Source organism: Paramormyrops kingsleyae, chromosome 7 (assembly GCF_048594095.1).
Source record: "Paramormyrops kingsleyae isolate MSU_618 chromosome 7, PKINGS_0.4, whole genome shotgun sequence".
Lineage (NCBI taxonomy): Eukaryota > Metazoa > Chordata > Actinopteri > Osteoglossiformes > Mormyridae > Paramormyrops > Paramormyrops kingsleyae.
Window position 1 is genome coordinate 14,875,372 of NC_132803.1, and position 139,506 is coordinate 15,014,877.

Sequence of the window (139,506 nt, forward strand, 5' to 3'; positions counted from 1 at the left end):
TTCACCTGTTTCCTCCTGCTGGTTCTCTGTCCATATACATTTCCCCTGATACTGAAAATGTGCGTGATTCTGAAATGGTGGATGTTTATCTTTGCACTGTCCGAAGTTGAATTTAAACATTATGTTAAAGCAATAAGTTGGCCGTCATTCCTCGTCCCGATGAAGGGTGAAGTTACGCGCAGCAGGTGTCTCACCTACGCATGTGCGGACTCAGCCGCGCTGCTGCAGCGTCATCGTGGGTACAAGAAGGTGTCAGCCAAAAACGTGCAGATCACGACACTAATATTTAATGGAAATGCTTTCATACAGCCAACATGCACTCTAAATTAGTTGTGTTTCATTAAATGGGGTGCTGTGATCGTGACAGTCTGGTGTTAACAATGTTATTAATTTGTTATGCATAGCATAATTTATTTTCTTCCTAGCAGTGACAATTCGAATGTTTTTTTTCTAAATAGCTGCAAAAGATTGTTGCTTTATCGCATTGTAAAAACATGAATCACCCTACTTCGTGTTAAAGGAATAAAACTTCCTGCGGCTAGACAGAACTATATAAAATTATTTGAGAGGGACGGGAATCCAAACAGGGCTGTCTCGGAAATCTATTTCCACTCCAAGTTACTTCCAGTGATGGACCGCTGGAAAACCTGATACAGTGTCTGGACGTCCTTAGAAGTGCCCAGCCTTTTCTACATGAAGGCGATCAGACCTTCGAGTCAGACCTTTCATAACCAGACTATTATGCGAGCCACACCACCAGTCTGCCAAAGGAGCTAGATTCCTGAAACTTTAAAAATTCAACCCCTCCTCTTGCTCGCACTCCGCACAACAGCCAGACTACAGTGAGGAGCGATGTGGCTCGCCTGTTCAGCACAATCTTCCTTAATGTAAGATCTCGGATTTTTTGGTCAATGCAGTTATTTGATACTTGGCTGCAAGACCTATTTGATCACACGTTCTGCAAAATTTGCATGATGAAATATATCGTTCGCTTTTGACTTAATACCAGTTTAAATTAATTAGGCTGGAATATTAGGCTTTATTCGTTCTGAGGTTAATTCTATACAGCTGAGAGCAAAGATGAGGGCATGTGACTTTTACGTTGTAATTTATGTATGCACGCACCTATGTTTCTGGAGTTGCACTTTGCAACCCGTTGACACTCAGCAGCAGCCGGAGACAAATTCGGGCAATACTCCACAAGCAGCCAATACCCAGCAAGCAGGCGACTTCAGACAGAAGATCCAATGGGAGTACAACGGGAAAGTTTTTAGTTTATTAAGCCATGGATCCGAATACCAGCCACCAAGGCAAAGAACCGGTGGCAGAAACCAGACGCAAACGAGACCAATTATCATCATAAGCAATGGGACATCTGGAGAACCAAACGTCAACCCTTCTTCGGCGCAAAATCCACACCAACCTCAAAGGGCTTCCCGGAGACACCCGTCCATAGGGACCCTCGCACGGGCCTTCCATCGCTTTCAGGGGGGACAAAGACGGCAGGCCAGTAGATCCCAGCAGCGAGAAAGTCAAGGTTCCGAGCTGAATGAGCGGGTGACACCGATCGCAATGCCGGCATCCGAAAAGGAGCGCAACGGCACCGCCGATTCGGCTCTGCCGCACCTAAGCAATCTGAGACCCGACGACGTGATGGTAGGGGACGATCCATACAACCCGTACAAGTCCACAGATGAAAACAACCCGTATTATAACTATTATGACAGCTACGAAAGGCCACGAAGCAGACAGAGACATGGGTATGGCACAAGGTATTTCCAGCACGGTAAGACTTCAAAATGATATTAATAGGTTGGTTATTCAATTAACTGATTTTTGAGACACAGACTCGACATTGCCTAGGCATAAAAGCATAAAATATTTGGTGGATGGATGTGACTTTCTTTTGAATTGCCTTTACATATTTTCCAGTAACTCGCGTGGCTCTGCTCCGCAGGTCTGCCTGATCTCGTGCCAGACCCGTATTATATACAAGCTTCCACCTACGTCCAGAGGGTGCCAATGTACAATCTCAGATGTGCCGCTGAGGAAAATTGTCTGGCAAGGTACCTACAGCTGGGATCACTGTCGCAGGATACAGCCGTTTTGCTGTTGATGAATCCTCAAATGCTCGAGGTGTACTTTCCATGGAATTAACAGTGAGATTCCAGAAAGTCTAATAACGGTGAATTTGAGCTTTTTACAGTCATGTAAAAGGGACTCTTGCTGCTGATGAGATTGCGAGGAATCTAAAGACAGTTTAATATGTACAAGGCCGGTGGTGCTGTTCCCTTGGAAGGTTTTTTTTTTTAAAAATACAAATTGCCCAAAACTTAATGACAAAACTCAATTCACCCTTAAGACATTTCTTTCTAAGGAACCTTTAAGTAAAAGCTTTTCCTGCAGTTGTGCTTTTCTTGAGAAATATCCACTGTAACCCAGGAGAAATTTAATACCGGTTAGCGGACGAGGGCTTGAACTGATTTCAGGAATGTTTCTTGTTTTCATTAAGAACGACCGCTCCAAAAGCGGAGTGTACAGTGACTGTGGTTCTGATTGTTGCGCGTGCCGACAGCTCTGCCCACAGGTCTGACGTCAGGGATTACGACACCCGCATGCTGTTGAGGTTCCCCCAGCGCGTGAAGAACCAGGGCACGTCGGACTTTCTGCCAAACCGGCCACGATACTCCTGGGAATGGCACAGCTGCCACCAGTCAGTCTGCATCTCTCCTGTTTGCTTTCCTTTGTCCTTTCTGCTCTCCTTCTCTATAATGATTTCTGTGTTGCCGTCATTGTGATTCATTCATCATGATTTATGGTAAATGTGTTGTAGATATGCTAGTAGGCTTAATTAGAGAGACTTAGGGTTAGGGACACTGTCTCTGGTGTTGGAGACTTGACTTTGAGTACCACTACGGGCTGTTTAAATAAAGTATGCAACTAAAAATTACATAAATTACATACTGTAGAGATTAACTGCCCTGGATACATATTCATTCAACCACGCATCGTCACCCCAGATGTACCTTTATTTTTAATGCATCGACTGCTTTGGATGAGCTTGATGACATGTTAGGCTTGCTCTTTCTTTCCGTTAGATGGTTCCAAAGTCTGGGGTTTCTTAGATGGTCAGTTATCATTTGCATCCGGCAGGAGTTCAGTTTAAACGGAATCAAAGAATTATTCTCAGAAGGTTTTTTTCCGTAGAGGTTTTCTGCACGCTTACAGTTGTATATCAGGAAGAGTGTGTAGCTAATTTCACCTCAGATCTATGCTATGAGGATCCATGTTAGGCTGCAGTATCAGCACTGTGTATTTTTGTCAATCTCAAATGACGTTACAGCTCACAGACACGATCATGCAAGGAATTAATTTCATAATATTGTGAAGCTCATACCTCCGTTTACACAAATGAGCCACACCACATGATCTTCTTATATGTGAATCGACGTTTGATCGTTCCAAAGGCACTACCACAGCATGGATGAATTCAGCCACTACGACCTGCTGGAAGCCAGCTCACAGAGACGTGTGGCAGAGGGGCACAAAGCCAGCTTCTGTCTGGAAGACTCTTCCTGCGATTATGGCTATTACCGTCGCTTTGCTTGCACGTCACACACACAGGTAGGCCGCTGCCGTGTATAAAACAATCATTACCTGATTCCACGTACCCATTAAGACCCTAACTTTCCCTAATTAACTCTGTCCCAGGGCAGGCACTGCGGTAAGGGATAGATAGACAAGTACTGTAACTATGTGATAATGACTGTCTTCATAAACGATGCCTTATGCAGTGATTACAACCTTGTGTTTCTTGATAAGGAATGTTGTATCCATCATGAGGAATGTGTAACCACCATAAAGAATGTGTAGCCATCATAAGGAATGTGTAACGTTTGAGTAAAGTTTGCTTTTTATTATTTATTTGGGAGATGTCTCTTTGTACATTCCAAAGTTAAATTTAAAACATTAATATCTGTGATTTAAGATAACGCCAAAGATTTCTCGACTCATGCTGATGAATGGGCATCAATGAACTGAGAAGGAGATATTGGTACAGATCTGTATATACCAGATGTTTCGCAGATGTGGATTCTCCACCCTGTTGCAGGTTATCTTTGTACCAGACTTGCAGGCTTTCCCAAAAGCAGTTCCTCCATAGCAGCCAGATTCATTCATAGTGGACAGTGTTTGCTGTAACACCAGGAACCTTGAAAAGCTTGCAGTAAGCGCAGTTAGGGTAGCTGCAGTGCAGTCCGGACAGACAGGTGTTCTGGCTGAGTGATGCAACGCTGGAAACCCTGCTGACTGATGCTGACTTCCAGGGGCTTAGTCCCGGCTGCTACGACACTTACAACGCAGACATAGACTGCCAGTGGATCGACATCACTGACGTCAAACCAGGAAACTACATCCTCAAGGTCTGTCCCTTAAAAAAATCTTCCATGCCTGTCAGTGTGTACCACAGGGTTTTTGGTCTTCAATGGTCCAATCAGGAATTCTAGCAGTGTTTTCTTGCTTGACATGATGTCTTACCATCTTCACAATGAACATCATACTAAACAACACATCTTTTATAGCACAGTAACCTCACACCTCCTGGAAAAAGGGATTGAATCCCATCCTTGACTATGTGTGTGTGGAGTTTAGTCCAAAAACATGTGATTAAGTGAATTAGAATCTATAAATTGCCTGTAGTGTGTATGCCTTGTGATGGACTGACATCCTGTATGTAGACTTAATTAATCATTCTAATAGAACAATCATCGCTTGATGTAAGGTGCCAGATCTTGTAACCTCCAGATAATTTGTTGTTTACTTCTGAGCCAGACACACAAGTTTCCGGTTTGATCTGCAGGTCAGTGTGAACCCCAGCTATCAAGTCCCGGAGTCTGACTACAGCAACAACGTCGTACGGTGTGACATTCGCTACACCGGCAACTACGCTTATACATCAGGATGTCATCTGTCCACGTGAGCACTGTGCCGTTGCCGTATCTCCACCGCCTCGTTTTTTATTTACAGTTGGATGTTTCCTAAAGGAATTCACATTTGCTAGCTTGCATGTAATTTATTTAACATGAAATGCTAGTGTCATGTTAAGTTTTCAGTAGGCAAAATGTAATTGAGCATTCCAGAGGTTCTTTAACCTGAAATGGGCTGAAACAGTCCGCGTTCCAGAATTCCTGTGTTTGGCAGCCGTAAGCACCTCTGGTTGCTGGACCTCGAAACGTGAAACCTCTTGTATGGCATCGGACCATCAATGTGCCTGACAGTTATGCTTCCGCTGATCTGCTTAGGTGCTAAAAGCCTTTGTATCGGCGGAGCTTGGGCTAAATGACCTGACTCTGTCATTTCAGGTACTAAAAAGGGCAAGAGGAGGCTCCCAGCCAAGGATCTGCAGAACAAATTACTGAAAACGCAGCTGTGGACGCCAAAACACCACTTTATACTGGCCCGGAGACTCCTGTAATCGTGCCAGTTAGTGTTACATACCTGCATACTGGACTAACACTAATGAATAGGGACCGTTGTAGCTGAGCGTTTACAAAGCAGGGGTTGTGAACTTAATTGAACATGTTTATTACATTTTATAACCTAACATTACACTTCTAATCTTCTATTACTCAAAATATTATAGGAATCGTAGTTGTATATAGAAGGATTTTTTTGCTGCAATATCAAGAACACCATCTTGTAATGGGATGAAATTAATCTTCATGCCACAGAGTTCCTGCTCTTCGGTAATAACTGACTTTGAGACAAAGTGATTTTTTCAAAAATGACCACCTGAGATTTTCTGCCTATGATAAAATGCTTTCTATCATATTCTCTGGCCACATCGGCTGAGTGTGAGTATCGCCCCCGGTTTCTGAACGGATAATTGTGGCAAGCAGGAATATTCCGGTTTTATTATCTTGTCTGTAGACAGCTTGTACATGGCGAAGCGCCTCTGTGTGAATCCCGCGACATTCAAGAAGCCATGAGAAACAGGGGACTGTAAATTGAAATGCAAACGGCCGTTTTGTCTTAATGCTTATGTGCAGAATCGTGGTGCTCCCTTAAGACTTGAAGGTTATTTAAATGCAATTCATGTTAAGGCTATGAACTATAAACACATTTCTTCCACATTCTCCTTATTTGTGTAATGATACAAATGTGAGCAGCATATTGTATCTGTACATGTTTGTAAGTTAATTGTAACTAGGTAGCATTCATACAGCTTGGCTTTCATTGCTACAGCACATTCGTATCTAATATACAAAGTATTACTTGAATAAACTATTAAAACATTGAATTGACAGCCAAGGTTTGTTTATTTAATTATGCTGCGACTTTGTCGCCTGATTGACTTACATCAGAGGGAAATAGTTTTACACGCTCTCCTCCAGCTTATACTTTTTGGAAATTGTACAAACACAGTCCAGATGTACAATTTTAAAAAATATACATCCTGGGTCAGACCACCTGTCTTCATACAGGGTGTTGTTCTTGAAGGTGTCCTTTGCCCCTGCCACATGTGCAATGTATCTCTGCTGGTGTCCAGTTATACGGAAAGCAATGAGTCAGATGTTTGGCTTTTATTGTCTCATTCCGTTCCACTGCTTCACAAGCAGCGAAACCAATTCACACCCTAGATGTTGTCAAAGGTCTATTCCTGCAAGAATAATATAGTTGATCCAGTAAAAACACGTACATCATCCAAAAACAATATCTATCAATAAAGCCAACAAAAAACCTCTTTCATTAAAGGCAATTCGTGGGAAAAGACTACAAGAAATAAATCTCATGTATCAGGTTTAACCACAGTTTGAAGTTGAAATTTATGGTTCTAATGCTCAGATTTAATGAGATGCCGTCAGAACGACAACGATGTATTCCCTGGTCAATCCTGTCACCCCCTCTCCTCCATCTAATTCCTACTCCTCCCACACCCCCCAACCTCTACAGTCTCTAGCTCCCTACACACTCCCCTCACCTCTCTAATAATCTTTATTAAAAGCCCAGCTTTGTGTGACTTGTCTCAATGAGGATGATGTCTTCTATAGTCACTTGTTCTTTGCTGCCACTAAGCAGCATTGCTTCAGTTTTGGTGTGATTTGTCTTAGTTGATCAATTCCAGATCTTGTACTGTACAATTCATTTGCAAGTTTGAAATAGATCCCTCAAATGTTTTTGAGTTATCGCTCTAACAGGATAATTGGCTGAGACTTGTCTTCTCTTTGCTATCACTATGTGGAACTGCTCAAATTTTGGTGCAAATTATCTCACGATTTGACCAGTTCCAAATCAGTTAAAGATCAGCCCTACAATCCATCTGCAAAACATGAAAAAGATCCATCAAATACTTTTTGAGTTATCTCCCTAATGGAAAGTGTCTGCAGTGGTGGGGGACTAGTCTCTAAACTACTGCCTTTCCCAGTGAGAGTCGTAGTGGTGGCAATACCAAGCAGGGCATGTTAACCCCTTTCTTCCACGTTAGCCCCTTTGCCCATGTTAGCCTCTTTTCCCCATGGCTGTGAACTGTAGGTTATTCAGGATGATCCCCAGACATTCTCAAGCAGGAAGACTAATCCCTCCAGCACCTCCTCGGTCTGCCTCAGGACCCCTGCTAAGCGATACCCAAACCACCTCAGATTACTCTCAGTCTGAAAGAATGCCAGATCTATTTGAAAGCCTCTGGATCTGCAATTTGATCACCCTGTTGCAGAGAATAAGCCCGGCAGCCCTGCGGAGGATCCGACACCCAAGCTGGTAAGCGCTCGCAGACCTACAGCCACCGAGAAGGATGGACTGGCAACAAAATGCAGCCCGGGAATTTGATATTTTTCTGACGTGGGGTCCCCCTTAGTATATTTTGCCTCTGCCCAGGGGGTCCCCCTTAGTATATTTTGCTGATCAGGTCCATATATGCTACATTATACAACTGTTTACCAGGAGGATTCCTGAACTTCCCGTGACTTCAGTCCGTGCCTGACCGCCAATCTTCCTGCCAATCTCATGTTTTCTCTCTCTCTGTCACCCGTAGTGCTCAGACTTTGTCACTAAGTGCAGACTCCCCCCACCCCCACCTGAAAAGAGCAGTGCACTCCTTTCCAAGAGAGTACCATGGCCTCAGATCTGCAGCTTCATAGTCAGCGCTCTCGTTATTAAAAACCTGCTCAGACGGTAACGTTTACATACATGTATTGCTTTGCGTGCACGGGTGCTTTCCACTTATGATACAAAGGGCAGTGGGAGATGAGAATGACTTTGAATTTAATCCTGGTCGAAAGCATTAACTGGCAGAAGGTATCAAGGCTGGCATGTTGCTCCTGCGTTGGACTAGATTCGCCCTGCTCTCCAGAATTAATAGGCCCAAAAACTCTCCCATGGGAACGCGACCCATGCCAATCTTTGGGAATCTTCTGCAATTAAGCCTGAGAAGTCCCACGAAGGACCTGACATGCTCATTCTTAAACTGCTCAAAATATTGCAGCGGTTCATGCAGGTACTGATTATTGAAATATTGAGTAGGATACTCAATATTAGTAGGATAATTACTAGATCATTGGTGTAAATGCAGATGGCAAACAACCTTTGTAGAGATACCCCCCCCCCCCCCGTCATTCCACCACTGAAGACACCCACCTCCTGTGTTACAGCATCACAGAGGTGAGCCTCCTTGCACATTAGCCGGCCATATTCATTCATTGACTGTGTTCAGTGGTTGATCTCTCCATCTACATTCACCATTGGTAGAATTAACCAGAACTCCATGTCCCCTGATGTCACACTGCCTCTCATTACCTGCACCTGTAGCAGGGAACCCTGGTTATCCTTAACTTTTCCACTGTCATGCGTGATGAGGGCCAATGGAAGGTCGCCCGTGATTTCAACCCCGCAAATTCCTGAATGAGCAGGGAGAGTTCCTGAAGCTTGGCACCTTCATGTCCATTTTGTGCGTAAGAACCAAAAATGCCCTGAATTATAGGAAAGCATGTAGAGGCAGTCCCTGGGTTAAAAACGCCTCACTGACAACTCGTACTTACTAACGGACTGCCATAAAGCCTTTTACATTACAAAACTGAGTCAATTACAATGATTAGTAATAACAAACTCAGACAATACTTTACTTTGCGATGCTCTTGAAAACATCTTGTGGAAATTCGTAGGCTCGAGGTATAGCACAGTACTGAATGTAGTTACTTTTATTATTAAAGAATTATTATTATGTAGCATATTATTAATGTTTCACCTCACCTACAAAATTGACTTAATGACAGTGTCAGGATCGGTGTCTGTTTCACCCTGTCTCATGTGTCTTGTCCCCATTTGGCCAGCAGGTGTCACTGACCATCCTGTTTCCCTGTCTGTCTTGTAACCCCTCAGTCCCTAGTTGGTTTCACTGCTTCCTGGGCTGCCATGTGGCTTAAGGGGCTGAGTGGTCTGCAATCATCCAGATTCCCCCTTTGTGGTTTTGAGTCAGGCCAATGGCCAGCTTCAATAAATGATTTAATATTTGTTGTTTTGTGTCCTCTTGGTTTATGTATTTCTGTCACAGTCCCTTGGGTGTTTTCCCCTTGTCTTATTTTGTTCAGTTGTCCTTGTTTTAGTTTCCCTTGGTGTTTTTACCTATTGTACCCATTAATTGACCTCACTTGCTCCTTGTTGTTGCTGTAGTCGTTAATGCATGTTTGTCTCCCAATCCTGCACCCAGTTTTGCTCTGGTTCCCTGATTAGTGTTTGTTTTTTTTGTGATTTATTTAGTTCGATTCTTGTATTACCTGTTCTGGTTTTGACCCCTTGTAGTCCCTCTTTATTTTCTGGTTTCTCCTTTGTGTTCTCTTTTTAGTTTAATGAAGTCTTTTGCTTGCAGTGAGCCGTTCCCTCTTTCCTTTGCCATGCCCCACCATAACAGACAGACCTAGGGAACTGATCTCGTTCATAACCTGGGGACTTCCTGTATTTCAGAATAGATGAGTTCAGTTAGAAAACCTTGATGAAATTCACCCTGGGGTGCTTCAGTTTCCTGGGCTTATGGAGATGTTTGTGATTTTATGACAGGGCCTCATGAAGGCTTGGCGTACATGAAGCTGGTCCACTGTTTGGTGACGCTGTTACACCGTTATCAGTTCGTCTGGCCTAAGGATGCCAGGGAGCCGGATATAAACCCCATGTGTGGTGTGACGCAGACGCCAAAGCCAGACAAACTGAGAGACGGGCTAAAGGGAGACGAGACAGCCAATAGGAGCCATGGAAGGCCTGACCAATCGCAACGAAACATGCACTGTGTCCTAGTAATAATGGCCAGAGGTTTATATAAGCTCTAGCTGAATGTGACTGAGAATAAATGTGTAAATCTCAAGATAATGCAGAACATTCATTTTAAATTGAAAATAGCCAATGGTGAAAAATTGGTGACTTTAAGATATTTGCAAATTTATTGTCATAGGAGCAGTACACAATAAAATTATTTTTTTTCACTCTCGTAGCTGCTGCTGCAAAAAAGAGAAACAACAGCACAGTATGCACAATATAAACTATGTCTACCACAGTTAAAAATTACCAAATGGAAGAAAGAAAATAAGTTACTAATGAAATAAATACAAAATGTTCAGTATGCAGAAAAATATAAAATATAGGTACTGGTATTAGAACAGAATGTGCAGCATTTTAAAAAACAATGTGGCTGGTCCAATAAACATCATCTTGCATCTTGGTTCGTAATTAGTTTTGCTTTTTTTTTTCTCCATTTTGGAGAGTGTGAGGTCATGTCCATAGAAACATCAGGCAGCAGCTTCATGGAATCAAGATGTCTTAAAGATCAATTTATTGACTCAAAACCAAACTGTGTGGCTATGGCCCAAAATAAATCCAATCAATCATCGAGGCATGTTCTCTAACCATTCTTATGAGACGGCACAACAGAGTTCCCCAAGTCAATTCCACAATTGTTTTCACACTACATTCATAAAAGACAATGATGGAGACAATCAACAGAGATACAGTTAACTCCAAGCATAATAAAGCAAAACATTTCAATGGACTAACAACAGTCAAGTTTTTAAAAATCACAAGGAGACGGCTGGCAGCACATAGTCTGTATGCTGCTGTTAGTACCTCTGAGTACCTTTCAATACCTCTGTGGGGCTTAAGCAATCAGCACAAGGAACGGATATGTACCCAAATCACACTGGCAGGTAACATTGGTCTGAATCTAAGCCTATGCTATGTAGTCTGACATCAAGCAGTTGGGATAAATCTGTGCATTTCACATTTAAAATAAATGACTTAAGTTTACTATAGTTTTCGAAACATATGCATTATATCCGAATCAGAATTGGTATCTTTACTGTCACATGACCAAGGCTAGTGGAAATTTTTGTTGCCACAGCTTGATACTGTTAGGGACATAACAATAGGCAATTAACAATTACAAAGAGAGAGTAAATACAAAGCACAAAATACACAATGGAGAGGGGGAAATGCAAGGTACAGTATTTACTGAACACTGTGGTTTGTGCAAAATTAAGCAGTGCAATACTGACAAATTTGACACAGATACAATACAGACAACACACATCCTTATATATCTAGCGTAACACACATCACATGCAATGTGCAATTATAATGTGTGGAAAGAATATCAGCGATCTGCGCTGTTGCAAATGTAGACGTTAAATGGTACTTATGTTGCATTGTTGTTGATTACAAGCAAGGGAACCTGTTGAGGAGTCTGATAGCAGTGGGGAAGAAGCTGGTCTTGAAGCGTGCTGATTTTGTGGTGAGTGATCCGAGTCGATTGCCCGAGGGAGGCAGCTGAAACAGATCAGGCACAGGATGTGAGGGCTCCTCCGTAATCCTTTTGGCATGTTTAGCGGTGCGTGGAATGTACAGTTGTATGTAGAATGGAAGATAAAATTATATAGAATAAAACTCTTAATTTCAAGAGAAAGTGAAAAGTGATACACAATATGCAGTGATCTTTGCAGGCCATCCTATATTTAGATGTACTACAGAAGAACTGTAACAGACTTCTACAAGTTAATAATAATAATCAAGAGAAAATAATTATTTTGTAGCTTGGAAAAAGAAGTCGTAAATCGATTTATCAAAGTAGACCATTAAATTGACAGCAGCAAGTAGCATAGGTAATAACCATGCGACTTCACAAGTTTTTCTACCTTTAAACACTAGTTTTTCTATAAATTCATACAAATAAAAGCCTGATAGAACTGAAAATTCAAGTCATAAAGACGAGCACAAAAGAACCAGTCCAAGAAAAGTCAGTAGATTGCGTTTTATTCACCATTAAGAAAACAGATATTTGAACTGAACACTAAAAGACAAAAAGGGTATATTCACGTCTCGTTTCCTAAATAAAAGTCACACCATATGTTTCTGTTTAATGTTAAATCTCACTGAACACAGCAGCAGTGTTTTGACTACATTACCAGGTACCCATGTTGCACATCTTTGCACCGAGGATCACAAAGTGTTACATAACAACAATAACCACTGCATGCACAAATGTATCTGCATCAGCTGTATGTTGCGTTGTCAGTATGGACGCTACTCCTTTTCGGTACAGTTACAATGCTGCACATTGATCACGCATATGAGGCACGTGGTTTGTGAAAGTGACTTTTGTCAACAAATGCAGAATTATTGTCCAATATTGATGTAATATTCCTTTATGGAATATGGCATCTGATCCAAGAAGACCAATGGTTTGACAGTTACTTTATTCTACATATTAAACTTCATTGTAATTGTACTGAGGCTACTGATACCTTTGAAATTCATATTATTTGTCTAATCTACGCCTTGGTGGTTTGTTAGTTTAATTATCAATTTGCTGCTGAATTAACATATTGTGAATACAGTAATATACTTGTATTTCTTCATATATATTTTTTTCTTAATTGTAACATGCATATACCTCTTGATTTGGTGATACTTTTTTTTCTGAAAATACACGTAGTTTAGGTATATAAGTTTCTTAGTGTGTGGTGCCCTATCTCACGCCCTATGGTTCCCGAGAACACTTTCTTGTGACCCTGCATTAGATAAGCAGCTATGGAGGAGTGATGGATGAATGAACCACCTGATTTAATTAATTATTATTATTAATGTATATTATTATTATTATTATTATTATTATTAATGTATATTATTATTATTATCATTATTATTATTATTATTATTATTAAACTATATTATTATATAGTTATTAATCTATATTAAAGCTATTAAGGTTTGTTAGGATGTTAAAATATACTTAGATGCTGCTTATGAATGTTATATGAATGCCTTATGAATGCATTATAAAGGTGCACTGAATGTTCTACAGATGCATTATAAAGGCAATATGAAAGCATTTTCAAATATGTTCCCTCTTACTCTTCAAACATAAACATACAAGGGTTGACTATTAGGCCAAAGGCAAGACATTTTTCCTTGATGCAAGATCACATTATACACCTCATTTCATGAATTTATATTAACATAAAACCTATATTTTGTCTTGCAGAGAGACAGTAGCCAGACTGTAGATGATTCAGCAGATCTTCCACGCAGGAACTTTCCATGCTGGTGTGGGCATAACACTAAATGATAAGGTAAAACTGTTAAAAGATGACGTAGTCACATTACTAATTAAGTCATTCAATAAATGTTAGTTCACTGGGAACAATTTTCTTGTGGTTTTGCACAGCATCTGCATGTTCATCATGCTACCAAAACAAGCCCTGCATCATTCAACAATGTCAGTTTTGGGGTTGATCGCCGGTGTTCAGCGCTTCACTGCACCCAGGTGTACCTGAGACGGGAAGACACTGTGGCTGTGGCTGAGTATGGCATGCTGGCCAAAGATGACTGAGAGCCTCTTCTCCATTTCCAAGACATCCCTTCAGTCCAAGGGCGTAATTTTGGTTTGAACATTTGGCTTGAGGTCTCCACCCATTTAAGGGGAGACGTGATTATTGGGGTTATTGTATTAGCTAGTTTGGATTATGGTTTTGACCCCTCCATCCCCCCCCATAATTTACGCCGCTAAAGTCAAAGCTGTGTTAGAGGAAGGTAAGAGGGGCAGGGCATGATGGTCAGCTCACACTGAAATGTATCTCCTCGCTTTATTTCAGATGAAACCATGATGGGCTGTCATGTGGTTTCTTGTCCTTCAGGAGACTGGTGGATTTCCTCTGGGTACTCTGCTGTTCTTCTGGAATCCAAAGAAGCACAGTTAGGGCATTTGTCGTCTCCAAATCGACTTTAGCGAATGACCATGACTATATGCGTGCATTTGGTCTGTGAACGACTGGCATCCTGTCCTTATCCTCTGTGCTGACTGAGATGGACTTCAGGTCCCCGGCCGCACTGGCCAGGATAAGCGCTTAGAGAAAGGATGAGTGAAACCATGATGAACGAGAATGGATATCTGTACTCTCACGCTCAGGAGGACCCTGGCTTCAGGTAAAGACTCAGTGGAGAGCAGCTCTGGCTGGGTGCCCCCTCTGTTAGCTCTGATGGAAGAGGAAACCAATCAAGAGTCTCACTGTCGATCCCAGCTGACCCTCTGGCCTGACTTGAAGATGCTGGACCATGCCAAATTCCTGTAAACATTGTTTGGGTATACCTTTATATAGCAATATAATAATACTAATATAATCACTCTATTAGGTAAACCTAGCTAGTAGGCAAAAATTGGTCCTCCAGAAGAGTTTAAGAGGCAGATGAGTTGTGTACAGAGAAAGCATTTTATGAAATCAAGATACTGTATTGATCCCTCATTTCTCTATTCGTCTACCCCATCTCACTCTACATGACACCTGTATGTAAGAGCAAGCATGGCAATGAAGAGCAGCCACCCATGGAGCTGGGGGTTAAGAGCCTTGCACAAGGGCCCATAGACATGGCTATTCTGCCAATGCCAGTCTCGACCCAAGTGACCATCCATTCACAGACACAGAGGCTTAGCCCACTGAGTCATACTCTACTGTCATACTCAGCTTTGATTTTCTGCATTTGTGGCCTCCATTTTAATTTTGATGAGTGTAGCCATTCTCCACTAGCCTCCTCATGAACAGGTAATTTTCTGTTTTTTGTTCATCACAGCGTTCTCAAAACTCTAAGGAAGGTAGCGCATAAAAATACCAGAAAAATGTGGGTTTCTGAGATGCTGGACCCACTGTGATTGGCCCCAGCAATCGCCTCACATTCAAAATTGCTTAGATTGCACATCTTAGCCACTCTAAGCTTATTCACACAGTGACTGGACCTCTGGAACTTGTCTGTGTTCTGTACGTATTCAGCTGCAGGGACAGGATTGGCTGTTTGTAGGAGCTGGCTATTCTGTGTCAATAAGCAGGCATACCTAAAAAATGTTGCTACTCAGTGTACATGCATTTTTGCTGCAGAATGTTGTGTTGAAAGTTATATTTGTTGAAAATGTTCTAGTGTCTTTCCAATATTTCATTTATCTGTTATGGTCGCGTGTTTTTGGCAAAATTTGAACAAATGAAAAAATTTTCCTTAAATTTATTTGTGGTGTAATGTGTTCTGGTAAAGGTCAGAGAGCAAGAGAGACAGCCTGATTCTGGCAACAGGGATCCCAGTGGACACTGACCATGCCAACATCCAGAAGGAGTTCACTAACACTGTTCTGTCCTTCATCCCCTTGCACCCTGATCTTTGGAACCAGGAGAAGCACAATCTTGATCTCTACAAGAATCTGGTAGCTTTTGTGATGGCCTAGAGGAGAAAGACTTGGTAAGAAAAGTGCATTATTCAAAATGAAACTTATGAAAAAGAAGTGATCACTTTCAGGCAGGTCAATGATTTCACTTCCCCTTCATCCATTCATTTTTAATAACTAGATAATGTTGAAAGGACAACTATGTATTCCCTAGACAACAATGCCACTAAGCAAAGTTACGTAGGTTTTGCTGCAATTTGTCTCAAAATTTTACCAGGTCTATTCCTTCATCCATACAAAGCCTGAGATACATCAAATACTTTTTTAAGTTATCTTGCTACCAGAATCAGGAGTCTGAAGCTGCCACTTTCTTTGATATCACTATGTGGCACAATTTACATTTTGGTGCAATCTGTCTCAAAATTTGGTCGATTTCAGGTCTTCATCTACGTAATGTGTCTATTTGAAAAAGATTCGTCAAATACTTTTTGAGTTATTGCGCTAAGGAAATAGCATCTGCTGTGCAGCAGATCAAAAAACATACATATTCCGTGTCCATAGAGTACAAATATTTGTCTCTGTTTTTATAGTCTTTACTATATACTCAGAAAAAAAATTTCACCCTCTGGTGCAAAAGTATACCCAAAGTAAGCCCAAAAAACACCATTTGACCAACTGGGTAAGAGTAAAGCTAAGATGTGCTAATTGCAGAGATGAGAGGCACATCCTTAGGTAATATAATCTAGGGAACAACTATATAAATAGATATCACAGGAAAGGAATTTATCACTGTTTTATAAATTTATCACCTCATTTATTTATTAAGAATACTGATGATTAATATTATTAAACCTTCACAAAATCATATATATTGTACATATTACATAATTATTTTCATCCATCCATAGTCTAAGCACTTCTATCCGCTTATCGTGGTTAGGACCACAGGGAGTCCTGGAGTTTTACGGCAAGCAGCACAGGGTAAAAGGGGTGCCAATCCATACATAGACACAATGGACAATACAGAAGTACCAGAATGCCTAATGACATGTTTTTGAACTATGAGAGGAAACCCACGCTACGATAAACATGCAAACGACACGAACAGAGGGATTCGAACGCATAACCCAAGAAGGGGGAGACAGGGAACCATCTGCGTATTTATTTAATGCAAAACATCAAAAAATAGCGTGACTGCAATTCCGGCTCCTTGCTACATGAGAAAGAGACAGGTCAGCAGTTAATACAACTTCCTGAAAAATCCAGCCTCTTCCTACGCCGTCAAACCCAAGGAAATCCACACGAAGACGTCATATTTGGCGTCAGACGCAGCCGCGATCACATGGTTTTCGAATCACGTGACCCATGGGGGGTCCGCGATGGCTAGATTTGAACCTCTTCGTTAAGGAATCCTGAGCGGAGGCGTGAGCCGAGTTTCTATTCGCACCATATCGGTAACCGTGTTAATTTCAGTATGCATCCCGTAATGGTGTGTATCCCTTCCTTCCGATCGGAAGACAGCACGATGGAAAAAGGCTACACGGTAAGACCGATTTGCACGGAACAGTATGGAAAAGAGCATCGAACTGCGGAATATTCAGTATACTTCTCTAATAAAAACCGTGTAACATAAAATAATTTTTTAAAATGGCTGTAAAAACAAATCATATTTCATTAGAAGGTTATGTTGCTACTGAGCTCACAAATGGCTCAGATTCTGACGTGAATGAGCACGAACGTAGATCAGTGATATTTCTTCATGCATGCATTTTAATTGTTACAATGCAAATACCTTCTGTATCATGTAGCACTACTCTTGGTTTTATTTTTTTAAATCTTGAGTATTCCGTTTTTCTTGCTGATGTTTACATCTGTTTGAAAAACGTTTGTGTTGTTATTTGTCCTTTTTGATGTTTAACAGAAATGGAAAAGAAAAATACAGAGTTTAGTGTAATCTAAATATTAAGGGACCCAAAACATTTATTATGATTCTTCATTAATTTAAAGCAAAGCTTTAAAGGTTGACAGCCCGACTCTTCTCCGCAATCTGCTTACTAGGCTTTCTGGGAGCTTCCGGAGTGGTATGTGTGGGTGGTGGTGGTGGTGGTGGTGGTGGGGAAATGCACCATCCACACAAAAACCGCCACAATACCTTACTGCCTTTCTGTTTTATGATGCTTGTATTTCAACTGCTTGAATTTGGAGACCCTCAAAAATAGCTAAAAACGGATTTGGCAGCAGGTGACACGACAAAAAAACTTTTGAAAGTGTTAATTAAATACCGAAGGCTTGTGTAAAATATTCCAAGCACCTCATAACTTGGAACAGGGGACACCGTTCCGTCATAAGATCTGCACTCCTTATTTAATGTGTTTGCAGGGTTTACCACCATTCAGACCCCGGGATTTGGCCTACAAACGATCACTACACTAAATAATATATTGCTGCTCGCTGCGTTATAGTGATTTTTAAACCCCCCACCTGGCCGGTGTTTCCCGGGCCCCCGCCCCCTCTAGGTGTTCAAGATCGAGGTGCTAATGAGCGGGCGGCAGCACACCGTGGAGAAGCGCTACAGCGAGTTCCATGCGTTGCACAAAAATGTGAGTCTGCCGCCCTAGCGCTGCCTTTCTACCTTACAGCCGAGCTCCAGCAACACGAAATTTTCTTTGGTATGTACAGCTCTGAGTTTTCTCAGTTCATGGGTATGCACCTGTTTAAAATATACTTTTTTTTTCTCGCAAACTGCAGCCTGGTTTTTCTCTTTCTCATTGATGAAGGGCTCCTTCCTTGCTTTATGACTCTTCAGTCCTGCTTCTAGGAGCCTGATACGAACTGTCCTAGCAGTGCACTTCACACCGCTTAATATTTCCCGTTCTTTTTGAAGGTCACTTGAGATCATCTTCCGATTTATGAGGCACTGCCGGATAAGTTGACACTCATCTCTGGCATTAGAAAGTTGCTGGTACTGCTGGTTAGAAACTCAGCCTGGAAGCAGGATTTTAAAATGCTGAATTTTCAGAAATATAGAGCGGTCTATAATGGCTCTGTGCTCTCCCATTTAAGTCTGCTCCCTACACTCAGCATACTCCTACACTCAGCATACTCCTACACTCAGCATACTCCTACACTCAGCATACTCCTACACTCAGCATACTCACTCCTACTAATATTATCTGTGGTTTGTGTTAATTCAGTTGAAGAAGGTTATGAAACCACCTGAAATACCATCCAAACACGTCCGCAACTGGGTTCCCAAGGTTCTGGAGCAGAGACGGCTTGGTCTGGAACAATACTTGCAGGTAAGATTCCTGTATTTCATGTGCGTCTTCACATTGCTGTCAGTTGTACCCTTGAAATAAGTAGTTTGATTTTCATGTTTCTGCTTGCAAGTTTGTTTCATGAAACCCAGCTCTTTTGTATTAAAATGCTTTTTCTAGTTTGGTTGTTGGCTGTAAAAATGTTTTGTTATGTTATCATTAATGAAATTTAAAATATTGTTAATGAATATCATTTTTGTAAGTAGGGATGGGCCGATCTGCATTTTTTCAGTTCCGATCCAATTCCGATACACAACTCTGATACCGATACAGATTCTGATACAAGAGCTCTTTTTACTTTAATGTTTTAATATTATAAATCTATATTCATGTTTTTTAAAGTAGTAAATGCAGATGAAAAATGTTTGAGGCATTTTACAGTTCAGTTTGAATATCTTGCAAGTGAGAATTTGCCGGTGGCGAATGCTTAAAACGCTCCACAATTTTTCTCTCACTGGCAACAGCGTCACTAACACTTCGTTGCGATCGCAGCCCCTTGTGTATCACAAGCTCTAACAAGTGCGCAAAACAGCCCAAGATAGTAACTTCCAAATCATCCATTGATTTTTTTTTTTTTATATATTACTCACACTGTCTCGCACAGTTGTGTACGCTTCATTTAGTGGGACTTTCCACTAAACTCCACTCTCGCCTCTCAAAACTTTTGTTTTTACAACAAAATCGCTGTGCATGCGATTGATTGTACAAATCTGTTTAGCACGAAACAGCAGATACCTTTTTAGACTCTGCCGAAAACCAAATAAGTAAGTATCGGATGTGGATTGGTCACGCGTGGCCGATACCCAATGAAAATAGGTCTGGATCGGCAAAAGACATAAGTGATAGACTGTGAAAGTTTTTGAGGTTTGAATACAAGCATGCTGATGTTATCAGTTCCAGCTTTTTCATAAATGAGGAAGTATCATGCATGAAATCTGATATTTTGTTGCACTTAATCTCTTCGGTTTTGAAGTACTTCCTCTGACGCAGTCCATTTTGCATATTTAGACAATAATCATGGAGAATGACGTCCTTCCAAAGATATTTCTAGACTTTCTCAATATTCGCCACTTTCCTTCCTTGCCAAAGACGGAGAGTTGTGGGTAAGATGTAACATATATTTTTAATATATATTTCTTCTGATATATTTTTTTCTAGTTGGCATGTTGTATTACTTTGGAATTAAAACTTACCCTAATGCGGTTAATTAATGATTTTTTCTCTTAAAGATCCCTTGAAGCAGAATCGGAAGAATCCAGGTATGCAAAATATGCAAATGATTACCAGATACAGATGGTACAGAGGGTGTGAATTTCTGCCACAGGTAGCGTAGCTGAGCACATGAAGTGTAGCGATAGACATTAATTTTACCATCTCAAGTAGGAAATTGTGGATTCAAGATCTGTACACAGACATGAGAAATGTAGTACAGGCAAGTGTGTGATGACTGTATTTCCTGCACCCTGCCCCCCCTCCAGTAAACTATCCCATCAGCCTGTCCTGCTGTTCCTGAGGGACCCATACGTTCTGCCAGCTGCCAATGGTAAGTCCCCCCCAGTGATTATTTAACTAACAGCCCTTGCTTGGCAGCAGCATAATTTTTACATTTCATTTTTTCTCTTTTGTTAAATATTTTCCTTCGTTTTATTGTGAATACTTTTCTAATTGCTGTCATTTAAAATTGGGTATGTTTGTTTTTCCCAGATACATTTTCAAATGTAATCACAGAGGGTGTGATTCATGGAATATTTTTCCCAGACCTGCAGCCGAGGTAGATCAGAAAATGACCTTCAGGACCGCTTTGGATTTTTCAGCAAAAGGGATTAAACAACATTGCAGCACGTTAGGGCTTACATGTAGAAGTACATACATGTATTTTACCATATTCCCCTTATCCACAAAGGAGTTTTCATAACAGATGTGTATATTTCCAGCAGATGCTATAAATAATGTGAATAATGAGATGAAACTGACCCATCGATTTGATGATGGCTTTGCTTCAAATGAAACAAAACCAGCGATTCACACTTCATTTTTCTATGAACTGACGTGCACTGTGCTAAATGTCATGCTAACCAACAGGCGTGTTTTTTTTTTTTAACTCCCAAGGAAAATAATAATCTGACAATATTGTTTTTAACACAAATGATAATAATGGAATTTACAAGGGAACTTTTTGTGTGCGATTGAATTGTTATTGTTGTTGAGAACACGTGGGTTGACGTTCCTGTGTGACGGGAGCTCTGGTCTCCAGTTGAAGATGTAGAGTTGAGGCAGCTAAGCCGATGTGTTACGTGATCCATTACTGTTACTGACTCGTTTTGTAAATGCGTGGGACTCTGTAGTCAAACACCAGTCAAAGTTCCACACTGAAGTTCACCAAGTGATGTGTTAATTTGTCGGAACTGTGATACTCACACATGGTGCTGCTTTTGACATGCACCAGTTAATTAGTCCTGAATGCACACTGTTTGTCACTCATGCACATCCGGGAGATGGACGAACACTATTTGTCTTCAAAGGGACTGCATTGTGGAGCCCCGAGTTGATGTAATGTCTCAGTTTGATGTACAGTATCTGAGAAGTTCAAAACGGATGTGGTAGATGTGTGGTTACATGGAGACATGCGGCATTGCTGATCCTTTGGCATGCTGTATGTCTTTTAAATGGTCATAAAAAGTGATATTTCGGAACACTAGCCTACTGACATGTCTTACACTCCAACATTGTTGTCCCCACCTGGTAATGTTAACTTTTGTTTTCAAAGGGACAGGTGTGATCCGTTATCTATGGGACACTGATGTGATGTGATGCTTATGTACCCAAGATTAACATTTAAACTTTTAGCACTTTAACCATGTGCAGGACTATGTAAAACTGAATAAATGGAAGAGCAATAAAATGTCTTTTTGTATTTCCTGTATTTTTTTGGGAAAAGCTGTTTTAAATACAATGTCTCAATTCTGCATGTATGATACATTTAGGTGAGATATATAATTTTTTCCCCCTCAATAAAGGCAGAAAACTCATGATCTAGTGTCTGCAAAATAAAAACAAGCAGTTGATCACTTAACAGATGCTTTTATCCAAAGCAGAGTCCCCTTTTGCGAAAGCAGGGTCAGACAGGGTCCTGGGGCAGTCGGGGTTTCGAGTCTTGCTCAGGTGCCCAATGCAGAAATCATTTACCAACCTGCAACCAGCAGATGTGAACCAGCGGCCTCCTAATCTCAGGCATATCAGTCTAATCCACTGACCCACAAACTACCCCAAAACCACAGCATGGATACAAGCTTGAATCTGGGTCCAGCAGCACTACAACAGTGATCTCCAATTAACTGAGCCAGCCATCTCTTTGGCTGAATATCTTTACAACTATTACTGACCTGTAAAACAATTTATTGTCCAATGACGTTGGTGACTCCAAATACAGAAAATAATACTGTATTAATACCATTCCGTCCATACCATATGTATCGTCAATAAATCTTCGTAAGAAGCAAAATACTGATCTTTAAGAGTTAAACTGCTTCTAATCATGTATGCGACCTAGCGCCGTCTATCGGTTGCGAAATATTTGGTCGCTACACTGCGCATGCGTAGGGGTGTTCGTATGTTTTACTTATATAGTGCCATGGATGCACAATGCGGGGACGCTTCGGATTTAAATGGCCCCGAAAAGTACTTCAGTAACAGCACAGTGGAGTCTAGACGTCCTTCCGGCTCGATTGAGAGGGGACAAGAGGAAACATCCGATGTATTTGGGGATTTACTGGAACTGCCGGTTGAAATAACTGAGAGACGTCCCACATGTGTAAGATGTGGGTAAGTTTGACGAGCATTTCCGTATCCTATAGTAAACACCCCTCCTATTTTATAAATGTAGCATTCCTGGCATCTTTCAAGCAACAATCAGTAATGTGATTTTTTTATCCAGACGGTTAATCGTTATATTTTCTTCATATTACCACATGAATTTATACGCGGTATGCTTTAGGCTTCTAGGATCACAGTGAAATAAACCTAATCTTCAAAACAGTATTAACAATGACCTCATCAGTCAGCGACGATCGAAACTGCGACGGGCACCTGGCGTCCGCCGGTCATAATAAATTGCCTATCTTTTCCTAGTTTAGAAGAAAAAAGACATAACAGCTTAAATAAAATCGATGTTAAATACTGCAGTTTAAGATGAGATTAACTCCATTAATCTCACGAAGGGCGTTACAGCAGCAGTCATACATAGGATCAGACAATACATGCAACGTAAGAGCACATATATATATATATATATATATATATATATATATATATATATATATATATATATATATACACACACGATGTACTGTATATCAAATAGCACCCAAAGTCTCTGACCTGAGACCCCTTGAATATGTAAACATGGGCCATGGTTCAGTGTGAGGAGACAAGCCATACAGCAATAATAATAATGACAATAACAGCAGCAATAACAATAAGTCGTAGTAATAATGATAATATGACTAATAGTATTTAAATGAACATAAGAACTATACAAACGAGAGGAGGCCATTCGGCCCATCGAGCTCGCTTGGGGAGAACTTAACTAATAGCTCAGAGTTGTTAAAATCTTATCTAGCTCTGATTTAAAGGAACCCAAGGATTCAGCTTGCACTACGTTATCAGGAAGACTATTCCATACTCTGACTACACGCTGTGTAAAGAAGTGCTTCCTTAAATCCAGTTTGAAATGTTCTCCTGCTAATTTCCACCTATGGCCACGAGTTCTTGTATTTGAACTAATGCTGAAGTAACTATTTGGTTGAACAGCATCCAAACCTGTTAGAATCTTATAGGCCTGGATCATGTCCCCCCTCAGTCTCTTTTGCTTGAGGCTGAACAGATTTAGCTCAACTAACCTTTCCTCGTATGACATTCCTCTAAGACCAGGAATCATTCTTGTGGCCCTACGCTGCACCTTTTCTAAGGCCGCAATGTCCTTTTTAAGATATGGTGACCAAACCTGCACACAATATTCTAGGTGAGGTCTCACCAAGGAATTGTATAATCTTAGTATGTAAAATCTCCATTTGTTCACTGGATATAGTGTTTGCTATGCCATTACACAAAGGTTTCACCTTAAAACTGCACAAAAGTGATATTGGAATACAAGTCATTTTTACTCCTCCCTTCACTCAAGGCGACCGCAAAAAGTGTGCCTGTGTCCCTTTCTGCCGGCGCGCCCCCTAGAGGTGTCCACATGCCTGTACATTGTGCAGCATCCAGCAGAGGTGAGCAGACCACCGTCATGTAAGGGGTCGTAATGCACACTGCACTAGCATGACCTTTTTATTGCGTCTGCCATGATCCATCCAGTGATTGATGAGCAAACATCCACGCCTCTGCATTTCTCCCCAGGAGAGTCGGGCACTTCGGACAGTTCCACTTTTAGCTGCTTCACTGCCCCCCGGGAAGTGCAAGGTTCTAGTTGGAAGGAGGTTTAGTGAAGAAAGGTAGGTGGACACATTTTACGTACTGTAAGACCCAGAGATCTACTGTTCTTCCATCTACTCACTCACCAGGACTAGGGATGCACTGATCCACATTTTTTCACTTCCGATCCGATTCCGATACCTGAATTTGGATATCTGCCGATACCGATACTATTCCGATACCAGAGCTCTATTTGCTTTAATATCTCTATGATTATTATCATTATTGTTGATTTTATGAGGCTGTAATAAACTTCTCTACAAGCAAGTCTATGTATGAGGTCAGAAAACGGCAGAAATCCCATCCTGAAAACAAATATGCAACTTTAAGGGTTTAAATGGATATTTATTTAAATTTCAAGACAGGATTACTAGATACTAGTGCAATTATTAATTATATCTGTAGTGTTGAACGTCGTGACGGAGGTTCCACCTCTCGGAACGGCTTTGCAAACATTGCATGTTGCTGTCTTACTTTGCGGCGTTTCGACCGTAAAATGTTTCCACACAGCGGACATGTTGTATGGCGCTTAATGCTAAACTGCTACCTGCAAACTGCAGAGGATTTCCTGAAAGGAGGTGTGTCATCTCTCTCAGTGTCTCATTGGAGCACGGACACGTCACCTAGCCCGGGATCACTTGTGAAGTCATTTCAGCAGACAGCATTGTAGACATAACTCTGGATCGGAAATTTCCGATCCGTTAATTAAGCTGGTATCGGAACCCGATACCGATACTGGATCGGATCGGCCCCATCCCTAACCAGGATATGGTGCTAAATTGCTGCATTTGCAAGTGTTTGAGCATCTTGGTTTGATTTAGGGTTTGTATCCAGTTGTGTCACAGGATCCGTGGACAGCTGCTACACACCTCCAGGGCTTTGAGCTTGAATTCTCCCTCTTCTCCGTGTGAATGGAGTTTGCGTGTTCTTCCCATGTCACACCCGTTTTCTTCGGGTACTCCAAAGACATGCAGTTAGGCTAATCAGCACCTCCAAATTGCTAATATTATGTGTGTGTGCATGTTCCCTGGAATGGACTAGCACCCCAGCTTCATGCCCTACGCTGCCTGTGATGTGCTCCAGGCCTCCTGTGACCCTCACTGGGAGACGCTGCTTGCTACAAAAGACTTGTGTTAGTGTCTCTATGGGAGCCATTGTTACATTTGATTTTGTGTAACCAGTTTGAGTTTCAAGTTTCAATTTATTTGTCATATGTATGTTAACACAGGGTCAACATTACAATAAAATGTGTTCGATGAGAGGATAAGCAGGAAAACAAGCCTCTTAGCGCTGGAAGATAAGAAATAAAAATTAAATTAAAAAGTCATAAATCAGTTGATATGCCTTGTGCTTGTAGCCTCTGGGATAGACTCCGGACCCCCCCGACCCTGAATAGGACAAGTGGTTACAAAAAATGGATGGATGGATAATCAGTCTATATCGTTACTGAAATGCCAGTAATCTTGTACTTTTTGGGAGAGGGTAACTTAATTCTGTTTCACCCAAAAGCAAGCTTTCCATCAGGCACATTACATTGTTTTATCCCCGGGCTGCATGACAGGAACCCCGAGCTGGCCGCGGTGTGTCGCGACCCCCACACGCTGGTTCTGTACCCTGGCCTGGATGCGGAGAACCTGGAGGACATGAAGAAGGAGCCCTCGACCTCGGCGCACAACATCATCATTATCGACGGAACGTGGAGTCAGGCCAGAGACATGTTCCTCCGAAACGCCCTTTTCCGCCTGCCAAAACAGGTGGGTGTTTGCCCACCCCCCCCCCCCCCCCCCCCAATCACACCAGATACTCCAGGTCTCGTCCCATAGAAGCATAAAGTATATGCACACAGTGTAAGTGTAGGTAAACCTAACCTTCTAGGGTTGCACTGTGTTTCTATGATTTCTTGGGGCTTCACCATTAGAAACTCCTGTCATGTGCTAAAGACAGAGTTCAGACCTTAACTTTGTGCTTCTAGGCTTAGTACTTTAATGATTGTTGCGAGCCGGTGGCTTTTCATTGGATGAGTTTACGAGAAACATGATGTGAGCGCAGTGCCCGCCTTTGCCTGCAGGTGCAGCTGAGAAACACTCTGTCCAGCCAGTACGTGATCCGCACACAACCCACCAACATGTGCCTGTCCACGCTGGAGTGTGCTGCTGCAGCGCTGTCCATCGTGGAGAGGAGACCGGCCATACAGGAGGTGTGCAGCACACAGGCCCGGTGTTGTTTCTGTCTGCTAAAGGCTTCAGCTTCTGTTTCTGTTAGTCGTGGTCACACTGTGAGGTGTTATGCAGCCCAAAAAAAGATATACAAAAAAATTGACCAATAAGCCTTCCACAAATTCACAGACAAAATGTTGGTAGTGGGGCGGTGCAGTGGTTAGCAGGGTTCGAGTCTCAGACATGGTTCCATGAGTGTGGAGTTTGCATGTTCTCCTCGTGTCGTCGTGGGGTTTCCTCCGGGTACTCCAGTCTCCCTCAACAGTCCACATCCTGAAGCTAATTTGTGAGTGACTGGTGGGTGTGTTAGTGTGCCCTGTGATGGATTGGCGCCCCATCCTTGGTTGTTCCCTGCCTTGCATCTGTAGCCCCCCCCCCCCGACCCTGAATAGGATGAGGTTTCAGAAAATGGATGGATTGATGAATATTGGTAATGTAAAGAACTTAGATGTGAAACCCTTAAAAGTAGGGTATATATTGGAAAAATGCATAATATGCACATCAGAAATATCCCAGTAGTGATATCAGTTTGGGAGGGGGGCAGATGTGTTCTGAGCATTTCCTTGGCAGTGACTTGCTTGAGACACATGGTGTGGAAAGTGACCTTTGACCTTTAAACCCTGCGCCCTTCCCCACAGCAACTCTTGCGGCCGCTGCAGGCTCTGTGCACCTTCCAGCTGCAGCACGGCGCCCAGGTGCACCACAGCAAAGAGCAGCTGCTGAGGACGGGCAGGTACGAGAAGCCCATGCCCAAGAACAGGCGCAAGATCAAGCGGATGGAGCAGCTCATCTCCAACCTGAGCATCTAGAGGATGGGCTTGGGCTGGAGACCTGCCTGACTCGAACCTCCACATTCCGGAACACCGCAGACCATACAGCCAATGGACCAAACTCATCACCTTGGTCTGTGTCCAGGAACGTGAGCTGTTTGGACCTCACCCCCAGCCCCACCAAATGGGCAGCGAAGCAGAAATGATTTGCCTAGCAGGGGAATCCGCAGTGTTGTTGACGTTTCTCTGGGATGGAGACAGAATACTTCATGTTATGTTTTGCCACTGTGAGATACAGAAACAGAGGAAGTCCGTTTACCGTAAGAGAATTTTTATGCTGCGTCTGATTAAACAAAAAGAGGAGGTTTGTGGGCTCCGACCTTCGGACAGAGAAGTATCTACTTTCATACATCTTTGCTCTTGCAGGAGGAGGTTAAGCCCAGCTGAGCAACACTGTTTGCGTTTGAGCAAAGCTGAAACAAAGGCAGTTCTTTTGATTCGCCTTAAAGCATCGGCGACCTGTGCTGTAGGGTGGAGGTTACAGATGAAGCTCCTGTTACCTTGTGGTGGCCGCAGTGTCAGATGTCCCCAGGGCCTCTGTCCCTCTTTTACTGTCTTTGTAATACTGTAACGGTCATGGCCCCCATTTCAGAACACGCTGTTCCTTTGCTGCTTGTTAACAGCTCCAGAGTGTTGATGATGTATGTGTTAAGTGTGTTAGGTACATGTTAAGTACACGGTTGTATATTCCTTTTTTGGGGGAGGCAAAAAAAAAAAAAAACAGCCTTCACTTCATAATTTAATGTCACGAGGAGTGGAAAAAAACGCTGATCTTGAAAAGAAAGGCAGGAACATCACTAGCAGATGTGACAGCGTTACGGACTGTTAGCGTTTGTGAGGGATCGTACGACCCCCGCAACACTTGGAAGATATTTAATAAACTAGACTGACTCACTGGGGGTGGCGTCTGTCTGTGTTTCTTGTGAGTGACCATCCACACACCATGGAACATCCCCAGGGATCAAAAAAGTCCATCTGCATATTAATATCTGGGACTGCAGACTCTGGGCTATAGATCTGCACCCTTGATACTCTGGTTAAGTGTTTTTAGGTGAGCTGGTATATCCAAATTACCCATAATGCATCAGTGAGCCCTATGACACACTAGATAAGTGGCTAATGAAAATGGGTGCATAAGCTAATTACTTCCACTACTTGCTTAGTTTACCCTGTGCTTTCATAAGACAACCAACGAATGCAAACTATTCTGTGTATCACGCTACCTCCAAACAGCAAAATATCGATGTCCACCTCAAATCTTTTCCATCACCCTCCCAAGCAGCAGCGCAGGTACCGAATCGCTGATGAAAAGAACAAACATGTCAAGCACCATGTGAACAGACCTGTTTTATTGACACACGCGGAAACCAGTATGCAATGGTGAGTGCAGTAAACTGGGTCGTAGTAATGGGCTTCATTAGCGCTACGTGACTGCTGCAGCCCCCCCCCCATAAGCACGCTGGAGATCAAAGCAGCAGGGAGGATCCAGGCCGAGGGGGGGGGCTGCCACTTTAGCGGCGGCTCAGCCTGAGGCCCACTGTGCAATCGGTCAGAAGGCTCATGCTATTAGTAAGGATGCGGATGAAGATCAGAGGGTCACTTCCTCAACCTGGCACATGTCACCAAAAGTTTAACGCTATTATTTTAAACCAGGTTTCTGCTGCATATATCAAGAATTTCCCCCGGGATTAATAAGGTTCATCTTATCTAATAAGTACTAAAATTAGTATTACACCACCATTTATTTTTTTTTATGGAATTACACATTTGAGAAAATCGCAGCGAAATCAGAGACGCTCTGTACTGATGGAGCAGGACACTATCTGCCTGAGAAGTCCGTGGGAAGAAGAGCCTTCACAGAGGCCCGGGGTTACTGGGTCTCTTTCCCATCCATTTTACTTCAAGTACATGAAAGAGGAAACTTAACTTAAATCTGTAGGAGATTTTTAATGTAAACAACCAGACTGGTCCAGACCAAACTGCTCTCCCCTTTCAGAAATGACGCATTCGCAAAACCGACGCTGAAATCATTCTGCTAAAAAGACACGGTTGATTGTTTCAGCTACGGGTGTCTTGAACCCTTGTTGTGTAAGGACACTATTACATTACCCTGAAAAATACTTGTTATTGCCGAATGGGTACAATTAAACTACCCTTCAAACAATGAAATAGACCACTGCCCCAAATGCAGCCCTCCTCATGGATGAAGGTGGCTCATCCCTGAATAATTGCAAGGCACTGTTTGTCTCTAAGATTATGCCCCCCCCCCCCCCCCCAACCTGCATATCCTTACCACCCCCTCAACTGCCCCTCTGCACCTACAGCTCGCTCCTTAGTCTGCTATGCAGGTCCTCCTGGTCCACCTTGCCCTGCAGACCATGCCATCGATGGTGTGCCAGCAAGGCCAGATTCCTTGCTGCGATGGCACTCATCTCCATGGCGCTGGCCGCCCACTCTATTGCGTTCAGGTAGTACAGGTGATCGTGCAGGATAAACGGCGGCTTGCGGTGGGGAGGGCTGTAGGCGGGGTACGCCAGCCACGGCTCTTCTGATACCATGTCCCAGGAGAGGAACATCTGCCTGAGCTGGTCCTTCGAAAGTGGTTGGGGAGAAAAGACTTTCCACACTTTCTTGACACTAGCTGGGGGACGGACGTAGCCGTCCGGGATGTGGACTGGGTCGAGGGAGCTCAGACTATTGATAGCCAGACCGCCATGGTCTTTGGTGAGGATATCGGACATCCTGAAGTCCGAGGGGCTCTCGGTACTCCCCAGGAATGACATGTTGAGGATGCCGTGGACCAGAGTGCTGACTGTCTGCTGGTAGCGTCCTGGAAAGTAAGAAGGGATTGGCGGAGAGAAGCCCGAGAAAGCGATCTGGGAGAGACCTTGGTGGAGAGGCGTGGCCACGATGACAATGTCATACAAAGAGTAGGCGGAGCCAAACTCCCCATTGTAGCTGACCTCGAATTGAGGCACTGTTCCACCTGCAAGGGAGGGGGAAAAAGAGCCAAGAGAGAATTAAGGTAGGGCCTCCTAATGCAGTGTGGTGAACAGGTCAACCAATTCTAATAGTTATTTAAGGCATTTATATGTTCAAATGTCATTATGCAGGGACATACATCATGAAACAAAATATGCTTTCCTTTATATTTTATAGTTTTTGTGCTGGACACAGTAATTATTTAAATGACTAATTACTTATAACGATACAAAAAGCCAACATGGAATCTCTTTCCAGAGACCTATTGGGACATCGTGTGAGCTCATCATCACCCCCAAGGGAATTTAACCTAGAGGGGCTTGGGGCAAGGCCTGCCGCTCCGGCACTCACCCGCCTTGGAAGTCCGCATCTTTCGGGTGATACCCGTCACCCGTGCAGAGATCAGCTCGGCTTTGCTGTGGTACAGGAGCCCAGAGCAGACCAACTTGTTCCCCTCGTCCACGGCCCACAGCCCCGAATCTGCCCCCGCCAGGGACACAGCACCTGGGAGCAAGAAGCAGGTCACGACCTCTCAGCAATGTGCTTCTCACGAATGCGTAGAAGGGGTAAATGTAAAACGAATTAAATACCATAAAATGCTCTTCTGAAATCAAACACTTAACAGTATATCTGAATCAAAATATTTGAATAAGACGATGCATTTATCAGACGTGCTAGTGAGTGGAATGGTGACTCTGAGGCTAGGGATCTGTGCCAGGAATTGGAAGGTCGCTGGTTCGAATCCTATGAATATCAGGAGTGATCCTATCCCATTGGCCCCTTAACCTGCAATTGCTTTGTCCTGGGTATGATGTTGATCTACATCCAGACCTGCAATGATGTGGGGGTTGGTGGCAGGATTGGCACTCCAGCCACCAGAAAAAAAAGTCACACTGGTCCATTTGGACTGGTGTGGTGCTGAGGTATCACCCGCCGCATGGCTGCACTCAGGTTCTCAGCCCTGAGGTGGTTTGTCGGGTGGTGGGTGTAGCAATACACTGTAAGCAGCACATGCTCCTCACTTCTCTCTACTTATACACTACATGGACAAAAGTATTGGGTCACAATCGCTGAATTCAGGTCTTTCATTCAGACCCATCGCCACAGGTGTATAAAATCAAGCACCCGGCCATTTGTGAAAGAACGGGTCATTCTAAAGAGCTCAGTTAATTCAAGCCTGGTACCGACATATGATCCCACCTTTGCAATCAGATAGTTTGTGAAATTTCTTCCCTGCTAAATATTCCACGGTCAGTGAAATTATTGCAAAGTGGCAGACCACGTAAAGTAATAAATTACGGTCGCCGAGGTGCATAGTGCATAAAAGTCACCAAAGCGCTATTGACTCAATAACTGCAGGGTTCCAAACTACTTCTGGCATTAACTCCAGCACAAAAACTGTGCACTGGGAGCTTCATGGAATGAGCTTCCATGGCCGAGCAGCTGCATGCAAGCCTCACATCACCAAGCGCGATGCCAGGTGTTGGATGGAGTGCTGTAAAGCAGGCCGCCGCTGGGCTCTGGAGAAATGGAAACGTGTTCTGTGGAGTGACGAATCACGCTTCTCTATTGATGCCTATGGATTTATAATGGGATGTCATAAAAGTTCCTGTAGGTGTAATGGCCAGGTGTCCCAAAACTTTTGTCTATACAGTGTATATAATAAAATGGTAACTTACAGTCATATCTAACCAAAACTGATCGTGCTGTACCTCCTTTCATGCAAAATTTCCGCCTAAATGCAGTGAGTTGGCTGACACCAGGTCAGAGGCCTTTCAGACTTACCAAAAACTCTGAAGTGGAGGAGGGTGAGGAAATGACAGAGCCCTGAATAAGAGTTTATAGCAGAGCTGACCAAGAAAGGAGAAGCTGCCGGTAAGATGAGTCATGATACAGAAACTAGTGTCTACAGTGACACCACTGGTCATCTGAAGAGAAGACGCTTCAGTTACAAGAAAGGGCGTTCTCAAAAGACCGCCATCAACCCCAGCATGGGCGTCTGCTCCTCTATTGCAAAATTTCAAATTAAGCTGTAAAGCAGTATTAGAAAACAAAGTGTGTTTGAATTAAGGTGACCTAAATAATATGTAAAGAAGGTTGCAGTTCTTAGCAACCAGACATCCATTAACGCTTTTTCCTGGTCTAGTAGACTAGACAGAATGCCATTCAATCAGACTGTTCTCCACGGCTGATCCCGGCTTGTCAGTGCACAGCTGTGTTTGCGCTCTCGTCCTGACCTCGTACCTACAAAGGCGTTGATGCGGACACTCTGCCCGTAGTTGACACGTGTGACCGGAACCACAATGTCGTTCAGAAAGCTCTGTGAAAACCCCGCCTTTAGCATGGCCTCCTCCAGGGTCTTATTAACCATCTGGAGGAATTCGTCTCCACCCATTGCATGTAGAAGTTTTTCCATCGAGGTGAAGGAGTAGCCATATTGCTGGTACTGGTAGATTCTGGGTAAACAGGACAGAGCAGAGAAAATGGGGAAACTAAGGTTGTCACATCGATTAATAATCGCATTATATACCCATTGAACGATTAATCGATAATTATGTGTAATATATGCACATACATAAGATATAATATTCATACATTATATATGTACCAATTGGCACGAGGCAGAAACCACCCCTGGAGATGCACATGCAATTGTCACATCGGAAGAACCGTGATGGAAGAACCAGCTGGGTTAAGAAAAAAAGTCACGCTTTTACATTTTTTCCTGTCACAAGAAACTAAACTTACGGAGCCTTTCAATTTTAATAATGGCTCCTTCAATTACATAGGCTAAAAAACTTTTTTTAAAAGTCAGTCTAAAGTTTGCTGCCCCTGCTTTTGCATGAGCTCTGAATGTGCTCTCTGAGCCAATCAGTCATTCTTGTCCTTGCTGTGGGACTCACCCATAGACAGTGTGGGATTCCACAGAAACAATGTTAAGCAAAAGCCAGTGATTCATCAGCATTGTTTTGTGTCTTTTGGGGCGACTCGCAGCAACACCAGCAACGTATTTGATAGACTCCATTAACAGGCAGGTTCTACTCAAATATTGCCATGTGAACTTTATCTAATAACATTCTGCCATATTTTTATAAGCACAATACATTCACAAAATAAATTATTAATTATGTACCCTATTAGGTATTATGTAGATGAAGCAGCTAAGCGATGGGGCTGCCTTCGTTTTAGGGATGATTATATCATGGAAGGTAAATTAAGCTACATAATTTAAGTGATGACAAAGACAGGCTAGGCTACTCAGAGAGGCTAAAGGAGATCATTTGTATTTATTTACTGCTAACCTCATTTTATTCAGTGGATGTCATCTTCTAAGATGTCACACTGAAGTCGTGCCATTGCGATATTTAAGTTGCATTTTCATTCACTTTAATTGTGAAGTGCTCCCACCAAACTGAGGCTCTGCACTGTTTTTACTTAGACTCTCCTCCACTACACTCCATCTTCCTTACGTGGAGTAACTGCAAAGGCAAATGTAATGCTTTTAAAAAAACGAGTAATTGAGTTTAATCAAAAGATTGTGTCTGGTCTAGATATAACTTGGAGCTTCGATTTGAGAATACTTGATGATATGATGTTTTTGATGTGTCTTCGTATAAATTAGAACCTAAAGAACATTTCACTAAGTTCACGTAGGAAGCACATTAGTAATAATTAGCCAGTAATTTCGTTAATCAGACAAGATAAAGAGAGCAGCAATAAACACTCTATGCCAGGACTATTCAAATCATGGTCCTTACAAGCCGAGCCCTGCTGATTTTCCAGCCTTCCTTTACCTGTGAGCCAGGTGTGAAGCCTCTGACCAATCAGAATCAGTAATGAGTAAACTAACTACCTGGGAGAACTGAAAACACGGCCTGGATTTGGAATCGAGGGCCATATTTGGGGAGCCCTGCTCTATGCTAAATGAAAAATTCTGAAGCAATTCCATCCCACACTTTGGACCAGAAAGACTTCAAACTTTACATATCTCACAGCGCCCTCGTGTGGTCTGGAGTGAAGGAACATTTAAAGCCTACAAAGCAAAGTTTAAAAGGCTTGTAAAAGTTCTAAAACCCCTTCAGGCCCCATAAACTGTGTGCTCCCCAGCTGGTACCTCATGAACTTGTCCAGCACGCCCTCCACCCACATCTGCATGCGCAAGAAATTGAGGCCGTATCTCCACAGCATGCGGAAGAAGTTCACGATGACCCAGTCACTCTCCTCGAAGATCAGCTGCTCTCCATCAAAGATAGCCATCTTGGAGGGGACATCCTTGCGTGGAGAGAGGCCTGGGGAAGCGAGCTTACGGCTCATGCATATGTACGCTTTTGCAGGACGGTACACAGTCGTGCGTGTGAGGCGGAGGTACGTGTCACACTCACTCACCCAGTGTATCCACAAAGTGTTTCATGTGCAGGTTCAGAGGATGGATCACAGAGCCGCCAGTCTCATAGCCCACATCTCCGACCTTTACGGTGGCCAGACGGCCCCCCACTGTCCCAGCCTCAAACACGTCAATTTTAATCCCCGCACCAAACTCCTGACGAAGGAAATAGGCTGTGGCTGTACCACCAATGCCGGCTCCAATCACAGCTGCAAGAAAACAGTGATATTGCACAAGTATCCAGTCACAGTCCACACAAAAAGTTAATTGAATGTAATTAATCAAGTTAAACATTTACCCCTAGTGATAAACTTATTGTTGGTTAATCATATAATATTGCAATATTCAGGAAGTTGGTATATATATATAAGGAACTCTAGAAAACAAAGTCAGCATTTTGAAAAGCTAACTATAATTTATTATAATGACTGCAATTATTAGTGGCAACCAAGTGCTGGATCGCCCATGAACCACCCAGGCTCTGGCGGCTAGCGTGGCAGGCGGGATCGTACCGATGTTTTTGGGCGGTTCCCTGAGCTCAGGAGCGGAAGCCAGACCGCGACGACCGGTCAAGCACAGCCCCAGAAAGAGCAGCGTCCGGGTAGGCAAAAGTGTCGATAGCATCCTGAGTTGGCACCCACTTTATAAGACTAACGTCTGAGGAAACACAAATCATAACAAATGACTATTCATAAGCACAAGAGGGGAAATATATTAAATCAATACATTCTTTTACATTCCCAGTGCTTAATCAACAGGTGGCATGGAAAAAATGGATAAATAAGTCTACTCAGTTATAACAAAAGTTTATTGCTGCACCCAAACCCGGTTCACGTAGGGTGACCATGTCAGGGAGGACACTGAGTTAGGACAGGAATTGTAAATTACCATTTCATTTAAAAGGACCTGCATTTCGCTTTAGCTTTAGTACTCGCTGTGTGCTAATTGGTCAGCCTCCTATAATCATTCATGTGTCACTAATGCTAATGTGAAACAGCTGGATGAGTCTTTCAGTCAAGGAAACAAACCAGTCAAAGCACAAGAAGAGCTGAACTATTTAGTCGAGCACAGGAGCCTTTCAATTTGAAAGTAGTTTGTAAAACCCGAAGTAGCTCAAAGTGTCCTCCCTGACATGGATTATCTGGTCACCGTAGGTTGACGGTACTGCCATATGCGCACCGCGGGTCTGACCGCCGCAGCTTGCCGGCTCTCACTCGTCCTCCCCTTTTACAAACGTTAACTTTGTGCCTCAAATCGCCATCTACAGTAGGACAGCAGAGTCGCCAACTCTCAGGCACCTGGCGTGACACTCATGCTTTCAGACTCTCACGCAAGGAATCTTACTGCAAAACTACTATTATTCCATTATAAACCTAAAATTAACTACATCAAAAGCGTTGAGGCAGTTTGGAAACCTTACAGACTATTTACAAAGTAATAAAACTGTTACATATATGTAAACGCGTGTGCATGTGTTTGCAGAATTTAAATGAACTTCATATTCGTTCACTTAAATTTTGCCCAGACTACCTTAAATCCGACAAGTTACCCCGATAAGCCAGTAACCCCGATAAGCCAGTAACCCCGATAAGCCAGTAACCCCGCTTCGCAGTACAGGCCACAGGTGTAGCAATTCAACCGTGACTGCAAAGTTAAAACACTTTATGCTACAGCTAAGCGACTGGCGTAAAGTGTTGGATGGTCCAATTGCCACATAAAAATTACGTCGGTATGAAGTCTATAATCCAAGGCTATTCAAATCACGGTCCTCAAGGTCCGAGCCCTGCTGATTTTCCAGCCTTCCTTTGCCTGTGAGTCAGGTGCGAATCAGAATAAGTAATTGTTACACTAACTACCTGGGATAACTGAAAACAAGGCCTGGATTTGGAATCGAGGTCCAGATTTGAAGAGCCCTGCAATCCTTCGGTCTCAAAAAAAAAAAACTCAGGTTGTGCAGATTAACATCGACAACCTGCAAGTTTACAGTTTAATTAGAGAAGCAACTTCCAATTAATAAGAGTAAAGTGGTAGCGTCGACAAAAGACTGATGCTGACCATTTCCAGGGAGAAAACCGTCTTTTGCACGGGAGCAGGCAGCTGCGAGATGAGCTATTAGAACAAACGGTGAAGAGTAACTTCTGTATTTGAACGAAGAAAACTTCCGTATTCACTGTTAATTAGGGTAAAGGCAAAGTTGTGCCGTTTGTGCACACCGTGTCACGCAGACATCAGCTGCTTGAACCACTGATAGAGACGTCGCCGCGTTTAACGACTGGGCACAGTACTTGCACAAACAAAATGTATAGCTGGAAGATTTCTTTCCAATCTGATTTGTCTTATACAGAAATTTGGAACACTATAACATGTAAAACGACTCTTTTTGCATCTAGATTATAAATGTGTTAAACTTGTTCTGACATGTGACATATTAGCAATAATGCATAACATAACGGTATAGTGTGACAAACACGACCATTCAGCGGATTCTTTTCCATCTGTGACCCGGAAGCGGAAGTGCGGTTATCCCCTTCATTTTACAGTGGTGGCTGCTGTTGCTGACATGCTTCTGAGATGAGGTGACCTTACCGGCATTAAAGAGCTATTTGGTGAATGAATACAAGCCGGATTTCTTAAAAGTCACAAATGCTCATCTGACAAATACAACATCAGGCACAAGATCTTCAGGAAACGCTGGAAGTTATTGTTTGTAACTGGAGTGCCAGGCTGTGTTGTCAGTTAATTTTGTAAGCTTGTCAATTAATTTGATTCTGGTATCGCCTTGGGTCCGAGATGGCAGAAGCGCAGCAAGCTCGGGTACAAACGGCTGTAGAGAGTATGGTCGAGGGTCTGGAACGTGAACACATACGTAAAATGCAAGTGAGTGCAGTCGTACAGGGGCAAACTGTATATTTATTCACTGATCTATATTCTTTTTTTGTATAAAAAATGTCAACGTTAAATATAGTGTTGCTTATAACTTCGCAGCGATGTATAGATCTCACCGGTGAATGGTTTATTGTTAGGATGATACCGTAGTGTATTTTATGCCTCAAGGTGAGATACCTTTCAGGGACATGAATGGAAACCGAAATCTCCTGGTTACACATGGGCATACCTTTTGTTATAAATAGAAAATAACGGCTCTTTGTGTGCAGGTTTTTTTTCTGTTAATGGTTCCATTAATGTGATTTTATATATATTTATTTATGTGTGTGTATAATCTGAGCTTGCTGAGCACGCTGTCCATGTGCTGGGCCTCAATGTTACATTAAAGACAAAAAGGTCTTAATTTGTTGCCATGCTTGTGTTCATACGGCATCTCTCTCTATGACCAGGGTCGCATGTTCCGGTGCAGCGCTGAGTGTTGTGAACAGCCGTCACAGTCTATGCAGCAGGTTCACCAATGCATAGAGCGCTGCCATGCCCCCCTGGCACAGGCCCAGAGCCTAGTTACCACTGAACTAGAGAAATTCCAGGTAAAGCCAGCAACCACCTCTCACACTCTCCTGTTGTTGGGATTAGTGCATCAAACTGAACCACCACCAAAAATGCTGCGGATTGGCTAAGGTGCACAAAGTGCAGTGAATGGTTAAACCAAAGAAGCTCAGGTTCTGCCCTCACTGCTAGCTGGGTCATTGATCTCTGGTGCTATGGACCCACTGGAGAATCTTATTGCTTTGTGAGACATGGAAAGCACCTGGATATGACACTGAAACATCAACCAATGGAAGCCAGAAATCCAGAAAACAGTACAAAATGTCACCTTGAAGAATAAGATTATTTGGTCATTTGAAATGCATAATTTTTAATAATTGTTTTGCAAACTGCCGAAAATATAGACTTCCTGGTAATGATGTAATGCGAGTTTCCCCATAAAGCCTGACCCCAACCCCAACTCTGCTTCCCGCCCAGGACCGGCTGTCCCGCTGCACCATGCACTGCAACGACAAGGCCAAGGACCTCTTTGACTCTGGGACCAAGGAGCCAGCAGTGCGGGCGGCCATGGAGCGTTGTGTGGGCGGCTGTGTAGATGACCATGTAAACCTGCTTCCCAGCATGACACGGCGTCTGAGGGACAGCCTGGGGGCTATACCACAGTGACAGGGTCCCATGGCTGGGGAGGGCTGACCAGTAATTGGACCTCCGAGGCACTAGGTGGCACTGGATAGGAGGGATTGAGGAACATCTCTGTGACCCGCAAGAGTCTGTGAGGAATCAAATGCTTGCACTCTAATGGGATGAGAAGTGGTGTACCCTCCCCTTTAAGCTGCACTATCCATGTGCCGGGCCTCAATGTTACATTAACGACAGAGATGATATAGAGGAGCTCATCCAGAAACTCACCATGAGGGTCTAGATGAGTTAACAATCTGTGGACTCTGTCCTGGCATTAAGACTTCAGCTATACATGGTCTGACCCTGGGCCTTGGAGAAAATAATGCTTTAAGAACAATCCTGACCATAGCTGTAGGTACTCAGCACATTCTCCAAGCTGTGACATTTCTGGTTCTTTTGTAAAATGGAAATAAAATTAAGTACACACTCCAGTCCTGTATTTGTATTTTCTGCTAAGATGTACGCTGCATCATTTAAATCAGTGACTATTCCTACTCCCTGAGCAGGTAAATGAAGGATCAATACAGATTTATTGCAAAATCATTAAAACCAAAGGGTTTTATAAACAACCAGAAAATGTGAATGTGTTACTGGCATGTGGCTTATATTACCCCAGATTTGGTGTTGCACTACAAATATTAAAAATATCATTAAACATTCTGTGACGGAATAGTGTAATGTGTCAAACTCTCAGTCACGCCAGTCAGCTGGACCGGAACTCTGCATCCTCTGTGGGCTGGGAGTAAGATTTTTAAAAACGTTACTCTACAGGCAAGAGTGTCTATTGCAAAACCTTACTCTGAAATTACTCTGCACTTCAAACCAGGGGTGATTCTAGGATTTGACCCTTAGGGGATTCAGCCCACATACTCTACATGGCTCATGGTTCTCTGGTAAGTTGTGCGGATCCCTGTTGAGTCCAACTGCTTTTAATTTAAGCAGATCATTGTTTAGCAGTTTCCCCGACTAAAATTAGCCACGTTGCAGCGTGATTCGGCGCTCAGTCTGAGGGGGCGTGTTCCGGCTTACACTCTATTCAGGACCTCACCCCCCCATGATTATGTTTGCAGAGAGGAGGTTGGGCTCCCCACGATGAAGCCCCCCTGAATATGATCTAGATCTGCTTATGCTTCAAACCAAATTCTTATTAGATGGTTCTAAGCGCTCCTCCCCTAAGTGGTCACTTTTTACAGAAGAAAAATGATTCAATCCTTTCAAAAAAAGCATCTGCTGACATATAAAATGATTTTGTTATTAAGACACAAACCCTGATTCTAGCTTCCTGCAGCCCCCCCCCCTCCCCGGAGCAGTGTGAGGATGTAGCACAGGAAGCCTCACGTCGGTGACAAAGCCGAATTTACTTGTTCTGTGCAAAGTACAGTGCCTGTGAAATACAGACTACGATCACAATATTGGAAAGAGAAGATAATGACGTCCCCCCCACCCCCATTACATGAGAGCACCTGTTGAATCCCCCCCCCCCCCCCCCAAGATGCTTTGGCTTAACCTGAGCTGTAGGGTCATACTAAGTAATTCTGTCCTCCAATAACAGCACCAAGAAGACAAATTATGTCTGTGGATACATTATCGCTATATTGGTTAAAAAAATAATAAAATAAAACCCGCGTAAATATACAAACCCGAAATGTATGTACGCTGACCACAATTTACAGCTGCTGTATTCATACTGAACATAAAGTTATTAGTTATTACAAATTAATAGCGATATAGTGTACGTTATTTAAAGCCTTAGAGCCAGAGTGTGGCATGAACCCACAAAGAGCTGCCAGGTTTGAAGCCTTGAATCCCCAGAGGCTTGTTGGATTGAATCTCTCCTGTAACCACGTCGGTGAAAGCAGACAGTCATTGTGTGTGACGGTGAATGAATGTCCTTTCCAAGGTCACCTGCTGTAGGACAGCCAATGAATGCCCAGGGGGCGGTGCAGACAGAAGTGGTGGGAGGGGTCAAGACACACCACGGGCGCTGCTGTCAGGCTCCGGGCTGCTTGATTGGCTGGCTGAAGGGGGGGAGGTGTAGAGGAAATTGCAGCAGATGTAGAGGGGGAAGGTTAACAAGCGACTGTCTAGGTTCATCACCACATACTCCTGAGAAAGGAAGAAAATATGCAATGCATTTATTCGGACATTTTTATGGGGGAAATTCTGATGCCCAGATCCTTAAGCATTCTTGGCCACCTGCCAATGGCCGTTACCTGGTCTTTCTCCAGCGTGAGCAGCTGGTAGCCAGTGGAGCGGCTGCAGATCAGTTTGCCGCTAGTGTCGAATGAGGCCAGACGCAGCCTGTGGAGGGAGGGCAGTGAATGAGGCCACATGGGGTAAGGGCCGCGCGCTCAGACAGAAGGTGCCCATCGGCCGCTCTCACCGGTAGGCTATGTGGCGCCGGGGCTGCAGGCTCACAGCGCCCCCACATGGCTGACTCAGGGTATTCCTCTTGAAGACAATGAAGCGGTTGGTGTAAGTCACCAGCAAGTCGAAACCGAAGCTGAAGCCCGTCCAGCGCCAGCAGTACTGCGACCAGAAATTCAGCCACGTCACATATTTACATTTATATGTATATGTATACACACACACACGTTGTGTAGTCCCTTTAAGGAGTGACATAAATAACAGCTTTGTGTCAGTCCATCTCTCCTCGTTTTCATTCACAGCTGCCACTATTCCTTGGTCTGCTCGGTGCTTCAATAGAATATTATTAATATTGTACATAAAATATAGCTTATTGTAGTTTTGACTAGTCGTAATGTAGTTAACATGTTATGACTTAAAGATTAACAGGATGTGTTAATGCAATAAATTTCCAGGCTACAGCTGAAATCCAGCTTCATAAGAGTGAAATTTTATTGTCCGATATTATCCGATTTTTGATATTGATGGATTCTATAAATATTTGTTCAGTGATCATGGCTGCACAGTCACACACAGACACATAATGGATGCAGAAGTGCTGATCTGGGATCAGATGACCCTTTCAACTCACGTCTCCATCTTTGGCCAGTTTTCTGCCGCACCTCATGCTGTTCAGCTCAAACTCTTCTTTGTTGGCCTCCTGTGGTCTGAGGGACGCACGCATGCACGCACGCACACACTCAGGATTACCATGGTAGAAATAAGTGCATTGTGGGAAAATAAGGAGGAGTGCTTATCTAAATACAGGTATCCTTCAAGATACAAGTATTTGATTTACAAATTCTTATCACAAACTTGACTGAAGTCATTTAATATAACATCTTATTAATTTAATAATTTAATCCCTTACACCAGGGGTGTCAAACTCCAGTCCTGGGGGGCCAGAGCGCTGCACATTTTTGGGTTTCCCCTCATCTAACACGCCTGATTCAACTCCTTGTGCTAATTACCACACAGCTCTTGTGGTGGAACAGGGAAAGAATTAAGCTACACAGGGCTCCGGCCCCCCAGGACTGAAGTTTGACACCCCTGCCTAACACCCTTCATCGTTAATATCTCATGTTTGATTCAAGTTGTGCTCAGTGATCCTTGCATGCAATTCTGTGATCCCATCTCAGTCTAATGCTTTGAATTTTCCCATAGAAATGTGTGGTAATTGTGTCTCTGGCATTATATGTCCAAGGATGCATCCGGCCCGGAAGGATGGGGCCACTCACGGGTCTTTGACGGACGTGTTACGGTGTGACGTGTGTGTGCCCAAATGCTCTCACCCCAGGTCGCTGTCATGTTCTGTCCGCAGCATGGCAAACCACTGCTGTTTGTACGTAGCAGAGAGCCATTCTGGAGAGACAGGAACACAAAGATCAACAAAACAGAGACACCAGTCAATAGAATTTCGAGCAAACTGTCCATTTATAGATTTCAGTAGAAAAAAAATGTTTCACATCCAAATGCATGGCTGTAGAGCAGATCTTTTACTAATTCAAACAACACAATAATACTTCTGTAGTCTGAAACAGGGACTTCCCATACTGCACTGTATTTTTTCCTGCTCTGCTGTTTGTTCTGTATTACACTGTTTTATTTCCCTATTGTGTCCCCATGCACCGGTCTTCCCCCTGCAATTGAGGTGCAAGAATTGTACCGTGTTCCTTCGAACAGTTGGCAATAAAAACTTGAAATCTGAAACTTCTTTTAAATGTATGGATCTGATGGCCGGACCAGGATTTGAGGTCTGCTGGTGCTCGCATGCTCTCGTTTACAGATGAACAGGGCAAGGCAGCGGGGGGGGCGACTTACCTGGGGGCAGGATATTGTCCCGCTCCAGTATGCGGGCTGAGGTCAGGTCGTTGATGATGTACTGCAACCGTACGCGTCTGAACACGGGGACAAAGGGGGCCCCCTCCTCGGTGCTCAGGAAAGCTTCCTCCTCCCCCAGGTCTGTAACACAGACAGAAAGACGGCAGAAAAAAAGGTATCAGTAGGGTTAGGGGGGCAAGAGGGGGCAGAAGAGGACAGGGAGACAGAAAAATACAGCTAAATAGGGACACAAAGGCACTTCAACTGGGGAAAATACAAATAATATAAGCGGCATCAGGCAGAGCGCGGTCAGACCCACCGGCCCGGCGTTTGCAGAGCCAGGTGTCGGCGTCAGTCAGCAGCTGCTTGATGGGCCCACTCCAAGATGGGCTGAGCTGGAGGAATACCCACTGCGGGGGGGATAATGCCAGGGGGTCAGCTGGGGCTCCCACAAAAACCATACAGCTCTCTGTCACTGCCTGAGGCCTGAAAAATGTGCCATCAGCCACCATATAAAACTGTGTGCAGCCGGGCAGCGTCCGAACACGGGCAGGGATGGGCGGCCATGTACCTTCTTAAGAGCTGTGTAGACGTCCATCTCTACTTGCATGACAAAGAGATCGGAGGACTGGACTAGCTGCTCCATCAGCGTCACGCTGGCAGAGTGGATGGAATCAGTCAGGCAGCACGCAACACATACACAGACAGAGACAGACAGAAACACACAGACAGAGACACACAGACAGAGACAGACAGAAACACACAGACAGAGACAGACAGAAACACACAGACAGAGACAGACAGAAACACACAGACAGAGACAGACAGAAACACACAGACAGAGACAGACAGAAACACACAGACAGAGACAGACAGAAACACACAGACAGAGACAGACAGAAACACACAGACAGAGACAGAGACACACACACAGACAGACACACAGACAGAGACAGACAGAAACACACAGACAGAGACAGAGACACACACACAGACAGACACACAGACAGACAGAGACAGACAGAAAGACAGAGACACACACACAGACAGAGACACACACAGACAGAGACAGACAGAGACACATACAGACAGAGCCTACCCAGCCTAAACCTAAACCATAAGTAAACAGACAAAACACAAGTTTTTTGGCATTTTTTGTTTTTCGATTGCAGTCACAGATTTTATAAAATTGAGTTTCCCCTTGTGGGGACCAGAAAAATGTCCCAACAAGGTAAAAACTTAAAGGTTTTTATTACATTGTGGGAAGATCTGGTGTGCGTGCGCACACACACACACACACACACACACACTCGCATGACGAACACATCTCTCAATGTAACCTTATGATTAAACCAATTCCTTACATTTCAGGTCTGCCATATAATTTACCAGCGTGCTCCAACATTCTATTACCAACCAGCAGTGCTAAAACCAGCAGAGGTCACTCTTCACCCAGTTTCTCAGGACAATCACCTCAGCTCCTTCATGAGGTCCACGTTCTGCTGGGTCATTAGGTTGTTGAGGAGCCATTCCTGACACCTGGGACAAGGCAAAATGGCATCAGAGGACCTCGAAATCTGACCTCCCCCCCAAATCACCTCATCTCCATCCCTCCAGCTTCTGCTGTACTTATCACCCACTGTTCACATAATCAAAGCTGATCATCCCCAGGTGTTTAAATGAAAATACTGAGTGCCACAATGCCCCTGTATGCAGGAGGGGGCGTCTAAGAGCTGGGACTCACTTCTTTGTGACAGAGTCCAGTCCGTACAAGCGGGCAGAGGAGTGGTAATGACATACAGTCTTTGCACTGATGGTCTCCTTCATCGTCTCTCCGCACTGCTGGATCAGACTGTCCTGTTCAGAGAGGAAATCAGCACCCACAGCGCGAGGAGACCCGCCCACAGCATGAGGAGACCCGCCCACAGCGCGAGGAGACCCGCCCACAGCGCGAGGAGACCCACCCACAGCGAGTGGAGACCCGCCCACAGCGCGAGGAGACCCGCCCACAGCGCGAGGAGACCCGCCCACAGCGTGAGGAGACCCGCCCACCATGTGAGGGGATTGGTTGGGATGGGGGGGGGGTGGTGACCATGTGTGCTATTAAGCAGAACGACCCATCACCGCGACGCAACTGACCAGCTGAAGCATGCAGGCCGCGGCCAGGATACTGACGACCCGGCTGGGCTTGATGAGAACATCGTCGCGGTACAGAGACCCGAACGCCACTTGCAGGGCTGCACAGAGGACAATCATTCATTTAAAAAACAAAATTTCAGAAAGGAAACCAGCCTATATGTACACCAGGGAGCCAGGACGCCAACACTGGATCTGACCTTCTGTGTCGATGTTCTGGTCTGGAATCTCCAGCTCGATGACCGTCATTGTGGACTCCTTCCAGGACCCGCTGAACATGCTGGAAAAGTACCCCGACTGGAGCAGAGCAGAAAGTGAGAATGATGCCCTTCATCAGCGGAGACAGAGGAGTCAGCAGCAGGCTAAAGTGCTATTTGCAGTTCAGGAAAGCAGTAAGACAACAGGACAGCAGCCTTTCCACGTCACAAGACAACCAAACCTCCAACCTTTGGACATTCCAGGTCAGGTTCCTGCCCTATTAAATCACCTGTTGTAGATTTCTATGTCAGTGTATCTAAACCCGGTCCACAAGGACCCACAGATGGTCTGTGTTTTTGCTGCCAGTAGGGAGCTGAGAGGGAGCAAAAATGTGCACCGTCTGGCAGGGAGCTGAGTGGGTGCAAAAACACTGACCGTCTGGGATTCTCCGAAGACCGGGATGAAAAACACCATACTATGCTATTTGCTATTATATTGATAGGATAGCATCTTGCAGTTGATGGAAATTTGTGGGATGCACATCCAGGGCACGAAGCTCCCGTTCCACCACATCCCAAAGATGCTCTATTGGGTTGAGATCTGGTGACTGTGGGGGGCATTTTAGTACAGTGAACTCATTGTCATGTTCAAGAAACCAATTTGAAATGATTCGAGCTTTGTGACATGGTGCATTATCCTGCTGGAAGTAGCCATCAGAGGATGGGTACATGGTGGTCATAAAGGGATGGACATGGTCAGAAACAATGCTCGGGTAGGCCGTGGCATTTAAACGATGCCCAATTGGCACTAAGGAGCCTAAAGTGTGCCAAGAAAACATCCCCCACACCATTACACCACCACCACCAGCCTGCACAGTGGTAACAAGGCATGATGGACCCATGTTCTCATTCTGTTTATGCCAAATTCTGACTCTACCATTTGAATGTCTCAACAGAAATCGAGACTCATCAGACCAGGCAACATTTTTCCAGTCTTCAACTGTCCAATTTTGGTGAGCTCGTGCAAATTGTAGCCTCTTTTTCCTATTTGTAGTGGAGAGGAGTGGTACCCGGTGGGGTCTTCTGCTGTTGTAGCCCATTCGCCTCAAGGTTGTGCGTGTTGTGGCTTCACAAATGCTTCGCTACATTCCTCGGTTGTAACGAGTGGTTATTTCAGTCAAAGTTGCTCTTCTATCAGCTTGAATCAGTCGGCCCATTCTCCTCTGACCTCTAGCATCAACAAGGCATTTTCGCCCACAGGACTGCCGCATACTGGATGTTTTTCCCTTTGCACACCATTCTTTGTAAACCCTAGAAATGGTTGTGCGTGAAAATCCCAGTAACTGAGCAGATTGTGAAATACTCAGACCGGCCCGTCTGGCACCAACAACCATGCCACGCTCAAAATTGCTTAAATCACCTTTCTTTCCCATTCTGACATTCAGTTTGGAGTTCAGGAGATTGTCTTGACCAGGACCACACCCCTAAATGCATTGAAGCAACTGCCATGTGATTGGTTGATTAGATAATTGCATTAATGAGAAATTGAACAGGTGAGTGTAGACCAGTTCATATTTTGATGGTATCTCAAGTGGTGATGCTGCGTCACATGTTTTAAATCTATTACACACTGAACTGAAGCTTGAGTTTTAAAAAATATCGCAAATCAAATCGCAATCGCAATATTTGTCAGAAAAATCGCGATCAGATATTTTCCCCAAAACGTTCAGCCCTATTTATTACGTATTTCAGTCTTTAATCAGGACATTGCATGTTTGTTTAAGCCATAAAAAACGGACCCCCCCCCCCCCACTCCCCCCTCACCTGGCACAGATAGACCTTGTGCAGGTTCCAGTCCTGGCCCAGGGCACAGATCCGGATGTCACTGTTCTCACCATTGAGGAACAGGGTCTGGTAGATGTACTTAGAGGTGCTTTTCAACGTTTTCCTGTTGAAATTATTAGTTTCACTGAAAGCAACACATGGCCTACATGACTCACTTATGCGTCTTTTATATGCTATTCTACCCTCTTCAATGGTCCAACAGCAATGCCACTGAATAAGACGTTGATGGGTACTGTGCTGAGGGTTAAAGCACAGAAGAGCGTGCTGGAGTCACCGACAGCCCTCACCTCCTCGGCGTGTTCAGCAAGCTGTCCTCCTCCTCTGGCTCGCTGTCACACTGGCACCCCGAGCTGCGCTTCCTCTTGCGGCACTCGCACCCATGTCTGGAGGCTCCGCATGAACCCTCCGCTGTCCCCTGTGGGCCCCGGGGGGAAGCCTGGAGCCGACTGCCCAGGGAGCCCATCCCTCCAGCTGCTCAACAAGAAGCGATGGCAAGGGGGTAAATGAAGATGTATTAAAGACGAACAAACTGACAGGACTATTTAATATTAGCCAATGTAATAACGGAGGAAAGCAAAGGCAGAGAAGTCTGCCTCCGCGTTATTCTCTTTAAAAATCATAATCAAGGAACATATGGAAGATGCATCACGAGAGAAGGCGAAACAAACCGATCCAGAACAATACAATACTATATAATATTTAATCCCCTAGACCACGATCCGTTTTATGTAGCTATTTCTTTGTTTAAAAGAATTGCAGTGTTATTTTTTTCTACAGTAAATGTCAAAGCAGCCAGGCGCAAAACAATGAACCCCTAAAGGAACGATCAAGCCGGAAAGAAAAAAATAACATACGTTATGCTATAAGTACTGTATAATGATTGACAGCATGTACGTCGTCTGCAAAATGTGTAAAATGCTAATGTTAAAAATGAGTCTTGATGAACAGAATAACAGAGTAAGTTCAGAAGCAGGATTAATTCCGTTCTTTTGTGAATTTATTGTGATCGTTTTAGCATGGTTTCTACGATGTTATTTCTCTTACCCTCTCAAGCAGACAGTACACTTTGCTCGGTAGCTAACTCTCTCGGCACGGTGGCCAACGCATCGGCCCACGGGAAGCCCAGCACATCCGCGGCCAACAGACACTTTCTGTTTAGCGGCACTTGACGTACGTCAGCCTGATCGGATACAATCCCTACGATTATTCGTTTTTTGGTCTAAATGTTTTTTTTTAGCGATTGTGAACAAGCACACACGTAAACAATCCAGTTTGGCGAGAGAAAGGGGGCGTCACTTTCAACCAATTTCGTCACGTTAAGACAGCAGATCGACTGCTGAGCTTCTCGGGGCTGATTCTTCGCGCGCTGACCCTGCGCCGTAACCGGACAGCCTGGCCGCTAGGCGGCGCTGTAGGTTTGCAGCATTGGCGGCAAAACGGAAGCGTCGTTTTCACACTTTCTTGTTTACATTCTCCGAGACGAAAGAAATCACGGCTGCTGCAGCTTAAGGGGTCTGACTGCAATTTCAGTTAGTAAACAACAAATGCTCTGTCTTGAAGCAGAATGCAAAAGTTGGCATGTAAAACAGTGATTATGAGGCACAGGGAGGGACAGCACAGTTTCCCGTGCGGATACGACAACAGGGAGACGGACGACAGATGCAGGGTTGCCAACTTAGGTCAGCTGGCTGGGTTAACATTATTTTTTTGTAGAAGTTGCTCGTAGCTCTTGTAAGAAAAATAAATAAATAAATAAATAAATGTTGGCGCCACCTGGTTTACATACTGATGTGGTATGGTGTCATTGTATTCTAGAAAGATTTACTAATTAAACGAGCGAGTACAAGTGATGAAGACAGACGCACGACAACTTGGAAATTTATTTGTTCTGAAAAAAAGAAAGTGAAAGGCGAAATCAACGTAAAATAACTTGATATAAAACATATTTCTTAATACTTTTCAAATAACACATATTTACATTTATGCAGCCATTTCATTATTACATTGTAAATAGTCTGTAGGGTTTCAAAACTACCCCAATGCTTTTGATGTAGCTGATTTGTCTGAAAGCGTGAGTGTCACGCCTGATGCGCGAAAGTTGGCAACCCTGGAGATGCATTTCGGATATTTTAGAATGTCAGCAGGTAGATTTGATCATTTGGTGTGTCGCCATCGTCCATTTATTGCACATCAGTCTACGCACAATACGCCTACTGACATTACCGAGAGACTGGCAATGACCCTTCGTGTCCTAGTTTCAAGGGTTGAAGCTAAGAGGCTAGTTTGCCACGAAGCAGGCTCAAGTGCAACATGCTCCGAAATAAGGAACATGGAAAGTACAGCAGTCGGTGTTATTTCCCCACTCGTCTATATCACAACAGGAAACTATTGCGGTTGAGTTCTGGCGACTGTGGAAATTTCCAGACCAGACTGCGGCAGTTTTTGCCCTTTGGTAATGGTGGTTCATTCAGTACCGATACTCTGAAATGTGTTTCGAATACAGATGATGACTGTTGCTAAAGTACATATTGTTTCAAGAAGCATCACATGACCGATACAATTGAGGTGTCAATCTGAAGCGAATCTTTGTGTGCCCTTATGCGTCAGTGCTGGATGGAGTTTCAGTAGTTGTTGGCAACAGTTGAGTCAGAAATCATAGCACAGGTAGTCTAGTCCCATAACAATTTACTTGGCAACAAGATCGCACTACAGACTCAACTAAAAAAATGTATCCAATCTTATATGACCTGTTGCATTACAAAACCAAATGAACAAGTGGAAAGAAAAACCTATTGGCCTCTCAACAGCACATGTCCTCCAATTGATTTAAGTAGGTACACACACATACACACAATCGTTTATTGCTGGCTTTGAACACTGAATGGGTAGGCTTGAGTTCCTTCAGGGTGGGCCAAGGACCACCTGGACCCACCTGTGCCACCATGGTAATTTGTTGGGTAATAAATAAAGAGGAAAAATTGTACTATTTGGGAACATTTTGAAATCATATTGTCCTAGAAGGTAAATGTTATTTGCAAAGAAGGTACCAGGTTTTTTTGCATTGTTTTTTTTTCTGCATTCATGTACAATAAACTTAGTATCCACATTTTCACATATACAACATTCTACTTCAGTGGTCGTCAAACTATGGTAAATGTATAAGTGTGTCAGTGTATTAAAGTGTCTGTCATAATAGTCGTACAAGGTAAAGGACAGAAGCAGCTTGTTCCTGCCCCTTCCCAACAGATGGCAACTATTCTGAACTCCGTAACTATGTTCTTCACTCTGCCTCAGCTAATAGAACATTGTGCCATCAACACAATGGTTGTGAGTTCAAATCCCAGAGAACACACATAAGTTTACTTCCCTCTACTGTAATTTGCTTTGGATAAACGAGCTAAAATTATTTCATATTGTGCCACATAAATAAAAATATATTTATTTCATACACAATGTTTATGAAATTCACACTAATGTAAGATACATTTGTAATGATGTCCACGTCTCTGCGCGTAGTTTTAAGAGTTGGTGCTCTTCCTCCAGGCAGCCTGCTATAATGTCTACTGCCCACCAGATGTCGCTGTTTAATGTCTCGAAACGGCAACACGTTTCCCGACCCAATGAGAGTGACGCCTCTTAAGTGCTTCATGAAGCTTCATCTGCCCGTCACTAGGATCCCCGCTCGCGAATTTGCCTTTTACAAGGTGGTTCGGAAAAACTCATTAATATTTATAAGAGAACGGCGACCTAATTACATTTACATTTACATAATTTGGCAGACGCCCTTAGCCAGAGCGACTTACATAAGTGCTTTAAGACTCCACAATGAATTTTTCCCGATACTAGCTCAATAAAACCAAGGCTATGAATACCATCGATCTAATACTCTGTTGGAAAAGTGCTTTTTTTTTTTTTTTTTTTTTTAAAGGAATGCCAGAAAGTATAATGCCAGAAGTGCTAATTCAGGTATTTCTGGAAAAGGTGTGTTTTAAGTCGTCTTTTGAAGACATTCAGCGACTCAGCTGTTCGGGCATCTAGGGGGAGTTCATTCCACCAACTTGGTGCAACTTGGTGTAATTGGCCAGTGAATTGGCAGTGAATGGTGTCATGTAGTGTTTCTGCAAATACATGATGTCCTTAAATGTAAACGTAGAATGTAGTAACACCTTAGCCAAATTAGCAAACCATTTATACTGGGTGTGGCTACTTAATAATGATACTGGTATTACGAGTGTACAGGACTATAACGAGATTTATTCAATACCAATTAATTACATACAGCCATAGTCTTATTATTTAACAGCATTAGACTTATGATTTAATAGCCCCACCTCGCATATCCTAATTCAGTAATTGCTATTATGTCCAAGTTTAAGTGGTGAACAGTGACGCCTATAGCCCGCTGGGGGAAAAAAACAGCATAGAACCTCAAAATTTCCATTCTAGTCTGTGCTGGTCAGTGCAGATTTGCTATTAATGTTGCCCAGGAGCAGGGCATAACAGCACATTACATTTGACATATAACCAGCATTAATACACTTTATAACTTTTCACCTATTCACCCTCTTTCTTCTCATCCTACCAATTTTCTACATAAATAAATCAAATGTTTTGTAATTTCTGTCCTTTGTGGTTCATGTTTACTGCATTCTTACACAGGAGGACATCGCAGTAGTTAATTTAGATTATTGCCTGATTCCACACTCCTTACAGAATCCAAGCGGATTCGTCTTGATACATTTATGCATCCTTTCATAAACAACTATTGATATTTTATCACCATAAATAAGTCATTAACTGAACTAAATTTGGTGCATTTTTGCTCTTTTTCTAACTTTATCCATGAATTTAAGCGTAGAAACTTCATTATTAAAAATAATCTATTTACCCTAAATAATCCTAACCCTAACCCTACTCCCCTAATACACCTGCGTTGTCACAGTAGCTTAGGCTATTTAGACGAAAATTTACCCAATTTTTGTCTACAGAAATGTACACAAACCATTGCAAAATCCAACTTCACAAACAAACATACGACATATTGGGCAGAATAAAGCACTAGCTCGTAGAAGGTCATGCATGGGCTAATCGAATTATTCGTTTTGAAAGTAGTTTTCTTCCGTGATGGAAAGTTTGGGTTCAGGATAAGCTTGGGGGGGCTTGTTAAAAAAACAAAGTAATTCTAAAAAGCAAGTGTTCTGAATCCACTAAAAGAAAAAAGAAACATTTATAACAATATGTGCAGTACGGTGATTAATTTTACTGTCTCCCCCCATCGATCGACAACTCCCCCCCCCACTACCCTCTGAAGCGTAGACCCCAACATTTTTTTTTTGTAGAAGTTGCTCGTAGCTCTTGTAAAAAAAATTAAAAAAATAAATAAATGTTGGCGCCACCTGGTTTACATACTGATGTGGTATGGTGTCATTGTATTCTAGAAAGATTTACTAATTAAACAAGCGAGTACAAGTGATGAAGACAGACGCTGTTCTGAAAAAAAGAAAGTGAAAGGCGAAATCAACGTAAAATAACTTGATATAAAACATATTTCTTAATAGTTTTCAAGTTGAATAATATATGTTTTCAAATTCTCTGTTATGACACATTACATATGCTCAATACACAATAAATGAACTAATAACATCTTGGTTATCCTAAGACAACGCTATGTTTGCCAATAGAACGAAAACACGTACTGTATGCATGCTCGTGCATTCAGGTTACTTTTTTCACCCATGTGGTGCTTGGCTGCTTTGGTTCAAGCCAAAATGGTACTTGGTCCAAAAAGTTTGTGAACCGCTGTTCTAATATAGGTATATTGTTTAACTGGACTGTTAATTATTGTATGTAAGTATATACACTAGTGGCCAAAATTGTAAAAACACTTCAAATTTTAAGAAATTTGGAATTTTTAATTCCAGTTACCCCAGTTACTTATTTAATCATCCAGCATATGATATTTGACACATTCTTTGATCGTCTATAAATTATTGCCAGTATTCATGCAGTAATTTTTGAAACATAATGCCAAAAATGCTAGGTGTTCCCATAATTTTGGCCACTAGTGTATGCATATTTAAGCTGCAAAGGATGGAGTGATTCCACTTTGGGCAAACCCTTCAGTGTTATGCTTATGGGTCAGTGTTGTGAGCTTAATTCCTGTCCCAGTTTTTTCTCTGGGGAGTTTTACATTCCCCCCACATTTGTGTGAGTTTCCTCCGGACACTATGGTCCTCTGCTGCAATCCAAAGACGTGGATTAGTTGAGATACTAATGTCTAAAGTTACTACTGTAGTGTCTAAAGTCCAAAAGTGCCTTAGTCTAGCAAGTTCAGAGGCTGAATGCATGCAGTTGTGCTTAACACCAGAGGATAATAAGTGTTATAAATTCTGCATGATGTAGCTTTACATAAACATGAAAGGATCTGAAGTACTGTAGGACATTCTGGAACAAAGGGGATTGTAGAGAAATAAAGTTAAACTATTGAACTAAAGAAATACTATTGTTATCATTTTGGAAAAGCTGTGAGATTGAAGCTGCATGGAATTTTACTGTTGGTGTCCTTCCAAGTGTGTTAAAACATGGTGGTAAAACCACACCATTTGATAGCATGCAAATAACTGATGTCACCTGCACAGCCTGGGTGACGTCACCTCACCTGTCACCAAGGTACTTTTCTTATCTGCAGCCACAGGTCCTCATTGGGCCTTTAGTGTCACTGCGGTTCATCTTAATTTTATACATTATGATTTTGAGCCATAGAAAGAATATGGTGTTTGAGGTGCTCCTCGTGATTCATCAGTCTTGGGTGTTGGCCTCCTTTGGTCTGGGAGAGCCGCGGGGAAACATGGCGTTCCCTCTACCTCAGTTTGTTTGCTTTATTACGATAATTATCTGGACAAGTCAGGCTAAAAGTACTAAAAGTACTTTTTTGAAAACCCACAGGAGTGTTCATCATAAGGCTCTGAGGGGACCGCACCCAGTGATACGCTACAGCACAATTATCACCAGATGCAGTTATTTTGTTTAGTTGCACAACAGCCTCTATTAAAGGCTGCAGTTTGATGCATAGTACTGTGCAAAAGTCTTAGACAGTCAAAAGAAATGTTTAAAGTTATTTATCTGCGCAATAAGTGAACATTTGCTCAGAACGAAAAACACAATTTAACATTAGAACATATGCAAATTAAGAGTAACACAATGAAAACTAGTAGTAAGTTCATCTCTTCTCCAAAAAGTTACTGGTACCTTGCTGGATGGCTAGATGAACACCGCTTCAGTTCCCAAACCTCTCATCAGGGGCACCTCAGCCATTCCATGTATTTGTCATATTTCACCACCAGCTCACATAATTAAACAGTCAATCAGATACTGATCAGCTATACCAGGTGTGCTAGTGGTTGAGTCAAAAATACATGGGTGTATTGTATGGTGCATGGCTGGAAATATTGGGGGGGTTTTAGCAGAGGTTTTGAAATGGCTAAGCTAATATACTTTGACATGCATAATTTGATTTAGACCAACATAAAGATCATTTAAACATCATTTTCATTGGCTGCTTAAGACTTTTGCAGAGTTCCGTAAGTGGATGTTTAGTGAAGTACAATAGCACAGAAGGTGTGCATGTGTTACCGTAAAGCAGGAGCTGTTCGACTGTTAATTTTGTTTATTCCGAAAGAGTTGTGTTTAATCATACTTCATCTTCCTGCCTGTTTGCCTGCTTCCTTACAGTTTTTACACTTTATAATAAACAGGAGAATCTGACTGAATACTCAGGTGTGCCTCAAATGGGAAAAAAATATCTAACACAAAGTGACAACCTAAAGTACTTAAGGCAATAGTTTAACATTTAAACATGAAAACGTCAGCAGTAAAATCCGCCAAGAGCCACATGCATCTTAGCAACAAAACAAGCAAAAACATACAGCTGAATTACTAGGGGATTAAGGTATCTGGGGTCCCTAGGCTGACACCAGCCTGGACACTAAGGTGTTGCCCATGAAACTGTTCCATTTGTCCAGAAGCAGTGTGGGGTCCTGATGTTTAATGGGTTACAGTCTAGGATAGCCTATGCATTAGCCTGCCCCTCTTAATCACGTATAAAGACAAAAACGCCGGAACATAACGTTAATGATCCAGTGTAATCAGTCGCTTCTTTCTAGAACGGAAACAGTTTCCACTTCGGGCTCTGACTGCATGAGCATCCCAGCAGCCCCTCCCAATAATAAAAATAAATAAATGAAACGAGTATTTGACAAAGGAACCGCGGGCACTGATAACCGGTCCGACAAAGAATCCCATTCACGGTCCGAATAATGAGACGACTGTCCCATCCTAGTGACATGGAACCCAGCTGCTGTCAGGTAAGGGAGGGTGACAATAGATGCGCGGCTGTACATCCGTGGAAGTCATGTGACGCAAGTGAGATATAAGAAGCTACAGGCGAACAATCTGTATTTTGATCCACAGTCAGAACCTTGTCTGAACGGCCATCGCAGCAGCCGAGATGAAACTCACCTACTCTGTGTTCCTTCTCTTCGCCGCAGTGGGGGTTTATTATGGTAAGGCGTTCGATCTGCCTATATACTTGTTTTCATCCCGCACCAAGTTTTTTTTCCCCGTTACTGAATAGGTCAGCAATTTCTTCTGTTATCGATATATACCCTTAAACTAGACATTAATCTGTTAGACTCCTTGCAATAAATATGTAGCCTAGAACACAATAAGAATTCCTCAGGATACGCGTGATGATGTGTGTCGAAACAGTTTGAGAATTAGCCTGTTAATAAAATATACGAGATTTTAATTATAAAAAATAGCGTTATAAGCCATGTGCGGAGTTATATTTGCTTACTATTCTGTTTGTGAATGAGGTGCACTTACGGGACGATCGTTTAGCTAAAGCTGCAGCAGCACTTAGGACGATCTTTGAAAGTGGATGATGAATCAAGGAGGGATCAAGTTTACAGAATTTTAGATCTTAAAATCCATAAATCACGCTGAAGTCTAGTGCCTGGTTTGGCTGTGCAGTTCACAAACATTACGCGAAAAGCGTGGTATCCACCTTCTCAAACGCGCACTTTATGCTGATGTTTTAGGGAGACGCTCGCAGCCGGAGCTTGCTGGACGAGCTAAATGACTTCACGCTTTAATGTTCTTTGGATTTCTTTCAGCTCAAGCGGCATCCTTGACCCGTGATACTGGTAAGGAAGCAAAAAAACTTAATTGCTGTGAATAATTTTATAAGCTGCAAGTCGTAAAAACCTAAAATGTAAATTGTGTTTAAAACGGCAAGTTTCATAAAGTATTTCTGAACTGCTTTTTTATTTATAAGTAAAGGTACTTTCATTGGTTAAATTCTAATCTGAAAAACTTAATCTAAAATAAATTTAATAAGTGGGTTTTTGTTCGTTTTAGCAGTCATTTTCCCTAAGGTTAAACAGGCGTTACCCCAAAGGGTGTGTCGGTTCACTGGACTGCACCCCTGCTTTCGAGATGCGCAATATGTATTTTTTTTCTTTCAAAAAGGCGTTTCTCTCCCAAGTCAGACTGTTTCTATGATTCAGGGTGTGATAGATTACTTATAGGCTAAAACAAACAAAAAGAATTCATTATCCACATGTCGTAGCATACATAAAAGGTTGTGTTTCATGGAGTGCAATATGGGGTAGTTGAAAAAAGATTTTCCCCAAAAGGGATCAAGATAGTGTCACTATTATTATTATTATTATTATTATTATTATTATTATTATTATTGTTTTTATTATTTACAAAACGCTTAGTATGCTAAAAAGTTAGTGATTCTGTAACCAATAATTATTTTAACATTTTAAGTTGAAGATTTTTTTTTTGTCATATGTTTCACGTCACATTTTCAAATGCATGGCTGCACGTTTTCGTCTTAAAATCAGCTCGCTATTATTGTGACATATGAAAGAAAACGTCCGTTTAAAAACACACTGGGGAATAAATTACGGAAACATAATTATCGGTGGGGATGGAAGGGGGTCTCTCAGGCTTTGGCTGACTGCGGGACTGATGGTGCCCCTTCCCCTTGTTTAATGTGACCCCCTCCAGACGTTTCAGATACGTCAAACGCGTCGTCAGATGTAGACGACACCACAGGTAAGAGTAGGTCTTGCTTCACTGTTGTTGTTATTATTATTATTATTATTATTATTATTATTATTATTATTATTATTATTATTAGAGACAGAAAATTAGTGTAAAAAAGGACCACGGAGGCTGTGAATTAATGCGGGAGAACTTAAGGCATTGACACCTTCACTAGTACTGGAATATGTAATGTCATGTATACTAATGTAGGCCATGTGATGAAAATCTCACCATATTACGTGCTTCAGCGGCACCCCTGTAAAGGTCTGTTTTTTATAGTAACAGATTAAAGGCTTATGCATGAAAGAATATCCATATTTAGAAATCGTTCATCTGTTTGTTGGATTCACGTGAAATCTAAGCTTATAGCTATGAAGTCCGAGACCGTTATAATCTGCGTTTTCCGAACCATGTGATACGCCCTCTGGTGGCGCCATTGCTTTACGACGGTTAAAAACCCTTCATTCACCGTGTGCTCGTCGCGCGAGGTAATTTCTAACCCATTAAAAGAAACCTCTGTGTGACTCACGGTGAACTGCACCGGCAACCTGACATGCCTGCACTTGACTCTTCTGTTTTTTTTTTAGCTGCATTTCCAGCTGGAAATTATTCTGAGGTGCAAAAACAAGGTATGTTCGGATTAAACCTTCCATGTTAAACAGCTGCAGCTCAAAAACTGCACGCATAAGCAGACCTAACCTCTCTTATCTTGTCCACTTAGCGCTCTCTTAACTATCCTGTCTCCCCACCCCGCCCTCATGCCTCCTACTATCCACTTTTATCTTTGGCTGCTGTGTGCGAGCTTCTCATTGTTTCTGTGGCCTTAACAAAATCCCCCCAGTTCAGTGTGGGACTGGACTGACAGTGTTCACTGCTGACTAACTTCCTCTCTCTCTTCCTGCAGATGATGAGACCCAGGAGACACGCTATGGTAATGCCCACCTTCTCGTGCCCCTGCCACCTCCTTCCAGGCCTGACTCAAATGCTTTTACTGAGTAGTCTTAGGCCAGCGCAGGTTTGGTTCACCTCCCTCCCAGAAAATGGGCTGGAGCCATTTCATGTGAACTAGGGACGACTTTTTTGAAGGAAACCGTGTATTCGGTAGAGATACATCCCCTCCAAATATTGTTGAAGGAAAAATTCTTGAGATCAGCCAATGAGCAACTTCTATATTTTTCATATGCAAACAAATGTAACCACTGAGTACTAAGGAGACGTACAGTATGTAACTGTATAAGATGTCATAAAAAGGCTGTTGGTCTACATTAGACCTCAGACTTATAAGTAATGCATCTAGATTCAGGCCTTTCCCTGACGTATTTCATGTTTGAAATGATGCCAGCCATATGAAGAGCCGGATACTGCCACTTACATTTGTCTTCCAGTCAATCCTATCCCGTTCCCTCAGATTAGGGCTTTACGTGTGGCGGCCACAAGAGGGTGCCAAATATTTAACTATCGCAGCATATTTTTTCTGCGCGGTCTACTCTGAGGAAAAAATGGTCAAATAAATTATACGAATTAATGGGGAAATTTGTACTAAATCATCCAAATTGTGTGTTTGTGTGTGTATGTGGATTATGTTTATATTACATTGTGTGGGCCAAATGTACCCAACAATGTGATAAAAACCTGTTTTTGTTTAGGTTGTGGGGACCATTTTTCAGGTCCCCACAAAGATTTGCGAATGCAATCAAAAAACTGAAAATGCCAAAAGTCTTGTATTTGTTTGGTTACTTATGGTTAAGGTTAGGGCTGGGTAGAGGTTAAGGTTGTCATGTTGGTATTGAAGTTTTTGTCATAGAAATGAATGGAGAGTCCACACAAAGGCATAATTCTGTGTGTGTGTGTTTGTGTGTGTATGTGCGTGCGTGCACACGTGTGTGTGTGTGTGTGTGTATAGATAGATAGATAGATAGATAGATAGATAGATAGATAGATAGATAGATAAGATATCGAGCGCCTGGCCGGGTCTGTGTGCTGATACGATGTGCTCTGGTCCAGTTGAGTGTGGGACTGGACTGACAGTCTTCACTGCTGACTAACTTCCTCTCTCTCTTCCTGCAGATGATGAGACCCAGGAGACACGCTATGGTAATGCCCACCTTCTCGTGCCCCTGCCACCTCCTTCCAGGCCTGACTCAAATGCTTTTACTGAGTAGTCTTAGGCCAGCGCAGGTTTGGTGCACCTCCATCCCAGAAAATGGGCTGGAGCCATTTCATGTGAACTAGGGATGACTTTTTTGAAGGAAACCGTGTATTCGGTAGAGATACATCCCCTCCAAATATTGTTGAAGGAAAAATTCTTGAGATCAGCCAATGAGCAACTTCTATATTTTTCATATGCAAACAAATGTAACCACTGAGTACTAAGGAGACGTATGTAACTGTATAAGATATTTAACTATCGCAGCATGTTTTTTCTGCGCGGTCTACTCTGAGGAAAAAACAGTAAAATAAATTATACAAAATAATGGGGAGATTTGTACTTAATCATAATTGTATGTTTGTGTGTGTATGTGGATTATGTTTATACTGTATTACATTGTGTGGACGAAATGTACCCAACAATGTGATAAAAACTTTTTTTTTTTGACATTGTGGGGACCATTTTTCAGATCCCCACAAAGAACTGCGAATGCAATCAAAAAAAATTGGCAAAAGTCTTTTTGTTTGGTTACTTAAGGTTAGGGCTGGGTAGAGGTTAAGATCGTCAGGTTGCGTTTGAAGTTTTTGTCATAGAAATGAATGGAGAGTCCCCACAAAGGCATACTTCTGTGTGCCTGTGTGTGTGTGTGTTTGTGTGATATACATACACACAGAACATTGCAAAGGTCTTAGGCAGGCAATGAAAATTATGTTTAAATGATCAAATGATCTTCTTCTTAGTGTAATACTATGATATTATGTCTGTCAGTGTGTCAGCTTTGCCATTTCAGAACCTCTCCTAACGTCACTCCAGTACTTGTAGTAACCGTCTAATACACCCAGCATACTTTGTTTGGGTAATCAGTGCCTTGGTGAGTTAATCAATTAATTGATTGATGAATTAATTGGCTATTAATTAATGAATAAACTAATTGAGCTGGAGGTAAAATTTAATAAATACATGGAATGGCTTAGGTGCCCCTGACGAGAGATTTGGAAGCTGCAGAATTTGGTGTTCATGTAGCCATCTACAAAGATATCAGTAACTTTGCAGAACAGAAGAAACTCTTGCTATTGCAATTGATAATTTCCATATGATCTAATGTTAAATCGTGTTTTTTTTTATATATATATAAGCAAATATACACATACCACCCAGATAGATGGCTTTAAGCATTTTCTTTGGTTATGGCTTTTGCACGGTACTGTATGTGTTTGCACACACACACACGCACACACACATATATGTATATATATTTCTTTGTGTTTTTGATCCGCCTTGCCATAGGACATCTTCCTGGGCCCATCTACTCTGAGCTGGGTGTTTTTCTCTTACACAGAGAGATTGTGGTCAGCAGGCCTTTCTGCTGCAGTCTCTAACTCTTGGCCGTCGCCGGGATGTTCCAGGCGGCACGTGGTCCTGCGGCGGCACACTGCCGGCTTTCACGCCGCCCGGGGGCTGATCAGAGCCTTTTTGTGTGCCTCTCTGTTCAGCGGCTCCACGCCCGCTAATAATGCCGTTAGTCATCGCTGGTATTGTGACAGATGGGTGACATGTCAGACGGGTCACGAGCTGACAGCACGCACACGCCCCGCCACTGCTCGCACCTCGCCGGCCTGCAGATGAAGGGAAATTTCCAGCGAAGTGGCGCCGTGATTCTCAGCAACTGTGTCTTTTCGCAGTTACTGAGATGTTAGGAAAACAAAATCCATGTAAAAACATATTGAAGAGTAATGTATGAAAGCCTGGTGTAAGGGGGCAGTTATTGGCGGGGGAGGGGGGCATTTTAACAAAGAGCAGGGGCTGCCCTTGGGTTTGACTGACTGTGGGGCTGATGGTGGACACCCCATTTGTTTACTCTGCTTCATTTTCAGGAAAGTCAGACTTGGACACCGGGGTGGAAGAACATACCACAGTTAAGGGTAGGTCTCACAACATAACAGAAAGAACCAGTGTAGGAAGATGGAGGTTGTAAAGAAATGCAGGAGAACTTACTCAAACCATTGCTGGTCTAATGTCTCATTCCTTGCAGGAGAGAGGGCCGAACAGGTGACGGCGACCATGAGTAAGTAGACTTTGCGAAGCACAATGAAGGCTGATGTTTTTTTAAGAGATACTTACTCCCTCCAAACACCTGGAGTAACTCTCTGCTGTATCTGCAGATGTCACCGCCAGCACCTCTAAGGAATCTGGTGAATCTGGCGAATCAGATGGTAAGGGTTTAAAAAGACACAGCTCCACACAGACCCTAACCCTAGAAACCAGGACATGTAAGCTAGATAGTCTGCAAGAACGTCGGTCCTTGATGTTTTTCATTCGTACTAATGAGACTCCCGTTGATCAGTGTCGCCACCTTGTGGCAGGGCAGTCAAACAGCAGCAAATATATCTAATTGTAGAATCTGATCATTCTCTGTCATTATCTCTTTATGTAGTTGACCCCAATATTCAAGGTGACATAGAGCTTCTGTGTAACAGTAAGGACCTTAAGACACAATAACCAGTGTTATTTGGATATGAAATGACTACTAATAAGGGAATATTGATCAGCAGCTGGAAAGGGGCATTGAAGCCTCACTGGACCATTGTGGGATGAGACTCACTGGCTTGTTTGCATTGGTTATTGGCTGTATTGGTACAAAAAAGGTTAATCCACAACCTCCAGAAGTTTCAAAGCCCCATTTCTCTAAAAATAACTAATAAAATCAACTAAGCAAAAGGTCAGGATGTTCGAATAGTTTAATGCTTGAGACATAATCTTTTTTGGCCTCTTATTAATGAAATGAATCAAATGTTCTAAAATCCTTGACTATATCCTGTCTCCACTCTAGAATCCACCGAGAATAAAGATCGTGACAGTAAGTTTGTCTCTTTGAGCTTCTACTGACTAATCAGCCTGGCGTGCTTTTTTATATATATTACACCACCATTGGCTGTTAGGTTAGAACTAACATATGTTACCAAACACAAAGGTGCCATGGAGCTTAAAGGGACAGTTCACCCCAAAACTGAAAACAGATGTTTTAGGGGGGGGCTTTAGTGCTATCTATCCATCTAGGTTGTTCTTCTGGGAGTTACCTAATTTTGGAGATATCGGTCGTAGAAACGTTGGTCTTCTCTGAAATATAATGTGAGCGAATAGCATTCTTTCTCTGGTGATTAAAGCGCCAAAAAAATTCCAATTGAAGAATTCAGCAGCAATGTCTATTAACAGGAATCATGACCCGGTTATTGAAGATAATCTACAGACTTTGTAGTGAGCGCTTTATTGTAGGAACTGTTTTCTTCTACCAAATTCTACACACCAATCGTATCACTGCACAGGAGATATGGCCTGGGTGCTCACGCTCGTATAAGCTGATGGTTAAAATACACTGCTGATAAACTGATTTTGACCCAGTTACATTAGTGACCTTAGTGCATAGCCCATTGCGTAAACGGCTGAACAGCAAACTGTAGAATATGCTGCAATAATATTGGGTAACTATTTGTGCTATTTCTGACATTGCTGGGCTAGTTTCAGAAGACAGTATTCCACTTTTTTTTTTTCCCACCCTTATTTTGCTCAAGTTTTCAAAGGTGTGCAGCTTTACTTGGCTGCAGACCAAGTGACGTCAACAGGAGCTAAACGGCGTGAGATGATCTGTGTTAAATCCGTTGGCAGGTGCTGAGGCCGGGCCTCGGGTGCAATGAGGTCACACTATGTGCAGTGAGGTCACACTATGTGCAATGAGGTCACACTATGTGCAGTGAGGTCACACTATGTGCAATGAGATCACACTGTGCAGTGAGGTCACACTATGTGCAATGAGGTCACACTATGTGCAGTGAGGTCACACTATGTGCAGTGAGGTCACACTCCTGACGTCTTACTAGGCCTCCTAAGTCGCGGGTTGTTTTGGGGAATAAACCTTGGTTCAGTTAGTTTGACATACACACCACTACCAGCTGCTAGTTTGATGATACTTTAGAGTCAAGTTGCATGAGCCCTCGTGACAATGGTATCCTTTTGAGTTTGACATTCAGTTCTCAGTTCATGTTTTTTATCTCTCCCCCCCCCACCCCCACCCCGCCCAGCTGCGAGACAAAAGAGACGTAAGTGCTACTTGATTTCTGCAGCCTCACAAGGGCCTGAGGGCTGGTCCACGGTGGATCCCATTGTTTAATTACTCTGAAGTTGAAGTACAGTGAATGTCAGTGCAGTTAGGAAAGTTCCAGAACTGCCCAGGGAGGGGAAAGGGACTAGATGCTCACTATCATGCCCAGACACAAGGGCTGAAGCGAAACCGAAAAACTGGTAACAGTTTAAGCGTAAACAGCGGTTCCTGTCGGCCAGTGAGCCAATAGCAATTGGACATTATTTACCAAGGGGAAGCGCTTAACGAAGCGATAAGCCATTTAGTTTATTATACCTTTTTAAAAGATAGAGGGAGGGGTCTGGTATGTTAATACATCTTTAATCATCCAGAATATTGGATACATGACATAGTGTTGGTACATTACCTGATGTGATATGAAAGCTAGTGGTGTCCAAACATTACTGGTTATCTGCAGCCACTTGAGTACCTTGTCCCCCCCCCTCATCAAGGGTGCTGGGTGTCAGATGTCAAAGGAATCGTGTAATTTTCTGTAGGACAGGGGTTATAAAAGGAAGTGACATGTTGACTCCCTGCTATTGAACAATATATCCAGTGTCCTCCTTTTCATCCACAGAGCACCCTGAGGATCCTGATTACAATTACGAGTACCATTACGCTGACAACTACCCATTAGGTTGGTCTCCTTAACCTTCCATGACATCTATACCGAACAGGCATTTCTCACAGCTGTTAGCATGAAGAAATTCTACCAAAAATACACAGATGCTCAAACACGAAGTACAAAACAACTTTGAACACGATGCGGTTTCTCACGGCAGCAATGTGAAAGAGAACGATGTATAAAAATAGCCTGTTTGAAGCCGAGTGCACGTCCAGCACACGGCAGATGGTCACTTCGTAGATTCTCTGGCCGCCTGTCATTCTGCAGCTTGATTTAGCTGACTAATGGCTCTAATCATTCACCACATCTGCTGCTATCGTTCACCATAATCCCGAACCTCCCCCTGCAGACCACACCACCTACTGCTTACTCAGGGGTGAAGGCATAACTGGCCCGAAAGTGTCGCAGAGGGTCTAAACTTCCATCTGATATTCTGCTTGTGACTTAGTCATGTCACACTCGACTCTGAAAGGCTAAGGCCTTTAAGATCATCTTCCGTTTTGTGATTCTCACTGATCTTGTAATCAATGAGATTCCTGGAATCGACTACCGTCTGCGAGGTTCGTCGCATGCCAGACCTTCATCACGTTTCACCGTTCTAATCGGCACCTGACACCCGTCAGACATATTCGTCAGTCGCCAGCACCCATTTGACTCTTATTGGTTACTCGTGGGAAAAGTCCTGCCCCCTGTCATGCAAATTGCCAATGACGTGCTCTCTATCTGTAGCAGATGACACAGAGTGATGCAGCAGGTGGAGCAGGGCAACACGGAAGTCCCGGTGTTGGTGAAGAGGAACGCCACCTATCAATGAGCCAAAGCGTTACCTGCTGAGGATAAGGGGGTACCGGTACAAATCCAAAAGGAAAAAAAATACACTAACATGTGAGATACACTCCACACGGGCATGATTAATGTTAATCAGTTGCAGATACTTCACTTCTAAGCTAAACACTTCTGTGCAGCCTGGAACTAATGACTAACACCACAAGTGAGTGGAATTATGAAAAGTTTATTCATCTTTTCATTCCATCTTCAGAACCCCCCCCCCCAAATTAATTACAAAAGAATGAGTTTGTACACAGTAGAATTGGGTGGGTAAGAGAAAATATCTCACAAAAGCTCTTTAGCAGCACAGTAAATGGGACTCAGCTGCCCCCCCCCAAAAAAAAAACCTGAAAGCACCCCCCCCACACACACACACAAAGCCAAGCTGCCCCCCACGGCCTGGACGCCTCTCACTGGTCATTCAGCAGCTTGGCCCCACAGCGCTACCGCCTCCGGTGTCACGGCCTCGTTCTGGGCACCAGCAAACAGGGGGGGGGGGGTGTCACACACAAAAGCTAGACCTAACTAAGCACCAGTTGCCAACCACCCACAGAAAAGTTTGGACAGACTCCAAAAAGAATTTATTCCCATTTTGTTTTGGGGCAGATCTTTAAACAAAGTTGTTGTTTATGAAACGCCGCCGTAATCAATCTGAGCTTTTAGACTGATATAAATACATTTGCTAGAGGGATTGTTACGCTTTGGGATAAGTTGTATCTTTCCTTGTTTATCTTCCTGGATCTCGTTTCCTTTGTAACGACTCTGTTGTGGTTAAGGTCTGTCTGCCTTTTAACGAAGACCACGGTTTCATTAAACTGATAACTAAACACTGGCGTACTCCGATCTGTCCCCATGGAGCGCGTTACCGTTCCAGAAAGACCCCCGCAGGTCTAGCACTGCAGATTAAAAGGGTGTCGATCTGCTCATGTCCACACCCGCTTACACGTTACTGGGCAGCAATACAAACACATACAATCGTTGGCTTCATCCAAACCCAGCACTCCACTAACAATTTACCTGAACCTTGCTGTGACATTACAAGCCCTTAATTGTAAACTAGGCACTACTGTAAAATCCTTCACAATTCTGCCCTTCTATTGAATTTCACAGTAAATCAATTACCAGTCCAGAATTGACGAAATGGGTAAAATTACCCATAAATCCTACTTATTTCAAAGCGCGCCATAGTTCATCTGCATGAGGTAACAAGTAATTCTTTACATGTCTTCCAAAACGCTATAGTTTGAACCAGATCAAAATTTGACAGCTAGCTAAACCTGGAGCGACCAGATCTCTGGTTTGTGGTGTAATGAGACTGGGAAGTCAGATTCATATTTTCCAGTATGAACGCATTTTAATAAATCAAGTCTTAACTGGTGGCTCTAAAATGAACCAAAACCACGATCTTACAGCTTGATCTACCAGACTATATGGTGGGTATAAGTAAAATGAATGTCAAAATGTCTTGCTATTAATGGGACACCATAATGGAGTACGGCGGAAAACCCGCGGTTTAATGCTACAGTTGCAAACAAAACAAACGTACATCTGAACGCCATTTACACAGGTACAAAACTCACCAGCACCTGAAAATACCACACACCATAGCCGTTAGCAAGTTCAAAGAGTAAGATATTTAATACTGCATTAAAACATGTAAAAATTATATAAATGTTAAAAAAAAAACAAAAACATTGGTTTTACTATTTACATGAGACACCCAGCAGGACTGAGCCAGAAATCGCTCGAGCCACACGGATGCTGCACCACAGCCAGGAACGCAGGACGTCAAAGACGGCCGGGCCGGGCTGTGCTTCCACCCCCTTGCTCACAGGATGACGTAGCAGAAGAGGGCCATGATGGCAGCGCTGATGAGGCCCGAGATGGGGACGGTCACAAACCAGGCCATGAAGATGTTGCGGAAGAGGCGCCAGTCCACAGCCCTGCGGGATCGCAGCCAGCCGACGGCCACCACAGAGCCCACCTGGGGGGGGGAGGGGGGCCGGCGGTTAGTGACACGACGCTAACGGAGACCGCGAGCCGGACAAGGCGGCCGGAGCCCGTTACCTTGCAGTGGGTGGTGCTGATGGGCAGGCCGACGTTGGAAGCGACCACTACGGTGAGGGCGGAGGCCAGCTCGATGCTGAACCCGCTGCGGAAGAGAGGACAAAACCAGCGGGTTACAATGGCAATACTGGGGGAGGATGGGTGACTGACTCCGCCCACATTCCTCCAAGGCACATTTGGGGATTTGGTTACCTGGAGGGGGTGATAGGGGTGAGGTCTTTGCCCATGGTCTGGATGACCCTGCGGCCCCACACCCAGAGGCCTATGCAGATGCCGACCCCCCCGTACAGCAGCAGCCAGATGGGCGTGGGGGTGGTGGATTCCACCGAGTTGTCCTGGTACACTAGCCACAGTGCCACCAGTGGGCCGATGGCATTGCTGCAAAGGAGAGTCACACAGGTTTGTACCCGAAAACGCCGGGTGCGGTCGCCCCTGCCCCCCGCCCTGCCGAACCCTACCGAACCCTACCTGACATCATTGCCACCATGGGCGAAGGAGCCGAAGCAGGCGGTGAGGATCTGCAGGAACTGGAAGAGCAGCGACACCGCCGGCTTGTCGGCCTCCGTGCCGCTACGCTCCAGGGAGCTTTGGCTGCTGCCGCTGGCGCCGTCGTCGGTGCTGCCTTCGCCCACCTGCACGGCCTCCTCGCTCACCTCGGCGCTCACGCTGGCGATCTCGGGGGAGCCGCTCTCGGCCACCGCGTTGCAGTAGCTGGTGTAGCTGTCCATCCGCACGCGCTTCCTGTCCTGGCTGGCCGCGCCGTCACCCTCTCCTGGCCGGAAGTCGGCGTGCAGGCCGCAGATGGCCATGGTGTAGGCCGTGTAGCTGTTATTGCGCCGCATGGGCCGCTCCCCCGGCTCCCCCATGCAGTCGCGCACCTTGGCCAGGTGCAGCTTGTGCAGCAGGTCCTTGTAGAGGCCCGAGTCCTTGTGCACCGTGTGGTACTGGCTGTAGCCGACGCTGGGAATGTGAGCCGGGCCGTTGCTGAACTGAATGTGGGCCCGGTTCTGGCCTGGTGAGGGCAACGACATCATCAATATCCAGCCAATCAGAGTGTGATGACACCAAAGTGCTGTTGGCCACTTCAGAAGCCAACTCGCACGGATCAGAAACTGCGGTGCGTGACTAATAAAATCTGAACCGATTACCGAACCGAAACAAACTACATTAGAACTAGGGGTGCACCGATTGCAGTTTTCTGGCCGATCAACGATCACCGATCCTTAGGCAACCTTACCTGCCGATCTCGATTTTTTTTTTGCCGATCTTGTTTCTTTCATAACTAAAAGACAGTTACTTCAATGTTTCCATTTTTATTGAGTAAATTGATATGAATACTCACAAAACATGAGGTAGTGTCCTCAAATATAAATGAACATTGCTGTTTGAACTACAAAATCATATTTTTTCTTCCAGACTTTAATTTCTCTAATTTTGTAAAAAAAAATATATATATATATATAGCTGTTATGACACACTTGTCCAAAAAATAGGGAGGGAGGCAGCCTGCACTGCACCTCTCTCGGGAATGGGAGAAAAGGCTGATTTAACCCTCTGGGGCATAGGGGTAGGAAACACACTTTCACTGACTGGGGCATGATCACACATTTCATCACACTTAATTCATGGCAAATAAATTATTTCTTATATATTTGTTTTGCCATTACACTCATCTTTATTTTAATATATATTGTAAATATGTCAGATTTTTGTTAAGTTTGAAATTTGACATCAAAGTATAGACATTGCAAAATGCAGTTTGGAACACTTGCAGAAACATTATAAAAGTACATAGTAAGCAATGCTGGGAGTTTGTTTTGATCCCAGATATCTGATCACCAAAGTCTTGGCTACATGAAGATGACTAAATGGTGTAGATGCAACATTAATTTGGATAAATAAATAAGAAAAACCTAACTCATGTAACTATTTCTGGCTCCTTTCATTGAATATGTAGCAACTTTCATGTGTATGAATGAGACATTGTCACCTGGCCACGTCCCCAACCCCCTTTTATGGCGCTGAAGGGGATGTATCTGGATCGCGTTTCACCGTTGCGCTGTTAATCAAATTACCATGCGAATGCGATTTGAATACGCGCTAATGCGGCTATTTAGAATGTGAATAGCGATCTTCGGGTGAGAGCGGTACTACACGCCCCCGATGCAGGTAAAACAAAGTAAGATGACATGGTTTACTCTTTTGCCGATTTAACCTAATTAAAAAAACTTTAATACTTCCGACAATGGACGTTTTGAAAAGAAGACAGATTACGGATTTAGCCAGCGTTTTTTTCATGATTATACATTAAGATTTCAGCGAGATATTTATAAACTGAAATAGACGCGAAAAGTACGCGATGTCGTCGACGACATACTCGACCCCAAAGAGTTAAAAGCATATAACTAAGATCGGTGGATCTCATGGGAATATGGTCGATTTCTGATCCCCTCAAATTAACGTGATCGAGGCCGATCGATCGGTGCGCCGATCGATCGGTGCACCCCTAATTAGAACTATCAAGTTCCTGTAAGGTCCATCTTCACTTTCATTCAGACACACGAAACGACTTGGTACCTGGAGCCATGAACAGAACCGCAGCCAAAACGAGCCCAGAAAAGACAAGCAGCCCCTTTACCAGCCAACAGTGAATTCTGTCCAGGCTGCTGGGGATTTTCGCGCAAAGTGCGCCTACGGTCACGGTTAGTGGATGTAAACTGTGCACGACAGACATGGCAGGCCCAAGGGATGAGATCTCGTCAGGCTCACCGTCAATGGGGACAGCGGTGCCTTCTCGCTCCTCGCCGTCCTCCTCGCCGACGTCAAAGGTCACGCTGAACTCCTTACACGGGGCTGCCGGGGGGGCAGGCGCGAATGCCTGGATCTGCTCTGGAGCCGTCTTCAGGAGCGGCCCCTGGCAGTCCTTCTCCACCATCAACGAGCTCTCAGATGAGCTGGACTGGACTTCACCTGTGGGTGTGTGACGGAGGCACAGAATGAGTAACTCTGGCTGTTTATCAAGGGAAAAATTAAGGGGGGGGGGGGGGGGGTGTCAGGATGGCGCCTCACGTTCAATCTTCCTCTTGAGGCGGGGGCAGACAACAAACCAGATGATTAGGGCTGTGAGGACAGCGCAGGCCAGCGAGACCAGTAACGCGGCCCACCAGACCAGCTTACTGGAGGCTGCGTCTTCTGCGGGGGGGGGGGGAACAAAAAAAAACAAACAAAACAATTGACTAATGACCGAAAAACGAAGGAAAAAGAAAAACATAAAATAGTCACAGGCGTCAGTCTCACCTATACACACTGTGCATCTCACACCTACCAGTCAGAATTAAATCCCGCTCGGCAACTAAACACAGACACGTGACGCACCCAAACCCAAACCCAAACTGGGCCCCCCCCCCCCGCAGGTGATACATACTTGCAGAGAACAAGATGGAGAAGAGGTTGATTCCAATGGTCACAGCATAGAAGATGGGCAAAGCCCTCAGGCCGCTGGGAACAGGGTCTTTCTGTGGGACACACATAGAAAGGCACATAGAAATGAATATGGCTACCTAACTGTTACACTCCCACTGCAGCCTAGGCTGATCCAGCAGGGGCTCAGTCCCCTCCCTGCCTTCCAGCAGCCAAAGACCCCCCCCCCCCCCCCTCCAGCTCTCCACCCACAAAGGCCTCGCCGGTATCACACATGTGAAGGCACAGAGCTTACAAAGATAAAGTGGTCAGGAGGAAACACCCATCTGCTAAAATAGAATTTCTCAAACTGGTCCTTGGGGAAGCTGGTAGTGAGGAAAAACGTGGTCTGTCGGGGGTCCCCAAGGACCGGGGCGAGAAACGCCGAGCTGAAACCCCTCAAGAAAAACTGTGAGCGTTTAAACACATACACATACATGAATTCATTCTGCATCGTCATCACTGTTCTTACCTTGCGCAGGATGAGCATACGGACGAGTACGAAGACCAGAGCAGACATGATGCCAGACAAAACTGGAGAGAGGAACCAGGAACCCACTGCAGGGGGAGAGGAGACCTCAGATTGGGCTGAACACACCCCAAGGGCAGAACCACTCTAACCCATTCCAATTACCTTATTTCAAATGCAAAATGCTAGTCATATGCACATCTATGACAAACTATATCGCATCGATTACATAAACATCACTGAAGCTCAAAACCAAGAAAATTCCCACTGAGTGAAAGTGCTTGGATTTCACGACTTAAGCCCTTAATTCTTTAATGGTAGGACACTTGAGTCAAACCTTGTTTTGTTTTTTTCTAAAATTAATCAGTTTCAGTCCAGTGAAGCAGCACAAATTCATTCTAATCTGCTCAGATTAACTGCAATGGATGAGAGTCTCACACAGAATGTGCTTTGCCTTGCGGCCCCAGCATAAGCTGTGCCAGCCACAATTGGATAACCGATAAATAACAATTGCATGAATGACGAACAGATCCACAGAACTAACACGTGTCACGGATCATAAATGCCACAACGACCGGCTCGAGGCTTCTTTCGGCTGCTCACTCACCGATCTTGATCAGCTGATTCCAGCGGACTCCATTCATGCCCCTCGCCACCAGGGAAAATCCAATGGTGGCTCCCACAATGCAATGCGTTCCCGAAATGGGGAGCTTCAAAAACGAAGCCAGCAGCTGCCACACAGCAGACCCTGAGGCAGGAGCAGAGACGCTCTGATTGGCCGTCACTTTGCACACCTGACCCTCCTACCATGGCGCCAACTCATCCAAACGTGCATAACAGCCGTCACGAGACGACGTCCATCTCTCAGCACGAGGCTCACCGAACATGGCGCTGACGGAGCCCGCCATCATCAACGGCTCCGATCCGTTGTAGACGTTCACGTCGATGATGCCCTTCCGTATGGTCTCGCTCACGCTGGCGCCCAGGAGCACAGAGCCCAGCGTCTCGAAGATGGTGGCCAGGATGCAGGCCTGCCTGAGAGTGACCACGCCAGAGCCCACGGCCGTGCCGAAGGAGTTGGCAACGTCATTGGCGCCAACAGAGAAGGCCAGGATGAAGGCGATGACGAAGCCCAAGATGAGAAGCCAGAGGTAGTTGGAGAGTGGGGGATTCATCGACGGCATCATAGTGGCAGCCACGGTAGCCAAAACAGGAGTGACAGACGCCATTGCTCACAGCTTAGTGCTTAACTTACTAGAATGTTACAATCCTACGGTGAGATGGTTCAAGCAATAAATATCTGTACAAAAATAGTATTTACGAAACAATGTAGAAAAAAATGAGGTATTACAGTGTGGATTTTAATACAGTGTGAACTTCAATAAAAATGTTTAAACCTTCTCCTTTGCTACAAGAGGAGGTTAAATGTAAACAGATACGCTTGGCAACGTTTCTAACGTGCTGTAGGGATGGGGGGGGGTGGAGAGTCCGGCGGGGGCTATTGCTATCCTCTGGGAATGCCCAAGATATCAGAGTTTGTTTGACTCTGGGGGGTTAAGCAATTCGTATAGACTTCCATTGTGCAAGGGAGCCAGTCAGCAGTTGGAAGAGCATCCTAAAAAGAAGACAAATAAAAATGTATGTTTTAAGAAAAATATTAAAATATATTAAAATTTAGTACAAGTGAGTGGATTAAAAACCTCCTCTTTGTGATATAATGTGCACACCAGATCAAGACAAGTTTGCAATTCTAAATCGTTATAAAAAATAAAGCGTTTTTAAATTATCCTTATTTAATTATCTACCACAGCAGAAACAGGTAAACATTCAATTGATCACTATGGCTTAAGTACGAAAAATACCGTGCCACCTCTGCAGGAATAAACTATTTAATCTGCATATTTATATACAGCTAAGCAGTCTTAATGCGCTTTCAAAAGCTACGAAACAGATGAACAGACCATTGACAATAAAACACAGTTCACCTTTAACAACCAAAATTTCTGCCATTTAAATGAGAATTAAAAATCCAGGATGATGCATATGATTCAACAATCACCAAGTAGTAGGGAGTTTACCCCCCAAGATCCACCAAACCCGAGCTTCTCGTAAAGACTGCTGACGGTGTGTCTAGACCCCGTTTCATTAGCAGCACAAAAACATTTACTATTAGACACACTGGTCCAAGTTCATACCATCTCAGTATTAATGAGATTTCTGGGCGGGGGTGCGAGCCCGAATCCGGATTTGCTCATTCTAGGCTTATATTGCACCCCCCCCCCCCCCCCCAAACAAACAAAACGAACCCGCTCCACGACGTTTATACGGTTAAAGTTAGCGAGCGTGTGTTTGACATGTCGGATACGGGCGGTGGTGATGGGGGATGGTGGCAAACTCACAGAGGAAGCGCTTACGAGAACTCCGGCGAAAAGTGAATGGGCTCACGGAAGGAAGGAGGCCATGTTTGTTCACAAAGACAGTCTGAAATAATTAATAACATCGCCGACGCACAAATCTCCTCGTTGACCTGTATCTGGCCGTCCATCCAGCTAATCGCTAATTTATATAATTATCTGGTTTGGGGTGTGCGCATGACAATATAAGTTTCTGGATCTCATTAATACATGCTAATATCTGTCTCCGGAATCTTTCCGTTTTAGAAACGGCGCAGACAAGCGTAACTGACGGCTTTGAATGTGGATGCCGGTTTAACCATCCCCCGATCACCGACCAGAAAAGCTTCCCCCTCCGCCCGGCGCCTCCGGAACAAGGACCCACATGGCCGCCCGCTAACACGTGCTGGGTGTCACCGCTTCCCATTCAATCTGTGCACCAGAGCGGCCGCGCAGGGCACGCAAGCGGGCAGATTCACGTCTAACACTCCAAATAAACGAACCAAATTCGGATACGTTTACAAAATTAACAAACCGTGGCGGCTCATCAAACATCTCTTGTTGCTGCCGGCCAGATAGCGAATAGATAACTGAAGGATAAATTATAGGTAACAACCGCTTAGCAGCTGACGAGAATGCCGATTAAAGAGCAATACTCATCGGTAAAAGCAGTGACACTCACCAAAAGAGATGAACGAAAGCGATGTGGATGAAACCCACTGCTTCTCTCTCTGCCGATCCGTCCACACTTCAGCGGGACAGTCTCGATCGGTAACTTCCCCTTATTTCTGTAAGACAAAAAGTCATGTTGGTACTATGGCTTAACACTTCCGTTCACCAATAAAGGCGCTCCCCACACGACGAAGAGACGGGCTTTATACCGGGGAGGGGGGGGCAGACTCCTTAAATGACCCTAGACCGTGTAGAAGGAAGCCCTCCGGGGCGGCAGGAGAGAAGGGCGGACGGCTGGCGGAAGACAGCTGCTTCCAGCGAGGTATTTAAATGGGGGCGGGGGAGTGTGTGTGACAGAGAGAGAAAGAGAGAGAGAGAAAGAGAGAGACAGACAGACAGAGTGAAAGAGAGACACTCCATCCCTCTCTGCCGTCCTATGCAATCTATTTAACGGGTGTAGCAGGACGAAAATGGAAAAAGGGGTAATCAACCCCCATCCCCTCTGAGTATTGTCCCGGTTATTTTAAATAATAAGTCACATAAAAACCATGTAAATAACATGTATTATGTCAAAACAAATAATGAAAGTAGTCTATGTTCACCGCCCCCCCCCCCTTACCAATGGCGACGCGTGTGGCCCTGAGATGTTGCCGAGTATCCCAGTGCAGTTCAGTCCCCGAGTTACAGTGGCTGTGCTGCAGTGGCATCCCAGAAATAAAGATCACGGTACGAAACCGACCGACGCTTAATCACCGGTCATATGTACACAAAGGCAAGGTGGACTGATACGGTAATCCCGCCTTTACATTCCGCATTCAAAGTGCAATGTACCTCAATTTACGCAAAACACCCTGATATCAGATGGCGTCAGCATGTCATCCACAAATGGAGAGTGATTCCCTACTTTGTCGTTTGGCAATAGACCTTCGGGACATGAATTCAATATCTGCAACACTCAAATACACCCTGTGGCTACAAATAAACTTAGACCGAATGCTACGACTAAATACGATCGTGTGTTTTAAAATCGCATTTTTAAATGTATGGCTTAAGTCACAATTAAATGTATTTTAAATGTATTTAATTGTGACTTCGAACTGAACACGCAAAATGTAATTATTATTCCGGGATAAGAGATCGAACTCACGGGAACAAAGGGGGGTGAAGCGTGCTCCCTCTGAAATAACGCCACGCTGCTTCCCTCTGCTGCTAGACAGAGTATTGCAGTGGTGTTAAGTGTATGTGGCCACGACGACGGGCGGATAAACAGTAAAATATTGCACCTTTGAAAACATAACCTCTGAAACACAAGCTATCTGCTGCTACACCAAAGTTCATATTTATGACTTACACGACACACCCACTGAGAACCGTGCGGATTCCACATGTAAAGGAAATGCCTGCATTTACTATATAACATAGAGTTCCGTCCGAAAAATAAAAGCGTGTATAGACTGAATTTATCTGTGTAGTGTTGGACAGAATGCTTTAATTTTTAAGCAATATAATGACCAGCTGGCTTCAGAAAATACAGGAGCGGTTACTCCGATTGCTGATATATTAATATACAAACACAATTATATGAATATTAAATATTTCGGTGAGTGCAGATTAAGGATTTTATTTTAAGCGCTTCCAGAAATAAGTATAATCACTTCTAGGGCTACGTACAGTATCTGCAACACGACATTTTTGACTATTGTTTTTACCGGGAAAACCGGCTGCAGATAATATATAGGAAGTTAATTAAGTTTTAAATTTCTACAATTATATGCCCAAATGTAACATGCACGGCTACTTCTACTCTACTGGGACACGTAAATGTCAAAATTATCTCTAAATTGGCACACTGTTGGCATCCCTTACAGTTAACGATGCCGGGCAAATTGCGTTTCAAAAACTGCGCCAATATTTCCCTCCCTTACAAGGAGGGAAATACAACAGTTATATTTTTATCGACTGTATATGACAAAATCGAAACAAAAGCGACTAATAATAACAAGACACATTTAAACATACCTCGAATTAATTTTTGCATTAGAAACGTTGGTTTGATAAAACTCGGAGCTCAGGAAGGAGCCGCCGCGCCGATCCTGCAGGTGAACAATCCGGAGCGAAAGACCCGCCGAAATGACGCGGACCCGGCTGAATGACAGGCGGCTGCTTAAAAACCCAGCGCCCTATGCCACACATTTCCGCTCACACCCGCAGGCAGCAATCTTGTGCGAATTAACAACGTGAAATACAAAGAAGTCTGGTTTATTGCAAACGGTGAACGATTATATTTTAACGTGGGTTCCCAAAGTTTGAAAAGAGAAACAAAATTCAGACGTTGTCCCATAAGACATCTTAAAGCATCCGCAATGAAAAGTTTTGCTCAAATATTGTAGGACCATAACCCTGTAGATCATGGTTCTGTAATGATTAACCTATATTAGGTAGGTAAGGAGGTCATGCAGATCACAGCATGTTGCTGCACCCATCACACAACAAACCACCTCTGGGATGAGAACCTGAGTGCATCCATGCAGCGGGTGATGCCTCAGCACCACCCTATTCTGAATGGACCAGCATTGTCTTTTTCCAGTGGCTGGAGTGCTAATTCTGCCACCAACCCCCAAATTTCCCTGTAAGTTGGAGGACCTCCTTATAGGGTTGGATGTAGATTAACATCATACCCAGGACAAAGCAATTGCAGGTTAAGGGTCTTGCTCAAGGGCTCAACAGAATAGGATCACTCCTGGCATTCAGGGGATTTGAACCAGCAACCTTCCGATTACTGGCACAAATCCCTAGCCTCAGAGCTACCACACTACCACAAAAAAAAAAAGAATCAGAATCTTTATTGCCACATGACACGTCATTCTATCATCTATTTACTCCCAACCTATTGGGAGTAACTATAGCTAAGTGTAGGGTTATAAGGCCTTTTTTAGACTAATCCTGGGGGTGTCTCCATTAAGAACTTCTAAGTAACAGATGGATTGTGCAGTTTTTATACTATGATGCTAATATGATATGCTATTTGTCAAAGTTGTCAATTTTTGTGCTTACATGCACTAAGTGAGAAGTCTGCTTTTTTTGACATTTATACTAAAGTTTATAATTATGTTCAAACTTGTCCCACATGAAACGCTCTCCGAAACTCCCCCCTGCCCCCCCCTTTTCTAACAAGAAACACGCTTTATGAAGCTATACATTTTAACAATCATACCAAAATGCACCAGGTCAACCATGTAATTTCAAATTATTAAACAACAAATATCCACCATTAAACATATGAGACTTATTCAAAAACAAAATTTAAAAGTTAAACAAAATCAACTAATGACAACAAACAAAAATAAGGGGTACCAGGGGCTAATTATATTCTGACACAAGGGTCAATAAATTATGGTCAGTGGTTAACTTGTTTTTTAAATAAATTTATTATATGCCAAGTTAAAATCATTCTGAAAAGCATTAATATTTGGGGACTGTTTTGTAACTTTACATTTATGTATAAAAACATTACCATAATAATATCATTAACCAAAAACTCAATATTTTTGTGATCTAATACATAACATTGAAAGAAGGAGATTCCATATTCAAAGAACTCTCTCCCATCCAGTCATATACATCCAACTACAACTAATGGACGGTTATACAATCATAAATCAAATGGTCAGTCATCTGTATATGTTAATCACACAGCCGGCAGCTGTTTACCTCCAAATTAAAACAATCTTAGAAACTCCTTTGATGGGTATAATGTCATTAAGATTTTTAAATTGCAATTCTTTAACTTTTGGAGCAACCATGTATTTTCAATACCTTATTCTTATGGATTCAATTTCCAATTGTCCATATTCTCTTAAATCTTTATTTCATTTCGCTGGGCCAGGATATAAGGAATGAATACATTTTTTTCTTAAAAAATATAACTACGTTTTTTTTGTCCAAAAATCCCCATTGCCAATATTTAACTTATGCAATTTTGGTGTATGATAGTTATTTCAAAAGTAAGGCCAAAAATGCTGTAGGTATACTATACAGTACGTTAGAAAATTCAGCCAAAGAACAATTCAGATCACATTTCTGATTAAAATCCTGTCTCAGCCACGTGCCTTCTTCATCCATTAGATGAGTCACTGACCATATACCTCTTTCCTGCCAGCTCTTAACATTCTTGGACCTCTTCCAATTGTGGGCTACAACTGTGCTTATACAGCAGTCTTCAATATAACAATACCTACAGGTGAAAAGTGGAGTTTGACAAGTAGCATAGACAGTTCAAAATCGCAATTCAGTAGGTCAGTAATGCCCCACAGGTCAATAAGTACACTCTTTTTTTTTATTAACTTCAAGCAGACATACAAGTCCAATATAAAACATCAAATATAGAGTTTAACGCTAGAGGGGAAGAAAACAAAAAAGATCTATATAAAGATTCCTAATACTGAACAAGCCGTTAAAGTCCTAACTGCCTTTTGTTTAGAAGAGTACTTAATCGAACAGATGTATTGTTTGAACTCTTTCTCAAAGGCAATAAAGCATGGCTTACTACTCGCAAATTTACATTTATAAATATGAAATTTTGCCATCAAAATAATAAGGTTAATTATGTAAACATGAGACTTTTTAAATGTGTCATTTTCTGTGAGACCAAACAATACGTTTTTCCACAGTAAAATAAAGTTTTTAACAATACGTTCAGAAATAAAATTACAGAGGTTTTGCCAGAAATTCGTGACAACAGGGCAATTCCAAAACAAATGCACAACAGATTCCGGGTGCAATAAGTACACTCTTCGCAACTATAGCTGTCTCAAATGCGTCACTCTCCCGCCTAGTCAGGGTCCAACGCTTGAATTATACGTAGGCACAGCTTTTTTTCTGACCAGCACATAGCCTTGGTAAATATATTTTATTTACCTTATTCTCTAGAAAGCATACGCGTGAAGAATCTATGTTTATACATGTAGAACGATGATATGTGAAAAAGACGACGACTGCTTCTTTCACAGGCACGCTACTAGGTCATCTTTTCAAGGGGCCGTGCCAGTGCCGTCGTGTTTTTCTGACGTTCTTTTTCCTGACGTTTTCAAGATCTCGAGCATGCTAGGGATCGCGAGTGCGATGTGATTGGTTAACTTTGAGAACGACAGTAACGACAACAAATGAGAATTGTACTTCTGTTGACGAAAACCAATGGGAGTAGAGCTTTTGTCAACTTTGTTCTAGAACTGTCAGCGTAACTGGTTAATGAGCCTGTGTGCAAAGCATGGTGTGGTACAGGGTTACAAGCCAAGCCACAATTTAGGATAGGATAGGTAGCTTGCCAGCTGACAAAGGGTACTGAAGGGTATTGCCCGTTAGCTGCTGGTGACGGTGGTACAAATCTTCAATATTGTGTATCTCTTTCAAACACCTTGTTAGCATCGTTTGAATTGTTTGTATTATATAATCGTATTTACAGTGAACTTGTTGATGCTCTTTGTATTTTGGATAATCACGTCGAAAAGATTAGTTTGGAAACTTAACCAAACGAAAAAGTAGACGTTACGCAGTTTATTTTACTTGAAGAAACAAAGCGTTGCACAGAAACGCCGCTTTTTTTCCGAATTGCTTACAATCTTCGCGAAGTGCTCGTGGTTCAGTTTGATTGTCAGGTCAGACAACTGTCGTTTGACTGCAAAGCTGTCACCACTCTGAAGCGTATTCATATAAACCGACGTAGAAAGGGTTTATCGGCTGACTGGAAAGCAATCGCGAAGATTTTGGCCTTCCTGCTCGGCCGACATGTTATTACTCGGGGTGTTGGGATAGTTGGCTAACTGTACAACTGTGTATCTGTGCGTTGCAGATTGCAGTCACTGACTTCTGCACGACTTTTTGATACCGCTGTCAGGAGCGTGTTTGCTTCGTAAACAAAAATGTTTCCGTTTCTCCGACGCCGCCCGATTTTCGGGGTTACTGCGCGGATCCAGACCTTCAGTGGATTCTGCAGTGAGAAGCTAGGGAAAAGCAGAAATTGGGCCGGGGAGTGGCTCGGAAGTAGACTTTCGCGTCTTTATAAGGCCGGTGCTAAGGGGAGCGGGCACGATAACAGGCGGAAAACCATGTTTTCCTTACTCGCCAACCAGTGCAGTTTTGTCACTGGCCAGAGGCTCCGGCGAGCTTGTCAGATCGGCGAGCTGTACTCGAACCTATATGCCGAGAACACTCGCTGGAGCCTCGTGGGCTCTTTCTGGTACCGCTTCCAGAACAAGCACTGCAAGGTGGGCAAGTTGGTGGCGGCGCTGGCCGGAATCTTCATGTGGGAAGATGAGAAGATTCGAGACGAAGAAATCCGAAGGTAGGCAGCGAAATTGCAAATAAATCGCTATTAGAGCAGGCTATTAAAGATGTCATTGTGTGGTTAGTAAAGCTACTATCTCTGGTAAATATTGGCTTAATAGTATCGTGCTTTATCAGCGTGCCCAATGACATTGTGCGGCTGATTTTAAAAGGTTGTTCCGTGCAGGTGCCCAGTCAGGACCGAGTCAGCAGCCGCATCACCTTTTCATATAATATACATTGCACTTAATTCATCTGCAGAGCACTATGCAATACTTAATTTGACTTAACGTAAAATTAATTTAAAGCCCGCCGAAGTAGCACATGGTCATAAAACTGGACACTGTTCGTTAAATGCAAATAACAAGCATAATCAAATAGTATCGCGATATTGAATAACACCGAGGCGTGTTGCTTGGCCCGACCTGCGACTTCTACACTTCTAGCAGTACACGGAAATTGTTTACAATACTACATTTTCCAAATCCACATACACGCACCTTAATATGTGTGTAAGAGTTTTATTTTTTTGTGTGAGCCTGTAATACATATAATTGCAAATTAGAATGAAGTAAACTTTGTCTACTCTGTGTTTGTAGGTCAGCTGAAGAGCTCCAAATGATGGAGCAGATAAAGAACCAGACCCCCTGTCCAGCAAAGACTCCAGGACAGCAAGACTCTGGCTGGGAAATTGTCATGGAGAAGAAGAACTTCTGGGTGTGGCGCAAGCCCATCTTGAACAGCCATCTTTATGAATACAGAGGTCTGTTACTGGTGGCTTTGTTTGCCTTAACCTGAGACGAGCCTTTGACTTCAATGTATATTAGTTTGCCTGTCTGTGGTCAGCTGACCCCCTTATCCTGATTGGATGGGCTGCCTGCCTTCCTGTTATTTTCACACCCTGTTCTGTCTCTGTCTTCTCTGTAGTGTTGGGGACCTACAATGACATCACCCCCAGGCAGTTCTTCAATGTCCAGGTAGAGTCTCCATGTGTGCAGTATTAGCATGAGCCGTCTTGCCACTGATACTGTAAATTGTGGAAAAACTGGCATTAAGGGATGTTGCCATAGACAAAATCTATTTTTCAAGAAATTATTCATCTTAATAAGGGGATGGACTTTCTTAAGCAGGTTTAATCTGTTTTTGAGTTTGACTGTTTTTCTGTTTTGGGATTTCTGCCCTTCTGTCGCAGCTGGACACAGAGTACAGGAAAAAGTGGGATTCCCTGGTGATTAAACTAGATGTGGTGGACAGGGATGCCAGTACCGGCACGGAAGTTGTGCACTGGGCCACACATTTCCCAGTAAGGTCCATTTACTGTGATGAATACAGTGCTAATTGGTGATTGTCTTATTTGTTGTCATATTATGCTATTTTTGACTCTCATTGATTGGTAACTATTGATTTATGCTAGGATATTCTGAGACTTTACCATTAAAAATTTTAAATAATAAAATTAGCCTGCCTTCACTTGTTTCCAGTTTAGAATGTGGCAGTGTTTTGTTGAATCGGTAGCCTGTAAAGTTATAGACCTTGTTATACATAGTTATTTTTTATTTTTTTTTCTGTATCACCCACAGTATCCCATGTACTCCAGAGACTATGTTTACGTACGTCGCTACGACGTGGATGTGGAGAAGAACCTCATGGTGCTGTTTTCCAGGTGCATTTTGTCATCTGGCCTCCTTACCAGTAGGTGGCACTGTCACAACAGACTCCCCCAACTCAATCCCGTCTTGCTCTCTCTGCAGGGCTGTGGAACACCCCTTAGTTCCAGAAACAAAGGACTTCGTCCGGGTGCACTCCTATCAGTCTCAGATGGTTATTCGTCCACACCGGTCTTTTGATGAGGTCAGTGGTTGGCTTGGGGGTGGGCTGGTTTGTGGCAACTGACAGACACTTAGCTGCTCATCGGACCTTTAGACCAGTTATTTGATAGGCTCTCTTTCTGCTCCTGAGCACAGAATGGCTTCGACTACCTGCTGACCTACAGAGATGACCCCCAGACTGCCATCCCACGCTACTGTGTCAGCTGGATGGTGTCCAGCGGTGAGGAGCTCCCTGCGCCGCCACGAGTCTGACACTGACCATGGGCGTGTTGCCGTGATTTGCCCGTGTAGCCAGGGCCCTGGTGATTGTAGCGTAAAAGTGCATCGCACTGTGTTTGGCTAGCAGAGTGTCAATTCCACTTTGAGTGATGCAGTCTTCCGTTGTTGCCCTCTTTCTCCTGGCATCATGCCCTCCCTGACCTCTGCTCTCCCTGCCCTTCAGGAATGCCCGACTTCCTGGAGAAGCTGCATGCTGCTGCTCTGCGGGCCCGCAACCAGGAGGTGGGCATGCAGGACTACATGAGCATGGTCAAACCCATGCAGGAATTCCATAGTGCAGACACTGGGCGTGCAGGGGGTCCCGGCCGCATGGAGTACGCTTGAGAGTGGGTCTGGCCAGCGTGAGGGGGCGGAGCCCTCCCTCGGACACGCCCCCATACTCTGCACTACCAAATAGCAGGACTGTGTTTCTGTAATGTGGTGGAGGGACCTGGCAGAGCGCCACATTCAGAGCACCTTGGGGCCCACGCCAAGACAGTTTCACTCCTGAGAGCATTTGATGGCACACCAGACATTTGAACATTGTGAACCAGTGAACTGAGTGGGCTGCTCCTGTTATGCTGGCCATTTAGTTCCCCGCTCAGAAAAATAACGTTAACTGGAATGGGTAAGGATATGCTCACTCACCGGACATTCGTGGTACCCTGAAGGCGTTGTCTAGGCACTGTACTGTTACCTCCGTAACTAAATGCCAAATATCTGGGAGAGAGAGTAGTGGTGCTATCTGAACGCGGCGCCAGGAACCTTCTGACGAGACTTTGCGCTCATGTGGCACTTGCCCCCAGTCAGACAAGCGGATTTAGGGATCCTGTTTGTGAAAACAGTGATGTTTTGCTAGTTGCAAAACGGAGGATTTTTCACCTGCTTTGCCGTTCTCTTAGGTCTTTAGGGATGTCGGATGACTTGGTCACCTTTAACAGCCTTTCAGTGAATAACCTCTAGTGTCTTATTTCAGCCGTGACATCCTCAGCGCCAAGCAATTTTCAAAAGCTCATTTATTGTGTGCTGGTGCCAGCTTAGTTTGTGTTTCAGTGAAGCCTCTGCATCAATAGTGCTCACTTTGTCGTCTGTCGGTTTTGGAAATCAATCCCAAGCTGTAGGAAACTCGACGGACCTCTTTCCACATTTCGTTTCATTTGGCTCCCACTGTAAGTAGGAGTGTCAGTCTGTTAATGTGGACATCAGATTGACAGAGAGTTGGTTTCAAACCCCTTAGAGTTTATATAACTCTGTACAGAGTGAAAGAAACATTCTGGTAATGTGAGAATATGGTTCCTTATACTTTTTTTTTTTCCCCCCAAATTGTTACATTTGTATGTTTCCCATATGCTGTAATGGAATTTGTTGTCACGACAAAGTATCCTCGATAACCGTGTAAACCTGTCTCGGCGATCCCTCATTGGGTGCCCTATGTCACGTGACACAGCTGTCAGTGCTTAAGGTGTTTCTCACTTCCTGACCCAGCTGTAGTGTTGTGTCAGATGGGTTTGGGCGTGAGTGCATGTTTTAATCACTGCAGCGGCCTTCTCCTGCCTTTTGAGTTGATGTCACGGTATTGGGGTCACCTAGCAAGGTCGGGTTTCCCGCCCCTAGCAACCTTGGTAAGAGATGTGAAGGCACTTGAGAAAATATTTGTGGCAGTATTCTGTGTTTTTTTTTTTTTTTTTTTTTTTACACACTCTGATTTTTCTCTCTGCGATTCCAAATTGTGATTCCAAATTTTAAATGCATGCTGGACTGTTCTGGCATGTCATGTAGGTCCTTATGATATTTCATATCCAATAAATTGTGTGAACAGTTTTATTGAAGGCTAACTAGACTGCAGTGACTGCAGTGAATGCCCCAGCATTGTCTTATATATTTAGTTTTGCACGCCCTGCAGTGGAGGGCAAGGGTACAATGAGGGAGGTTATCCTGGAGAAAGATGGATGCATATATGACACTGGGAAAAAGGTCACTTCCGTTTAAGTGGATGGGCTATGGATGGGCTATCCCCAGACAGTGGAGGGCTTTGTTACTGCTGTCTCATTAGCTTTCCACATTCTGTTTGAATTGTGGGCCATTCAGATAATGTGAGGGGCTGCTGGTTTAGGTTAATATTCCATTATATGCAAGTTTATATTCCATATAAACTTGCATCTATGATGATTTAACCCACAATGTAATTTTAGAGTATTTAGAGCCCAAATAGTTCTGTGTGTCTATGTGTATCTGTGTGTGCATGTGCGCGTGCAGCACTTACCATGCCAATATTATGATGATCCAGCTTAGTTTACTAACTTTACTTGATTTAGTTCCTGACTTTACATGTCCTTCATGTATGTCTCCCACAGAGCAGCTAATAACATCCCCTGTTACCATGGACCACCATAACCAGAGTCCCCTGCTCAGCTACTGAATGCAGTTCACCATGGAGCAATGAGCAGTTATATGATTCAGGATATGGTTGCCCATGATGCCAGGGATGCGGCGTGAATGTAGGGCTATGGCTGTCCCGGGCCAGAGCCCGCTTTAATGACAGGCCCGCTGTGCTTCCCCAGTTGTCCTTAACTTGGCAGCCTTTGGAGATGAACCACATGTGCACGGAACCCTTTTAATGTTTCACATACTGTGTGCTGAGAGTGCGAGCGAATGACAGCCGACATGGAGTCTGGAATTCTGTGCGGGCAATCTGATCAGTCTCCTTCAGCCCCAAAAGCCCACTTCCATGCTCACGATGGATGGACAGCTGTCTGAAGGCTCGCAACCAAGTGTGCTGCCTTTTACATGCCTGCTGTGATTTGTCTTTGATTTTTCCAATAAATAATAATAATAATAATATTTTTTTTTATTGACTTGTTTGCTTTCTGAGGTCCAGCTATCATACATATTCCTCTCCCCCACCTGCCACCTCATCTCAAATACACATTGAACAAAATGTCTGTCAGCCGGTCATTTGTCGTGACCTCGGACACTAATGAAGGTTAATGATGACACAGAGCGGTCTTCTCTATTTCTAGACTAGTTTTAAAATTAGAATTTTTTTTTTCTTGAATTAAGATGACTTTGCACTGAGGATTTTTCACCTCTAAAATTGCGTTAATGACGCTTTCATAAAGTGGATGCAGCTGCAATGATGTCAGTCAGGCTAACCACAGGCTGCCCATTGGGTTCAAATATGCAGTGATCGTGTAGAATTCTATCCACAATTTTCCATCAGCATCCCCTACGAGACTTTGTGTGTAGACTTGTATGCTACTTACCACTGGTGTGAATTTGACGCTATCTGCCAAATCAATGAAAAGCCTTGTCTTGTGTTCCTCTTATACCACTGTAATGTAAGCAGAGTGCCATTTTTGGTTTCTTTACTGGTGCTATTTCTGCTAGCTTTAAGGAAAACTCAAACCTCGTCCACTATTGTGTTTCTCTCTGACTCAGATTTTTTAGTTTAATAGACAGTGCAACTGAGCTTAAAATGAAAGCGGCTAGTTGACAGGTTATGAGATTATTCATTGTATGGTTCATGGTGCTTTTTATCTAACGCTTTTGTACACCAAGAGAAAAATGATGAATAGACTGATTAACAGTTAAAATCAACATGATATCAAAATTTTCCCAGGATACTTCTGCGTGCTGCTATTTCTTGCAATACCCAGAGTCATCTGTAAATTTAGTAAATCCCTGAAAATTCAGCTGGAGGTACATACACAATAGTAGTATTAATTAGTAGTAATAGTAGCACCTTTTGTTTAATACTGATTCCATTGTGAATTTAGTCAATAATCACGCAAAAGCAATAAACATAGATGTAATAGTTGAGCCTCTTCAAATTTATTCAGAATTCAGAATAAGCTGACATTGCAAGGTAGTAATAGTCTGACAGAGTTGATCACAATGAATTAACAAAATGTCTTTGTCTCGGGTGTATAGGTATCGGACAGGGTTGTCGCCGCCAAGGCAGACTTCTTATTGCAGGCTTCGTTCTTTGGATCGGGTCAGGGCTGTAAGCTGGAGGATGGGGCTCACGGGACCCCAGAGTGCTTGGCACAACCATGGACCGAGGGGGAACCACATGGTTAGATCAAGCACAATGGGGTCCCGGGCAACCGGGGTGAGAGCCTGGGAAGCCGGCAGAATCTCTGTAGCAAGCAGGCAAATGGGCTTGATCACAGATCCCCACACCCCACCCCACCCTGAGGTCCCCATACACCCAGCGAGGAAGTCTATCTCACTAAGACTACTCAACATGCCAATGCCAAACAATTATACGGCACATTCACATAGACCATCAACCATAGAGCAAATGGACAACAGTGTACATGAGCACAAATCTCTGGGAATTAATTCAGAGTCCCTAAGCATACCTGTCTGGTGATCACGTCTCCCCCAATCTAATCTTGGCTAAGAGTGCGACTCCATTATTCTGGCTACCAAACCTTTAAATCCCCCCCCCCCCCTTTTCAGTTCTTCCCCATTTTGGTTCAAGGTAGTCTAATTGCAGGTCTTCGTCGAACTTACCGCTCAGTGTTGAAGAATTCGACCCAAAGCTCAACGCCAAAATGGTGGCAGCAGCAGAGGGGCGAAGGGCGGCTTCGGCGTTTTGTGCGCGATGAGGGAGCGGATGAGTCGCTGTCCTTCTGAGCCGATCGAATTGGGTGGGGAGGGAGGCGGCGCATAACGTATGATGCAGAGGTGAGCAACTCGGAGACAAAAGGATTTGGCCCAAGTCATGTCCACTGCGGAAAAATGTGGACCCCGCCTTCTTATGCGTAGGAGCCCTGCCTCGCTCCGCCCCCTCCGCATCGCATCGCTGTCATTGCTAAGCTACATCATATCTGAAAAGCAGATTTCTTTAAAATAAACTGCCAACAGCTCGAGTTACAGAACAACAGCTAAAACTTGAATCTATAGAAATCTGGTTGACTGATTTTTTCCCTCTTCCAGGAGTTGCGTTCATTTAGTCGCTGTTATTCGCATAGGAAGAGGTTGACACATTGACATCAGTCTGTTCTTGAGCCAATAAAGGTACTGAAGACTGGATAGGCTGATGTTGTCTTTCGTTATCGTTCTATTGAGTCCACCACACCCAGACTCACATAGTGGACCTTGGCTGAATGGCCAATGGGCTCCTAACGAAATTGGGTCTGACAAAATGGACATGACTGATGGACAGTAAATCAACGACAAGCCCCCGCTCTCCCCCACCAACTCCTAAGAGGATTTAGAGAATTGAATAACAAAATTATTGCCCCCCTTTCCCAATCCCCCGTGGGCTATTTTAGACAGGGCCTTGGGGGTTTGGTTGGCAATGGACAGTGACATGACCTCCTCAGTATGAAGACAAAGACGACGGCAGCTAGCGGGCGAACAGAGAGAACATGCAGGCAGACAACCACATCATAGGGCTTAGCCAAAAAGGACACATGGATGGGGAGATGGAACGGTAGATGAGTGTGAATTCACAGAATATCATTGCTCATCAGGTCTCATCAGGTTCATGCAATATCCTCCATTTCTCCCTACCTGTCCACTGGCTGGTCCATTGGAATGTCTGACTTTCTCACTTGCTTCTCTGCAGCTGTCAGTATCTATAGTGTTTTAACCCAGCATTGACCCCATTTCCTCCTGCTACATTTATTCCTCTCCATCCCTCACCCGTATCTCCCCATTCATTTGAACCTGATCACTCTCCGTGGTTTAGACCTTCTTTGACAGTGGGGACATGACTTTGAAAATGTCTACATTCCCAGCACATTTTCCAAAGTCACATCTATTGAATTCCCTCATCTTCTCTACGAAAGACACTATGATTAAACCAAGAAAAAGATCTTGAGTCAGTCAGGACATCAAACCCTGAAGATTTGTAGCCTTATCTGCAAGTAATTTCCCATCAATGTGCATCAGGAAATCAAGCCACTTTAAGTGTTTCTTACCTCAATCACCAACCTATGTAGGCTTTCCAGATGTGGTCTCCAAGGTGGAAGGCGGCTTGTTCCCATTGGTGGGGTGGACCCGCACCATAGGGAACCCCAAACTGGGAGGCAGCCCGAGAGCTGCTGTGAACTCATGAGTTTGGATGTCGAGACTGAACTGAAAAGACTGTTCTAAGAGCATACCATCCACATCCCCCTCCCCCAAAGGTGGAGAGTTGCATTTTCTTTGGGAGGCATTTGGGGTAGGGTGGGGGGTTGCGTTTGCTTCTGCACTTCATAAATATTAATACAATGTGTCCTCTCCCCAAAGGGGCAGGACTTTAATTTCATTAGGGGGGGAAGCTCTTTACTCACTTAATGGCTTTTATTACTGCCTGGACCCAAACCGTTTCATTAGCTAAAGTGCTACTATAATTCACAAGAGTAGAGGCAAAGTGGGTGGGGTGGGGTGAGGCAGTCTGCAGTGCTCTTCCCATTGGCCAACTGAGGCTGGTCCAGATACGACAGGGCCGCTCCATCAGAAGCTGTGAACACAGATTGCTGCACCCGTCTCCCTTTGTCCTGTCTAGAAGCCAAACGACTTTGGGACCTGTGTCCATCTCGCCATGCTTCCCTGTTAGGACAGGGCTGTTGTTCATTGCACTGAAAACTGCAGGAATGTTTCTCACTAAAGCCCCCACTCATGAACCAGGAGCGCTGAACTTGATAAAAGTTCTGGGCTTCTGAAGGCTATTGGCCTTTCCATTGATCCCTGCCCCCCTGTTTTTGGTACAATGTCTCCAAATCAGTTTTTAGTAACGTGCAAGACATCAGACTCAGTTTCAGCTCCTTCTCAGGCCCAGTTATCTGACATTTATAACACCAAATAAACCGTGATGCTACTTGCTCCGCCCCAATGCGGTGGTTCCAGCTCCGGTCCGGAGGGTGGTGGGATTTTGCTGGTTTTCACTGCAGCTGAACCATTAATTACTCAAGCTTGATTGGCCTGACTGCACAGAATGCATTACGTTTTTCAGTCGCATGAAATAAGATTATTGCTAACTGAAAGAGGAAAAAAAAAAAAAATGTGAAAAATATCAAAGGCGTTTCTCTATTTTTCATCTTTGCCCATTGCTGTAAATGAAGAGGACTTAATACTTTTTAGTTTCTGACCAGAGTAGCTTATTCAATAATTCATAAACTAGGTAAAACGGGAAACAGAATCAGTTTTTCTGTTCTACTTGAATTTCACAAATGAAAAGTAAACAAATTTCACGACCGCTCTTTAAAATCTTACATTAATGAAACAAGACAGGGATCTGCAGTCTGTCAAGCCTGATCTGAAACATGTGCTGCAATCAATTTATTTAAAAAAAATAAATAAATAAAAAATCTCAATCAAGGCTAAGTAATGAGGATTCAGGCTGGAGCAGGAAAAGGCAGGAATGTGAGAGCCCAGAGCTTCATGCTCTCCCAGCCAAGTTCATCAAGTTTTCTTAGTTACTTAATGGCATCTCACAAGGAATCACCCACAGCCAGCAAAACGCACACTGCAGTACTTATTAACATGCTGACAACCATTTAGACACCCCCCAAAAAAAACCACCCAAATGACATATCACAGCTGTAAAATTCCTTCACGCACTTTGATCAGGCTCCTCCTCGGATACCACCAAAATAGTAACAGGACTGTGCATGCATATAAGGAAATGCAATAACTCAGTTTGAGAATTTATTTTCCCCATATATCAGGGAACATCAAGCATATGTATTCACATTCTGGCAAAGAGCCAGTTAAACATGGACGACTGAGTTTGTCGGTGAGGTCCATCATTTTTTAAATCCGCCTCGTAAAATATCCTTTACAAACATTTTAGACATTGCTACCTGCTGGAAGGTATGTCTGTATTAGCCGTGATCGTAGATGATTACAGCAGCCAAAAATATATATATATATTAAAAAAAAAAAAACTACCCACTTAAACATGTTACCTCGAGCAGGATCGTCTCAGTGGAAATTAAGTGATGCACTTCGGAATAATGTTCAGTTATATTGCCTCTTTACCATCCCCAAGATGTTTTTACCCGTATGGATTAGTGAGCCATACTTGCCAAAATGCATGTTTTAAACACAACTCTGCAGGCATATATATTGACAAATAAAACGGTGCATAAGCACAACAAGATGACAACACTGATGACGCCGTTTGTACTTTGAGGCCCCTCCGGGTCCATCCAGCCCCTCACCATATCTAAAGCTGTGGTGTGAGGGTGAGGGGACAGGAAGGGATGTGGGGGGGGGGATCTAAACGGTCCCTCTACTTCTTGACCAGCTGAATGACATCCTCATCCTCCAGGATGTGATCCTTCCCCACCTTCTGAGGGTTGTGCTTGACCGACGTACCCCACACGAGGGCGCTGTGGAGGCAGAAAACTCTAATTTTACTCACTGGCCATGTCTGTATGAAACGGAGGGTTAGGCTGATTAGATGGAAAGATACCATTATATACCCCAAAGGGATCAGATATAGCACTTGGCAGGCAGGCATGCAGCAGGTAGCATGGCAGCTAAGGAACTCACCTTAACTGCTCACCCATCCTTAAACAGTCAAGTACTTATATTGAATTGATCCAAGTCTATTTACTGAGATCTATAAATACCACATCAAGCTGCATAAATTTGGGCTGAAAATAATTATAAATAGCAATTATGGTCTTGAACGCCGCAGTCACTCTATGCAGACTGTAAGCCATGCGGGCACGATGGAGATGCTCACTATTTGAACTCTTTGATGAGGTTCTTGTGGATCTTCATGCAGAAGTCCTCCACGGCTGTCCGTCCATCAGGAAGCACGACGGGGGCCGTGTAGTCTGGGAGCTGCCCTTTCGGCTTGGTGTAGCTGCAAGGAGATGCAGCACGTTCACGCCCAGCTGTCTTGTTTTGAAAAAGCGCATGCAGTTTCACGCCGCCTCGGCCCCAGAGATATACGGTTGGCTTTTTTGGGCACATAGAACTGCCTGAAGTGGTCATAACGTCATCTGTCGCTCAGTGACACCCAGAGCGGGCAGCTTACATGCGCACGAGGTGCAAGTAGTCCCAAATCCTCTCCAGCAGGTCGTCAAAATTCCAGCGGTGGTGCGCCGAGATGGGCACGCAGTGGGGCACCTTGTAGATGATGTCCAGCTCCTCTATGGAGATCTGGTCGATCTTGTTCAGCACATAAATGCAGGGGATGTAAACCCTGGGAGGAACATAGGTGGGAGGGAATAGCAGAAAGGAAGACAGGAGGAGGAGGGTGCAAGGAAAAAAGGAGGGGAGGAGAAAGAAAAGGAAGGAAGGAAGAGTGTCAATGAGAATGTGATACTAGGCTGGAAAGGTCACATACATTACCTGAGGGATGTGCAAGCTTATTTGGGAGGGTAGGATCTGAAGGTCTGCTGTTTACCGGTTTCCCTCCACCACGTCGATGAGGTCATCGGCCGTGCAGTCACTGCGGAGGGTGACGTCTGCGTTGTGGATTTTGTACTCAGCCAGGATGCTCTTCACTGTCTCCAAGTCCAGTTCACTCTGGGAGCACTGAGTCACAGAGAAAGGCGGCGCCTTCAAACTCCAGCAGCGCTATCCCACCAGCAGCCAGCAGGGGGCGAGGCTCCCCGCTCTGCTCACCGTGGCAGTGAAGTTGATTCCGCCCTTGTCCTTCTTCTTGAAGCCGATGTTGGGCGGCTTCTTATTGAGCCGGATCCCAAAGCCTTCCAGCTCGTGCTCAATCAGCTTCTTGTGTCCCAGGGGCTTCAGCACGTCCAGCACGATCAGGATCAGGTTGCAGGTTCGAGCCACTGCGCAGAAGAGGGTGGATGAACCCTAAAAATCCAATCTGGGCAACAGACTAATAAAATTACTCCATAAATAGTGGCCACGGTATGTAGCTCCTACCTGCTATGACCTGCCTCCCCCTGCCCTTTCCATCCTTGGCCCCCTCGATGATCCCTGGAAGATCCAGTAGCTGGTGGACAGAAAAACTGAACATAAATAAACTCACCACATTGGCTCAGGAACACTGAGAAAACAGTTGACAGAGGTGGAGATTTCAGGTCCAGAGAGTATAAATCCAGACCAAAATCTTGTTTCAACCAACCAGTTGAGTATAATGAGTCACAGTCACAGAGTACTGAAGTGGTCCATTGAAACAAAATTTTGGTCTGGATTTATGCTATCTGGACCTGAAATCTCCACGTCTGCCAGCAGAATGCTAACCTCGCTATCAAAAATTTGGCCCACTTCTTAAAAACCATAGAAATTGTAGATAATTCCATCTGTGTCACTAGGAAACATTCAACATATCAGTATTTAACAAACCTGATAAAGGTTAAAGTGTTCAAGCAAATCAACCAGGTCCCATACATTCACAAGGTGTCAGGATGATGGAGGAGGCTATTCAGTCAGATGGAGAAAGAGGCCAGGAAGATCCTGACCGTACCTGAATCTTAGCACCCTTGTAGCGGATGACCCCTGGCACGGTGGTGAGGGTGGTGAACTCGTAGGCTGCCACCTCAGAGTACACCCCTGCCAGGTTGCTGAGCAGAGTGGACTTCCCTACAGACGGGAACCCGACGAACCCGATGCGGGCGTCACCAGTCTTCGCCACGTCAAAACCTGGGGGAATGGCATGGCAACGTGGACATGAGCGGCTCAATGCCACAAAACAGAGCGCCAGATCTCCTTGCTGTGTCTCCACGGCGATGCCCACCTTCCCCGGCACCGCCACCACTGCCACCCTTAGGTGTGATGAGCTCCCGCCGCAGCTTGGCCAAGCGAGCCTTCAGCAGCCCCAAGTGGTGAGCTGTGGCCTTGTTCTTCTGGGTCCGAGCCATCTGCAATACAGTTGAATGGGGCGTTAGTGAGGCAGGGGTCGAGACCGGGGCTCAAAATGCGCGCCCTCACTTGACAAAAGATCAGTCGTCGACAGTAAAAATAGGAGCTAAACAAAGTTCGGGTATTCACCTAAGTACCTAGTAATATACGCTAATGCTGGGAGTATGTGATATGCGATGCTAAAGTTTTCATTATACATGTCACGCTGTTTTATTATACATGTGCACACTTGTGTTAGCAGACACAAAGTTATAAGCCTCCATGATCATAATCTAATTCATGATCTAATGCCTGAAACAGTTTTCAAGTAGCTAATATCATACAACATCCACGAGCGCGCTAACCAGCAACGACTGGTAAATTCATCATATACGTCAACATGTTTCGAATAAGTGAAATCTGACGATTTAGTCCAAAAACCTTTCAAATTAACTGGACGTGACAGAACTAACGAGGTGCACTTTCTACACGATGACGGACAGACTGTCTGACACACAGTTAAATGATCCTGGTTCTGCCTATAGGGTTGATTCATTGATTTTCAGTACCTCGGACTCGATTTCCGCAATTTTGGCAAGCAAACTCATTTCGATCGCGTACGATTCGCACAAAAAAAAAAATCCAGGTATTGAAAACTGCGCCTCCAATTCCAGACGTGTCGCTTTTAAGTTACTGTTAGTTTTTTACAGACTGTTCACATCACGCTCCCAGGCGCAGCTCATGCTTTTCAGGCAGCCATCGGGTACGGCGAAATCACGCGAGAAGTCGGCAAATGGACGGCAGTGCTTTAATAAGTGCACCCCCTTCGTTTCGGCGGTAGAATTGCAGACGCGCGTTCTCACGTTGAGGTGTGACAGACTCATACACCACGTTCTCAAAACCATAGGGGACTTTTGCCTAACCAGTAGAGGTGGAAAGTTTAGGTCCAAAAAGTACAAATCCAGACCAAAGTTTGTTTCAACAAACCAGTTAATTGTAAAGAGTCAGTCACAGAGTACTCAGTTCGCTGGTTGAAACAAAACCTTATTCTGGCTTTGAATAAATTTTACCTGAATTTTCCACTTCTGCCAAACAGGAATCCACAGCCCCGTGTACAGAGAGAACCGGGGGTCTGGATGTAAATTTAGAGTTACCAGGGGAGGGGCTCTATCAATCGTTTGGGCAATAGTGATATATAATTTCTATGTAATTAAATATTCTTGAACTCAATATGTTCAAATAGAATTTTCATCTATCGAGTAGGGAGGGTCCACCCCTGGTAAAAAATATGCTCATCACTGATTTATATAGTACGATTATTTGAAATACAAATATTTTGACTAGTTATTAAGAATTCCGGTGCTTCATTTCATACGTATGCTTTACTGAATGTTCATTGAGTAAACCAGAAAGTCATGGAAACTGGTGAAGCAGAGAAGGAGGGGAGGTTAAGGACATTTGTCTGCATCAGAAATTGATGTTCGGAAGTGATGCTGAACAAGACTGGGGTGTTTCAAAGGACAGTACAGTCATCATTCCTGCTTAGTCATAGACTTCAGATGATTCATCAATTGTGCAGTTTATCCGTAAAGGAAGAGCAGAGTTATTATGTCTGATGTCTGATGGAGAGATGTCTGATGGAGAGTTGTCTGATGGAGAGATGTCTGATGGAGAACTGTACTGGGTGGTTTGAGAAAAAGCATCTGGGGCTTATTGTCACAAAGACAAAACCGACTGTGGTGGACTTCAGTAGGGATCTGTTACAGTGTGTTAAGTACCTTCTCATCTACACCAATGACAGGCTGGAGTGGAATAACAACTCTGAGGCAGTCAACAGGTGCTGAGGCAACTGTTTTTCTGGATGAGATTAACGGCAAAGAAAACTGCCACAAATCTGTCCTGTTATGTGCTGGAGAGTAAAGTCAAGCGGCTGAACAAACTAGTTCCATCACAAGAATGAGCCCAGACTCTTTGTAAGTGGTGCTGGAGGTATGGTGTCCTAACTTTACACTCCATGATGAATAAGGAGGCCCATCCTCTCAACAGGGAGGTGGTGCAGTTGAGGAACAAGTCAACAGGTCAACCAAGGACGGCATCTTCAGTGCCCTGCACACTATTCTCACTCATTTGGAACATCAGAAGTCATATGTCAGAATGCTCTGTGGGGACGTCAGCTTCACTTTTAACATAATAATCACAGGCAAACTATTTTATAAACCCTTGGACATAGTCCATAGCATATGTGCAAATGGATAATGGACCTCTAACCAATAACCCCAAGCACTCAGGTTAGGAGAACGTCTTTCTTCTGCACTCACAGTCAGTAACTGGCATACCTCAGGGCTGTGCGCAGCATTTGAATAAGGTACGTGGAAAATACTACTGTAATAGGTCTGATCTCTGATTATGAGACAGCCGACAGAGGAAGTATAGAATCTGGTGAGCTGGTGCTCAAATAAGAGTTTTACTCATAATAAAGGTTAAACAAAAATAACTATTGATTTCAGATGACAATATGCTTTAAAAAACACACACCGATTTTGAGACCAGTTGGAGAGAGTCCCCAAGTTCAAATTACTGGGAGTCCACACTACCTGTGCCACAGGGATTAGTAATATTGGTTTGTGCCCAAGTGTGTGGAATATGCAATGTTCAACTGTTACCACTAGAGGTAGCTAGTATTCAACTCATTTAAAAAATGTGTTGCTTATTAGGGTTTGTGACCTTGACCAAGAAATTGGTAGATGACTGAATGGATGGTTGTGAGGGGACTGGATTGGTAATACCCATGTGCACAGCAGGCAAATAAAAACCAAAATGAGAGTAAGTATTCACCCATGGAATCGTATCTAGTAAGAATGATGACCAAAAAATGCATAAATTGTGCCGACATTATGTTTTTATCATGATGATGTGTGAGAGCAGATGTTACCCAGTAAATGGCAAAGCTCAAGGGGCAGAATATGGTGGTTCTGAGAATGTTCTTCTGACAAAATGACCACCCTCTGCTCTTTGGTTCTTCTAGGTGCGTCGGCGTCCCCATACAGTTAAAATTTAGCACCTTGGCTGTGATACAGTAACCACTTGCTGTCTCTGCCAGACAAACAGTGAACAAACAAGTAGGAGGCTGATTCAAAGGGTCATACAACACAGAAGTTACAGCTGGATACAATGACTCAAGCAATATCTCTCCTGGTAAGTGACATGGCAGCTACCACACTTAAGATTCTCTTCAGTGCTTTCTGTAGTTAGGTTTCAAATCTGTGAGACCTACTGGGTCAGATATCCCTGTCTGCTCGGCTGTAATTCTACAAGCATTGCTGTGAATTTTGTGGTTCTGTGCAGGTCAGAAGCCCGAGGTTTATCATCGCCACCCTGATTCTTGGCACTGGTGGATCATTCCAGTATGGATTTCACATATCTGTGCTCAACTCGCCATCGCCAGTGAGTTCCCCCGTTCTGGTTACTCTCTGTCAGATCAAGGTCCAGTTGATGGAAGTGGTTCTGGAGGTGATGGGCTGTGTTGCTCATTATGTTTGAGCGAGGACTGTTAGGTTAGGGTGAGTCAGCATGCAGGTGGTTTGGTGTGTGAGTTTCGGGCCAGTGGGACAGACAGGAGCTCGTTTATCTCACATGGCTAGAGTTAAGTTGCCTTGTGAAAAGAGAGCACAGCTGGCAGTGGAGCCACTGCATGTCCGCTGATCCTTAATGGATATTCAGGTGCGAAAAGCAGGATAGAAGAATGTGAATGTGTTGGATTGCTCAGAAGTACAACTGCAGTTTCATCGTGATGGTGTAACCTGTGCATGGCTATTACGTCATTAACCCCCTCCTCGTGTGACACTCTTTCGGGTCACTTGATCTTGTTTTTTATATGTGTGAAAAGTTAAATTTTGCTAAAGTGAGTTAACTAGAAGGAGGGGGCAGTGACAGAGGGAGACAGATAATGAGTTACTGATTCCTTGGTGACACAAGAGCTCTGTGATTTCTCTAATATCTCAATAAATACAACACAATAACATTTGGGTCTTGGCTGTGGTTATCTCACCTGACTAAATCTTAATGTCTTAATTAAGGCCCTTTTAGATAAAACTTAAGAAATTCCCCTGTCTTCCCAGTAGCTGTTCAAGTGCTACCGAATGATACTTCTCTTTAATATTAAGTGAAGAAAGCTTATGCTTCCCGACTCAGAAACGGCACATGACCAGCGTGACAGTTGCAGGAATTAAAATGATGCGAACTCACCCATGTCTATGGTGTAGTTCATTAAGGAGCTGGTCAACAGAACCTGCACTGAACGCTACAACCTCTCCCTGGAGCCCTGGGTTTTGAGCCTCATCTGGTCTTTCATTGTCTCCATCTACTGCATCGGGGGAATCCTAGGATCTTTGTTCGCTGGACGGTTGGCTCATGTTTATGGAAGGTGAGTGCTGGTAAGATCAATTTTGAGATGTGGTCCAATCAGAGCACCATCTGTTCCGGATGTTAAGGAAATGAACTTAGACCAAACAGTTACCAGTGAAAGTCTCAGTAGGTGAAACTAGTGTTGTGACCTTTGAGCCAGATACAAAAACCTCATCTAGTAACCATCTAGTTATGTAACTGCATATCTATCTGGAAGATATTGTCAGAGACACACTAATATTTCTGTTAGGGTAGGTTCTTTTACAAGCCCCCTTTGAATTAGCCTTAATGTTAAAGCGATGTTGGAAAAATTGATCTACTAAGAAAACAGAAGTAAAATCCTCTACATGAGGGTTTCAGTGCTAGCATTTTGCTGTTATTGTGAGTTTCTGCAAGTATTTTAGTCCATTGGATTCGAACGATTCTAGGTACAATTTTAAAACTGGTAGGTTCCACTAAAACCTGTGTATTAAAACTGCATTGAGATAGATTTCATGGAAGGCCCTGCTCTTCTCACTGCTTTTCTAGAAAGAAGTCCCTGCTGTTCAACAACATATTAGCCATAGCCGGGGCCACCATGATGCTCCTGAGCAGGGTCGCAGATTCCTTCGAGATGATCATGATCGGGCGACTCCTCTATGGTGTCAATTCAGGTTGGTGTCCACAGAGATAAAAGCCACATAAGCGGTCAATTACAGCCTGTGAGGAGAACCTGCAACCTTACTGGGCAAACATTATGGAAGATGGATGGATGATAGTCTAGTTAAGGTTGAAATGAGATGGAATCAATCCTAGTGAGCATTTGGCACAAAATGCGATTTGGCACACACCAAAAATCCTGACTGCAAGCAAAAGCCACCCCTTCACTCGAACGGCTTGTCTTTAGAAACTCGAGCATCCACAGAAAGCTCCAATGAATGTGTGTAAATTTACATACAAGTCTTGAAGGCATCGGAAGCTCTCTGTAAGATCATTGGTACTCCCAAGAGGAAAAACTGGTAGAAAATGATTGCTATACAATTTATAGTAACTTAGTATGGTATAGGGTTTAATGTTTAACCCTTCCAGCACAATGTATCACAGAAATTGGAACAACAGCAATGAAGCAATGAACAGTTTTAGTCTTTATTATATTACACCAGACTTGATCTGAAATGTCCCACTGAAGAGAGGCTTTGATGTAGGATTCCGCCAAAGTTGAAGTTTTCTTCTTTATAAATGCTCTACCCAAAGGATTTGCCCTGGTAGTTCATACGCTGTATGTGGTGGAGTGCGCCCCAAGGACGATGCGCGGCATAGCGGGTGTGTCTGTCGCTACTTTCGTCGCCTTGGGGAAGTTCGCTGGACAACTGCTGGGACTCAGGTGAGACGCCAAGGCGTTTGCCAGAGTTAGCTTAGCATTGCTAATAGCTTAGCATTAAGGTGGGAGCATTTAGCTATTATCTTAGCATATGTCAATTCTACCATGCACTGGCTTATTTAAACACCAGTTGCATGGATTAGCTGCTGAAGTCTATGAAGAGGACTTGACTTGAAGAGGACATGTTTAAATGAAATTGGGGCCATGTGACGGGGCTGCCCTTCCTTGCAGGGAGCTGCTGGGCTCAGAGGACTGGTGGCCCTGGCTGTTGGCCTTCTCTGGCTTCATGGGCATCTTGCAGCTGCTCACCCTGCCATTCCTCCCAGAGTCTCCACATTTCCTGCTGCTGGACCGGGGGGACCGGCCCGGCTGTGAGAAGGGTAAGGTCCTATGTGTTGCTGTCATTTTTGATGATGAAGCTCATTTCCAAATCAAAGGTTAGAACTGACTAGTTACATGAGCATTACCATACTACAGCAATCAAAACTTCTGGTTCTGGAAGATCACTCCAGTTGCCTCTCATTTGTTCTCTTGTCAACCTTATAGTATGTAAAGTGCTTCCCAGTCCTGTGTTCCCCAGTCCTGTCATTGATGTCATTCTGTCATGTTGCCTGTGCCCCTCCTCACTCCCTCCTCCCATTCGGGTCCTCAAAGATCACATGCATTTCCAGTTGTTCTTTTGAGTTTAATAAAACCCCTTTTTGTTTGCCATCACCCCTGCTCCCATGTCCTTCAGTCCACCCGACCCAACATTATTATTATTGCTGTGACTTTGCTTAATGTAGACCTTTATCCAAACTATTTTCAGCTCTTTACACACTTAGGAAATCTGTATGCAGGTATGCAGGTTAGATAAATCTCAAGGTGATATGGATCATCACTGATGTTGATTTGTCCCCTGTCACCACAGCCATGCAGCAGCTGTGGGGTAAGGGAGACCACACCTCAGAGATCGAGGAAATGCTGCTACAGAGGGCGGCTCTGCAGGGGGTGCAGTACCGGACTGTGTGGGAGCTGATATGTGACCGGACTGTACGCTGGCAGCTGCTGACTGTCATGGTCACTTGCAGTGTCCTCCAGTTCTGCGGGATCAATGCAGTGAGTACCAATCAATCAACTAACTACCCAATCAACCAATCAGTCAACCAATCAATCAACCAACCAATATATCAATAAATCAACTGATCAATCAATCAATTACGTTAATACTAATTAAGATGTGGCTTGCACACATTTTGTCACACATACTATCAAATTTCAGTTCTTCACCAGAGAGATATTGCAAACAAACAAATTTGGATTCATTTCAGTTACGTAAGACAACAGCTGATGAATGCTGGCTACCTCAGAGCTCTGCTTGGACAAAACCCAGTGCACCATCAAACCCTGTTTCCTTGACACTGTCAATCAAAGAATAGCTTTTCTCGGTGTAATTCAGCCACACCCCGAAGTATGTCTCACTCTGTGCTGCCCTACAGGCCAAAGCAGTCGTGTCCTCCACCTCAGGTCTACATGTACGCCTTGGACGTCTTCCGCACGGCAGGGATTCCCTCTCACCAGCTGCAGTACGCCACCCTGGGAACAGGCCTCTGTGAGATTACCGTCTCTCTGACTTGCGTGAGTCTCTATCTTTGCTTGTTTTCTTAGCTGTCACTTGTTGGGACTGCTTCATGGATCAGGATCTCTAAAAGCAAAAAAAAAATGTTAGACATATTGAACGGTTGAAACATATGATTGAAATAAATATTCCTCAATCCTATCAATGTTTAGTACATCCTTGTGCAAATGAAATGAAAACAAGTCTGAAAACAATGTGTAGGCACAGTGCCTCCTCTGTCCATCCGCCCAGCTCTAACCCCACCCGAGCAGGCCTGCCTGTCCGTGGGCACAGTGCCTCCTCTGTCCATCCGCCCAGCTCTAACCCCACCCGAGCAGGCCTGCCAGTCCGTGGGCACAGTGCCTCCTCTGTCCATCCGCCCAGCTCTAACCCCACCCGAGCAGGCCTGCCTGTCCGTGGGCACAGTGCCTCCTCTGTCCATCCGCCCAGCTCTAACCCCACCCGAGCAGGCCTGCCAGTCCGTGGGCACAGTGCCTCCTCTGTCCATCCTCCCAGCTCTGACCCCACCCGAGGAGGCCTGCCTGTCCGTGGGCACAGTGCCTCCTCTGTCCATCCGCCCAGCTCTAACCCCACCCGAGCAGGCCTGCCTGTCCGTGGGCACAGTGCCTCCTCTGTCCATCCGCCCAGCTCTAACCCCACCCGAGCAGGCCTGCCTGTCCGTGGGCACAGTGCCTCCTCTGTCCATCCGCCCAGCTCTAACCCCACCCGAGCAGGCCTGCCTGTCCGTGGGCACAGTGCCACCTCTGACCATCCACTCAGCTCTAACCCCACCCAAGGAGGCCTGCGAGTCTGTGGGGACAATGCCTCCTCTGTCCATCAGCCCAGCTCTAACCCCACCCGAGCAGGCCTGCCTGTCCGTGGGCACAGTGCCTCCTCTGTCCATCCTCCCAGCTCTAACCCCACCCCAGCAGGTCTGCCAGTCCGTGGGCACAGTGCCTCCTCTGTCCATCCACCCAGCTCTAACTCCACCCAAGCAGGCCTGCCTGTCCGTGGGCACAGTGCCTCCTCTGTCCATCCTCCCAGCTCTAACCCCACCCGAGCAGGCCTGCCAGTCCGTGGGCACAGTGCCTCCTCTGTCCATCCGCCCAGCTCTAACCCCACCGAGCAGGCCTGCCTGTCCGTGGGCACAGTGCCTCCTCTGTCCATCTGCCCAGCTCTGACCCCACCCGAGCAGGCCTGCCTGTCCGTGGGTACAGTGCCACCTCCGACCATCCACTCAGTCTAACCCCACCCAAGGAGGTCTGCCTGTCCGTGGGCACAGTGCTTCCTCTGTCCATCCGCCCAGCTCTAACCCCACCCGAGCAGGCCTGCCTGTCCGTGGGCACAGTGCCTCCTCTGTCCATCCTCCCAGCTCTAACCCCACCCGAGCAGGCCTGCCAGTCCGTGGGCACAGTGCCTCCTCTGTCCATCCTCCCAGCTCTAACCCCACCCGAGCAGGCCTGCCAGTCCGTGGGCACAGTGCCTCCTCTGACCATCCACCCAGCTCTGACCCCACCCGAGGAGGCCTGCGAGTCTGTGGGGACAGTGCCTCCTCTGTCCATCCACCCAGCTCTAACTCCACCCAAGCTGGCCTGCCAGTCCATGGGCACAGTGCCTCCTCTGTCCATCCACCCAGCTCTGACCCCACCCGAGCAGGCCTGCCAGTCTGTGGGCACAGTGCCTCCTCTGTTCATTGCACTCTCTGCCCTGTTGGCTGTGCCGACCAGCAGGTCCCTGGCCACGGCCACATGTCTTTGTGACAACTTGTTTCAATTAATTTGCACAAGCACGTAAATCTATGGAGATTCAATGCCAACTGGACACAATCCATTAAGCATTTTTTTTCTCACAGGCAATGATAATTGAGAGCACAGGCAAGAGGGTTCTGCTGATCCGAGGTAACCTGATGATGGTTGCTGTTCTGGGACTGCTCACTATCACCCTCAACCTACAGGTGAGCTGCAATTGTCAGGGTCAGCACCCGCCTGTCTTTCATGTTCTCCTCCCCGTTTGGCCAGCAGATGTCACTGGCCATCCTGTCCTCCCCATTGTCAAAGTCTTCAGTGTTGCAACCTAGACAGCTGCATGGTTCAATGAGCTGAGTGTGTGGCCACCTGTAAATCCCTCAGTCATGTGTTCAAATCCCAACTCCCCTGTTTTTGTATTTTGTTCCCTAATGTTTCATTTGTATCAGTTTTTCTAGTGTCTTGATGACTTGTATTCTTTGTTTTTTTGCTTTGTGCCTTGGTTTTGTTTTACCTGCCTTCATTATTTTCCCAGTGTTAGATTCTGTTTCCTTGTTTCTCTGTCAGTTTCTTAGTTTCCCTGTTGATCTCACAGTTCCTTGATTTAATTATTAGTTTCACCTGTTGCCTGTTTTCTTGTGCCAGTCCTTGTGTGTTTAACCCTGATTGCTTGTGGTCCTGCACCCTCCCTGATTGGTTAATTGTTTCATGTCTGACTCCTCCTGCGTTGTTACCCAGTTCGGTTTGTGTATTTATGTTCCTGCTTTAGTTCGATTCTTCAGTGGGTCACTGTATATTTCAGAATGTTGTTTTATTTTTGCACCTTGTTCCCGCTCCTTGTTCCCGCTCCTTGTTCCCGCTCCTTGTTCCCGCTCCTTGTTCCCGCGACTTTTTATAGTTAGTCTTTGTTTGTGCTTTTCAACCCCTCATGGTCCATTTGTTTTTGTAGTGTTATCAGTGTTTTCAGTTTCTGTTAATAAACCCCTGTGTTCCTGTGAGTAGCAAGTGGATCTTCCACTCCTTTCTCAGCTTGCAGCATTCCGCACCCCAGTGATAGAAACTCCCGAGTACATGACAGCAGTGTCCTTCTGGTCATCTGATGCTGTTTTACTTCACCACCAGCTGTTGGAAGGAAGACCCAGTGGTGAAGAGGCTCCCTGCTTTTCCATCAACACTTTCTAACTCCTGGATGTTTTGAGCTTTATTTTAAAGAAATCTGTGTTTGTGTGTGTGTGTGTGTGTGTGTGTGTGTGTGTGTGTGTGTGTGTGTGTGTGTGTGTGTGTGTGTGTGTGTGTGTGTGTGTGTGTGTGTGTTCAGGATTGAATGGTTCAGCTGATGTGTCAATTTACAGAAACAGGTATTTTGGATGCCTTACTGCAGCATGATCCTCATCTTCATCTACATCTTCTTCTTCGGCAGTGGACCGGGTATGTATATCCCAAACTGGGAAAACTACTCGATGTTCAAATCTTAGAGCCAAGCTCTGTCCTAAATCCAGGCTTCATGGTTACATTGACCAAGGTGTCTGGGGAAATGCTGTTGTGCTTATGCCATTAGCTCAAGCTTTTTTGGTTTTAATAAGCTGCTTTGACCAGAACAATGAAGAGGCATTGGACGTGGGGATGGGAGCTGGAGAATGATTGGCTAAAATGCTGTGTGTGTGCATGCCTCACAGCTGGTGTGACGATTGCACTTGCTGCGGACATCTTCAACCAGGCCTACAAGCCTGCAGCTTACACTGTCGGCAGCTTTCTCAACTGGATCTCCCTCTTCCTCATCGGAATATTGTTCCCTGTACTTGTAGTAAGTACTTATTTGGGGGGGGGGTCCTTGGGGGGTCCGGAGCTCCTCCCATTATGCTAATGTTACTGTAATTCAGTCGGATTGCAAACATTCAATTAAACTCAATTTCATTTTGTACAGTGCATTTTCACAACATTACATTGTCTCCACGTGCTTTACATTATCCCTGCCCAAAGCCCCCAGTGAGCAAGCCAGAGGTGCCAGTGGCAAGGAAAAACTCCCTAGAAGGAAGAAACCTTGGGAAGGAACGAGACTCAAAGGGGGAGCCCATCCTGCAGGGGGCAGCAGAGGAAGCCCTAACCCTAGCCAGACTCAGAGGGGGAGCCCATCCTGCAGGGGGCAGCAGAGGAAGCCCTAACCCTAACCAGACTCAAAGGGGGAGCCCATCCTGCAGGGGGCAGCAGAGGAAGCCCTAACCCTAGCCAGACTCAGAGGGGGAGCCCATCCTGCAGGGGGCAGCAGAGGAAGCCCTAACCCTAACCAGACTCAAAGGGGGAGCCCAACCTCCAAGGGCCAACAGGAAGTCAAAATAACAGGATGGCAAAATCCTAGTTTACACAGTGAAAACATTTAGATTTTTAAGTCTCAGTGTTGCATGAAGGTGACAGTAGCTGGTGCTACTTCTGACAGGATAAGTAGCGGAACAGCAGCAGGGCAGGCATCACTCTGATGAATCATTTGGAGAAGAACGGATGAGTTCTTTGCCACCAAGTCTGGATGTCTGAAGCTTTTTTGACAGGTTTTTACTTCAGTGCGATCGTTTTTTGTTTTTCTAACTGATCAAACATCTTCCTGTTGTGATTAGCCATATCTGAACAGACGGCAAAAAACAGGCACATTTGTTCAAGTCGTACTGAAACCACACTAGTTTTCATGGGATCTAGACACCCCAGCGTTGCTTCCACGCTATAGTTTGGACCATAATACAGTACATCCATTGAAGATTTGCATCCTTTCCCCCATGAGGAAAGAGTTCATCTCTGCAGCCAATTTTTCTTACATTAAACTATCCTGACCATTTTGTACATACAGGTTCCGCAGATGACTTGAGGAAAGTTCTCCTCTGTCTCCACAGCAACACCTGGGTGAATTCTGCTTCATCATATTTCTGGCCTGCTGTCTCTTCTGTGCAGCGTTTATATGGAGACATCTCCCAGAGATAAAGAACCGGACGATCCTGGAAATCACAGAGGACTTCCGGAGAATGCACGCTCCAAAACGAGGTGTGGGCGAATGGTGCATGTCTGAGGTCAAAACCCAAGCCATGAAATCGACAAAACTCTAGAAGTGTTTTTGGATATTTTCAGCATTTCAAAAGCAAGTGTGCACTGCTGTCATCCATCGAACCATGAGTTTTATGATTTGAAAAAAAAAATAATAATTACACCAAACCTCCAACCTTTAGAAAACATTAATAATTGAGTCCCTTTTCTGTAGCTCAACACCATTAAATGGTATGAATAACAAACTAGTGGAATTGAGTTAAGGCGAAGCAGGGCTGGAGCTGGGGTGGTCGGGGATGAGCAACCGGACAGGGAATTGAGAGTCAGAGTCAGGGTCACGTAGCCAGGAGGGTCGGAGCAGGGGTGGTCAGTCCGAGGATGAAGACTTCACACACGGAGCAGGAGCAGAGAGAGAGTCGAGGACAGGAGTGGAAGGCACGGGAACAGGGCTGGGCAGATCAGTGACCTGTTCTACGAAGCGGGGTTACTGGCTTATCGGGGTAACTTGTTGGATTTAAGGTAGTCTGGGCACAATGTAAGTGAACGAATATGATGTCCATTTAAACTGTAGTACCTTAAATCCGACACGTTACCCCGATAAGCCAGTAACCCCGTTTCGTAGTACAGGCCACAGAGCTAGCCAAAAGACAAAGGTCAGCTCGCTCAGTAAGTATCATGTGAACACTCTACAATACCTGGCATTACATTTCTCCTGCATTATTAACATGACATTAATATAATCCTATTATAGATATTACTTTAGTGTTATTACAATGTTGTGAATATACAAAACTATGCAAAAGTCTTAGTCAAAGAAAATGATCTGTAAATGATCTCCACATCGGTATAAAACTGATATATCTGTTAGTGTGTCAGCTTTGCCATTTCAGAACCTCTTCTAATGTCAACCCAGAATTTGCAGTCCAATACACCCATATATTTTTTGACTGAACCACGACCCTACCTTGTTTGGCTAATCAATATGTCATTTATTAACTAATTTCATTGATTAATTAATTAATTGAGCTGATGGACCCCTGAGGAGAGGTTTGGGAGCCAAAGCGGAATTCATCTAGCTAACTTTTTGGAGAACAGAAGGAATTCTTATTTATTTTTTATAGTGTTACTGATAATTTGAATATGTTCTTATGTTCAATAGTAATTTTTCCTGAACAAATATACAGGTAATCCCCAGATGAACAGCCTTAAACATCCGACTGCCTGAGGTTTTTACAAACTATTGTAAAAACCGTATTGACTCCATGAAACGTTTTAAAGATAAAAGCACACTGCATGCATGCATAGGACCAGCACGATAACTCCTGTTGTCTCATGCTGCCCTGTCCTCCCCCCTTATGTAATAAGACAATTTATCTATCAGCATCTCTCCCCACCCCACATGTCACACACGCCCAGCAGTTGTTCTGCTGAAAGTCTGCCCAGTTCAGGGCTATAGATCATAGATCTTTTCCAGGCAGAGGTGCAAGCCCATAATATTGGACCTTAATGCTGCAACAACCTGGCTATTTTTGCAGACCCCCCCCCCCCCCCTTTGCTGCCACACCACGGCATGAGTGGGAGGTCCCACTCTCATTCAGCTGAATGAGGAAGGGGTTCCTTAAAATGTCATTCATACTTCTGAAATATTACCACCATGAAGTTATGCATCTGTGGGTTGTGTTGTGATCTAGGTCCAAACTATATCTATCAGCAGGACTTTTGTGGGGTCATCTGACCTGCAGGTTCTGGTATCTCCATTTATTAGCTGTATTAAACCATTTATTAGCTGTATCCGTGTTTGCTTCGTTCCTTGAGCCCATGCCCTCTCGTCTTTTCCGACCGGGTGAGCGGAAGTCCAGACGAAAGCAGCACAGGCTCGACACCAAACGCAAGGCAGGTTATCGTGGACAAACAGCCTTCTATTTTTATACATGATGGGTTTAATGGATAGGCTCTGGTGCAATCAGGAAAAGGCTTTGTTCCGCGGTGATCGCGTGACTGTGGAATCAAAGCCATCGGTAATCAGATCACCAAAGACAGAGGCAGACTACGCTTCAGAGGTTTACGCAGCGATGCGCTTTTTAAATGTTGTTCCTTATCAACAGATAACTGCAAAAAGCCAGTTATAATTTTACCCATATGTATAGTACGAGAGCAAAGTTATATGTAATAAAGCTTTTACTAACTTGTATATTTGCTTGCTATTTTCATTTATGCATCCCGATATTTACTGAAGCTGTTTCTAAGAAGTTCCTTTTACCTTACGATCACATATATACGTAGTGACTAGTCCTTAATTTAAAACACCACATCCTTTACCACTACCCCGCCTAGTGTCTAAAGTAGGGAAATATTTTTTAATGATGCTTATGAGATCCGCTGCTTCCTTCTGTCCTCGGAAAAATGGCTGGTCGTACGTGTCACTTGTGCTAAACGGCGGTGTTGCTGTCAGAGCACAGGAACGACTCTATATGAAATCGATCTGCGCGGGATTAGTCGGATATGCGGTGTCCACGTGAAGTGTGGCCGAGGCGTGTATTATAGGGAACGGGCTAAAAATATAAAAAGGACGGGTTCAGATCGTGCCTTTATGGTGCCAATAATTTAACCAACAGGGTCTGAGGATGCTCTGGGTGTAATTGTAAGGCTCCGGGCACGCTGCCAGGCTTTCGTAGGACAATTTCAAAGCCCAATTTAAGGAATTTGGGGAGTTGGATTTGTAGCCCACTTCACTCATATCCACAGCACCTACATCTCTGTTGTTAATAAACGTAAACCTGGACACCGTCGCCACAATTGCGACTGAAACTGTATTTATTTGACTATTCATACCGTATTTAAACCGGTGCACACGACTTAGGTACAAAAGGTTCGTCTTATGACTTGCTTGCGTCCCGATAAGCAGAAGCCAGGATGCCCGGAGAACGTGCGTTTGCTTCGGCTGTCCGTGTCCCCCTTCGTGTGTGCGCATTCCTGATAACATAATCTCTGCGTGTAACGCGGATCCGCGCACCGACTCCATCCAAAATAAGCCATCATAGGGTCCACACCCTCGCCGCTTTTCGACACGTCCAGTCCACACCGCACTTGGGGAGGAGTTGTTTACATACGAAAGCCAAACAAGAGGGGACGTAATTCACTTTTGTCCTGGCGCAGCCCTCTTATCTCATATAAACCCCCGAGACCCTGCAGTTTGGACCGCGGTTGTGAACAGGAGGAGACGAGAGGTCGTGAGAAAGGGGGAAGGTTTCGACATGGGGAGCATTTCCACCGAAACCGGCGAAGATACCGGCGAGTCGGTTCGCATGCCGCTGCCATCGGATCCCAAGACTGGTTCGCTGAAGAGGGATTACCAGCACAGGTGAGGAGTCCGATGCAGCGGGAATTAGGAAAGATCGCCGCTACTGGAGCGCCCCATTCAGTGACACGCATTAAGAATACCTGCCATTCATTATCATCATTTACAAAAGATTCCCACGGTCTACATCTGCACCGCCTGATTTGGGACAATCTTTTGATTTTGTCCCTACCTATATATTAAAAACAGTACCCCGCATATTTAATTTATGCGGTTACATACACCAATTGATCAGCACTGGCTTTGGCAAATAGTAACTGATTTAATCAGTTACTATTTGCTGTCATTATTCTGTTTTCAGAGCCGTGCAATGATTCCACTAAATAAACTTTGTTTCCGAGTGAAGTTAGTAGCACCACATGATTAACACGTTTTATTGCTCAACGAACATGAGCAAAAAGCATCATATAGGCGTTATTTCATACGCTCGAAATAAAATAAGCGCCTCGAATGGTAATCTTTGCGTCATGACATAATTCGTGTTTGGCGATCTTGATTCTAACTTTGAACTCTCTGAACTCATGAACTAAAATCTGACCCCTTGCACTGAGAATAAAGACCTATCGTCTAACAAGTGCCAGGGCAAATAAATTTATGATTTGACGTGGAGCTTGCTGGCCGAAGATAAGGTGAATCTCGTGTTTAATGGACGTTTAAATGAGATTAGTTAATAATTTAATAAATCCGATGCAGATCCTGTGACTTTTGAAATATTCACAGCGTACAAGAAGATTGTGTTGTATTTTCTGCCTGTGTTCCTGTGTTGTAGTTTACAAGAGAAAAATTATATAAAATTTTATTTTTGCCGCATTGATTAAACATACCCTGCGAATGTGTCCAGGATAATAGGGGCATGGATACCATGGCAGATTCAACGGGCGCGCCACTGAAGTGGGGCCCGGGAATACGTAAGATTTTATAATATGGGGGGGAGGGGGGCAAGGTGACTTTTTGTTTGTGGGCCCAGAATTTCTAGGTTCTCCCCTGCAGATAAGGGGTTAGAAGGTGGATGGCTGGATAATTAAAATTACATACATCTGTATGTGTCTGGGACACATTAGATGCTTTTGTTTGGACTGCGAGTGCTGCATTCTGTTACATCAGGCTGGCCTCTCTGATAAATATTCATTAGGCTGAGTGTGTATTTTTATGAGTTTTTGGTAGTAGAACAAGCAACCTAAATAATTTTCTATAAAAATTAGCTGGTACTTTGATATAATGGAAATTGCAATATTGTGGTTCTGACCAGAGCTGTGCCAGACACTCTGTGTGGGATAACGCTGATGTTATAAGGCCCATGGCATAGTGTCATGGCATGGTGCACTGCCTCGCACCCCTGGGCACCTGCCCCCTATGTCTGCCTGCCTGTGCGGCTTGCATGTACAGTATGTGCCCTGCAATGAACTGGCACCCCAGACCACGCTAGGATGGATGGAATGGGTAGAGGATGGATGGATGGAAATTACGCTGTTTTATGCTGGATGGCAGTAAATGAACACCCCAGGAGTCCCTTGTTGGGGGGGCTGGTTCCTGCTGCTGTGTGTACTGCCCAGGTGTGTGTCAGACCATGTGGCCACCATCTTGTAAATCATTAAATAAGCTGAACAGTATTGACCGGGTGGGGGGGGGGCAGGGAGATTGGAGTGGTTGGAGAGGGGCAGACTTTACCTTTGAGGTATTGATAGGTGCTTATGTGGTATGTGATAGGTGCATAGGATAGAGTCAGACCCGAGTTAGCTGGGGCAAAAACACTTTCATTATTCATTTTCATAATTCTGAATCATTACAAATATATGCAGAACCTTTAGAATATCTTGCATGAAGAAAGATGAGGTATGTAAAATTTTAAATTTAGGTCCCACCTCAGTTTGCAATAAACTAAAACATCTTTGAACACTGAGCTTGAAAATTGAGGAGCTCGTCTAAAAAAAAAAAAAAGTGCATTTTATGTACGAGTTCAAGACATGGCAAGTACACAATCCCCATGTAGAACACAGAAGTCCTACTATCTTAGTTATTTATCACAAAGTGATACTTTGGTTCTTATTACACACTTTCATGCTGGTAGGATGCAAACTACAATCATATATTTATTTCAAACAAAAACAGGGTGTTCCTTAGCTCACTGCATCATCAGGGACCCATCGCGTCTCTCCCACAGCCCACTGCTGTCTGCTGGGAGGTTCTGTAGCCTCGAAGCCAGGACTTTTAAAAACAGTTTATTTGACCGCTGAATTGTCTGCCCCCTCCCCCCCAGCATAAGTTTGGGTCTGTTAAAAGGCCCGGTGTGCAAATCTGTTTATTTATTGTACATTCTGCTTCAATGCCAAACTACTGCACCACTTTGAACAATCTTCTGTCTGTCTTTATGTCTTCATGCCTTTTATGTTTTAGTATTTAAATTCTCTTTATTACTTATTTTCATTTGCACTATGACCAACTCCACACATCACATATCTGAAGCTGACAATAAAAGATACTTTGACTATTATGTAGGATATTTTAAATTCTGACACAAATTTGGAATCTCGGAATATTGGACCTTAAGCCTAAAGGAATGCATGTCCCATGGGACTTGATCATGGGAAATTTGGATCCCGACACTTTTGGAAATAGTTTAATAATAAATTCTCAGAGGTCCCACTGGACTGGACAGATCATATGGAATATGGATTTCCTGCTGGTAGACATTCTGCTTCCCGGGGGCTTGGTAGGGATGTAGTTTAACTTGCAGTTTGACCAAGCTGACCTCTGCCCTCTGTCTAATGTTAAACTGCACGCCATGACGTTTTTATAGACGTTATAGCAGTTTGCGTGTGTTCCAATCTGACCTGCAGGTCCACAAGATCTTCTCCAGAGTGTCTCTATTCTCCTGCTTCCTCCCCCCACAGTGCACAGACAGCAGATGATCATCAGTGTGGCCCCCGGTTCACCACCTGTGCAGTGGGGTGGGGGTCGTTTCAGAACCATGGGCATCTTCACGGGTTCATGTTATTGTCGCGGAAACAGAGCGGACATGCGGCACTAGCTGGATCAGTTCCCACCCCCCCCCCCCCCCCCACCTCCATGATTTTCTTTCTGTACCTAAAGCAAGAAAGTTTCCTTAGGGCGAGACGGTCTGTGACCTCTCAGACGTTTTCAGTTGGCACGGAAACGGAGGCAGACTGCAGCATGGTGGATTATTCTCAATGGAGCTGCTGATAGAGCATGTTCCAAATCTCAAATTGACTTACTCCCACCCCCACTCCCCCCCCCCTCTGTGTTAACGTGACAACGCGAATGGCTCTGTGCATATGGGGAGGGTGTGATAAAGCCAGGGCTCGCTGTCAAGATGCGATAGATACCCACTGCAGAGTACGTGGCTGAGGGCACTAACCCCGCCCCTGCCTGTCACATGGGAAACCCCGCCCCTGCATGGGCTCCTCCCACTGAAACGCTTCTGTCAGATGATGTTGAAGGCACTGCTACATTACATGAGCCTCACCTCTGGTGCTGGAGCTGGAATAATGCGTGACGCCCTGGTGCAGTGTCAGAGGGCAAAAGTGGAAATAACTGCTGAAATCTATGTGAATAATTCGGCTGTAAATACCAGTTAATAAAGGACCAGGCTGTACTGTGTAACTAGAGATAACTCCTGCTAATTGTGGTTATGCAACGTATCGCACTCATACTATTGATATACATTTATTTAATTACCTGACAACTTTATTACAAGCAATTTGCAAATTCTGACTAATATATATACCTGGGTATTTTTCTGGGACGGTTCTAATTGGCTGCTCTGCATTAATGAGAACTAGATCCCTGGTTTGGACATTCAGGTTATGCGTCCATATGATGCACCACCTCTGGACAAACAGCTGCATGCTAACTGACATAGTAATTAACTACCAGCTAATTAGCTGTTAGCGTCTCACAGTACTCAGTGTATTGGGGGGAGCAGGGGTGGGCCAGCCGAGGGATCCACAAGCAGAGAGGCCTTCAGGGCTCTGGCCTCCCACTGCGTCAGTGGCCGCCGTCCATCCATCCGTCCATACATCCATCCATCCATCCATCCATCCATCCATCTTCTGTAACTGCCTAGCCTATTCAGTGTCGACGGGGGTCCAGAGCCTATCCCAGAGACTGCAGGCACAAGGCAGGGAACATACTCACATCGCACGACACACTCACACACTCACATCGCAGGATACACTCACACACTCACATCGCAGGACACACTCACACACTCACATCGCAGGGCACACACACACATCGCAGGGCACACTCACACACATCGCAGGACACACTCACACACTCACATCGCAGTACACACTCACACACACATCGCAGGACACACTCACACACTCACATCGCAGGGCACACTCACACACATCGCAGGACACACTCACACACTCACATCGCAGGACACACACACACTCACATCGCAGGACACACTCACACACTCACATCGCAGGACACACTCACACACATCGTAGGGCACACTCACACACATCGCAGGACACACTCACACACTCACATCGCAGGACACACTCACACACATCGCAGGGCACACTCACACACATCGCAGGGCACACTCACACACATCGCAGGACACACTCACACACTCACATCGCAGGACACACTCACACACTCACATCGCAGGACACACTCACACACTCACATCGCAGGGCACACTCACACACATCGCAGGACACACTCACACACATCGCAGGACACACTCACACACTCACATCGCAGGGCACACTCACACACATCGCAGGACACACTCACACACATCGCAGGACACACTCACATCACAGGACACACTCACACACATCGCAGGACACATTCACATCACAGGACACACTCACACACATCGCAGGACACACTCACATCACAGGGCACACTCACACACATCGCAGGACACACTCACATCACAGGACACACTCACACACATCGCAGGACACACTCACATCACAGGGCACACTCACACACATCGCAGGACACACTCACATCACAGGACACACTCACACACATCGCAGGACACACTCACATCACAGGACACACTCACACACATCGCAGGACATACTCACACACTATTCACACACACATGATTTGGTACCTCCAGTTAGCCTGTTTTTGGACTGTGCGGGAAAAGCGGAGCACCCCGAGGAAACTCCACAGCAACACAGGGAGAACATGCAAACTCCACACACACGAGTCATGGCGGAGGCTCGAACCCTGGTCCCAGGGGTGTGCTAACCACAGAAACATAGATAAAATCTTTGCAGAGCTTTTAATTGAATCATTGCAAAGGGATTATTTACTGAGGCCTTTTCCGGCACTAATGAAGGTAGCTGTGATGCTATGATACTGAAAAGCTCTACTTCATTATAAGCTTAAACACAGAACGTGATCTGGACGCTTATGCAGCCGGTTTAATCAGCCAGACTGTCCCGGGAGCTTCTCTGCCATACAGCTTTGAATGCATAATATGCTTCATTCTGTTCACTCTTTCAGTATTTTTGTCAACCGGAGCCTGGCGCTGGAGAATGTGAAATGTTTCGGCTTTGACATGGATTACACCTTGGCCCGTGAGTGCAGGCCTGTTATGAGAGCCTTAATTATGCTGTTCTATTTTGTAAAATGAATGACTGTCTCTATTGGTAAAATGGTTGCTTTTTATTTCCATGGTAATCAGTCATAATATACTTTGCGTCTGCGTGTGTGTGTGTGTTGGTGTGTCTTTGTAAATATTATATTGTGGGGACCAGATGTGATAAAAACTTTTTACCTTGTGGGGACTTTTTTTTCAGTCTTGCATTTTGTTTGCTGGGTAGGGGTTAAGGGTGTCATAGGTAGGATTAGGATTATGCCCATAGAAATGAATGGAGAGTCCCCACAAAGACATGAATATGCAGACTGTGTGTGTGTGTGTGTGTTTGTGTGAGTGTGTGTGTGTGCCATTCCCAATGTTCTTGTTAATTTCCTTTGAATTCTGTAGTTTATAGTACAAGTTTGTACTGTTGGGGGGTGGTTTAAATCCCAGCCTTAAGGCCATGACCCCCCCCCCCCCCCCACAGGCTGTAGAGCACTGCGACCCAGTTGCATGAACTAATGTATCTATAGATCCCTCTGGCCTCGCTGACAGCCCATGTATCCACTGCAGAGTACAAGTCCCCGGACTATGAGGCGATGGGCTTCGAGCTGCTGAGGGACAGGCTGGTGTCCATAGGCTACCCACATGAGCTGCTGCAGTACACATATGACCCCAGTTATCCCACACGGTGAGCGCCCCCTGCAGGACAGGGCTCTGCCTCTGTTTTACCACCATTTACATGATTTTTTGCTGATGAACCAGTAAAGACAAGCACATAATAAAGAGATGTTTTCCTTTACCCTATGACAGCAATCTTATGCAGACTCAATTATATATTTGTCATATTTTTTTCAAATAGCTATTCACACCATTGCTACAGTGTGTTGACTGTTGACAGCTTATAGATCACTATCTCCCCCCCCCCCCCAGAGGCCTAGTGTTTGACACCATGTTTGGCAACTTACTGAAGGTGGACTCCCATGGTAACATCCTGGTGTGCGCCCATGGCTTCAGCTTCCTCCGAGGGTGAGGTGATACCGTAAAATGGCAGCGTACGATTGGTGCCTGACAGGCACATGACCAAGTCTCAGCTTGCAGCTGGAGACGAACAGCACAGAAAGCAATGTGTGTCCAGTATGAAATGCTAATTTAAAAATATTTCCTAACAAATACTGCAATAAAAATTATAGTATCACAAAAACTGCCACGTGATTTAATTGCTAAATAATCCAATTATTACAAGTTTTGCAGATCTCATGCGCTAATACTTTTGTCCCAAGGGCTAATGCGTGTGTTGTGATGTTGTAATGATGTTAATTATGAGTTAATTTTAGAATGGTTATGCTGACTCCTAATACCATCAGGTATGACTTCAAACCCACAGCATTCATGCGCTGACAGCGATTTTGGCAAGTCGTACGGCTTAATACTAACAAGCTGTTACATGCCAGAGATGTTGACAAAGGCTAGCCAACACTAGTGAAGCAAGGACCCAAAATGACAATTAATTATGACATATTTGCAATAGGAAAGCAATAATGGAGATGCTTCTTTGAGGTCTTCAGAGGGTTTCTATGAGAATGATGATTCATTGCTCCATAACCGATCTGGAACTTTCTTTTATCTAGTCAGGAAATGTTGACAAGACATAATATGGAGAGCAGTTAGGTCAGAGAAACTTTTCCATTTTTTATATCTCTTTGCTTTGGCAGTGGCGAGCACATGCAGGCATGTCATGTCAGATGCAGACAGTGTTTTCAAGCAGACATTGATGAAGCAATGAGTATTTGAGTTGGTTTTTCTATGTTAAAAAAATATACAAGGGACCAAAATAGCAGGTCTGTATTACGGCCACAAGTATCCCCTTGAACTACAACAGATGAGACGACCAGCCTGGGAGCAGTAATGTGTATTTATATTCTACACCTGGTGAAAGGGCTTTGGACCGGAGATCCAGCAGCTTGTGTTTGTGTCGCTCTCTCTCTTTCTGCATGAGTGAGGAAATTATCTAAGAAGCCAGATTCTCTGTTTTTACCCACCTTCCACCTGATCCGTAAATCTCAGGCATGTTTTCGGAACCTCTTCTTCATCCTATATCTGGAATGATGAAAGCTCCCAGCTTTCCAGGTCTTAAGAGGCAGTTCCCCAAGTGGAATCGCAGCCTGAACCCAGAGCCTTTGGCTCGGTTCTGATGGAAAATGGCCCATTACCTCATATCCCAGGATTTGAGGAGAGGACCGGATCTGGGTCACCATCGGTTTGCTCCCCCCAGGTATGAGAAGCCCCAGCATTCCAGCTAGTGACAGGAAGATTTGTCCATCATGGGCTTTCCGTGCTCATGTTACTATGAAAGTCCAGATATCCATCTGCAGTGTTCAGTGTTCTTTCACAGGTCATGTGACGTGTTTGATCAGGTGAGAAGGACATCATTTATTTAGAGTCACTCCAAGAATGTTCTGTGGGTGCCGAGCATTTGTGATCATCACTAGACATAACTGGCTTGGCTCTCACTCTCTGTTCCTCCATTCCCAGGTCAGAGATGCAGGAGTATTACCCTAGCAGGTTTATTCGCAAAGACAACACTGATCGCTACTACATCCTCAACACCCTCTTCAACCTCTCAGGTAGCCTTCTTTCCTGTGAAACATACATTCTTTATTTAATTGGAAACATCTGTATTCTGCTTCCTCAGTGTGTTACTGAGACACATTGGTTTAACATAACAGCCTTAACAAGTAAAGAAATAGGTATATGGCACTTGGAATATGACAAAAACAATGCAGTGGTCAATGTTAAAGTATTTGCGATGGGGGACCTCAAAGAGAGAATTTATTTTTTTAGGTAGTGAAAGTGTGTCTTGTTATAGGAAGGTTCTGTCCTCTCCCAATGTGTAATTCCTTCAGGGAAGTGTTCTGTCTGCTTCAATAATTAGTTCACAATAATTAGCATCTCCTGAAGGCTGTAGAAAAGTTCTCACACTGCAAAGTCACAAATACATGAAGCATTAGTCAATGGCAGATGTTTGCCCCGTCAGCGCCCCCTATGTGCCTGATCCGCAATGGCGAGGCTGCAATGCTTTTTCGCATCATGTTTTCTCTTTTTTTCAGAAACCTACCTGTATTCTTGCCTTGTTGACTTTTTCACCAGATCTACCAGATACACCAAGTAAGATCCTTCTCCTCGTCCTAGGCGGCTTCCCACACGTCCCACATCATCCATGACCCTTCCATCTGTGTCTTTCTCTCTCGAGTCTGCAGAAGGGCTTTCAGCACGGCGACCTGTTCATGTCTTTCCGAAGCATGTTCCAAGATGTGCGGGAAGCTATGGACTATGTCCATGAATCGGTAAGCAAGTGATTCTGTCCGGGTCACGTGGAATACAGACTTCAAAATGGCCGACCCTTTAAACATACGAAAATGGGAAATTATGGGTCTGACACTTTTAAAATTTCCTTTCATCATGTCCTTCACCGAGATTGAAAAGCCGAATTCTTTATTTCCTGCTTGTGTAATGGAAAGTCACGCAGAGTCTGTTAATGTCCAGCCTTTAATGATGGGTGGTCTGCGTCGGGTAAATGTTCATCTCGCCTTGCAGGGCAGCCTTAAGGAGAAGACCCTGAAGAACCTGGAGAAGTACGTGGTGAAAGATGTGAGTGACAGCATGCAGACAGCTTGCCTTCTATTGTGAGCTGGGTTGGAGATGAAAGAGAGCAGAGGACAGAGCCCTGCTTGATCCTCAGCATTGAAGAGGCCTGCATTGTGGGGGGGTAGAGGAATAACTGCCAGACAGAGCCCTGCTTGATCCTCAGCATTAAAGAGGCCTGCATTGTGGGGCAGATCTGAAGTAGGACTATAGTGTAGACTAGCAGAAATGAGAACCATGTGACCTGTCTCCTATAGCCCCGCCTCCCGCTCCTCCTCAGCCGCATGAAGGAGGTGGCCAAAATGTTCCTGGCCACCAACAGCGACTACAACTACACAGAGGTGGGCTTCTGTTATGCACATGCTTCTCTATACGCACACTGTCTCTGATTTAGGACAGTAACGAGCATGTCTATGCAAACAACAAAAACATGACATGGTACGGCAACAAAAATAGCAAAGGCTATTTTGGCTTAAAGGGGAAATGAGATGTGGGTTTCCATTGCTGCCGGTTTGTACGGACCTGTGTGAAGTGTACTGCCCTCTGGTGGCTCTCCTGTGTAACAGCAGCATGATTTGAACATACATCCAGGTTGTTTATGGATGGATCACAGCTCCGTCAAAAACATGGATTTATTCCCTCTGACATTATGAACCAAAGTGGATCTAATGTTCTGTGTTGTGAAATTCCTCGCAGGCTATCATGAGCTACTTGTTTGATTACCCTCATGGTCCCAAGGTAAGACAAAGATCATTTCTTCATTCCTCTGCTTCATCAGTCACTCTTTTCTCGCCTTCTTCAGTTCCTGTCTTTCTCTCATTCTTCTGTTCCTCTCTCCTTCCCTCTATCTCTCGTGACCTTCTCACATTCGTCTTTCCCCTTTAGCAAATCATACCTTCTCACATTGCTTGTTGTCCCTCACACAGCACGACTGGACAACCTTCTTCGACCTTATTGTCGTGGACACCAAGAAGCCTCTCTTCTTTGCGGAGGGCACTGTGCTCAGGCAGGTGGACACGGTAAGACTTTAGTAACTACTGACTCAACACGATATTCAATCACATTCAGATGGACAACATGTAGCGGTAAGTTAGATCTGCATTTTATAACTACTAGTTATTTAGCAAATAAATCCATTAATTAGTTAAGATCAGATAAACCAATCATCACAAAAACATGACCTGGTGATATTACATGTAATCTAACCCAGGTGATCTAACCCAGGAATCTAGAAGCGAAAATATATCATAGCTACAAACCCCATGGCACTCATACTTATAAACTATGAACTAAGGACCAGAGAGGCTTTAACAAGCCAGCACATAATACTTTCGTTTGGTAAACATTTCTTTGGACCCCCTACAAGTTCTCTACAGACTCCTGCTGTAACCAATAACAGGCTACTGAAGGACTGTCACAGAGAGTGAGTGAGAATCTCCATAAGCCCTGGGTCCGCTAACATGGTTGCCTTGCTCTCACAGCAAACAGGAAAGCTACGAATCGGGACATACACAGGGGACTTGCAGCCAGGCACAGTCTACGCTGGAGGTATGTAACTGTAGATATCCTGCTTTGGGTTCCAACAAGCACTCCTTCAGAGGTTTTCTGAGGATGTTAAGCAGATAATTATGGTGTACTGCCCTCTGGTGTACTGCCCTCTGCCCTAGCAGATTCTAGTATTATAGTATACCCAATAAGACCATGAATGGACAAACATGGATCAAAAGAGCATCTGCAAACAAAAAGACAGAAAGCCCCCCTGTAAACAGACAAGAGCACTTATAAACAAACAGACAGAAAGGCCACCTGTAAACAGACAGAAAGAGCACCTGTAAACAAACAGACAGAAATGCCATCTGTAAACAGACAGACAGAAAGAGCACCTGTAGACAAATAGACAGCAATGCCACCTGTAAACAGACAGGAAGAGCACCTATAAACAGACAGAAATGTCATCTGTAAACAGACAGACAGAAAGAGCACATGTAAACAAACAGACAGAGCACCTGTAAAGAAGCAGACAGAAAGGCTACCTATAAACAAACAGACAGAAAGGCTAATTATAAACAAACAGACAGAAAGGCGAATTATAAACAAACAGACAGAAAGGCTACCTGTAAACAAACACATACACAAAACTGCATGCCTCCTCTTCTTGTGCTTTGTCCTCTGTTCCTCTTTACACACTCATCCCCTTTCTCTGTCCAGGTTCCTCTGACATCGTATGTGATCTGCTTGAGGTCAAGGGCAAAGACATCCTATATGTGGGAGACCACATTTTCGGGGACATCCTGAAATCGAAGAAGAAGCAGGGCTGGAAGACGTACCTGGTGGTCCCTGAGCTGGCGAGGGAGCTGCAGGTGTGGACAGAGAAAAGCCGTGAGTAACGCCGGCCGCACTGTGAGCACAGAGCCTTCTGACCAAAGATCAAACCCCTGACTGATTTTTCACTTCACACTTATATGAATGTAATGAAACTATGACTACAGAGGGACTGCCTTGACTGACCATGCGCCTTTATTATGTACTGATATTGTGATGTTCTGACCACAAGGTGACCATCAGGTCTGACCACACATCCCACTTTACACAGTTATAATGTGACATTGAGTTATTATTATTATCAGCCAAATGCATCTGGGTCATTTGACATCCATTTGACCTTGAAAGAGGCGACCTGACGTGACCTTCTGTTTTACCAGAAATGTTTGAGGAACTGAAGACCCTTGACTTGTTCCTGGCTGAGCACTACAAGTGAGTGACCAGCGTCAGCCCAGATGAAATCAAGGGGATCTATTTGCAGCCTGTCTGGGGGTGGGAGCAGAGGCTGGGGTAGGAGTGTGTGTCAGCAATTCCAGCGAGGTCTCCTTCTGTTTCCAGAAACCTGGACAGCGGGAGCACAGAGTGTCCGGATATCAGTATCATCCAGACGCGGATCAAGGTGCACTACACTGCCCTACGCACATGCATACGCACACACATCGACCTGTCTCAGTCACTGTGGACGTGAGCGTGAGCGGCTCTCGTACGTTTGCAGAACCTGACCCGCAGGATGGACCTGTGCTACGGCAGGATGGGCAGTCTTCTCCGTTACGGCTCTCGTCAGACGCTCTTCGCCAGCCAGCTGATGCGCTATGCAGACCTCTACTCCCCCTCCTGCCTCAACCTACTATACTACTCCTTCAGATACCTCTTCAGGGCCCCGCCTCTTCTCGTGAGTCCTGACTGTGACCCCTATTGAAGCTGTTCTTTACGGATGGGGTATCGATCTCGAACACCCTGACCTCACCGTTTCAGAGTCAAACTGCTCACTGACGACACGTGACGAATAACTGACGGTTGTGTGTGACCACCCTCTCTGTCCTAACAGATGCCCCACGAGTCCACTGTAGACCACATCCCCCTTGACCTCCCCGTGTTCAACTCTTCCATCACCAACCACGTACTGACGCTCACAGATGCCAAGGTAGTCACATGACGGTGATAAGATGCACATCTGAGAGAGCAATAATGCGCTCATCTAGGACAAGCATCGCAATAAATGCCTAAACACTATAGCAGCTGCGCTGTCGGTGGGGTTCACAAAGGCGCTGAACTACAAGTCTATGTTAACTCTTTATAATATGTAAATTATCGAATTTTTGTTTTGTAGTGATGTATGAGATTTCATTTCCTATTACCTCTTATCGCCATCCAGAGGAAATGCGAGCAAGGGAAGATGGAAGAAAGAGAGAATTTCTGACTGTGGAGTCACACTTGGGAAAGTCTGGGACCTTCCTGAGGGACAGGGAGTCTCTGTGTGTCTGTGTGTACGCGAGTTTGTGTGCCTCCCATGCATGGAGACAAACCAAGGAAGACAGAGGGAACCTCTCTGAAAATCTCCTCATCATTATCATCATCATCATCATCATCCCCCTCCCTCATCGTCATCCTCATGGTATGACACACAAAACTGTGGCAGGCAACCCCGAGGAGGGCAATGGGAATATCAGCCGTAATAGCTAGATTAAAGGTGACTCAGGTGACAGTTTTTTCATTACTAGCTGATTGCTGGTTGGTTCCCAGAAAAAAACTGGGTCTTATGAAATCTTAAAATACCCACTTAATAATAAATGAATAACATGCATTCAGTGTTTATATAGATTTCAGCTTCTGCTGTTTCCGAATTATATTTTGTTGCTCAAACAAATATTTTAAAATAATATTTTTGTAAATCTTTAATTCAGATATTACTATTTTTAACATAAAAAGTTACCAACAGAGTAAATGCATGTCAGCATAGCGATTTTTGTACAGAACTTTCGAGTAACGATTTCATTTAACAATATAATATAATAATATAATATTTTTATTATAAAAAATGGAGGCAATACATAAATTGCTCTTTGCAGCATTTTCTGTTGTCTTCACTTGGAACATTTTGTTCACCATATTGTTGCCCCCTGCTGGACAGTCTTCAAAGCTACAGTCTCAGTGGACACGGTCCCATAAGCATACTCTGCCTGCAAAGTAAGCTGCAATGCAGCAAAACGTGTGTATTCTTACATCAGTTAAAATTAAAACCAAAGATGCCGCGGAAAACAAGAAGAAAAGAAAAACGCCGGTATCAGAACTCCTTATGAATGCAAAACGTGAAACTGGAAGTACGCCAATATTACTGTACGCAGAAGATAGTTATCTGACTCCAAGCAGCCGAGGAACATCCAAAGTGCATCTGTGAGTGTGGATTTGTAGATAGTACAAAGTTTTATGCGTCTCCACCTATAATGCATTCCCGATGTAAATAGGAAATAGATATATACGTCAGGATATTTTTATACAGAATTTAATAAAAAGCAGGTGTGAACTGGCAACATGAATTTGCCGATGACCTGGGGAACACGCCGAGGTCGACAGACGGGTTGGGCCCCCTGGTATACAGGCCGTATATCACACATGGGAAATTCTCGAACTTCCTCTTGGCCAGTTTGTGCCTGATAAAATGATTTAGATTTATTAATATAAATAAAAACAGCGGTGTAAATGAACTGCAGTTAGAACATATTTCAGTAATTGCTATATATAACCGAGTCCTTTTCCTGCAGACGTTCCAAACTAACCGTGACATTGCTAACGTTGTGTTGAATTGTGTTCAGGGGCAATAGGTGGCAGTATTATGACACACGTGTGAGTTGAAATGATAATGAAATTGGTAGTATATTTGGTATTCCTGCTTTTAAGAATTAATAAAGCAAAAAAATATATATATGAAAACTATTTTGGTGTCTGTTTCCTCTCAGTGATCTTACAATAGGCTACTACAATGAATTTAAGTGTTTATATGAACATCAATCGTTGCTATTTAAAAATATATGTATGACGCCGCTTAATAGGAACTATGGTTATATCGGAACCTTTTTAAGGAGATTTGATGAAAACGTGTGGAAAGGGACCGTGGGAGCGTCCGCGTTTTCCGTCTTTAGGCATATGGTCCCTCTCCCCCAGGCACAGGGGCTCGTCCCGGCAGTTCCTGAACTCCCTCCGTGTGCCGCTCATTCGCTGTGTTTTCGCAATGTCCAACAGTAACAGGAGAGGGCGCCTGTGCGCCCAGGTGCCACTTAGGTAACAGTGGGAATTCTATCCATCCATCACTCAATGGCTTTATATAGGTCACAGTGATGGAGGGGGGGGGAGGCAAAAAATGTCTGTGTCTGTGGGGGGTTAAAACTTGTGATTTTACTGATGCAAGGCGCAAGGCTTTCTGGGTGGGATGCTGGGCTATAACAGGGTGCCCATCATGGGCAGTTCCAAAATGCTAACTGGACTGGTGGTAGAATCCCACACATCACAATGAGGACGTGCAAACTTCACACACGGACACACAGTGCAGCTGGAATTTGAATGAGAAATGAGGCAACCTACTGAGCCACTTAATCGCCATGTCACACGTCACCATCATCTCTCCCTCAATATCATTAATATGCGTAATATTTCTTGAATAGCAGTATCTCATTCCCAGTTTAATCCCAGTTTTCTCCTTTCGTTACATTGTACAGCCATTTGGTGGATACGCATAGCATGTGGGTATGTTTGTGTTCTTACAGTACAGTGAATTATCATATAAAACAAGAACAAAATGAACATGATGCTCTGTCACTTCACTTCCAGCAATGACTCCCTAATTGTCTGTCTAAACTCACTAAGTCCCCAGAGATTTTCTTGAAAACGCATCCTGCAGACACAGTGGGTTTTGGAAATTTGCTCTTCAGTCAGTAGCGAGGAGCCGATCATGGACTGCGAACAGCTGCTGGCAAAACTTCCAGATTTGTATCAATTGCGGAAACAAGATTATTTAGCAAGATAGTAATTCTGGACCTAGAGGCATACCTTTCTTCCGAGTTTGTGGATACGATTGAAACGCCGATACTGCAGGAATGTGTTCTGAGACATTCCTGCGCTTCTCACCAAAGCTCACATTGTTTGTCAGCTTCCCGCTCTTTGTTTTCTTTGCGGCCGGCGCCTTTCCTACTGACTGACCGGCTTGTTTCAAAACTCTTGCATAACATGACTTTTTCCCTCTAAAGAGATATCGGTCAGATTGTTTCTACCCAATTGATCAGCGGAACATGACATCATCTTTGCAATCTTTTGCATCACAATGTCCTTCCCAGTTTCAGTGAATAATATGACAGCCCCTCACTAACGAGGCATGTCCCCACTCAGCCCGTGACCTTACTGTAAAACAACATCAACCCACTTCCTTCAGTGGTTTTGTTTCTGTTTTGTTTGTCATTTGTTCTTGGAATGTTGTTATTCTGAACTGCTGATTCTCATGGGTGAGTTACAAAGACAACTGGACTAAGTGCTGAAAGATTCCAGATCTGGGTCGATCAGAGGTATCCTGGCACACATTACATTTTTTTAGAAGACCCTTTTATCCAAAGCGACAGACTTTTTTAGGAAAGCAGGGTCAAACAGCACCTGGAGCAATTAGGGGTTAAGGGTTTTGCTTAAGTACTTAATAGTGAAATCACTCTGTTGACCCAAGGATTTGAACCAACAACCTTCTGATCACTGGCATCTGCTGAGCTGCACAAACAGAATGGCACAAGTTTAAGTTAGGTTCAAGAGTTCAAAAATGATGACTCTCCGCCCACTTCTGATGTAGACATGCACCCTGACTGATGGCTTGAGGCAGGAGATGACTGAGACTCCTCTCAGCATTCCTACTTTAAGTCCATCTTTGCTCCTCTCAGAGAATAAAGGGCGTTCTTCTTAGCAATACAGCAATCACAGACATGGAGATCGCAACACTGTCCACTGTCTGGAAAATTACATATAAATTGTAACATCTGCATGCCATCCTAAAAGTGGGTAAAAGTGTGTACATTCACAGCCAGTTATATCTTGCATTTATTTAGTTAAAGTTAACACAATTAACTAAAAAAGTAACAAATGCTCATATCAATAGGGTGGCTGGTTTGTAAATGTTGAGCAACTTCTGGTAAGAATCATAAGACAGTCATATGTAGGTTAGACCAAAAGAATTGAAGTGATCCTCTGGGATGATTGGAATCCAGCTCTGCGGGCCCGGAGGCACACCCCATAACTGCAGAAACTCAGACGGCAATCTTCCCAATGATAAGGCTCGGCAGAAACGTGGCACATTGTAGACAAAATGCTGTTACCTGAGGTCTTAAAGCTGTCAGTGGTGTGCCTCTCCTTTCAAACACATTCTGTCAGACTGAAAGAGACTTTTTAACTTTATTTTTTATTAATATGTAGCTTCTTTTAGATAAACCAGCATGGCTTACTTGTTTAGACATTCTATAGCTGATTCACATTAATGGCACGTACACAGTAATATTGATTTAAAGATTTATCATCACAGTCTACGATAGGTCTTGTACCAAGGCTTAAAAACAAAATGACACTGGGTCAAACGTCATCCTGTCCTGACCAGGAGAGTACAGGTAAAGCTGAGAGGGTTGAATGACCATAAAAGGATATTTATGTGATGCGGAGGCTGTGGAGGTTTTGGTACTAGAGGAAGGAATTCAAGAGACAATGAGATGAAGGCAGAGCAAGGTGAATGGAAGACTGATAGCTTGAGGGAGGTGAGGGGCGTGGTCTAGGCAGGTGTGTGGGCAGGGCTTATAAACAGTGAATACAGTAGCACACATGGTCACACGGTCATTTGGCACATTCGTGCCTCTCAATGACTGAGTCTCATTGACACAAGGTGCGCAGAGTGGGAGAGAAGGACAGAGATGTATTTATACAGGAACTTTGGGAAAATTATGGAGGCCTATATAGGGAAGAATTCCAGCATTGACGACTCAGAAGATACTGATTCAGGGGGGCAGGACTCCACGCTGGGAGACAGGGCCGCGGAAAGGCTGGGCGTACTCCTGAAGTCGGAGTCGGAGGACTCTGGGGTGGAGGAGCCAGTGGTCAGCCCTCTTGGCTCGGAGCAGAGCTTTTCATTGGGCAAAGATACCGACTTGGCAGATGGGCCGCTGTCGCCCTCACCTCTGCCCTCACCCTCACCAGCCCTCGCTCCCTCCTTATCATCACCCCCAAACCTGAAGGGACGGGAAGGTTGGCACAGAGTGCGGACCATTGTTGAGCTGGCTCTACAGAGGACCAAGCAGAGGGGCTCCAGAAGTCAGCCTCGGCTGCCCGTCAGCCTCATGGCCCCCCAGGTCCCGTTAGGTGAGAGTTTGGATGAGAGGGTCCCACAGTTGCCGGACCCTGAGCCCTGCCAGCAAAGCCAGGGCAGGTCAGAGGTGAGGCCGCCTTACTTCGCATTTCCTGCAGGCCAGCTGCTCGTTCTTCATCCTCTTTAATATCTCTCTCACCCTCAATTATTTACAGATACAATAAACATCTCAGCGTCATTTACAGTCTCCTGCTAGCTGGACGGTGTCGATCTCATTGGCAAATGCTTACCGCTTCACGTCAGGGAACCCTAACGTGTCAGGAACCTGTTATGCTTTAACATCTGATGGACAACACAAGCCCGATGTCACCTGAACGCTGTCAATGACTTCCTGGCAACGCAATATGACATTAAAGCGACGTATTTACAAACAGGCACACTTACGGTTTCAGCTGTAGAATCAGCTACATCTCATTTCCTGTCCTCTGCGAACACAGCAAGACGACTGGCAGACATGAGATTGCAGGTGAAAATGTTTCTGCCAGTGCATGCCGTAGGCTCTGCCGCGTTTATGAGTGACAGGCAGTGCATTCCGTTAGTAATAATAACTAATGGGGGGTAATAACTATAAGGAGGGTCTGAAAACATGATATTTTAGGTTCTAAAAGATAATGAAGACCTGATATTCTTACTTTTTTCAAAAAAAAGAGTCGCGATCTTTCGTCGTGATGTGAAGCACGCTACAAACTAACGGAGTTAAACCCAAGCAGATAAAAAGAATTCTGTATAGTCACTGTTGTGTCATCGAGGTTATCAATGCTATTTTGTTTTCAGCCGCATTTTTTGACTTTCAAACAGAACCAGTCTACCCAGGTGTTGAAACTCAGGAGCATGAATGGAATTGGGGGGCGGAGTCTGTGTGTGACTCGCATGCCAACTAATCAACAGTTGATTTGTAGATACTGCAGATGCCTCATGCATGGAAACACATCGCTTTCCAAAATTCGTCACAGCAGTTCTCGGATACCTGGGGAGAGAGTTGCATAGATATAAGGAGGTCAGTTTTGCTTGGGGTGACATCACATGCGTTCACAGGCAAATCCGAAAGGGCATGTGAGGAAAATTGCATAAATCCTCACTTTTTAGGTCGTCATTTGCGTGGGTCAAATAGATTTTTGCGCACTTGTTGTACACTCACCTAAAGGATTATTAGGAACACCTGTTCAATTTCTCATTAATGCAATTATCTAATCAACCAATCACATGGCAGTTGCTTCAATGCATTTGGGGGTGTGGTCCTGGTCAAGACAATCTCCTGAACTCCAAACTGAATGTCAGAATGGGAAAGAAAGGTGATTTAAGCAATTTTGAGCGTGGCATGGTTGTTGGTGCCAGACGGGCCGGTCTGAGTATTTCGCAATCTGCTCAGTTACTGGGATTTTCACGCACAACCATTTCTAGGGTTTACAAAGAATGGTGTGCAAAGGGAAAAACATCCAGTATGCGGCAGTCCTGTGGGCGAAAATGCCTTGTTGATGCTAGATGTCAGAGGAGAATGGTCCGACTGATTCAAGCTGATAGAAGAGCAACTTTGGCTGAAATAACCACTCGTTACAACCGAGGTATGCAGCAAAGCATTTGTGAAGCCACAACACGCACAACCTTGAGGCGGATGGGCTACAACAGCAGAAGACCCCACCGGGTACCACTCATCTCCACTACAAATAGGAAAAAGAGGCTACAATTTGCACGAGCTCACCAAAATTGGACAGTTGAAGACTGGAAAAATGTTGCCTGGTCTGATGAGTCTCGATTTCTGTTGAGACATTCAAATGGTAGAGTCAGAATTTGGCGTAAACAGAATGAGAACATGGATCCATCATGCCTTGTTACCACTGTGCAGGCTGCTGCTGGTGGTGTAATGGTGTGGGGGATGTTTTCTTGGCACACTTTAGGCCCCTTAGTGCCAATTGGGCATCGTTTAAATGCCACGGCCTACCTGAGCATTGTTTCTGACCATGTCCATCCCTTTATGACCACCATGTACCCAACCTCTGATGGCTACTTCCAGGAGGATAATGCACCATGTCACAAAGCTCGAATCATTTCAAATTGGTTTCTTGAACATGACAATGAGTTCACTGTACTACAATGGCCCCAACAGTCACCAGATCTCAACCCAATAGAGCATCTTCGGGATGTGGTGGAACGGGAGCTTCGTGCCCTGGATGTGCATCCCACAAATCTCCATCAACTGCAAGATGCTATCCTATCAATATGGGCCAACATTTCTAAAGAATGCTTTCAGCACCTTGTTGAATCAATGCCACGTAGAATTAAGGCAGTTCTGAAGGCGAAAGGGGGTCACACACCATATTAGTATGGTGTTCCTAATAATCCTTTAGGTGAGTGTAGATTCAGCTACTTACCCTGCATGCAGGTAGGCGGAGCCTGCCATAACAAAATCATAAGGAAATAGTGTGCAATGACAACTTTATTGCTTCCAAAACATATTACTATACTATTAATATATAACATATTACTGATGCAAAATAACTGAATATTTCCTCCAGGCAAAAAGAATCGTGAGGAAGAAAAGTGTGCCTGGTCCCCATCCTTAGTGGTCACTGTGGGTTTTATAAACTGTTACTGAGAAAAGACACTGGTCAAATGGAAGCAGAAACACTTGACGGATAAAAAGGTTCTTTCCCAGGGCCATCACCCTACTGAATGCAGCCTGTGACTTTTTAAATATCGATAAAATATGATTATGAAGTGTGACAGGTAAGGAATTTTAAATATGTGTAAAGATGTACAGTGCATCACAGCGCCAGAAACGCCACAATTAATCCCCTGATCAAGCCGATTCTGATGACAAATCCATGACATCGCAGAAATTCCTTAATTAGCATCAGGTTTAATTAAAATCCCCCATTAATCCATATGTTGTGTTTCTGCATGAAGCTTTTTTGCTGACATAGATAGAGTATCTGTGTTAGGAGCATTATAAAGGCCCACGGCGGAGCTGACACGCAATGCTAATGTTTCATCACTCCCACAGGCCCCTGTGAAACTAGGACTCCCAGGTGGCCTAAAATTGGACCGACATCATTTGCTATGTTTCTAAGACCCACACATCCCGCAGTATCTCAGTCATCTGGGCCCAGGGACGTCATTGTGGGCCCTTCTGTCTCAACACCACCCGTGCTGACTGGTGTTGACTAACTGGAAGCCGCCTACTAGATTTCTGCAAGGCAGTTAGCGTAGCTGCTGCAAACAGTACTTTGCTAATTCTATAGAAGGACATGTTTCAAATAACTTAAATTAACTCAGATACAGTACATCAGTACAAAACAACAGAGCTTTCTGAATAATTCTAAATTTAACCTCTCTGAATGTTGCTGGCATTTACTTCTGGGGTTTGGTTAATTGTTTTCGTTATTGTGGTTTGCACCACAAGGTGCTGATAAGGAAGCTACGTACTGTATAAGGAAGCTTATAGCACATTAGCTGTTTGCCAGTAGCTTGTAGCGTGCTAGCAACTTGCAGCATGTCTGCAATTTGTGGTGCGCTAGTAACTTGTAGCCTGCTAGCAACTTGCAGCACATCAGCGGCTTGTGGCGTGCTAGTAGCTGTTAGCATGCTAGCGACGTGTGAAACGACCACAACTTGGTCTTTGTAGACCCTGAGGACGCTGCTGTGTGTGTTTGCTCTATTTCTCTCACTCTTCTTGTTCGATGCAAGTGTGAAATTAGCCATAACTTTAAAATAGCAAAATATTCAGGTCAGACTGGCAAGAACGGACACTGCAGATAATGAGCATTTGAGAAAGTCTTTATGACCCTCACCACGTTCTTTCAGTGTTAACCCTTAGCACCGTTTTGTTTTCGACACAGTGACGGAAAATGGCGACTTAAACCAGATCATCTCTACTTTTATCAGCAGACATGATGAGTAGGACACGTTCCCAAACGTAACACTCATCGCAAAATCAACCTTTGATCTTAATGTTTTTTCTAGTCCTGAATGCTAACTTTCAAAGTTCATTTCTTTTTCTGAAAATCATGTTTGTACAGAATTACAGAATTGTGGGTGTTTTACACAATTTTGCAATTCTTAGTTCCTCTTGATCTCTAACTGGGGACCAAAAGCTTCCTGATTAAAATCTCTAAGGGTATTTTACATCTTGCAAAAACATGCATTGCTTAACCTAAAAGTACTGGTGTTCAGCTATAGCAACAATTTTTTTGTTGACTAATTGTTAATACACAGTTGTATGGCCTATATATGTAAGCAATGCCATTAATGCCTTCAGTGTTTTACTGCCCAAAAGTGTTTTTGCTAATGTGCCATTGAAGCTGGATCAGTCCTGTGAAGCATCTAGCTGGACGAAAATGGAAGCTGTAAAATGTAAAATCTAAATGTAAAAGCACTAATATAATAAAAACTGAATCCGGAAGGAAGAGAGTCATCTGGAGAGTCTCTCTCTGTCTTTCCCCAGGTGGACGGCCAGGCATGTGGTGAGAAGGCCGACCCCGGGAGCCAGCTCTCCCCTGGGCTGTCATACCTGGATGAGGTCTGCAGGCTCCTGGAGGAGATCGCCAGGCTGCAGGCGAGGAACCGAGAATTGAAGAGAGAGAGAGATGGACTTCAGTACCAGCTGAGAGACAAGGAGAGACAGGTGGGGGGGGGGGGGGCGGGAAGACCACCCTGAGCTCTGAGCCTCAGTGACGGCAAAAATAAGGTCAGAAATTTGATTAGTCTCTGGTTCGAACAGGAGTTGATGTCCGGACAATGTCTGTGTGGTGCTGCTGAGTCAGCCAGTGAGGGACCGGGGCAGAAGCGGAGGGGCGCCATGTCGAGTGGGCTTGCCCCCGGGGAGCAGCTCCTCTTGCCAGCGTTTCGGCGGCGGTCCATGTCCGAATCAGAGGCCCTCAAAAGTAACGTGGGTAAGCGATGACAATTACTTGATTGTTGGATGTGCTGAAGTCACTCTACCCAGAATGTCGTGATATAAAGTGTCCAGAAAAATTATTTTTTTTACTCATATAAGATCTGAACACGTTCCTGACTTTTGATGAGAGTAAAGTCTGATTGGCCTGCATGTCACTAATGGGAATGAAGCGCAGGAACATCACATGAGTCTTTTCTGTCTTCTTAATTTGCTCGGAAGATCACAAGAAAAGAAATGTTATTCCATGTATTTGATCACAGTAATACTTCTACATGTCAATAAAAGTAAAGATCTGATGTTATGTGGCCTGCAAACGTGGCCAGTGGTATCCCCGGACTTCATCTTGCAAGACAAAGGAGAAATTTTCTGAAAAGCCCAAAAGTCTTTACACGCTTTAGGCAGACTTCAGGTTCACTTTAGGCTATTTTTACTAGTGTACTTTCAGTTCAGAGCCTCATAACTCCAAGTACCTTTTGAATAACAAAACAACTTTTCATTTGACAGCAGGTAAAGAATTTTTAAGTGAAAAAAATGTACCCTGCCCCTACACACCTTATTTTGAGGCTCAAAAACAGCATTAAACAAACTTGTATATTTTTGGGGTGCCTGTCTCATAAAGGGGACCGTAACAGGCAAATGTTTTATATACAAGAGATGAATTTGACCCTGAAAACAGTAGCTTAGATTTATGCAAAAGTATCCTATTGTAAGAGTTAAAGCTCATAAGAAAAGACCCTGAATGATCTTTTTTTGCTACCCAAAATGAAAGTTATGTGTAAGTCACAAGCCAAATTCTATCAAAATCAAAAATGGTGACGCAAATGCCATTTGTTGAATTAAAATGGATTCCTCTGTGTTCCTTGCATCATGATGAAGGCAGACAGGTAACTATAACACCTGAGAATCCATGATTAAAGTTCATCTGGCCTAGATCAGTGTTTCCCAACCCGGCCACCGGGGACCCCCAGACAGTTCACTTTTCTGCTCCCTCCCAGCTCCTGGTAGCAAAAACATGGACTGGAAGTCTGTGGAAGCATCTGAGGATTTAGTTGAAGGAGCATCATGATATACAAGAAGGATGAGTTCATGTGTGCATGTTGGCCCTGCAGAGAGGTGGAAGGAGACACGGGTCCATGGGAGTACGATGCAGCTGACAGAGGTGGACAGCGGCAAGCAGACAAAAGCCAGACAGGTATGAACTGGGCTTACTGTGATCGCTCTGTGCTCTGATCGCTTGTGTGTGATCGCGCAATGGGTTTGGCTCAACAGGACAGAGTCAAATGGCAAACAGCCAGCCTGAATGAGACCTCAAGAGACTTTAAAGATGCCACAGAGGAGCCTAACAAGGAGCCTAGCAGGTATTTCAGAGTGGTGTCAAGCCGGTTATTAAATAACCTACGAGCCTGTTAACATCCCATGATGCTTAACCTACTATGGGACTGTGTCTTTCTGTTCATCCATAGCAAACAGAAACTGAAGAAGAAGCAGCATTCTCTATTCAAGAAGAAGTCCAAGAACAAGAGTGTCAAATAAAACAGAGCCGTCTTGCACCACTCCCGGGTTGTGGTGGTCAGGGGAGCCTGAGATTCAACGATCCCAAGCAGACCGATCTGTATCCACAGCCTCCTTCTGATAATTATTAGGGACTCTGAGCGTCTCTTTCTAAATGGAAGAGCTATTCGGAATAGCGATGTGAAGCTACGAAGCATCTTGATGGAGTACTTGCACTTCATTTATATACTGTTGGCATGTGAATAGCTCAGTGCTTAATTCGGGATGTAACCCGCTGCTTTTGAAGGTTTCTTTACAGCTATACGACTGATGTGTATGTAGAAGGCCGACGATCATATGTTTAATATATAGAAAGATTTGTGTAACGCGTTCACTTTATTCGTTTATATGATTGCTACGATTTAAATCTCTTACGTTGTGCCTGTATTTATACTAGATACAAGCATATCCATATACGCACATACACAGGGAAATAAACGCCCGCACACTGATTCACCTCACGCGGGTGATCAACTGAAAGCACGGCATATTTTACAAATACAGTATAATAATAATGGTAACGTAACAAATCATGTCATCATTCCAATCAGGCACGTAGTATTCACCCGCGTTCACACAAATCTTATTTCTTAAAATATCTAATCATGACTGATTACTTACGTTTATGTTATTTCCCCACAGGCAGAAAAATTTATATTTAGTGAAGCACATATATGAAATATTTAAAAGGGTAACGATTCTGTTTCGTAATGTGAGCTAAATTATTTAATCAATAAATTATTCGAATTTCTTGTACTTTATTCTTTATTTTTTTTAAATAAAATACAAGCACAATGTAGCACAATGAGCAGGTTTGTATACCGTTCCCTTTCATTATAATTTCATAAAAAAACGACACGCATACTCATTTCTCAAGTATAAAAATATCAAATTGAAAAGACAAAATTGCGCAATGCATTTGCCCTTTTGTTTAAGCCTAAGATAGCTGCGATCGTTTGTGCTGTCAGCCTAAGATGAGAAACGGCACCAGACAGAAATCTCCGTTGTGGGGGAGGGTTTGGGGGATATATGTCACAAGATATTTGGAAAATTTCAACCGCAATTTAGCCCTCAGAAAAGCACAGCACTTACAGGGGGTGATCCTCAGCTAGGTACTATACATACGTTTTTTTTCCATTTTTTGATCCGTAGTAGCGCTTTATTTAAGAATGGGCTGATGAGGCAGAGCGAGTCACGGCCGCCTGCGCCCACTCACGGCTGAGTCAGAGAAGGACGGGTACGCGTGTGCGCGCCCGTCTGTGAAGAATGGTGGGGAGGAGCTTCATGTCAATTATCACCGATTTCGCCACGCCCCCTTCTTAGCCATGTTTACAGGAAAACGCTAAGGTCTGGGAGGGGGGGGGGATTGTGATTTGTCATCACAGGTAATAGTGATTAACATTTGACTCGTGAACAGCTATTCTGTTTAAAGAGGAAGCCATCATCCTCGTGTCTGGGGGAGGAGGGTCTTGTGATTTGCCACGTGCAAATATTACAGTAAGACAAAGAGGAGATCATCAACAATAGATGAAGGCACTCTGATTTTGGAAACCTACATTACACACGTTTTACTGAGCGAGATGCCATTGGGCGTGAAGCTGAACAGCCCATCCCCGTGGCGATCGCCATCCCATCAGTGTGTTTCATCCTGTAACCACAGCACCCTCGGGAAGGCTGGATGCCGAGACACCTGTGCTGACAGAGCCGATTCCAGCAGCAGGGATGAGGCAGAGCGACTCGTGGACCAGTGAAGTCAACATTTACTGGATATGAATACTGTGTCCTGTCAGCCCTCACTATGCTGTTTGCTGCTTGGACAGAGTGGTTACCTGGGAGACTGTTGGTGACAGTGACAAGAAAGTCCTTGTGACACTGAAAAGACTCCCGTGCATAGGTGACCTTGGATTGTGTCTGGGTTCTGAAGTAAATTGTTTTATTTAAATCTGTCGCCTCTTTATTTTGTTCAGCATATTGTGAGAAATTATGTTTGTGTGTAAAATCACTGTAAAAAGTATATTTTTTGTGTTGGTCAACAGAGTTAGGCAGAATTAAAATAATAAAGCACTCAACTGGCAGAAATTATGTTTATTATAAAACAGGAAGAAAAATCAAAGAGGTCCTGGTTCTGTTCTGGTGTTATCAATACTTGAATGAATCCCCCCCCTCCAACATTACAGTACTGTGGTGTTTTGGTTGTAGAAAAGCAAAATAATGATGCATGGATCAGTGTGACGTAGGCCTGGAATGCTGGGGAGATGGGGGGGGGGGGCTAGGGGCGGGGCCATAGTGACTCTGGGAGGGGGGGGCTGTGAAGCTGAGAGCCTCCTTGCAGCTAGTTGTGTAAGAGGCGGCACGCCCATGTCCTCTGCCCGTGTCACCCACTGTCTGTCCACCTGGCCTGTCCGCATGCCCTGGGGGGTCAGTCCCCTCCCGGAAGTAGCCCTCTGGGTTGCCGCGAGGGGGGGGAGCACCACGTCTATTTATAGGACAGAATGTGGGTCGGCTCGCTGGGAAACGGTGATTAAAGGCCCGCGGTTACACAACGGCGTGCGAGTGCGGCGGGGACAATGGAGAGCCCTGTGGCAGAGTGCGTGTCTGTTTATGTGACGGGCATCCTGTGGGCGACCCGCTCCTTTGTTTGGCCGGGCCTGATGCCTGTCACATTCTCCAGGGCCCAGGTACATGGCTTTCCATTTGAGGTCATGAGATGGTGTGTGAGCCTGTCTAGGCACTGGCATTGTGTGTGTGTGTGTGTGTGTGTATAGTTGTGCATCTCCGCATTGGCATGTGAATACCAGCATGCGTTTCTGGCTCACCACATGTGTGTTTCTGCACTTGTGTGTCTCATAGCTACATGCGTGCGCCGTTGCACATTTGCATTTGCAGCCCCGCAGTTGCATGCAGCCCCTCGCTCTCGCCACGGCTCCGGGGAGCTCAGAGTTAAAGAGCCTCGTCTCCCTGTTGGATGGAGGGATTTTTTTTTAGTGGTGCTGAGAACACAGGATCCAGTCTGCAGTAGCTCTGCAGCGCAGACTGCGGAGAGAGAGAGAGAGCGAGAGAGAGAAGGAGAGCGAGATACAGAGGGAGAGTGAGAGAGAGAGAGAGAGAGAGAGAGAGAGAGCAAGCACACACCTCGCAAGTAGAGCAACGGAAGCTGCCAGCGGAAAGGGGGGAGAGACCAAAGAAGAAATTTCAACGTCGGCTCGCAGAAGAGAGAGCAAGGAGAGCCAAGCAGGAGCGCAGGCTGCTGAAGGGAGGCTGTAGGAGGAGGCCTCGGTGTGATTACATAAAGAAAGAGGACAGACAGTGGAGCGGTGAGGAGGAGTGAGGAGAAGCCATCAGGGATGATGGAGAGGCAGCTGTGAGACACAACGCAGGATCGACAAAGAGGAAGGAGCTGGAGGTGAGAGCGGGACTGCAGCACCAGGGACGCAGCAATAGTGAGGAGGTGGGAATAGTGAGGACGCAGCAATAGTGAGGACGTGGGAATAGTCGTGAAGGAACGCAGCTTGATTTTTTTTGGCTCTTTCCGAGCAGACTGGCAAAGCCGTATTGGAGGACCCGTCCTCACACGCATCCCCTCGCCGGGCATCCCACCCCTGCCTCTGCACCTCGTCGCTTCCTCACCTCCGCCGCTGACATGCCAGAGATCAGGATCCAGCAGCCATCCAGAAAACCGGAGAACATTACGTAAGATTGGGAGCATGTAACCCCCTGGCGGCAGTGAACCGGGCTGCCAGACCGGACTGCCGAACGGGACCATCAACCCGGAGCATCAACCCGGAGCATCAACCCAGAGCATCAACCCGGAGCATCAACCCGGAGCATCAACCCAGACTGCTCCTGTCCCCGGTTCTTGACACCGCCAGGACCCAAGACTGGGTTCAAAAGGACTGAATCGGGGAGTAGTACCACAGGTCAGAAAAGCAGATGCGGCTGTGTATGTGTGTGTGTGTGTGTGCGCACGCATGCGGATGTGTTTGTGTGTGTATGTATGTATCTGTGTGGGTCATGTATATATTACACTGTGGGGACCAAATATCCCCACAGTGTGATAAAAACCTGTTATTTTGATGTTGTACGGATCATTTTTTCGAGGAGAAATTCAATTTTCTAAAAATCTCTGACTGCAATCAAAAAACTACAAATGCCGAAAGTCTTGTAATTTGTTGGGTTACTTATGGTTAAGGTTTGGGCTGGGTTGGGGTTAAGGTTGTTATTGTTGGGATTACGGTTTCGCCGATAGAAATGAATGGACGATCCCCACAAAGATATAGATAGAAACGTGTGTGTGTGTGCATGTGAACACATAACCTCTGGCTGTTGTTCTTTGTTTGTACATTTGGTGATGTTGATGGTGTGAAATTGCACGCTCACTATTAGACATGGTAAACATGTATCTTCCTGGGGAGGTGCGAGAGGGGGCCATATTTACATGCTGTCAAGGGTACAGAAACGCAGAGCGTATGCAGATGGCGCCTTGCGGTGGATGTAAGAGAGGCCAGCCTGGCGACATTGTGGTCATGGTGGACGTGCCGTGCCGCACCTGCTGGAACCTTCCGGAACCTTTCTCCGGGCACCGCGGTGACCCCTCACATTTGTTAGCGGCTCTGTGAATGAGCACAGTATGGAAACAGGTGAGGCGGGTAGTATGTGAGAGCAGCACAGCCACGGTGGGGGAGTGGTGGTGGTGGAGGGGGGGGGGGTGGCTGTGACTGCGTTCGCTGCACTTGCAGGTTTTGCGGCTGCGCTCTTTCAAAGTGTGAGAACAAAGACGCTCGAAGACAGTCCGTCACAGCCGAGGCTGCTGGCGGCTCGCTTGGGGACGAAGCGTCAGATGGAAAATCAGCGCCCCCCCCCCACGCTCAGATGTATACAGGCGTGCACACTCCGGACGTGGGGGCACCTGATCACTCTGAGACTGATTTTCCGGAGCGTGGGGGTGGTGACCTGTGGTGGAGTGAGGCAGGGGCCTTGCAGGGCATCATGGGCAGGCGCAGACATAGCAGGTGTAACGCACGCAGGCAGACCGCGGAGGAATGTGCTGGAAAGATTGTGAGCAGAGGCTGTGTGTGTGTGTGTGTGTGTGTGTAAGGGGGGGCAAGTTAGAAGGGCGCCGTTGGTAGTGTGGGAGGTGACGAGCGGGTGTCAGTCCCACCCCCTTCACTTTTAGTTTCTTTTTCATTTGGCGGGGGTAGGCATTGCATGTAATTAACCTGGATGGCGAATTCGTTGGTGTTCCTCCCTGCTGGCTCGGCGTCACCCATCTCTGTGTGGGCTGATCTTTCCATTTTCTTACTGCTGTCAACTGCTAATTTGTTAATTGTGTGCCTCCCTACGTGGGAAGCCCGTCATGTGACCGGGGGGAGGCCATGGGGGGAAGGACGTAAGCAGCTCTTTGAGGTGTGTGTGTGTGTGTGTGTGTGTGTGTGGGTGGGTGGGTGTGGGTTATGTATATATTACATTGTCATATATGTGCGATAATAACCTGTTATTTTGATGTTGTGGGACCATTTTTTCAGTCCCCACAAGGGGAGACTCGATTTGATAAAAATCTGTGAATGCAGTCAAAAGTCTTAGATTTTGTTTGGCTACTTATGGTTAAAGGTTAGGGCTGAAGAAAAGGTTAAGGGTGTCGTTGCTGGGATTAGGATTTGCTCCAGAGAAATGAACAGAAAGTCCCCACAAGGGTATAATTACAAACCTGTGTGTGTGTGTGTGTTTATGTGTGTGTGTGAAAGCAGGTCTGCTACGAATTCCTGCTGTGGGCAGGACCAGCTCAGCCTGGCTTCCTCCCCCAGGGCCCAGCAGGCTAACCCCCCCCCCTCCCCCCAGGGCTAGCGGGGGCTCTCTGGCAGGAACAGCATGCTCAGCAGGGGGAGGAGCCACCAGCGGTGTAGAGGGCAGCCTGGAACGGTGGTTTTTGGACCCATGTGCATCCTCAGGTGACCCCCCACCCCCAGTAGGCAGCACAGGCTATCCCGGGGTGGACGGGGCGGGGGGGTAGCGATCTGCTTCTCTTCAGAAAGCCGTATCTGCCTCAGTCCATCAGCCAGACAGGAAGCCCTTGCCCAGCAGAGCTGATAGAGAGTGAGCTAACCACCTTGGTGTGGCCCTTGGGCACCCCTCCCTCTCTCCCCCCCCCCCCCCCCCGCCCCCC

At 44.5% G+C, this 139,506-nt stretch overlaps 13 protein-coding genes across 27 annotated transcripts in view; 9 read left to right on the forward strand and 4 right to left on the reverse strand.

Annotated features, from left to right (window-relative positions):
* Positions 1 to 604: 604 nt before the first annotated feature.
* Positions 605 to 6,298, forward strand: loxa (lysyl oxidase a). Its single transcript, XM_023822937.2, has 7 exons — positions 605 to 1,786; positions 1,958 to 2,066; positions 2,576 to 2,713; positions 3,468 to 3,624; positions 4,326 to 4,421; positions 4,859 to 4,974; positions 5,361 to 6,298. The coding sequence occupies exons 1-7, from the start codon at positions 1,081 to 1,083 to the stop codon at positions 5,365 to 5,367; spliced, it is 1,329 nt and encodes a 442-aa protein (XP_023678705.1). The 5' UTR covers positions 605 to 1,080; the 3' UTR covers positions 5,368 to 6,298.
* A 10,682-nt stretch (positions 6,299 to 16,980) lies between these two features.
* Positions 16,981 to 21,902, forward strand: snx24 (sorting nexin 24). Its single transcript, XM_023822954.2, has 7 exons — positions 16,981 to 17,222; positions 18,196 to 18,279; positions 18,874 to 18,978; positions 20,005 to 20,099; positions 20,226 to 20,255; positions 20,475 to 20,539; positions 20,701 to 21,902. The coding sequence occupies exons 1-7, from the start codon at positions 17,154 to 17,156 to the stop codon at positions 20,769 to 20,771; spliced, it is 519 nt and encodes a 172-aa protein (XP_023678722.1). The 5' UTR covers positions 16,981 to 17,153; the 3' UTR covers positions 20,772 to 21,902.
* A 687-nt stretch (positions 21,903 to 22,589) lies between these two features.
* dtwd2 (DTW domain containing 2) lies at positions 22,590 to 28,413 on the forward strand. The gene is made up of 6 exons (XM_023823139.2): positions 22,590 to 22,818; positions 24,176 to 24,266; positions 24,394 to 24,488; positions 26,030 to 26,222; positions 26,537 to 26,665; positions 27,323 to 28,413. The coding sequence occupies exons 1-6, from the start codon at positions 22,607 to 22,609 to the stop codon at positions 27,491 to 27,493; spliced, it is 891 nt and encodes a 296-aa protein (XP_023678907.2). The 5' UTR covers positions 22,590 to 22,606; the 3' UTR covers positions 27,494 to 28,413.
* A 1,419-nt stretch (positions 28,414 to 29,832) lies between these two features.
* Positions 29,833 to 35,347, reverse strand: pcyox1 (prenylcysteine oxidase 1). Its single transcript, XM_023823180.2, has 6 exons — positions 35,329 to 35,347; positions 34,883 to 35,089; positions 34,611 to 34,785; positions 32,741 to 32,952; positions 30,848 to 31,000; positions 29,833 to 30,500 (listed from the first exon to the last, which is right to left on the reverse strand). Exons 1-6 carry the CDS (start codon positions 35,345 to 35,347, stop codon positions 29,833 to 29,835), a joined length of 1,434 nt encoding a protein of 477 aa, XP_023678948.2.
* fam136a (family with sequence similarity 136 member A) lies at positions 35,248 to 39,427 on the forward strand. 6 transcript variants are annotated; one of them, XM_023823140.2, is made up of 4 exons: positions 35,249 to 35,481; positions 37,671 to 37,757; positions 38,216 to 38,356; positions 38,793 to 39,427. In XM_023823140.2, the coding sequence occupies exons 1-4, from the start codon at positions 35,395 to 35,397 to the stop codon at positions 38,979 to 38,981; spliced, it is 504 nt and encodes a 167-aa protein (XP_023678908.2). In that variant the 5' UTR covers positions 35,249 to 35,394; the 3' UTR covers positions 38,982 to 39,427. The 6 variants fall into 6 exon arrangements, with proteins under 6 accessions (XP_023678909.2, XP_023678908.2, XP_023678914.1 ...); XM_023823145.2 differs by lacking the exon at positions 35,249 to 35,481 and adding an exon at positions 37,378 to 37,486; XM_023823144.2 differs by lacking the exon at positions 35,249 to 35,481 and adding an exon at positions 37,393 to 37,456.
* A 1,043-nt stretch (positions 39,428 to 40,470) lies between these two features.
* On the reverse strand, positions 40,471 to 48,780 carry gmcl1 (germ cell-less, spermatogenesis associated). The gene is made up of 15 exons (XM_072714363.1): positions 48,446 to 48,780; positions 47,689 to 47,872; positions 47,381 to 47,504; positions 45,560 to 45,656; positions 45,363 to 45,460; positions 44,968 to 45,080; positions 44,697 to 44,762; positions 43,795 to 43,879; positions 43,543 to 43,633; positions 43,224 to 43,364; positions 42,695 to 42,764; positions 41,995 to 42,070; positions 41,380 to 41,525; positions 41,210 to 41,297; positions 40,471 to 41,102 (listed from the first exon to the last, which is right to left on the reverse strand). Exons 2-15 carry the CDS (start codon positions 47,862 to 47,864, stop codon positions 40,962 to 40,964), a joined length of 1,512 nt encoding a protein of 503 aa, XP_072570464.1. The 5' UTR covers positions 47,865 to 47,872; positions 48,446 to 48,780; the 3' UTR covers positions 40,471 to 40,961.
* Positions 48,781 to 66,742: 17,962 nt separating this feature from the next.
* On the reverse strand, positions 66,743 to 76,465 carry slc20a1b (solute carrier family 20 member 1b). 5 transcript variants are annotated; one of them, XM_072714366.1, is made up of 13 exons: positions 76,334 to 76,446; positions 74,524 to 74,622; positions 74,325 to 74,430; positions 72,130 to 72,864; positions 71,857 to 71,997; positions 71,253 to 71,338; positions 70,746 to 70,836; positions 70,391 to 70,513; positions 70,091 to 70,291; positions 67,790 to 68,333; positions 67,514 to 67,699; positions 67,322 to 67,406; positions 66,743 to 67,238 (listed from the first exon to the last, which is right to left on the reverse strand). In XM_072714366.1, the coding sequence occupies exons 4-13, from the start codon at positions 72,476 to 72,478 to the stop codon at positions 67,083 to 67,085; spliced, it is 1,962 nt and encodes a 653-aa protein (XP_072570467.1). In that variant the 5' UTR covers positions 72,479 to 72,864; positions 74,325 to 74,430; positions 74,524 to 74,622; positions 76,334 to 76,446; the 3' UTR covers positions 66,743 to 67,082. The 5 variants fall into 5 exon arrangements, with proteins under 5 accessions (XP_072570467.1, XP_072570466.1, XP_072570468.1 ...); XM_072714365.1 differs by lacking the exon at positions 76,334 to 76,446 and adding an exon at positions 75,462 to 75,483; XM_072714367.1 differs by lacking the exon at positions 74,524 to 74,622 and having other exon boundaries at positions 76,334 to 76,465.
* A 3,013-nt stretch (positions 76,466 to 79,478) lies between these two features.
* Positions 79,479 to 85,563, forward strand: stard7 (StAR related lipid transfer domain containing 7). The gene is made up of 8 exons (XM_023823337.2): positions 79,479 to 80,654; positions 81,235 to 81,398; positions 81,563 to 81,612; positions 81,828 to 81,938; positions 82,216 to 82,298; positions 82,387 to 82,486; positions 82,600 to 82,684; positions 82,907 to 85,563. The coding sequence occupies exons 1-8, from the start codon at positions 80,233 to 80,235 to the stop codon at positions 83,065 to 83,067; spliced, it is 1,176 nt and encodes a 391-aa protein (XP_023679105.1). The 5' UTR covers positions 79,479 to 80,232; the 3' UTR covers positions 83,068 to 85,563.
* Positions 85,564 to 90,353: 4,790 nt separating this feature from the next.
* Positions 90,354 to 94,271, reverse strand: drg1 (developmentally regulated GTP binding protein 1). Its single transcript, XM_023822989.2, has 9 exons — positions 94,056 to 94,271; positions 93,383 to 93,506; positions 93,113 to 93,288; positions 92,569 to 92,638; positions 92,302 to 92,471; positions 92,081 to 92,211; positions 91,709 to 91,876; positions 91,412 to 91,534; positions 90,354 to 91,052 (listed from the first exon to the last, which is right to left on the reverse strand). Exons 1-9 carry the CDS (start codon positions 94,092 to 94,094, stop codon positions 90,953 to 90,955), a joined length of 1,101 nt encoding a protein of 366 aa, XP_023678757.1. The 5' UTR covers positions 94,095 to 94,271; the 3' UTR covers positions 90,354 to 90,952.
* A 1,945-nt stretch (positions 94,272 to 96,216) lies between these two features.
* On the forward strand, positions 96,217 to 107,810 carry slc2a11l (solute carrier family 2 member 11, like). 4 transcript variants are annotated; one of them, XM_023823045.2, is made up of 13 exons: positions 96,217 to 96,309; positions 96,512 to 96,681; positions 96,832 to 96,930; positions 97,749 to 97,909; positions 98,419 to 98,543; positions 99,124 to 99,253; positions 99,482 to 99,630; positions 100,161 to 100,348; positions 100,757 to 100,867; positions 102,700 to 102,801; positions 103,945 to 104,020; positions 104,269 to 104,396; positions 105,472 to 107,810. In XM_023823045.2, the coding sequence occupies exons 2-13, from the start codon at positions 96,658 to 96,660 to the stop codon at positions 105,679 to 105,681; spliced, it is 1,503 nt and encodes a 500-aa protein (XP_023678813.2). In that variant the 5' UTR covers positions 96,217 to 96,309; positions 96,512 to 96,657; the 3' UTR covers positions 105,682 to 107,810. The 4 variants fall into 4 exon arrangements, with proteins under 4 accessions (XP_023678813.2, XP_072570474.1, XP_023678814.2 ...); XM_072714373.1 differs by having other exon boundaries at positions 104,573 to 105,605; XM_023823046.2 differs by having other exon boundaries at positions 105,429 to 105,605.
* Positions 107,811 to 108,666: 856 nt separating this feature from the next.
* Positions 108,667 to 123,456, forward strand: nt5c2l1 (5'-nucleotidase, cytosolic II, like 1). 2 transcript variants are annotated; one of them, XM_023823212.2, is made up of 18 exons: positions 108,668 to 108,980; positions 114,480 to 114,553; positions 115,129 to 115,246; positions 115,489 to 115,584; positions 117,091 to 117,182; positions 117,666 to 117,723; positions 117,809 to 117,902; positions 118,153 to 118,206; positions 118,458 to 118,541; positions 118,897 to 118,938; positions 119,127 to 119,219; positions 119,682 to 119,748; positions 120,409 to 120,579; positions 120,903 to 120,954; positions 121,081 to 121,141; positions 121,238 to 121,414; positions 121,571 to 121,666; positions 121,898 to 123,456. In XM_023823212.2, exons 1-18 carry the CDS (start codon positions 108,874 to 108,876, stop codon positions 121,940 to 121,942), a joined length of 1,581 nt encoding a protein of 526 aa, XP_023678980.1. In that variant the 5' UTR covers positions 108,668 to 108,873; the 3' UTR covers positions 121,943 to 123,456. The 2 variants fall into 2 exon arrangements, with proteins under 2 accessions (XP_023678981.1, XP_023678980.1); XM_023823213.2 differs by lacking the exons at positions 114,480 to 114,553; positions 115,129 to 115,246; positions 115,489 to 115,584 and having other exon boundaries at positions 108,667 to 108,980.
* Positions 123,457 to 126,055: 2,599 nt separating this feature from the next.
* Positions 126,056 to 134,154, forward strand: LOC111849910 (uncharacterized). The gene is made up of 6 exons (XM_023823215.2): positions 126,056 to 126,968; positions 131,343 to 131,522; positions 131,619 to 131,790; positions 132,905 to 132,987; positions 133,065 to 133,153; positions 133,259 to 134,154. Exons 1-6 carry the CDS (start codon positions 126,450 to 126,452, stop codon positions 133,326 to 133,328), a joined length of 1,113 nt encoding a protein of 370 aa, XP_023678983.1. The 5' UTR covers positions 126,056 to 126,449; the 3' UTR covers positions 133,329 to 134,154.
* Positions 134,155 to 136,048: 1,894 nt separating this feature from the next.
* Positions 136,049 to 139,506, forward strand: part of rnf208 (ring finger protein 208) — a 6,312-nt gene continuing 2,854 nt past the window's right edge. Inside the window, exons 1-2 of one of the 2 annotated variants that reach the window (XM_023822969.2) lie at positions 136,049 to 136,749; positions 136,884 to 137,263. The gene's annotated coding sequence lies outside the window, so the exon portion shown is untranslated. Of the gene's footprint in view, positions 136,750 to 136,883; positions 137,264 to 138,810; positions 139,292 to 139,506 lie in introns of those variants that run through there. The other variant, XM_072714375.1, reaches the window with a different exon arrangement.

Bases quoted from the DNA above. Each gene is read 5' to 3' on its own strand.
- loxa (XM_023822937.2), top strand. From the start codon at position 1,081: ATGAGGGCATGTGACTTTTACGTTGTAATTTATGTATGCACGCACCTA. The intron at 2,067-2,575 runs GTACCTACAGCT...GCGTGCCGACAG, and splicing joins GAGGAAAATTGTCTGGCAAG to CTCTGCCCACAGGTCTGACG. The intron at 3,625-4,325 runs GTAGGCCGCTGC...GCTGACTTCCAG, and splicing joins CTTGCACGTCACACACACAG to GGGCTTAGTCCCGGCTGCTA.
- stard7 (XM_023823337.2), top strand. From the start codon at position 80,233: ATGTTTCCGTTTCTCCGACGCCGCCCGATTTTCGGGGTTACTGCGCGG. The intron at 81,613-81,827 runs GTAGAGTCTCCA...CTTCTGTCGCAG, and splicing joins GGCAGTTCTTCAATGTCCAG to CTGGACACAGAGTACAGGAA. The intron at 81,939-82,215 runs GTAAGGTCCATT...TATCACCCACAG, and splicing joins ACTGGGCCACACATTTCCCA to TATCCCATGTACTCCAGAGA.
- gmcl1 (XM_072714363.1), bottom strand. From the start codon at position 47,864: ATGGGCTCCCTGGGCAGTCGGCTCCAGGCTTCCCCCCGGGGCCCACAG. The intron at 45,081-45,362 runs GTCAGTTGCGTC...CTCTCTGAACAG, and splicing joins CGGCCTGCATGCTTCAGCTG to GACAGTCTGATCCAGCAGTG. The intron at 41,526-41,994 runs GTGAGTTGAAAG...TTCTGGTCGCAG, and splicing joins AACTGGCCAAAGATGGAGAC to TACTGCTGGCGCTGGACGGG.
- slc20a1b (XM_072714367.1), bottom strand. From the start codon at position 72,478: ATGGCGTCTGTCACTCCTGTTTTGGCTACCGTGGCTGCCACTATGATG. The intron at 71,339-71,856 runs GTGAGTGAGCAG...CTCCCCCTGCAG, and splicing joins GAATCAGCTGATCAAGATCG to TGGGTTCCTGGTTCCTCTCT. The intron at 67,239-67,321 runs GTAACGGGCTCC...TCCCCCCCCCAG, and splicing joins TCAGCACCACCCACTGCAAG to GTGGGCTCTGTGGTGGCCGT.
- slc2a11l (XM_072714373.1), top strand. From the start codon at position 96,658: ATGACTCAAGCAATATCTCTCCTG. The intron at 97,910-98,418 runs GTGAGTGCTGGT...CTGCTTTTCTAG, and splicing joins TTGGCTCATGTTTATGGAAG to AAAGAAGTCCCTGCTGTTCA. The intron at 100,349-100,756 runs GTGAGTACCAAT...CCTCCACCTCAG, and splicing joins AGTTCTGCGGGATCAATGCA to GTCTACATGTACGCCTTGGA.
- pcyox1 (XM_023823180.2), bottom strand. The intron at 32,953-34,610 runs GTACCAGCTGGG...CTGTTTACCCAG, and splicing joins GTGCTGGACAAGTTCATGAG to AATCTACCAGTACCAGCAAT. The intron at 30,501-30,847 runs GTGAGTGCCGGA...CCTCCCTTGCAG, and splicing joins GATGCGGACTTCCAAGGCGG to GTGGAACAGTGCCTCAATTC.
- dtwd2 (XM_023823139.2), top strand. From the start codon at position 22,607: ATGTTTTACTTATATAGTGCCATGGATGCACAATGCGGGGACGCTTCG. The intron at 26,223-26,536 runs GTGGGTGTTTGC...CTTTGCCTGCAG, and splicing joins TTTTCCGCCTGCCAAAACAG to GTGCAGCTGAGAAACACTCT. The intron at 26,666-27,322 runs GTGTGCAGCACA...CCTTCCCCACAG, and splicing joins GGAGACCGGCCATACAGGAG to CAACTCTTGCGGCCGCTGCA.
- fam136a (XM_023823140.2), top strand. From the start codon at position 35,395: ATGTTTTTGGGCGGTTCCCTGAGCTCAGGAGCGGAAGCCAGACCGCGA. The intron at 37,758-38,215 runs GTGAGTGCAGTC...CTCTATGACCAG, and splicing joins AACACATACGTAAAATGCAA to GGTCGCATGTTCCGGTGCAG. The intron at 38,357-38,792 runs GTAAAGCCAGCA...CTTCCCGCCCAG, and splicing joins CTGAACTAGAGAAATTCCAG to GACCGGCTGTCCCGCTGCAC.
- LOC111849910 (XM_023823215.2), top strand. From the start codon at position 126,450: ATGTATTTATACAGGAACTTTGGGAAAATTATGGAGGCCTATATAGGG. The intron at 126,969-131,342 runs GTGAGGCCGCCT...GTCTTTCCCCAG, and splicing joins AAAGCCAGGGCAGGTCAGAG to GTGGACGGCCAGGCATGTGG. The intron at 133,154-133,258 runs GTATTTCAGAGT...GTTCATCCATAG, and splicing joins CCTAACAAGGAGCCTAGCAG to CAAACAGAAACTGAAGAAGA.
- nt5c2l1 (XM_023823212.2), top strand. From the start codon at position 108,874: ATGGGGAGCATTTCCACCGAAACCGGCGAAGATACCGGCGAGTCGGTT. The intron at 118,939-119,126 runs GTAAGACAAAGA...TCCCTCACACAG, and splicing joins ATTACCCTCATGGTCCCAAG to CACGACTGGACAACCTTCTT. The intron at 120,955-121,080 runs GTGAGTGACCAG...TTCTGTTTCCAG, and splicing joins TTCCTGGCTGAGCACTACAA to AAACCTGGACAGCGGGAGCA.
- snx24 (XM_023822954.2), top strand. From the start codon at position 17,154: ATGCATCCCGTAATGGTGTGTATCCCTTCCTTCCGATCGGAAGACAGC. The intron at 20,100-20,225 runs GTAAGATGTAAC...TTTCTCTTAAAG, and splicing joins CCAAAGACGGAGAGTTGTGG to ATCCCTTGAAGCAGAATCGG. The intron at 20,256-20,474 runs GTATGCAAAATA...CCCCCCCTCCAG, and splicing joins GCAGAATCGGAAGAATCCAG to TAAACTATCCCATCAGCCTG.
- drg1 (XM_023822989.2), bottom strand. From the start codon at position 94,094: ATGAGTTTGCTTGCCAAAATTGCGGAAATCGAGTCCGAG. The intron at 92,472-92,568 runs GTAGGAGCTACA...TCTTCTGCGCAG, and splicing joins GGGGAGGCAGGTCATAGCAG to TGGCTCGAACCTGCAACCTG. The intron at 91,053-91,411 runs GTGAGCATCTCC...CTGCCTCCACAG, and splicing joins CTCATCAAAGAGTTCAAATA to CGCCCTCGTGTGGGGTACGT.